The sequence below is a fragment of the Gymnogyps californianus genome, chromosome 2 (assembly GCF_018139145.2).
Source record: "Gymnogyps californianus isolate 813 chromosome 2, ASM1813914v2, whole genome shotgun sequence".
Lineage (NCBI taxonomy): Eukaryota > Metazoa > Chordata > Aves > Accipitriformes > Cathartidae > Gymnogyps > Gymnogyps californianus.
The window spans coordinates 321,028-465,206 of record NC_059472.1 but is presented as its reverse complement, the minus strand read 5'-3'; the positions used below and the strand labels follow the sequence as shown (position 1 = coordinate 465,206).

The 144,179-nt window shown below is 45.6% G+C and overlaps 1 protein-coding gene across 8 annotated transcripts; it reads right to left on the bottom strand.

Moving 5' to 3' along the window:
- Positions 1–22,861: 22,861 nt before the first annotated feature.
- SCRIB (scribble planar cell polarity protein) lies at positions 22,862–136,589 on the bottom strand. 8 transcript variants are annotated; one of them, XM_050915740.1, is made up of 46 exons: positions 136,406–136,589; positions 113,891–114,008; positions 113,564–113,642; positions 111,942–112,031; positions 111,141–111,197; positions 107,218–107,281; positions 105,900–105,974; positions 105,666–105,810; positions 105,188–105,306; positions 104,326–104,525; positions 103,342–103,508; positions 102,622–102,746; positions 101,321–101,446; positions 100,534–100,767; positions 99,744–100,061; positions 97,501–97,563; positions 86,002–86,091; positions 85,326–85,403; positions 82,886–83,200; positions 82,316–82,396; positions 76,214–76,471; positions 75,852–75,962; positions 73,152–73,328; positions 72,591–72,707; positions 69,053–69,241; positions 68,237–68,356; positions 67,929–67,985; positions 64,716–64,772; positions 63,898–63,981; positions 58,586–58,993; positions 56,275–56,343; positions 52,844–52,894; positions 52,191–52,232; positions 51,248–51,373; positions 49,370–49,477; positions 46,002–46,049; positions 45,597–45,762; positions 41,673–41,841; positions 40,006–40,095; positions 39,511–39,699; positions 35,099–35,263; positions 34,275–34,414; positions 33,835–33,872; positions 32,895–32,969; positions 31,014–31,065; positions 22,862–25,146 (listed from the first exon to the last, which is right to left on the bottom strand). In XM_050915740.1, the coding sequence occupies exons 1-46, from the start codon at positions 136,565–136,567 to the stop codon at positions 24,986–24,988; spliced, it is 5,973 nt and encodes a 1,990-aa protein (XP_050771697.1). In that variant the 5' UTR covers positions 136,568–136,589; the 3' UTR covers positions 22,862–24,985. The 8 variants fall into 8 exon arrangements, with proteins under 8 accessions (XP_050771697.1, XP_050771698.1, XP_050771699.1 ...); XM_050915741.1 differs by lacking the exon at positions 46,002–46,049 and having other exon boundaries at positions 51,248–51,376; positions 56,275–56,333; positions 58,582–58,993; XM_050915742.1 differs by lacking the exons at positions 35,099–35,263; positions 52,844–52,894; positions 58,586–58,993.
- Positions 136,590–144,179: the final 7,590 nt, after the last annotated feature.

The window sequence follows — 144,179 nt, the reverse complement described above, 5'->3', positions numbered from 1 at the left end:
AAAACTGATGCTATGGCATCAAGTCATTTTGGTGAAGTTACATTAAGTTACTTGTGTTGTAGAATTAATGTATATAAAAACACTCCAAATGGCAAATGAGCCATACAATTAAAGAGTCCATGAAGCCACAAAACTTCCATTTCTGGTTATCACTGCAGCACACAGGCTTACCAGAGATGGGGAGAATACTGAAAACCAAGAAGAACTTGAATAGCTGAGATGCCAACATTATGCATAAGCTGTAAATCAATGCAGGAAACCCAGACCAGAGTAATTGGTTGAGAGACAGAAAGAATTCATTCAGAATTTGAGGAAGCTGCTTAAAGAATGATTATTCCATGAAAAATGTTACTGGCTTTCCTTAGGGGGTCCACAATAATAAAGATGCTCTGTATTGTTGTGTACTGGATTGCATCTTGTATTTCATTGGAACTTTTTTGTTTCTAACAACTGCACCTATACATCTGCTGCTTCACCTTGAACCTTGTTAAATAAAATTTTGGTTTTAGACTTTTTAAAATTTGGAACTGTTTCCTGATCCAGTTCACATAATGGCTCTGCAAACTAATGCATTGGCACAACTGGCAGGAAAGGAAATAAACATATTGTAACACGGGAATGCATGTCCAAGGCTGTCTTGTCCTTAGTCCAATTTGTTGGCGTAACACATAGATGAACCTGGCTGTCGCGGATGAGTGATTTAGATCGCTTGAAGAATCACCATCAAAGGTATTTGCAAAAGTGATTTTAATATGATGTTGTAAAAGCACGACTAACAAAGTTCAATGGCAAGGTTCACTCTATTACTTACTATGTGGAAGAAACATACAAAGGAAAATCGAGTTAGAATCGAGCTAGAATGATTTACACAGAGACCAGAGACGCAAAAGGGTAAGGGAGACCCTCCCATTGAGTCACGAGGTTCAGAATGGACCCCCTTGCTTTCTAAACTCCTTCTCAGAGAGGAGTCTAGGTGTGGCTGGATCCAGACTTAGTCCCACACTTGGTCAACGGTTTATGTCTAATGGAATTAGCTACACGGATTTCATGAGTACTGATTGAGCATGCTATCAGTCACTTACCAAGGATCTGTTGCGAATAAGGGGTCTCTCCGTCTTGGGTAAGGAAGGATCTCTTAGTCTCTGGTAAGGAATCTCAAACCTTGAGAGGCGTCCCTGCTGAAGCGGAGAGTTGCCTGGTGTGCAGTCCAGTTGCAATTCAGGGAGAACTCAAATTGGGCTCATCCAACGATCTGTTGTTGGTAAAAGGTCTCTCTACCTCGAGAAGCAACCTTGAGAGGTGTCCCAGCTCAAGGGGAGATCACTGCCATGCAGCCACACTCCCTGCTAGGCAGTGTGAGAAGGACATCGACACCTGCCTCCAGGGTATTAATGTTCATCCTTCTCCTTTGGAAATCACAATGGACTGGAAGAAAATGACAGCCTGTGCTTGGAAGGACTACTGCCTCTAACTGATCAAGGTGAAATCTGTGGTCAGGAAGACAGTTGTTCAGAACCATTCTCATCAGTGATTTATTCAGGCTGGATTGCATCATGAAAATCTGGCCTGACAGGAGCTTGTCTTGTACTGTGTCCTCACTCCCTTAGTATGCCTCTCAGGCTTCAGGAACCTAGCAGTTCTCTATTTTGTTCACTGCTTGTCCTGACCAAAAACTGTTGTTAGCAAGTTAGGAGGGAAGTAGAAACTGGAAAGGCATTAGTTTTATTCATAGCACTGTTGTCATTAACTTATCCAATCATTTTTCTTTGTAATTGAATTGCCTTTGTTCTTGTTTGAAGGTATTATCTGTGCCACTGCTCAGACCAGCCAGGAGGTTAGTGTTTGTTCTTTAGAAAAGACAGTTGCCACTGGCCTTCTGCAGCAATATGTTGGGTAGTAGGATGTTTCTAGCTGTGGGGAATTAACAGTTTTCCTAGAAGAGAAACTGGAAAGAAGGAAAGGTTGGAGATTGTCAGTGTTTTAGAGGGTAGGATGGAATAGGCCCTACTGTTTTCTTATTTTGGACTAGCTGAGAAGATCTGTCTTTGTTTTCTGAAACACTGACTGAAGGTGACCCCCAGAAGAGACCTGCGTTTTGCCCTGTAGAAAGTGTATTCACTAGTCTGTATTTCTAGATGGTGTGCAATCCTGCTCTACATGTTGCATCATGCTTGGTTGCCTTCCTTCATATCTTTTTAATTTCCCTAAAACCATTTAACCATATCCACATCCAAGTTAGAATCTGAACCTCACAAATCTCATCATTTTATAAATGGAGAGCAGTGACAATGGAATAATTCTCAGATGGGAAGGACATTTTCGTACAATATCCAGAGGAGAAACACAGGAAGAGAGGGGATTAAACATGAACATCCAGTGTAAATATCAGGGCTCTGAGTGTACAGGTAGGCCGTAATGGCCCTCACCAGCCTCTCCTGCAGCCTTTACCCATACCTTCTGCCCATGGCTCAGGATCTCCATTTCAGCTCGAACCTGGGCCTTCTGCTCTGCTTGAGCTACATCATAGGAGTACTGGTGTCCAGCCCAGCAACAGCCATGCCATGCCTGGGTATGGCCCCCACAGATCTGGGCCCCAACCCATGGCTGACTACCCAGCTTGATCTCACACCTGCATTGCCATTATGGACCTGCCTGGATATCAGCTGTCTCTGACCCTGGTCACCATCACTGGACCTGACGCTGACCAGTGGACTGACTTCCCAGTTTGACCTCAGACCTGCCCTGTCACCACAAGCTTCTCTGGCGGTCTGGACTCTCAGCTGACCCTGTCTGCCATCGTCACTGGGCCTGCCCTGCTCCCATTGCCTGGACATTGTGGGACTGAGCCCCGGCGGGTGACACCCCTGCCCTGGCTGGTGAGACCATATTATCATGCTTGGCCCCTGGCTCTCCATCCATTAGAGCAGTTGGCCCTCTATCATCACCGACAGTATACAAGGAACAGATACATTATCTGCCCCAAAGACACCATAAACAGAGACAAGCCAAGGTGACCTGGGACCTGGAGAACAGTAACTCATCTTGTTCTTTGAGTCGCTTACTTTAGCATTGCAGATCCCCTGGACTCTGTTATAATGGAAGAGAAGACGGTGAATGCTCCTTTCGACTTAACATCTGTGACTAATCATGTCTGCCACTTCTGGTTTTGATCTGTTCCAGGCACTTTATTTGTGTATATTAGATTATCTGGGTTAAGTGCAGCTTTGCTTTCTCCCTTCTATCTATCTAGTCTGAAGTTGTTTAACAAGATCTTCCTGTTTTTATTCCAACTCAGTATCAAGAAGTCACAGGTACTAACTGGCACTCAGCATTGAACTTATTTTTTATGCAGTGAACGCATGCTCTGTGTATCACTGAAGAATTCAGAGGTCTCCAGTCTTTGATTTCTCAACCTTGCTTTGCTGACAGATATTGAAGAAGTCTCTTCAGAAGCATGCCTGTTTCATTCCCCTCCTAGTTCTTCATAGTAATTTTTTATTGTAAAGAACTTCCCCCCCCCCCAAGTGTGACTGTGGAGAAATCCAACATTATTATAATAAGCAGGACCAACATCTGAACGGAATTATGGGAGTGGGAACATGAATGTAGTCTTGCATAGGTTCACTATTATGCTTCTAAGTTGTTTGGTTTTTTAATGAAAACTGCCTTAAATTAATGGGCTAGATGGGGAATAAAAGAGGAAGAATCACTGTTGTTAGTATCTTTTGTATAGCAGCACTTTTTGGATACCAGCATGGGGGTTTTTGTTGTGGGTTGTTTTTTCTTCTTACCAGAGTGTTCAGCTACTACTGCCATCCTTTCCTTCTAGGGGAAAAATGCAGGAGGTGACCTAAGAAATGAAGGTTCCTGTGATCAGATAACTTGGCCTTAACTTGTGACTAGACTGGTAAATCCCCAGTGCAGACAGGGTGGCATTCAAGTTCAGTGTGGCTGAACATCCAGTATGATCTGATTAAGAGAAAACACACATCTGCTTGGCCTGGCCAGTTAAAGTCTCTCCACATGAAAAAGGCAGGAGGAACAGATCTCCGGTGCCCAGAGCTCATCACTCCATTTGCAGAGTCTCTCTCTTCAGTTACAAAAGTCGCATTTTAATTTCTAATCTAGACTTTATTTATACAAACCAATATTGTAGCATGTAGAGAATATGAACAGATTTTAAAGTCAGACGAAGATGTACTGAGTGTCTGTCCTGCCTGAAAAGATCAGAGAAACTGCATCACTTAGCAGTAGATACATATTTTAGAAGAATGTTGGTTTAAAGTAATTAAATAATTGAGAATACAGCAAAACCGCGGGTAAATAGTTTCTGTAGTTGAAGAACTGCACCTTTTTATTGTCTGAAACTGTCTAACTTCAGCTTCCAACTGTGTAGCTCATCGGGTCTGTTGCAGACCTGTTACTGGGAGTCTTGGTGCATGTACACTCAGTTCTACATCCCACGATATTAACTCAAGCTCCCTTTTTTTCTGTGAACACTCCCCCCCGATTTTTCAGTAAGCTTTAAGGAATACTGTACCTTTATTGCAGATGTGCCTTTGTCCTTCATAGAGACGTAACTTGCATTTAGGTTTATTGAAACACTTTTGTTCTGACACGCCGACGCTATCGGCACTCGGGCGGCGGAGCACGAATGCGCCACGCTCGCAGCCCTCCCTCCTCCCTCGGTTTTGCTCCCTTCAGAACTGCCGGGAGCAAGCTCAAGTTCGCTGACAGCAAACACCGCCCCTGCGCGGCACGGACCCCCGGCCCCGCGGGAGGGGAAGGGACAGCCGCCGAGGCCCGCCCGCTCCCGCGGCCCCCGGCCCAGGGCGCGGGGCCCAGCTCAGCGCCGGGGGCGGGGACGCGGCGGGCGGGGTGGGGCGGGGGCGGTCCTGCCGCGTCACCGCCGCGTCACTGGCGCGTCACCTGACGGCGTCGCGGCGCAGCCGTTACCCGCGTGGCGGGCGCTTCCGGGTTCTGGGTGCGTAGCAGGGCGGAGGTAGCGGGCGCGCGGGGCGGGGGCGGGGGCGGGCACGGTCGGCACGTGCTGCCGCGGCTCGGCCCCGTCCCTGGCCGTTGGGGCTGCTCGAGGCCCAGCTCCGACGTCTCCTGCCCGCTTCGAGCCCGCCGGCCGGCCCGCGTGTGCCAGCCTGTTCGTGGCGGCCGGGAGGGGGTTTGTGGTGTGGAGCCGATGACCCGCGATGGAGCGGCGGTGCCCGGCCGTTTCGGCGGCCCGCGGCTGGCTGGTCCCCGCCGCCTGCCCTGCCGGCAACATGAAGCCGCCCTGTGCCCCTCCCCACCCCCCCAGTTCGGCGTTAGCGGTGAGAAGTAGGATGCTGTGTGCAGGCCGCTTAAGCTTCCAGTCAAAGACTTTATGACTTCAGCATATGAATAGCTTCGTGCTCCTCTGCAGTCAGGGGCTTCGGGATCTTTTGAAAAAGCTGAATCAGCGGTGCGGTACTCTCTGTATCGGGAGGGCAGTCAGTTCACAGAATCAGAATATCTCAAGTTGGAAGGGACCCATTAAGGATCATAAAGTCCAACTCCCTGCTCCTCACAGGTCTACCTAAAACTAAACCATATGACTAAGAGCGTCGTCCAGACGCTCCTTGAACTGTGACAGGCTTGGTGTCATGGCCACTTCCCTGGGGGGCCTGTTACAGTGACCGACCACCCTCTCAGTGAAGAACCTTTTCCTAATGTCCAGTCTGAACTTCCCCTGATGCAGCTTCATTCCATTTCCTTGTGTCCTATCACTGGTCACCAGAGAGAGATCAGCACCTCCCCTTCCGCTCCCCCCCTTGAGCAAGTTGTAGACTGCGATGAGGTCACCCCTCAGCCTTCTCCAAGATGAACAAACCAAGTGACCTCAGCCACTCCTTGTAAGTCTTGTCTTCGAGACCTTTTACCATCTTGGTTGCCCTGCTCTGGACACACACTAATAGTTTCATGTCCTTCTTATATTGAGGTGCCCAAAACTGCACACCATACTCAAGGTGGGGCCACACCAGTGCAGTGTAGAGTGGGACAATTGCCTCCTTCGGCCAGCTGGCTATGCTGTGCTTGATGCACCCCAGGACACGGTTGGCCCTTCTGGCTGCCAGGGCACACTGTTGACTCATATTCAACTTGCCATCAACCTAAACCCCCAGATCTCTTTCCACTGGGCTGCTCTCCAGCCTCTTGTCCCCCAATTTCTATGCATAACTGGGATTACCCAGTCCTAGGTGCAGAATCCGGCACTTGCTCTAGTTAAATTACATACGGCTGGTGATTGCCCAGCTCTCTAGTCTATCCAGATCTGTCCGTAAGGCCTCTCTGCCCTTGAGGGAGTCCACAGCTCCTCCTAATTTAATATCATCGGCAAACTTATTTAATGTACATTTGATTCCTGCATCCAGATCATAAAGACATTAAAGAGTACTGGCCCTAAAATTGAGCCCTGGGGAACCCCACTGGTGACTGGCTGCCAGCCTGATATAACCCCATTTACTATAACTGTTTCAGCCCAACCCATCAGCCACCTGCTCACCCAATGTATTATGGACTTACCTATCTGGATGCTGGACATGTTGTCCAGAAGGATACTGTGAGAGACAGTATCAAAAGCTTTGCTAAAATCCAAAAGACCCCACATCTACTGGCTTCCCTTGGTCAACTAGATGGGTGACCTTGTCATGAAAGGAAATTAAGTTAGTTGAACAGGAGTTTCCCCTCATGAACTCATGTTGGCTATGACCAAGGACTGCATTGTCTCTCAAGTGTTTTTCAATAACTCCCAGAATAACCTTCTCCATAATTTTACCAGGCACTGAAGTGAGACTGACAGGCCTGTAATTATCAGGGTCTTCCTTCTTACCCTTCTTGAAAATTGGGACAATTTTCTCTCCAGACTCCCAAGACTGTTGAAAAATAATGGAGAGAGGTCACGCAATAACATCAGCCGGCTCTTTCAGTACACTGGGATGAATCCCATCGGGCCCCATAGACTTATGCATATCCAGCTGGAGCAGCAAGTCTCAGACAAGTTCAGGGTCAGCTGGGAGTTTGTCATTCCCCCAGTCACAGTCTTCCAACACGGGGCTCCAGGGGTCCCAGGGCCCATCATCAGTGTTGAAGATGGAGGCGAAGAAGGCATTGAACGTCTCCGCTTTGTCTACGTCCCTATTTGTGAGGTGACCGACCTCATCAAGTAACAGACCAATGTTATCTCTGATCCTCCTATTTGAAAAACCTCTTTTTGTTGTCCTTCACAGTACTCGCCAGATTGAACTCCAGTTGAGCTTTGACTGCATGAATTTTCTCCCTGCAGTGGCGAACAGCATCTCTGTAGTCCTCCTGTATCGCCGGTCCTTGCTTCCAATGTCCATATAGTTTCCTTTTCTGCTTAAGTTCTAGAAGATGATCCCTGCTTAACCAAGCTGGCCTTCTGCCCACTTGCTTGACTTCCACCACTTTGGAATTGCCTGCTCCTGCACTCTTAAGTTAAATTCCTCAGTGTGTGCCGCTATACAGATTAGTACCTGATTTGAAGTTCTGAATTGAAGTTGTGACATTTTACCTATGCTTCTTTCCTTTTTGTGATGCTCCTTTAAATTGGTCTCTAGTTTTTGTTCTCAGTCTTAGCTCCGGATAATGTAGTCTTGCTTGAATTGCTCATTTAAGCCCTTATTGAGCAGTGTACCTGAATACAGTTGCTGTCCTCACTGTGAGTGCACACATTTGCAGAGCTGTGCCATTGGACCCTGAGGTCTTTAAGGCAGGTATTACATGTGGCTTACAAAGAAAAGAGTATGTTGTCATTTTACAACCAATAATAAAGCTGTTGACCTGTACTTACTTTCAGGAAAATGAATGTCAGGAAAGCATCAGGAAAGCTGCTACTCATAAAGCTGAAAACTAGCTTTAATAATGAGAAAAAAAGAATCTGGAAAAAAAAAACCAATCCAGCTGAAAAATCACTAAAATAGATAGTGCTGAGGTAGGATAACTGGAAGATGTGTTGGTAGAGAATGTTTTTCAATGACTTGCTCCTACGTCTAGGCCTGCTTTGGGAGTAAGGTGGAGAATGGGATTTCCTTTCTTTAGGAATGGTGCTACAGCAGATCAGGTCAGTAGCCAGTCATTTTAACTTTTGGCAATACACACCAGTTGTTTACTTTTTTTTCCTAAAGAGAAAGAATATGTATGTGCAAGTGGTGCAATTTTGTAGCTGTCTTGGAGATTTGTGTTCTGAATGCCAACGCTGGTTATCATCAGGAACAATGAAAAATGTTTGGAAAAACAGTTTTAAAATTCATTGGAACAAATGTCACAAGGGTATTGGTGCTGACAACTAACAGTAGAAGCTAAAAAGAATTAGTAATTTGTGCTTAATAGGGAAAAGAGAACTAAGATGTACTAAGCATCATGAAAGTACTGAATCCTTTTGTACTATTCAGTGAGGTAATTGCAGAGAAAGTACTTGAAAACGTTAATTTATGTATTAGTAAGACATACAAAACAGACTTTTCAGCTTCCCTGTGAAGGCAGACAGGAATTGTCAATGATTCCATAGTCAAAAGGATTGTCAGTAAATTTAGTAGGGCAGTATTAGCAGCATGGCTGAGTACTGTGTAATAGAATAGAATTCTTCCAGAACATCTCTCTAAAAAAAAGGAATTTTTCCATGTCTCAGAAAACTTGCTCATGAGAAGTGATTTGTCTGAAGTTTTGCCCAGTATATCTGTAATGGAGCAGAAACTTGAACACAAGCTTCCTAAGTTATAGGCCCTTACTTTAACTTTTGTTCCATCCCCAAGAAGGTTGAAGTAAAAGAACTCCAAATGACTCTATTTCATTCTTAAAGTCCTATGAATAAAAGGAAGCAAAACCCAAACTACTAGAGATGATTAGCTGTGTGGCTGGTGTAAAACTGCAGGCTCTGTTTTCACGTAGTATTAGGCTGCATTGCTTTGGGAGGGGAATGTCGGAACACCGTACTGCCAGAATAACAGAGCAGGTGACCTCATCTGAGCTGAAGATCGCTTAGAGAAGATAAAATGATGTTCAGTTAATACAATGAGACAATGCTGAGAATGCAAATATGTTGCAACTTCTTAAAAATGTAGATTATGTATGAATATGATTAAACATGTATGCTATCCGTTTTCATCTGACTCAGCAGTCTGTACTGTGACCTCTTGTCTCTTCATCTTTCTTTCTGGCTCTATGCTCAGGGTCCCACTTACAGTGGGAAGGGGCATTTATTTTTTTTTAGGCCTTGTCTCTCTGCTCAGGTGGTGTACAAGGTAAATTAAAGCTATGAATTCTTACCTGATTTATTTAAGTTACTTAAACTGTTGAAAGTCTTTCAGACCATTTTTTCCCTGATGCACGATGAGGCAGATATTGCCTTGGGTTGTTTGGCTTTTGCATTTCCATACCTCAAAGATTGGTCATATATGAACATACACCTCTGAAGTGGTGTAGGGAAGCCATGTTCTCAGAGGCTTGGACAGTACATTTCGCTAAAATGCTCAGTCTTAAACAGATCACTAGATTTGGGACTTGAAAGGAGTTTTTCTTAGAGTAGGGACCTTGGCAGCTTTTTACGTTCGTTTCTAGGCTAGAGTATGGCTTTCCCCCTAGATTTCTGCGAATGTATTTCACCTAATTAATTCTCTTTTGTTGACAACACATGGGTCTTGTTCTCTGCTTGAGGCATCTGGTGGTGTAATACCTGGAGAACGCAGATGCTTGCAGGTCATTTGGTTCCAAGTACGGTTAACAAGGTGAAGTGAAATTCATAGTGCAAGACTACATTTTCACAGTTTCATAGACTTTGACTGGATTCTGTGGGAACACAAGTATGACTTGGACTATAATGTGAGGGGTGGAATGCATCAGGCATAGAATAGAAATCCTCAAATACTATTAGAATTCTAGGGTTTTATACTTTTTCAGTTTGGAGACAGTCACGTGTCTGAAAACTGTGATGTTTCTGGTTGTGTCAGCAGGCTGCTAAATTGTTACTCAGGAAAACTTCTAAAAGATGCATTATATTTTGAATAGAAGCTCTATGTAATTTTTTTCTAGCACAGAAAATTCAGCATGTGATGGAGAATAAAAAGGGATATTATAAATTTAAATGAAGGAAGAATAGATATAGGTTGCTAGTATGGAATTTTAGCAACTCTGTTCCTACTTTGGTACTGCTCCATCAGCCAGTTTTCTGCACCACAGTTGTTTTCTTTATATAAACCAGGTCAGATGGCCTTGTTTAGCATCCTCACTGAAAGCCATAACAGTCAAAAGAAAAACTGATTGTTTAACTGGCAAATGAAGCATTGGGTGTCATAGTTAGAGGAGGAAAGGCAGGGGATGAGGCCTTCTCTCTTACCTCAATTTCTGTACTTTCATTTTCTTCACTTTAACTGAACTTTGTATGCAAGATGAAATAAAGGAGTAAAATGAGATCAGCATTCTGCAGTAACTAAATATTGCAGTGAGTGCTTCAGATAAAATTGTTGGATAAAGAGATGATGAGATAATCACGAAGGAATATGGTGAAAACTGGTAATAAAAGCCAGGCTGCTTGGCTCTCAGCCTAGTGCCTCTTTGTTGAAACCGATATGACTGGTATTGAGTAGCACAGTGCAGCAAGATACCGAAGGGTGATAACCACATGGTGAAGGGGAGGAAGGGATTTATGGGGTTGCTTGAAGGAAAAGCAGGAACTGTTCTGGGGAAGAGGGGAGTTCTCCAGAGTGGGGGAATGGGGCCATGTGACTTAAACGGGGGCCAGGGTCAAGTGATTATTGTGCCACTCAAGAGGTGCTATGATAAAATTCCAGAACTGTAAGGGGAAAAAACGTGATATTTGGAAGAGGACTAGGGGTGAGCAAGCAGCTTTAAGTAATTTATGTTGTAACACTACACTGGAAAGATTTCTTAAAATATTTTTTATATTTGGATTTGTGATTTAGTGTGCCATCCCTTGCAAATTCTGGGGTAGAAATTATGCAGAATCTTCTTGAGGATAATAGGATTCTTGAATTTTTCTGTACCTCCAGCAAGGTAATTCCATTTCCTATTACTCATTCCCATTAGCTGTCTTTCTTTTTTCCCCCGCTTTTGAAAAGCTGAGGCAAAGAGTTTATTTCTTGAGTTACACTTTGCAATGTATAGTAAGTTTGATTTTGGGGGAAGTTTTCACTTTGTGTTTGCTCTTTTTGACCTTCTATATGCATAGCTCACTTTGAGCAGTTTCTCCTTAACTTCTTGTAAATTCTGCTATTTCCCAATAGCTTTCCTGAGAAATATTCGTACAGTTACATTTTGAAATTAACTTTGTACAGTTTTCTTGTTTGATTGGGGTACAGATTTGTGGTAGTTTTAGCATTTCTGTTTTGAAGAAGAGCTTCTTTGCTATTCAAGTCAGCTGGACTGAAGAACTCAGAGACAAAGTGCCTAACTAATTTCCTTAGAGGCTTATTTATAGATTTAAAAAAATGTATAATTTAATTTATATTGAGTAATTTGATTTATAATAACTAGAATTTGCATATTAGAAATTATATAGGTTTGTAGGTAGAGGCCCTACCATTTATTACACAAATTAATAGAAAGCGTAACTTGAAACATTTAAGGAGCTTTGAAATATTTGCTATACTTGTAGCTTCCCACCCTAAATTAGAATGGATGAACTCAGACCTTTGTCCTTGAGATTCTTGTTGTGTATATGCAACATTTAATGCCTATTTGACTGTAGTAGATGTAGCAGAGAGAGGAAACTGTTTTTTCCACGAAGTTGAGTTGCAAATCTCCTGTTCTCCCTGCCCCCACCTCTTTCAATGCTGTTTCTCTTTGTTTATTGCTGTGGCTTCTGATTTAGCGTCATTGGGAAGTTAAAAAGAAAAATTTGCTAACTCGGAGTGGAGCTAACCCAAACAAAGGCTTGGAGGCTTTGCTAGAAAACATGACACTTTATTTGATCATTTGTTGAGGCATGTTTAAAACAAAATTAAACAAAGTGTTAGAAGAAATATGACTGAAAGAATGAAATTAATGACCCTTAAAGCATTACTTTTACCTCTGTTTTTTGTCTTTCTTTCCTCATTTCTTTATGAGAGCCTGCTGCAATTTCCTAACCCCTGTCTCTGTGAACACTCTCTTGTACAGTATCCCTCTGAGAGGTATTGTAAGGAGCAGAGAAAGGGGAATATTATCATCCACTCCTGTCCCATTTTTCCCAAAAGAAGGTTCTGTAGTTCTCACAGTGCTTTGGCCAGATAACGATTACTCCGTCATTTACTTCAGTTTCTGCAAAATTAATGAGATGTTACTTTCCCATGTTTATGATGTAGATGAATTCATCATATTTGAGAGTCGCTTAGATGAGGAAGCCAATATAGGCAAGCATCTATGGAGGAAAGTCTGTTGGTTACCTTGCTTGTGCCCTGGGAACATCGGTATCCACTAAAGACATTCTAAAACTCATTTGTGGTTGGTTGGGTTTTTTTCTTTCCAAAACAAGGGAAATTAAATAACTTTGACTCTTGTAAATGTTGTTTCTTCTCTGGTAAATGACCAGAGGCATGTTTGCTTGCTTCTGCCTGTCCTCTCAGAGAGTGGAAAAATGGTTAATATGAAAAAAGAATGCAAAGTTGTGCCAGACCACACTTGTTTGTGCTGGCCTCATGCAGGGGCTCTGAAAATCGCTTTTGCTATACCAACGAATAAATCATTCTCAGCTGGATATCATGGAGTGCAAGAATTGCTCATAAAGCAAAAACTAAGGGGATAAAGCAGCTGAGAGTCTTTAAGATCCAGAACTGTTGCTCTAGTGTATGTGCTAAAGAGGGGATTTGTTAGCAATTAAAAAAAAAAAAAAAGTGTAGCTCTGTTGCTGTATTACAGCATTGCTCTAAGAAGCCTCAACAGGGAAGACTTGGCTACAATATCAAAGGAGCTTGTATATCTAATCTATTTAGATTACCACTGATTGTAGTGATAGTGAGAGACCACTTTGTTAATAAAGCTTAAGAAATTGCTTGTGACAGAAGCACTGGGACTGTCCCTGTGCCTGAGTCAGTAACTGGTAGTAATTGTTGATGTTACAGTGTCCACTGACTTTGGGTAATGTAGTGTCCTTCTGCCTTCCTTTTTGAATTTACATACCTTTTTGTCTTGAGGCTACAAGATGTATAAATGGTTTCAGCTTAAGACACACAAATTCAGGTATCACCATGTGAGATGGGTGTCTCCTACCCCACTGACTACCCTAGTCTAGAGCAATTTACAATAAGTGAATCTGAGATCAATTTTCAGTGTCATAATATTTAACTGAATCATGCTCGGATTCAGTTAAAGACTGAATCAGTAAAAAGACTGAATCATTAAAAGACTTCGTCTTTTAAGATGGCCTAGCACACTTGCCCTCCATTTTTGCTTTTCTTTAGTCAGTTGCTTTAATAAATACGATGACTTACTTCTTAGTTAACTGTCTTAGGACATTTGTATTATATTGTCTACCTGAACTTCAGTGAGGCCTTTGACATGGTCTCCCCTAAGATCCTCATAGCAAAGCTGATGAAGTATAGGCTGGATGAACATAGAGTGAGGTGGATTGAAAACTGGCTGAATGGCCAGGCCCAGAGGGTGGTAATCAGTGGAACAGAGTCCAGTTGGAGGCCTGTTACTAGTGGTGTACCCCAGGGGTCAATCCTGGGCCCAGTCCTGTTCAACATCTTCATTAATGATCTGCAAGCTTGAGGACACCAAACTGAGAGGAGTGGCTAGTACACCACAGTGTGGTGCTGCCATCCAGAGGGACCTCAACAGGCTGGAGAAATGGGCCAACAGGAACCTCTTGCAGTTCAACAAGGGGAAGTGTAAAGTCCTGCACCTGGGAAGGAATAACCTCGTGCACCAGTGTGTGCTGGAGAACAACCAGCTGGAAAGCAGCTTTGCAGAAAAGGACCTAGGGCTGCTGGTGGACACCAAGTTCAACACGAGGTAGCAATGTGCCCTTGCTGCAAAGAAGGCAAATGGTATCCTTGGCTGCGTTAGGAGGAGTGTTGCTGGCAGGTTGAGGGAAGTGATCCTTCCCCTCTACGCGGCAGTGGTGAGCCCACACCTGGAATGCTGTGTCCAGTTCTGGGCCCCTCAGTATGAGAAAGACATGGACATGCTGGAGAGAGTGCACTGAAGGACCACAAGGATGGTGAAGGGACTGGAGCACCTCACACAGGAGGAAAGGCTGAGAGAGCTCCCTGCTCCTGATTTTTTAGATTTAGATTTTTTTTTTTCCTTTTTTTTTTGGAAGACCGCTTGTCTTTGACAAATTGTAAATTTGTAAATTTTCATTATTGCTTTATATCAGTTATTCATTTCCTCCTGACGATGCTAGCGAGTAATACCCATAATTTTACATGGGTATACAGAGAGATTTTTGTGATTTTTTTTCCATGTTTTCTCTCAGGCAGGTTTTATTTTTGTTTTGATTTGGTGTGATACTAATCCAGTAGTTTTTCTCTAATACATTTTAAAGCATCCAATAAATTATTCTAAACAACTCACCATTACCTTTCTCTTTTTCTGTTTATGTATGCTTTTCATCAGGTGGTTTTTTTTAAGTGTTCATGTCAAGAAGATTCTCCCCTAAAGAAATTTTTTCCTAGTAATCAAAGTTTTGTATGTGTTGTGCAAAACCTTTCTGAACTAGTATGAGCATTTCATCTGAAAATGTTTGGACTAAATTGTGTGTCTGTCCAAGTATTTCTATGCTAAACTGAGTCTTGACAGCTGGAACTGGCCTTGGCCAAGGTAGGTGATATTCCATTTTTAAATCTGGAAAAAGCTCTATAGCTTTCCTTAACTCAGCCTCTGCTGAATTCCATCCATTGAATTGTACGTGGCAGTTCATCTTTCTGTCAGTAGAGGTCATTCTGAGCCGTATTTTTTTAATGTACATTTTTCAAGTCCTGTGGAAAGATTACCATTATGCCTACAAAACAGGAGAGAAAAACCTGAATGTTTCCATTCATGATCATTTAACCCTTCTTATTAAAATGTTACTACAGTAGTTCCCCTTTACAACTGACAGACGTGTTCTTAAGCAAGTTTGTAAATTCACATGAATTAAATTTGGGAATAAACTGAATGGAAAACAAGTATGTTTTCCAGCTTCCTTCACTGACCTTCCTACTGCTCCCATACATAGTTGTGTCCATGTTTCCATTATTGATGCTTTTCAGTCTTCTATTTTTATATTTGCTGCTCTTTAGCAAATTGCTCTAATTAATTTTCCTGTAACTCTTCTTCATTCAGTTCTTAAGTTCTTGAATATCTGTCTCTTTCATGAAACTCAACATTTTGTGCAACATTTACCATTTGAACTACATCATCTTCTCATTTCTCAAATCTTTAAAAATCATGAGTATAGTCCTTCCATAGTGCCTTCCAAGAATCATTCATTGTCTTGCTACTTATTAAGTCTCATGAAGCAAGAATGTTCTTCAAGGCATGTCGCAACTTTTCAAAAATTCACACACTACTGATTTGTTTGATTTGTCATTTCTCTCAAATAATGTGTTTGTCATAAATAAAACATTTTGAAATTAGCACTCTTGAGTGGTTCTAAAACAGATAGCGTTTGGTGGTAAGCACAACTTAAATGGTCAGAGGCAAATCACAGGGGTGAGCTGGTTGGCTGTTTTACTGAGAATCAGCAAGGTGAAGTGCTAGATTATCTGGGTGACTAGAGCAATTCACTAACCAATCTTCTGCAATACTGGATGTTACTTGTGCCTTCTTGTCTGAACACTAGCGACCAGGTAATGTAAGTAGGGTTAAATGTTTCAGCACCCCCAGCTTTCTTGAGTGGTAAACTAGTAGGGGTTTACATTTGAAGTTACCACATAAATTACCACATAATATTAAAATGGGGTGCTTTTGCGTGACCTCAGATTCAGGAGCTTGCTTCTCCAGAGCGGTAAAAGGTTTTGATGGTATGTGTTTCTAGGAGTTGCGTATCTTCCATTCTGAACACGTTGCAATGCATAGCCTCTGATACCTCTTTGACCTGCTTGGAAAAGCATCTGCAGCCTTGTGATCAACCCTTACTCATTCCTCCCTAAAGTCCATTATAAAGAGATTAGGTTTTTGGTTTTTAATTTTCGTAGCCATCCTTGACTGGTTTGAAAATCCTTGACTGTTGGATATTCACCTTATTCTTGAAATAGATATTTATAAATTTTCATTGGTTTTTTGCCAGGTAATACTGGAACTTAATGCATGGAATTCATTTTTTTGTGCTCTCTGAGAGCATTTTTCAGTCAAAGGGTTCTATATGTGGCCAGTTATCTTCAGGGATAGATCATTTGGGTTTTACACTCATTTTTTTTAATATGGTTTGTTGTTACAGTATACTGAACTTACATTACATTCTTTCACATTAAACACGACCAAGGGCTGTTGCCATTGCACAGTTCACCAGTCTTTGCACTATTTCTGAATTTGTTTCTCATGATAATAACTTTCATGGGTTTTTATTAGTATTATGGGTTGGGATTGATCGTTATTTTGTGATGCCAGTGCTATTTTCAGAGACACTGTATGCTGAAATACTGCAAAGTAAGACCAGTCTCCTGGAAGACACATAGGCAATTCAAACACTCTGTGTTTACCAGCAAGTTAACATTTTAGCCACAGTCCCATTTGCACTGTAATTCAAGTACACAATACATGCTGTCACAGTACCATAGGACACATTCGACTTTAAAAACAACCAACCAACCAAAAAACCACTTTAACATAGACCTGGAAGTAGAAATTTCATTGCAAATTGAGATAAATTATATAGACAGATACCTGTGTCTTAGAAGAAAATGCAGTAATTAATTGAACACCTGTCTCTCATATAGGAGTGCAATAAACTAAAAGAAAACAAGATTATATTTAAACTGCCTCTGCTGGGAAGTGTTTGATCTGCAAACAGCTGACTAGGTCACTGGCCAGAGACTAAGCTAACCTGAACAGGACAATGAGACAGTACTGGACATGATGTGAGAAATTGCTGGACATAACAGGTAACAATGTGAGAAGCTGACAAAAGTTTCAAATAGTTCGGGGGGGGGGGGCTGGATTTCACAGGTAGTTAAGGGAAAATTCTGTGAGGAACAGAGGAATGCTGCAGATAACTGGAGTACTGGGGAACCTTTTGGAGTAGAATCTTGCTAGGCAAAAAGTCTGTAGGTCACCATATCAGTAATACCATATTAAGGTACGGTAAGTAGGTAACCTTACCAGAAGTACCAGATTAGGTATGAATGTAGCAAGACTGGGACCAAAGGGGAAGAAGTAATTGGAGGCTGGTTGTTTTTCTAGAAGGAGACCAAAATGAAGAAAAGGAGGGATAGGCAGAGAAAGGGATGGTCAAGAAATGGTAAAGAGGATCATGAGATATGCAAATAATGTAATCAAGGCCATTCAGGGGTACCCATCAGGCAGCCCTGCATTTGGTCACTGGAGCCTGGAGCAGGACAATAGACCAAACCTGTTTTTTGACCACAATGTGTGTCAAACCTGCTTTTGCAATCAGGAAGACTAGAGGAGAGCGGGTAGTGCCTAACTTGGCTAGCAAGGGAACACCTGGGATGGATGGATCAAGCATTCTGGGATCACCATGTCCGTGCCCATTCTGGGCCTGTGACATTAACATCTTCCTAACTTCCTTAGAAAATCCCACCATGATGAAATGTCATAGAAATAGTATCCCAAAATGAACTATTCTGTCATTGAAGTGTAGTGCTTGGTATCATAAATACCAGTGATACCTACCCATGCCAGGTTTTAATAGATGTTTTCATTGAGCGTAATAATTTCTTCTGCTTTTTTTGTCCGAGTTTTCCTGAATAAACCCAGTGAAAACTTAAGTTGTTTCTTTTGGTGAGCATTATCTTGCATTTATATTTGTAAAATTCTGTCTGCCAGCATGCTATTTCATACTCATGTTGGGTTATAGTCCATAGTTCTTCAAGCTCTGTTGCCTGCAGAATTCATCTGCCCAAAAAAGGCAGCACTATCATTACCGTGTGCCTTCTGCCACAGCCTGGTGTGGAGAGGGAGAGGGAGAGGGAGAGGGAGAGGGAGAGAGAGGGGCAGCTGAAAGAGCAGGAGTGCAATATGGTGTTGCAATATGGTTCGTAATTTAGCCTCATTGTTACTGTTTTGTATGGAATACAGAATTCTAGTTTCTGCATGGAGTGATGTAATCAGGAGATAGATGATGTGCTACTGAAGATGTTGGCGACAAAATCTATTTGAGTGGACAGTGAGTTTGAAGTAATTATATTCGTATATGGTGAGAACTCCTGTCAAGCTTGCATCAAGCAGAAAGGTCACAACAATACTGCTAATATAGAGAAGAGATCTCTGGGATGGACAAAAAAAAAAAAAATCTCTGACAGCCTACCTTCCAAGCCGCTCCAATAAGGAAGACTTTTTGTGTACCATAGCAGAAGAGGTGGAGGAAAAGATCTATCATTTATAAGAGTAATTGTTCCATTATTGATTTCTTATATGTATGGAATTTGAGATAAGATTACATGTTCATGTATGAAACAGCTATAGGCTGTTTTAGAGGCTCCATCCTATAGCAGTATGTTATTACAGTCTGATGTTTTGCTAGTGCTATCTCAGATAAGATACAGGTACTAATTACATGAACACTTATTTATAGACTGCTTTCAGTTCAAAGTGAAATAGGTTGATTTAAACTAATGCTTTAATTATACCCTTATTATACCCTTGCTTGGTTTTGTTACAAGGTGCAAAGTTAGTTTGTGCTTTGGTTACCATGCAGCCTAAAAAGAAAAGTAGAGGAAAACTCAAAGAAGGGGAATGAGCTTGGGGTGGGGGCAGGTGTTGTCTGACTGCAGAAAATAAGGAATTGGCCCTTTATGGCAGAGAGGGGGATGTTTACTTGCTCTTACCAGAAAGGGCTGCATCTTTGTGATGCCAGGTCTCCATTAGTCAGGAAGGCTGGTTGGGGCCTGTTACCGACTTTGGTACGGGACACTTTATTTCTGGTTTAGGTGGGTAGTTCATTTTTTCTTAGCAAGACAGTATCTGCTTTTTGTCCACATGCAGTCGACCATTGATTATTATCCATTTGGACAAGCTGCAGCTTTCCTGTGGTGTCAAGACATGATTTACCGGAACACACTGTATTCACATAGCATGGACCTGGAAGCCAGTGAAGTGGCTTTGCCTATGGCCTGAGATGGGCAAGCCAAACTACAGTGGTGGAGTGGCAGTGCTGGTTATAGCGTAGTGGAAATGCTATACACCTGGAGACAACATGCTGGACCAGATGAATATGTAGTTTTAACTCAGTACCACTTTTGCTGCTGCTACTTGTATTTTTAGTTGACTCTATGTTTACAGATCACGTTAGTGACATACATCATAGGTGAAGTAGTGAAAGATCCTAAAGATAGGATCTCCTTCCCCTAGACAGTCCATGATAAGTTTTACATAATCCCACAATGCTCCTCAAGTATCATCATCGTCGTGATCTCCTCCTCCTCCTCCTTCTTCTTCTTCTGTGTATCTGGGTGTTTATTACTTATCTTACTTCTTGTCCTAGTCTTTCATGCTGAAACATGCCCTTAACCGGATGGTGTCACAAACCAGATAGGCATCCCAGTCTACATACCTGTGCCACGTTAACAAGTTGCTTTTTAAAATTTTTTATATGCATTACTGTGTTTTTTATTTAGCTTGCTGTAGTTCTTTCCCGTTGCTGTCTTCCATATTTCAATATAATTTGCTCCTTTCCATTTGCTTTTAACAAGATATGGTGGTCAGCTATGTGGTAATCTCCAGTAAAACTACAATGCACAAAAATCAGTGTTACATAGAGCAGGTTTTACTTCATGTCTTGCAAGTTTGCACCTAGAGCTATGTCCCAATATGACATTAACTTCCCCTCCACACTCCCAGTAGCACGTTGTCCTGGTTTCAGCTGGGACAGAGTTAACTCTCTTCTTAGTAGCTGGTACAGTGCTCTGTTTTGGATTTAGTGTGAGAATAATGTTGATAACACGCTGATGTTTTAGTTGTTGCTAAGTAGCGCTTATCTTAACTCAAGGATTTTTCAGTTTCCCATGCTCTGCCAGCAAGCAGGTGTACAAGAAGCTGGGAGGGAGCATGGCCAGGGCAGCTGACCTGAACTAGCCAAAGGGATATTCCATACCATGGAACGTCATGCCCAGTATATAAACTGGGAGGAGCTGGCCAGGAGGCGTGGATCGTGGCTCTGGCATCGGTCAGCTGGTGGTGAGCGACTGCATTGTGCATCACTGGGTTTTTTCCTCCCCCCCCCCCCCTTTTTTTTTGTTACATTCCTTTTCATTACTGTTATTATTATATTTCATTATTATTATTGTTAGTATTATATTTTACTTTAGTTATTAAACTGTTCTTATCTCAACCCACGAGTTCTACCTTCTTTCCTGATTCTCCTCCCCATCCCACTGGGAGCGGGGGGCGGGGTGGGAGTGAGGGAGCGGCTGCGTGGTGCTTGGCTGCTGACTGGGGTTAAACCACGACGCACATCTTTGATTCACTGTTGCTATACAATGCCTTTAGCTGCAAGATTCTTTCTTGCAAACCTACCTAACCAGTTGTACTCTATTCTGTATTTGTGCAGCCTTGAAGGATCTTTGCATTGTCCCTATAAAATTGAACTGGTTTTTTTGTTCCTATTTATAGTAAAATCTCCACCCTAAATACATTTCCTAAGTTAATAAAGACATAAGAGCATCCTTCCAGCACATCTAAAAACCAAGGGAAGCTATAAAGTTCTGAAAAATATTTTTTGGTTGTCTTTCTCAGTCTTTACTCCAATAGCAACATCTTACCAGAGGCGATTGCATCCTAGCTCTGTGTATACTTTGAGTAGCTATCATAAATTAGACACTCTTGCATGAACACCTTTTCTGGACCTTCATCTAGTAGAGCATTTGGAATTAGGCCCTACTCCCTTGCTTCTCATCAGCAGGTTCATCATATAAGAAGCAAAGCAGCTGGACAGATTTTCTAGTTCTGAAACTCTTCTGAATATGCTTGCTGTTAAGACTTCTGGGCCACCTTCCATCACAGCAATCATCTCTGTCTTCCTGTCCATACCCTAACTGGAAATGGGGCCTGTAACGTGGACCCTTTGGGGAAATCTCAACTGCAGATAAATGGGTGTGGATTTCCCGTCCCATCCCCACCCCCTCCCCCCCAGCGTATATGCAATGGATGGGTGTATGATGGGAGGCTTTCAGGCTGGCATTTTTATGAGATGTATGTGTTACTATGTGCTCTTCTCTGAGAAAAATTATGCTAATGACCTGCTTCAATTCTTACAAGGATGCTGATGATGTTTATGAGAATGCATTTACTTTTGTCTAAAGTGATAACTATTGTGTATGTCCTGATCATGGCTCAGTTGTGTTAGGTAATATATAAGCACAAAGTAGTAAACCTGGCCCAAGAAAATTACAGTCTAAGTGGGGAGAAAAAAGATATATTGAGATTTTTTTAAAATCCCATTTTATGGGAGAGGACCTGTGAAATATATTGTTTGAGCCTGTGTAAGGCTACGCTTGAGACTCTTGAACCCTCCAAGCTGAACTAAAACAAGACTGTTCCTGTGACACGCCAAGGTCCCTTTTCCATCTGTACCTAGTCAACAGTTGCAAAGGATGGAGAATGAGGCCAAGGTCTAGCATGACACTGCCTCTAGAAAAAGGAATTCTGCCCTCTTCCCACTGAGGCTGCTTTTCTTCCTCTGTGCTGGCCCATCTTGGTGGCCATCCATTGATCCAGACTAAGGAAAACTTGTTTGGGCTACATGAAATGTGTTAGGTTTTTTACCAGAACTTTAATAATGTAAACAAAATAGTGGGTTTTTTTAAGCAGAACCAAGTAAAGGCGGCCAAGAGGCTTAAGATCTTGCTAGCATCACTGTGTTTCATATTACGTCAGCCGACGAGCAGAGCTCAGGCTGTGCATTGCTTCCAGGCTACTACTAAAACAGCCACCTACTGACTTACGTGTCCAGGTGTTCCTTCAGACACACACACACGGACACACACGCACTCCCCCCCCCACCCCTGGCAGTTGGTCAAATGGAGCCAAAGCCTTAGGGTTGGTGCTCCATGAACTCACCCAAACCCATGAGGCAGCAGGCTGGAGCAGCAGGCACCACAGAGCTCAGCAGTGGCAGAAGGGACCGGTCCTGACTGCCACAGACAGCAGCATCACATCGGGCAGCCTTTACCAGCAGAGACCCAGGCACAAAGTATGCGGGCACCACAGCACATAGGTACATTTCATTTTTACCTCCCTCTCTTGTATGCCATTAAGCAGATGTTGTTTTTTAAATAGGTGTCAGTGATGAATGTGATTACTAAACCATTGTATCCTACATGTATCATCTCACCTGTTTGTCCCCATTTCCTTTCCCCACTACTACAGCTTCTCTGGAGCAGAAACTTCTACTCCCTTCCCTCCCCCCCAAGAGTGAACCTGCTTTGAAAGGAGTCCCTTTCAAACTACATAAAGATGGAGCTAATAGTTACTGGCTTACGTTCTCTTCCTCCCCTTTCAACACAGATGCCAGTTTTCTACCAAATTTACATGAGTAGCACGTGCTCATCTTGATATTCCTGCAGTTGGCATTGATTTAGGTGATCATTAATTTCTGCACACAAAAGCAGGAAAATCATTAGTATGTTTGCTAGATTATAGGGTGACTAATGATAAGAACCAAAGTGTTGATATAGCAATTGCAGACTTCACACAGGGCGAACCACATTACTAAAGGTTCTAAAATGTAAAGTAAACTTTATTATCCTTGAACCACAAAATAGATTTCTTTGGTTGTACAAATTTCACTAGTTACAGTCTTGATGCGCTAATTTTCCCTCAGAGTCTCTCAGGAGAGAATGGGAGAGAACCCAGAGCCTGGCACCAGGTACCGCAAAGGGAAAGAAAAAAAGAATCACAAGTTAGTCACCAAAACCAATCCAGGATTGTTTCCAAAACTGCTGTTGTTAAAAAGCAAATGCTAAAATTAGATTTAAAAAGGAAAAGCTCGAATTGCTGATGATGGAAGCAGCCATAGCTGCAGTTTGAGATTATCAGAGTTCCCCCTTCAAAGCTCTGTAAAATTAAAACATACGAAGTCAGTTAAAATGATCCACTGGATTTTGGCATGAAGGGAGATTCTCAACTAAAAGAAAACTGCATCCAGTTCTTTCATTCAGCAAATATACAAGCAGAAGTGCCTGTCGCTCCCAAGCCACTTCGAGTCACTGAAAGGCTTAAGGTCCAACTCTGGTCTTACTGCTGGAGGGGTTCAGCAGAGAGCACCAATGTATTAGGGTAGACAAATCAGATTACTGCCAAGCTCAGATGTCTTTCTCCCTCTTAGAGGCATTTAAAAAAAAAAGGGGGGGGGGGGGATGTTTTACTTCAGTAGTGGGCAGCAGAGACTGATTGCAGAGCTATAAGCAGCATCTGTCTCCACATCTGCAGAGCTTACTTGATACAGAATCTGTTCACAGCCCTTGTTCCACTCATGGAAAGCAGGAATCACACCCTTGCTCCTTTTTCATTTTCATTTTTTTCCTCTTGCATGGCCAAGCATGTAGAATTGAGTAGTTATTGCAAGGCATAGGCCAGACCCATCCTACTTCATTGTGCTCCCTGCCTGGCAGGCGCTCCTTGAGAGCCCCACACTGGGCACCCCCATAACGTCACATTTCATTTCACAGCTAGCGGGCAACATAGTGGACTCGCCCACTAGTATCCTCCTACCTGTAAGACCCCATTACTCCTAACCTGACCCCAGCAACGCCACTTCCTACCCTTCCCCATTTCCTGAATCCTAACCCACTATCTTATCTGCTGTTTACACTTCCTATCTCTGCCACCGTATCCTAATCCCCAACTATTCTGCTCTCTATTGCTGTCACACATGCACACTGCTATACTCTTGCTACAGCTGTTCAGCTCCTTTCTCATTTCTGCCCCAGCTCACCAATTCAGTCACGGTGCTGACAGAAGACAAGATACCTGGCCTCCTCTGACACTCAGTACAGTGTGCTTGTAGAGTGGTTCACACTGCATGCATGGGATACACACAATTATGTGTACATCTAGGTAGGTACCTGTCTCCCAGAAGAGCACAAAATACTGGCAGGAGCAGTTTCCTACATGGGATAGGTTGCTGCGCTCACCACCAGAGGCAAGTGGCACAGAGCTGGCACAGGCTCCTGCTTATTCAGTCGTCTTTGCTTGAGCACATAGGTGTCAGTGTCAGAGGGAGGCACTTCACTGAAATTCCTTTTTTTTTCTTTTTTTCTTTTTTTTTTTTCTGCCTCCAAGCTACCCATTTCCACATACTCCCAAAAGAAAGTGAGGTGACACGGTGTGGGAGGTGGAAAGAGATGCTTTTTGGCAAAAGACTGGAAATTAAATAGGAGCAAAGGCAGGCTGGACCTTCCTACTAATTCATACCAGAGTAGAAGCTCCCATATTAACCGCTAACAAATCCAAGTTGAGGAAATAACAGCTGGAGCCCAACACACTCTCACACTCATATGTTCTCCCTGTCCTACCCTTCCCCCACACACAATATTTACAGGCTAACAAGCTGCAGCTGCCCACTGTCCTACCCACACCTCCTCTCAATTTGCCATCAATAAGTCTAGTGTTGACCCATTTCGTTTAGGACATGCCCCAGTGCATTACTGGGTGAGAAAAGAGGGCGGTTCACAGCCTTAAAGGAAGTTAGTTGACCACAATGCTCCCTGGGGTGCTCAGTTCCCATCCAGAGTCCAGGAGGCAGCAGTGTGGGCAGTCCAGTGCTGTCCCTGGAGCACAGGAAGCTCAAAAGCCCTGTGCTGGGCCATTCCGTCGCCCAGGTGCATCAGATCTTCTACGTAGGGACAGCAGCCTCCAAACTGCGCCGGCTGTGTCGGAGTTTGCGTTTGCTGCTGTACAGGGCCATTTCTTCAAGTGCTGATGAAGTAGGTGTTGATGAATCACGCGTTACTAACATTTCCTCTTCCTCTGGCTGCCCATCCTGCTCCTGGGGAACTGTGTAGACAAGAAGAGTTACAGTTTTAAGAGAAAGGGCTAGGTTAAGTATATAGCTGATACAGTTAACATAGACATAAGGGTATACCCAGGTGCTGAATTTGAGACAGCACTGAAGTCTTAGTGACTTATAGTAATCCCACGCCCAGAACTTTTAGGTGACCTGTAGCTCATGTACTGACTATTGTGGATTCTGGGAAGGAAGTCACATGCATGAGAAGACACCTGCCCCTAAAACCCACGATTCACTGAAAATTATTGGAAGTGCCAAGCCTTAGGAAAAAATCAAGTATACTGAAAGGACTCAGGTGTATGCTAACGCTCCAAACATTTCACTTGTTTCAACAGAGTGGCATGCACTAGAGAGCAGCGTGACTGCCAGTATGGTATGCCGTAGCTAATGAGAGGGGTGAGCATTTTGGCCTTGCTTAATGTTGAAGTTACATGACTAAGTCCCTTCTGTAAGTTTAGACTGTGACTGGGGTCCCTTACCAAAGGAACTCACCAGGAAAGATACTCTGGCAGGGCAGACTCTCAGTTAACTTGGTCTCAGGCCTTTTAGGATGTGTTCTGCTTCTAAAGTACACTACTGTTACAGTGGCTTCTTACCCTCCTGAAAGGAACTGGCAGAGCTTATCTGCATGCACCTGGAACATCTGCCCTTTGCGATAATTTGGCTTGAGCAACTACTGTGAGATACTTGTGGAAAAAGGAAAAAATTCCACAAAACGACAGATTTTTCCCTTCAAGTGCAAACTGGCTCCTGGGCAGCCTCTCTAAAGTCTCTGAACGTAGCAGAGAACCTCAAATACAGAAATCTATGAAGATATATCAGATCAAAGGTGCACAGTCTGCTGAGCTGTACCCAGTGGCCTGCCCTCTGCTCTAGAGCCACACTCCAAGATGCAATATCCCCTTTGTTACAGTACCCAAGTATGAGTAGCTGTTTTAATTCAGAATCCTTCCTGAACTATTAACCGTAGCATTAACCTGTTGTTTGAAAAGGCCTCAGAACCAAATGAATGTAAGCGACAAATCTGACATCTTGAAAGGATACTGGGATGGGTAAGCAGATGACTGACTTCCAGACAAGGCAAACAGATATAAAAGAAAGGCATGGGCACATGCAGATAAAAATCCAGATGGGGGGGTGGGGGAGGAAATCAATGTGGCTTAGAGGGAAGTCATTCCTTTTAGACCCTCTTAGACTAGAATTTGCAAAGGAGCCATCAAACATGCAAGTTAAGTGATCTCAACACAGCATACTGAACTTTTAAAAAAACTTTCGATTGTTCCTCCGCCAAAGCTCTTAACAAAAACAAGCTGCCATGGGATAAGACGGCATGTCCTTTAGTGGGTAAATAAGAAGTTAACACACGGAAAAAGTGCAGGAAGATATTACCTGCTATCACAACATAGAGCAGCTAATCTGTATTAGGGTCAGCATTTGGTAACTAATGAGAAGGAGTAGAAGTGATGAAGACTGTATTAAGAGAAACTGCTGATGATACCAAGCTGTGTATCAGGGTAGTCAAATGAAACAACTACAAAAAAGGGTATTAGGATTCTACAGAGTTGACTGGGCCATGATGTGGAAGGTAAAATTTACTGCAAATGTGAACAGATTCAAGAAAGAAATAACTCTAAAATTAAAGGCCTCTGGCTTAGAAAGTGCTAAAACACAGATTGTTGTAGCCTGGAGTAGTATTCTAGAAGGAATCCCTTTATGCTTTTCTTCTTTTATGCTCTTTTCTTGGCATTCCCAGTGGCTCGCATCAGACACAATATTGGACTAGCTAGAACCTCGTGCTGACTTAGATTATTTTTACGCTATTGGATGATGCTTAAGCTCAATAAAAGTAATATAATCCCAATTGCATATAAAATGCAACATCCTTAAAATGAGATTATGATTCTGTAGTCATTAGGGGGAGCTTTCTGAAAACACCGGCACACTTCTCAGCAATACCATTTCACTTTTGAGGATTAGATATCAGAAAAGATGGGAGAACATACAGAACACCTTCTGCCGCTGCATAAACTCATCATATACCTACATTTGCAATACTGCATGCAGCCCTGTTCTCCTTCTCTACCTTAAAAATGGCATAGATGAAATAAAAAAAGGTCCAGAGGGGTGTGGGAACGATTCCCACAAAGAAGAACTAGGATTCTTCAGCCTGGAAGAAAGGTAACTGATATGAAACTGGCCTACATGAATGGTACAGAAAGAGTGAATAAGACATAGTTATTCACTGTGTCCCAGAAAACCCAAGGAAATTATCCAGAAACAGAATTAAACAAAATGCCTAATTATGGAACTCAATGCCACAAAGTGTCATGAAAGATTAAAAAAAAAAAAAATCTAGACACTTTTATAGAGGATCATTCCATTGATGATGTAGATACAATACCTGGCTCAAGATATCCCTACTTAATAGGTGATTACAGAAAATTGAGACTATGCCTCTATGCAAGCTCATTTTCTCTGTTTCTTACAGTCTTTCCTTAAGAACTCACTTCCAGCCAAACAGGATACTGGTATATTCTGAACCAGTACAAGCTTCCTATCCTATGAGAGAAATCAGAAAATACGGGAAGAGAGCACAGGCATTGCAACTAGTATGAATCTAGAGGTTCTAGTTTTGTGAAATTTTGGCATTTTGGTGGGAAAGAATCTGTAAAATGGAAGTCTGGAGAACAAAACGGTGGACGCAAGTCTTTGGAGGAGAGATGTAGCTAAAAAGGCTGGATAGGGATAAATAAACAATACAAGAAGGTGAAGAGATCATCTTTCATGCCTATGTGTATATGAGCTGCTGAGCTGAGTTCTAGACAAAACTAATAATACAGTAGTGATTAGTCCAGTGTAGGGTAAAAAGATACCTTTCCTGTATAAGTTGCTGTAGACATTATACATCCCAAGTGGACAAAGACGGTGAGGACAAAAGTAGTTTCTTACATACCATAAGTAGGTATCCAGTAATAAGTGCAATACAAAGTTATCAAGGATGTATTTCTGAAACCTGATAGTTATAAGATTGGAAGGTATCCTGGTTTCAGCTGTGATAGAGTTAATTTTCTTCTTAGTAGCTGGTACAGTGCTATGTTTTGGATTTAGTGTGAGAATACTGTTGATAACACGCTGATGGTTTAGTTGTTGCTAAGTAGCGCTTATCCTGAGTCAAGGACTTTTCAGTTTCCCATGCTCTGCCAGCAAGCAGGTGTACAAGGAGCTGGGAGGGAGCACGGCCAGGACAGCTGACCCGAACTAGCCAAAAGGGTATTCCATACCATAGAACATCATGCCCAGTATATAAACTGGGGGGCAGTTAGCTGGGAGGGGCAGATCGCTGCTGGGGCATCGGTCAGCAGGTGGTGAGCAATTGCATTGTGCATCACTCGTCTTTTCTTGGGTGTTATTTCTCTTTTTTTTGTTATATTCCTTTTCATTATTATTATTAGTAGTATCATATTTTATTTTACTTTAGTCATTAAACTGTTCTTACCTCAACCCATGAGTTTTTACTTTTTTTTTTCCCCGATCCTCCTCCCCATCCCACTGGGAGGGGGGAGGAGTGAGCGGCTGCGTGGTGCTGAGTTGCTGGCTGGGGTTAAACCACGACAGAAAGCAAAAGACTCTGGCTCTAAGTGATCTGGAAAAGTTATGTCATAAAGCACACATATAGCACGGTTCCACCCTAAAAATGCTATTACGTAGTTCAATAACTTCATGGCCTCTTGAAAACCTTGGAATAAATGTTTTTAAATGCATTTAAAAGATGATGACCATGAAGTCAGACCCGAGAATGGAAAGAACTATTTCTTAGAGCCCATCTGCAATGGACAAGAAGAAAATGGTGTGCTTTGAAAGACGTTCAAAAGAGAGAGATGCTAATGCTTTCCTGCAGTCAGCAGTAAGATATCCTTGGAGTTTCTGCCATAATGCTTTTCTAGCCTAAAGTTTAGGAATTGCTTATGAGTTTACCATGTGATCAAAAAGCCATAATTCCATGATCAAGGATAATTCTGATTAAAATCCCAGTGTGTGTAGAGGTATACAGAGAAAAGGTATCACTAAATGGAGCAATTAGATCTCTTTCAAGCTGTATTAAATACACACAGAACTGAAAGGGCTGATAGGGTATGTCAAATTGGTGCCTGAAATGCTGGGAGTTGCAAATGAAGCTGGGCGGGGGGGGCAGGAGGAGAATGCACACACGTAGTGTTGTTTTGAACTAGTTCAGCATATACTCCTTTGATCTTTGGTAACTGGTTTCCTTTCCTTTTATGGTAAAGAAAAATGCAAGTAAAAATCACTCCAATTCTCAAGTATTTTCCCAGAGAAATATTTTATTCCAAATATTTTCTCTACATGTTCTGAGAAGGATATCTGAAAAGAGACAAAAGCAGGCCTAGCAGGAGGCTGGAACTGATGCAGAAAAGGAGGATTTTTTTTAAGTTCCTCATACAGATGTTACAACTTGCCAAAATCTATGTAAAAATAAAAATCTATATGTTGACTGGAATGCTACACTGCCTGGAAGAATGAGATGGGGGCGGGGGAGAATCTAAAAAAAATTTGAGAGCTTTATCCCATACCAAAAGAGCTTAGTTGCATCTTCATCTGCTATTCTTCCAAACGGATTTGGAAAAACCTGCATTTTTTTGGTGCCTCACACACATCACAGCCTCATACAGTGCTGACTTAAGGACTAAGGACGGGGTTAAAAAACTCTTGATAGAGCACCACACTCTTTTCTTTATGGCTTTTATTCTATTTGAGGGCCCAACAGACCAATGACAGGCAATAGTGAGGTCTGAAGCCCTTAAGCAATTGCTGATTATTTCCCGACCCTTCAGTGACCTCATAGTTATGTACACTGACTGAATGGACTACCTCAAGAGAATAACCCTGGGTTGAGAGGTTTACTCCGAGGGATGAAGAACAGATGTTGTTCTCAGGAAAGTAAGTTTTTCTTGAGTATCTCTGCAGCGGAACCTCCTTCTGGAAACGGCCCATACATGGATCAGCTGTCTGGAGTGCAGCCTTTACTCAGAGAGATTTGCCAAGATAAAATTGAGAGAGAAACTGTTCCTTGTATAAAATAAAGGGGCAAAAAAATAGCTGCAAAACAGGTAGAAGAAAACCAGCATCAACTGTTGAAGGAAACAGAAGTACTACTAAGGAGCAGGCAGGCCCCGCTGAGCTCCACACTACTACTACAGCCATCTAGAATGAAGAGGGAGATAGTCTGAGCCTGTCTATTTATTATAGTTGGGGACAGAAAGACATACCATAGCTAGTACAGCCTGAAGAGATACAGCAGTCAAAGCTTTAATTACTGTTTATTTAGGTGACCGTGCACACAGATCCACAAGTGTAGACTTGGAGAGTCACCTGGGTACTTAAGCACCCAAACGCTCTCAAGTCTTAAACCAGGACGAATTCATCTGCAGCTGCCTGCTGCAGGCAGCAAGAGTCTTTGCTCTAGCAAAAGGGGCACAAAGCAGACCCTGAACAACGGACGTTATCCACTTACAGCAGGTGACAGAGGCCAAAACTTCCCACCCACATTCTACTACCACTCTTTACTCCAGAACACAAAAACGGAAGAAAACTAGGCATGCTTGTTACACACCATTCTCAGCAAATTAGCCATCACTAAAGCACAATGCAAATATCCTACCCAAACCGAACGTGGCGAGTTTGGAGGTTTCATTCTAGAACGGACAAAATAGGACATTGCTTCAAGCAGCAAGAAGTTGAAGTCCTCAGGGTTGATTCCACAAGCAGGCAAAGGGGAACCCTCTAGAACCGTGGTGGGAAGCAAGTAGTACAAAGACTCCTTTGGCCATGAGCTTACCTGAGTTATTTCTGTCATCTATGTATCTGAGGTCATCAGCTGCATCAGGTGACTGGAAGAGAACAGAAGACATGAGCATCCACCTCTGTAACACTAGTGCCAGATAATTCCCCACCTCCAGCCTTCCACCACACTACAGAGAACCTTTGGCCCTCAAAGGCACTGGTGATACAGCAGCCGGGGCATGACCCTCAGTGAATGCACGTGATTACAACATTAATCCTTTCTGCTAAAGTCAAGCAGCCCATTGCCTGAATGGCAGGATGAGGTGTGTGTCTGCCCATCAGAGCTCTTCTCTTTTTTGTGTGTGTAGGGAAGAGAGGATAGGAAGCAACATGAAAGGCAGAAAGCGTAAAGACTATAGAAAATGAGTAGAAACATGGGAGAAGAGCAAAGACATGAACTACATTTCCTAGAGAGTCCTGGATCCTAATTCTGCATCTGCACTGTTCCCAGGCCTAGCTTCTTATGCAAAATCAACTTTCTTCTTTATATTCAGGTATGTATAGAGAACTGATGTGGGGCAGGAAGCAGTTACATCCCAACAGATGGCAGAGACAGCTTTGAAGAAATGGCTAAGTGATAATCATGAAACTCCACCAGTTCCTGCTAATTTTAAAGCCTTCACAAAATGAAGACCATTCCAACAACCAGAGCTGTTTGTAGCTCATCAGACCCGAGTGACAACACCATGAGAAAACAACTTTGCTCGTGGTCATGAACTTGAGGTGGCTTGAAAATCAGCACTACTCTCGGGACAGGCATAAATGTCCCAAGCCCTACTTATTTTGCTGAAATAGAGACTTTAATCTAGCTGTATATAGTGCTTCAAGGATAGAAAGGTCAAAGTATTCTGTTGAGGTAATCTGTTTACTTCAGAAGTGGCTGCATTTGTTACTTCTACTATTCTTTCTAGGTTTGTACACAGTACTTACACTGAGCTCAACACTTCTCTGAGCTATACAAATGTAAGGATAGGGTTTCAGAAGAGCTCAGTATTCAGCAAGTTTAAAAATGCCAAACTCGTCTGAAAGTTCTGGCCACTACTGATCAAAATCTATCTTTAGGGATTTTCTGGCTCAGCTCAAGAGCACAAGTGAGGAGCAGCTTAATTTTTCTTTAGTTGTAGGATAAAGGATGGCGGCTCTATACACTTATATGGAAAGCATTAGGGAAGTTTCACAGCTGTGAGAGTGCAAGAAGCCCTCATTTCCATATAAACTTGCCTATTTTGTGCAAGCAGCAAAATTGGAGGAGACAGGAAAGAGGGGGAGATGATCTCAGCCCATTTAGTGATTTAGAAATAAAGCAAATGTATGGTAGAAGTCATGCTCTTCAAGAACAGCAGAGAGCAGAGCACAGGGGGCTGTGATGACTTTGGCATGCATTGCTGAGGAACACAGCCCAGCCAAAAAGCACTGCACTGATCCAAAAAACTTATGAGAATTGTCACCGCAGCTGCTTTTTGGGCAGGATGCTGGATACATTCCAGTTTGAAGTTAACATTTTCTCCAATTTGCAATTTGTTGGCAATCATTTTTATAGTTTTTTCTTCCCGTTTAGTTCTCATCTTTCACTTAAAAATATTTCAGGATCAATTAAGGTAAAGATGTAGCTGCTTTATATTTGCAAAGCTTTTGTCATTAATTTTAAAACCATCTGGACCAACTTTTTCACAATTCCACTCGACTGAAGTCTCCAATAAACCATCAGTTATACAGCATGGCTGGTTGTCATTGCCTCCCACACAGACAGGGCCTCTGAAGAGGACTTCCTCAAATCATTCAACCTCTGCTCTGAAGGTTATCACTTCATGTGCAGGCACTTCCATCAAATCAAGCCCTAACCAATCTAACAGATGGTTCAGCATGCAGTTTATACCTGGATTTCGTAAACAGGTTTGGAGGAAGGAATAGCAGCAAATTCCCGGTAGTCAAACTTCTTTTCAGACATGGACTAGAAGGGACAGCAAAAGAGAAGAAACAGAGAAGAGAGAGTAAGGGGAGAGAAATGGATGGAAAACCAGCAGCAAGCTGAGCAATCTATGCAGAGATAAAAGCAGAAGCAGAGCATCATTCTCAGTTAGTGCCAAGAGTGCCTGGATACAGCCTCTGAAAACGAGGCACCTCTGGGACATTGTCTTTTTAGCTGTTCTGGTGTCAGGACAGCAGTTCCAAATTGCAGAGAAAAAATTATGTGCTCCAGTAAAATGCACATGCACACCAAGTTAGGTAGGAAACCTATTTTCGTGAGAAAATTTGTGGCAAGATTCCTGATGGCTGTAGCACAGTCAGGATTTCAATCCAGAGTTGGCTGTATTGCGTGACCTTGGGCAAAAACCAGGTCCCCTCTCTGTGCAGCCACTCCCACTCTTCCGTTTGTCTGTCTTACTAATTTTGACAGTTCTCTGCAACAATGTCCTGTTGCATTTATACAGTGGAGAAAAAGGAAAACGCTGATTTCAGCTGAAGTTTCAGTTTTACGCTGTTGAGGAAACAAGGGGCCAAAGTCTCTGAAGTGAAAGGCTTTCTGAACATGGAGATGAAGAACCCAGAAAGCAATGAAATAATAAAACAGGGAAACAGAAACCAGATGTTACATCGTAGTTGCAAAAAAAGGGGGGATGCCTCTAGCAATGGGTATGGCAGAGCTCCATCCACTGCGCCCTCTTTACAATTCTGTATATCGTGCAGCCAGACCTGGCTTAAATACTTAAGTAGGGATCCCATGGCCCAGATGCACAGTCCACACCCAAGCTGAGCAACTGAGAAACCCCAGGATTATAGGAGAGATAACAAAAGCAAGCAGAAGTATGTCATACCAGCCTTCCCGGCGAAGTGACGTTTCTGGGACTGCAATCTGCAAAAGATGACAGAAAAGCACTATTTAGTGAATGGCTGTATTATATGCAACACTTCCCCGAATCTGCCCCTTCCATTTAGCAGCATTTAGGTGTGATAAAAGACTACGCTCAGAAAAAGACACTGCCTTCTCAGAACAAATGCCTCTTTCCTGTTTTTTTTAAAAAGTCATGATGCTGGTTTTATTTCTGCTCTGGTTCCCTGGAACCATACCTCAGATGTTCTCTCCTGTTTTCTACAGATCAAGCCCATCCCCTATGCTGAGAGATGTCATATGCCCCAAAGGACCTTCCAGTCTAGGCTGAAGGAGGAAATTACTTTCAACAGGTCTGCTTTCAAGCAAGTTAAGCTAGAGAAGCATTAACTCTTTTCCTCAGAGACAGAGACAGCTATACAGTACCTTCCAGTGGTGTTGGCGATGGGGTAGGAACAGGTGAAGGTGACTCTGCCAGCTGCTCCAGTGTGCTGCGTTTTTTCCCCTCCTTGGACTTGGCAATAACCATTTGGGCTTTAAGAGCATCCTGTTCAAGTGATTTCATCCTGCCTCAGAAATGAGGGAGGGAGAAAAAGACATCAGACATTGCCTTCTCAATAAGAGATAATGCCGATTCTGTGCCCAGCAGCCAGACCACAGTCAACAGGCTGAGTGCAGAAAGGCGAAATTAAGCACCCTTGGTTCCCTGAGGCAGACAGACTTTCAAAGCAGGAGAGGAGAACAGCTTGGTTTGCTGTCATCCTGAAACACAGATGCTATCATATGTGTTGAACAGACACAGCCTAGAGCTAAGCATCAACGCACTGAGAAGCTGCAGGCCTTTCCAGAGGTGCCACATACGATGGGAGAGCAACCCAAGCTGTGAAAGGAACTGCAGGGGCTCAAATGAATAGGATCAGTTCTCAGGGCTTTCCTCTCCTCTGTGCTCTCAGTGTGTTGCATCTTAACCCTCTTCAGCCATCAGGAGATTACGAAATAGCTAAGAAAAAGTGGGCTCAGCCCTCAGAAATGTCTGCTCCCTTCTCCCAATCAAACAGACCCAGTATCCCCCCTCATTCTCATTGAGACAGCTGCCAGTAGTCTGTGGGACCTCAGGGAAATGAACACCAGCAACCACTAACATTTCCTCCCTACCCCTAGCAGGCCACAGCTGGGAGCACTGCGTTAGGATGTAGGGATACAGACAGGACTATTGAGCATGCAGCTGGCAGGGAGGGGGCTGTGCACACCTGGATTGGCTTCCTGACCCAGGGATTCTTGAGGCGTGACTCTGCATTGGACTAGACATCTGAGCTGGCCTGGCCCCGGGAGCAGGTGCCCACTGTCGGGACTGGTACAGCTTCCTGGCCAGATCCTGCTCGTACTGTTTAATACTGTCTTCAAGAGCTGAGGATCTGAGGAGGAGGAGGAGGAAGAGGAGGAGGAAGAGGAGGAAGAGGAAGAGGAGATGACGGTGATGAACATCGCAGTGGACAAGCGCAGGGAAAGAAAGAAACAGATACAGGAACATACCCTGGCAAGGAGAAATATGGGTCTGATATAGGGGTAGCCTTGATTAAAACAGGCTCCTATATCTGATCCTGTCCAACACCAACTGCTGCAGAAGAAGCAGGAACCTTCAGAGGGCAATCTGGGATGATGTGCATTAGCCTTCAGAGCCTCAGCATCTAGAGACTGCCCTGCTCACAGGCTAGGAGGAGAGGACTAGAAACACCCAGCAGACCAATCGAAAAGGCCCAGGAGGTAGTTACAAAGAAGTGTGTGTGTGCGTGTGTGTGTGTGAAGGAGACTGAGGGAGTACAGGGCATGAGTGAGCGTGCGTGCACATATTTGATAGTCTCTTAGTGTACATTTGCATACATATATCTAACCATCTGTTAGCATGCACCTTTGACCACGAGAAAAGGGGAAGCAAAATGGACAAGCACATTACTAAAGGTCTATTTGCCACAGGCCCTGGAACACATGCAATTGAAGAGGTGAGTGCATCCGTAAAATAGCATGTGCATGGTAGGAAAACTGCCAAGATGCATATAGCGCTTGCTGGACACCTGCCCCCCTCGGTATGTGCCTGTACCTTCTTAATCACACTCTTCCTATGGCACGAATGCCAGCGGTTGTGTGTGCCCAGAACACTTATGTAGCATGGGTCCCAGTGTGTTTGTCCCAACGGAGCACAGGGGTGTGTGCTGGGGGGGGGGGGGGGGCGGGGGGGAAGGGGGGGCGCATCACACGTCCTGGCAGAGCACTGACGACACAGGGAGAAAAAGGAAAAGCCCAAGAAGGTGCAAACTGATGGGGTCACGAGTGACAGCACACAGACCAGAGAACTGGAAAGAAGCAGAAGATAGAAGATTAGAAAGAAAGTAATAAAATCAGTGGCATGCACTTAAAGAAAATACAGGTTAGTGAGGCTGCAGCACCATGTGCAGGGCAATACAGTCCTCCCTCCCACACAGCACATGCAGTGCTGCCTGGGGGCCTCTGGAAATAAGACCTGAGCCCTGGCTGCCATCATGTCACTGTGCCTGCTCTAGCAGTTATAGAAGGGGGATCCTAAGAAGGCCAGACCATCCTGGGAGATCTGTGGTAGCAGGGAACAGTCCATTCTTGTCTTACAAAAAGGAGCACATTACAGTGACTGACTGATTCCTGCCAATGCCAAAATAAGCAAGGCCTTAACCCTACCCAAGGAATCAGCCAGCCATTTCTCTAAGAACTGAAAAAAAAGCTATACCTTGGTATCAGAAGCAAAGTGGAGCTGAGGACCTGGTCTGCAGAACTTAAAACAGTAACACTGGATCTGATAACTGAAGAGCAAGACAGCTGCAAGTAGCTTCTCCCTGTCATGTATTCTTACCTCTAAAAGGCTCTCGCTTCACTAGTTCATTTTCCATGAACAAAACTTAGAAGAGAAGAGACTGAAGGTTTGGAATGCAGGGATCTCTCTCCTGCCCATAGTAAACAAAACCCTTATACTGAACACTCACTAACCCTTCTACAGTGTAATGTAGACCTTTTACTGTGCCCTAAGCAATTCCAACAAAATCCTAGCTAACCCAAAAGCACAGTCAGATGTACAGTAATGTTACAGGAGCAAATCATGCGATCACCTAAAAAAGTCCTGCCCCCTGCCCCCCCCAGCATTTTTCAGATGTCTTTATCTGCTGGAAACAGCAACAAGTTCATGGAAGAACAGAGTCCTGAGGCAAGTGGTGTACATTCTGTGACATGAGCAATGTCCTTATAATGGCTTTGCTTTCAAAGGTTTGCGCAGGCAACATCATGTTTGTCCCTTCTACACCCATCTTAAACAAAGCTTTTATTACAGCATTCCTTGGATATGTTAATGCCTAGGCTTAGGCGGAATCAGAGCTGACATTACCTCATAAAGCCTGCCCCATCGTATGAAGAAATATGCATGGGAAGTGGAGGCATGAGGGAGAAAATCCTGCATATCTAATCAGGAAGGGATGACGGATCAGTCTGTACCACCTCTCCAAGCACAGTGATGTTGATTTTCAGGAGGAGAAGCCTGACAGACTTCTGTTTTGTTGGATCACATACAACAGTGGAGCTTTTTTTTTTTAGGTGCAAAGACTGAACAGCAACTCTGTGCAAGATGTCTACTCCTGACGACACTGTGGTGCTTACACAGCATCATACTGACAGTCAGTTTTTAATGTATTCAATGCTCATAGCCTTCCAGTGAGACAGAAAAATGCTATTACAGTCCTCTCTCCACGCATCTGCAGCACAGAGGGACTCGGTGATCTGTCCAATGTCAGAAGGAAGTATATGCCAGAGCAAGAATTTGGATCTGGTCATCTCAGTCCCAGCCAACCTCTTCTGAGCGATGGTTTGTAAGCACACATTTGGCTCCGCAACACCTACGCAGCTTCTAGCCCTATAACACAAGGGCTATGCATCTGTTTCAGCAGGCATTGTTTACAAATTCTCTTCCACTTGTATTTTTGTAAAAGCGTTGTTCCTGGCTAAATGTGAAAATACAGAACTTCCATTTGCAAATGATGCCACCTGAGAAGTTGTGACACAGAAACCATGGGAACAGCATCAACTAGAACAGGCATGAGATGCCAAATACAGCAGAACATTCAGTGAATCAGAGCAGCAGACAGAACCCCACAGTATTTGGAGCATGAAACGATAGCACAGGGCAGAAACAATCCTGCCAGAGCACACTCTGTTGGCATCCTGACTCATCACTGTGCCTGTATGCAGGCATCCCCATTAGTGGGGAGCCAGGGAAGGAGAGGTTACTAAGTATAGACTCACAAAGTAATTCAGGTTGGAAGGGACCTCGGGAGGTCATCTGGTCCAAAAGCTGCTCAAAGCAGGGCCAGCTTCAAAGGTCTAACAAATACACTACAAGATGACAGAAATCAATCTCTTCCAAATCAAGGTGCCATATAACAAACAGGCTTTCCAGTGACCTGTTCAGCTTTCTGACATTACAGGGCAGTGCAGTGAAACTAAGGCAGTGCTTCAGAAAAAAATTTCCAGCTGAGACAGACCAGGCAAAGGACTCATCCAAGGCAAAGAGTTGGAGCATACCAAGAAAGTTCTTCTTGAAGGGCAAAAGCCCTGGTACTAGGAACATTAGTCCAGCTCTAAATAAACCATAAGCAGATGTTACATGATCAAGTAACAACGGGAAGCTTTGTACCCTCAAAGCCCTAGATAATTAGCCAACTCTCATTGAGGATTCCACTATATATTTCTTCATCCTCAGAGCCTCCCCAGAAGATGACAGCACCATTATCATCCATGTCTAAGCACAAACACTGGAACTGCCAAGTGGTATCGCAACTCACGGTAATCCTTCCAGCATCTTATCTAGCAGGCTGGCAAGGATGAGTCACTAGCAGCCCTGTTCCTCTAAAAGCTCTCATTCAAACCCCTGAAGAGACTGTTGCAGATTGTCCTTTGAATGCCTCCTACAGGAACATTACAGGAAGAAAACTATAATTAGTTATAGGAGCGGCTTGACTAATTTTTGAAAGGAATTATATGACACAGTAAATGTATGGACTAGCTTCAAGTCTTAAGTTCTGAGCTAGGAAGTTCTCTTTCTTCCAAAACAATGTTTAATCACTCTTTCATAGCTGATGAAACAGCTTGTGTGGATAAGAATGCCCTCATCTTGCTAATTTCTTGGCTTCAGCAGGTTTTCCAGTCTAGCAACACTGGATATGTGAAATGCTCTTTCCATTTTTCATTTTGAATATGTCACCTTGCAGCTTCAATAAATATCATCTTTTTCGTGTGTTACAAAGGAGGTGGGAAGCTGTGTGCTGAGAGGGAAGGAATACATTCACCGTCACATAAAGGTGTTTAAGTTATGTTTTTCATAAAACTCTACTGTCCTCATGATTGTGCAAGCACTGTTGAAATATAAGAGACATCTCACCCATGTAGCTGTCAGAAGCAGATGAGTTCAGCCAAGCGGCGGATGCTTTGCACTGTTTGAACAGATAGCGTATAACCTCCCCTAACATCTGACTTAGGAAGGCTTGTTTATTCACTGTTTTTAATACCGTGTAATCCAAAAGACATGCAGCAGGTCCCCTTTTCCTGAACTAGCCTAGTGAAGAGAACAGCGAAGGTTCTTCTGTCTCACCGTGCTGCCCTCCACATTGCTCGTTTCTCTGCCTCCAGAGCACGACGTTCTGCTGGAGAAAGCTCCTTCTCTTGACCACTCAGAAGCTCAGGACTCTGCATTCGCAATCGCTCCTGGTGCCGCCGTTCAGCTTTGGCTGTCCGCACAGGTGCCACTGGATCCCCTGCTCCAAGATACAATGGACTCAACCTGGGCAGAGAGAGAAACAGGGAGAGGTAGGCTGGCCTGGTCCACCACAACTCTTATCTGCCTGTTTTCAAGATAAAAGGTGATGACTGACACCCCCAACCAACTGTTTAGTACCACATCCAAGGATATCACCTTGGGAGATGGAAGGACACATTAACAGGTGAGCTTCTGTTAAGAAGTTGGTTCCGATCACAGTTTCCCTTTCTCCACAAAATCCTTCCTTTTACACCCTATGTCTGCTAAAAAGGAGCCATCTGCTTCATCATCTGGCAGCTCCTAGGCAAAGGACATTGCTGATCCACTTACCCAGACATAGAGTTGGTTCTCTGCTCAGGCTTGATTCCTTCTTCCAGTGAATTCCTCTGTGAGCTGCTGTTCTCATCGACCTCAGAGGGCCTAGAGCAAAACAAGCACGTCAGCTAACAGTACCACAGGCTGGCATACCCAAGAAAGGTTCAGAACAGATCCAAGCCCCAGAAAGCAACAACTAGTTCCATTTGAAGACGCAACCCTTGATGATTTTGCTCAACAGCTCCTTCTCCACTGCTGCAAGCATTTCCTTGTTGATTTCACAAATGTTCACACTCTAACATCACAACTCATTTTCTTCATTTGGAGGTCAACCATCCACTAACACACACACACTCTTCAAATGTAATGCATCGTGTTTGCTGACAAGTTCTTGGACAGTTGTAGCCTGGCTCGCTCCAGCTGCCATTATGTGATGGGCAGCCCGGCTGCTTCCAGCTTTTTCCTTTGCTGATGTCAGATATGCATGAATGTTAACAAAGGATGACCCTCCTGGGTTGTAAGTGAATGCACATCTGGGCTAGGGACGAATCCTGAGTGATCTCAGAACAGTGATTCTCAATGTAGCCACTCTATGCGCAACTGCTTGACACACTGAGGCTTTACGCTCATAACCAAATTACTGCAAACTTCAGATCAACTGAGCTGTAGTTACCATCTGCACTCTTAAGCTGTGCACGTGCAGATACTACTCAGTTTATCTGTAATGAAAGGAGGTCAGACAAGCCTGTTTTCCACAGGTTAAGAACATGCACACAGTTACTGTGGCTCAGTTGGCAGTGAGAAAGTTTATCATGACTCTGAGCCCTTATTTTTACTGCTCAGGTTTATTTTGATTAAATTTCAGTTTCTGTTCTAGCATGACAAAGAATATTTCAAGAAACACAAATTCAGTCTATTCCACTGCCTTGCCTTTGTTCAAGCATAAATAATAAGCAACTGAAAGTCATCTGATGGATCCAGCCTTACTGTTCTCTAACCTCCCACATTTCAATATGAAAACAGTAGGGATAAGCAGGCCTTCACATCAAACCAAGAAGCTGGTTTGCATCTGGCTGTTGTCCTTCCTTAGAGTTGCCCTGTCAGCACAGGAGGTGGAAGGTCTCAGTGCATTCATTATGTGAAAAGTTCCTCAATAGAGACTGGACAGAAACAATGGAGAGAAATGAGATTCAAAATGACAGCATAAGTGTTTTCAGCCACTGTAAGACTGACAATAAAAGTGTTTGTGAAGAGAAGAATGTCTGTACCAAAGACTCAGAAGAGAGAGTAAGATAAGGACAGCTTTAGCTTTATTCTAGTGCAACTCCATTTTTATCTAAAGTCTTATGAGCTGCCTTTTCTCATTCCCCAGTTCTACGCCCAATAATTAGAAAAACAACGTCAAGGCAACCTGGAGGACAAGTCCAGGGGAACCAGGAAACAAAAGCCTAAAAAACCCCAAACCTAGGTTCAGCATCAGGGCTTATCTTGAATTAGCTGTCTCTAAAAATCAACATCTCTACATATCCAAGTGCACAGCTGAAGGAGCTATTCTTCTGAAAAGAAAGAGCTGGAAAAACCTGCCCATTTCCATGCTGAAGAATAAATACTGCCCAGAAATTATTCATACTGGGACACCTCTGACACATGTGGGTGGTACTGAGCTACCAGTCTTGTCTTACCGAATTGCTGGAGCCTGGATGCTCCTTCCATTTAGTCTCTCAATCTTGTACTCAACTCCTTCAATGATGACACTGGACTGCGTGCTCATCTCAGGCACCTGTTTTACCATCTCATCCTCTTCTGCCTCTTCCTCCAGCAGAAGGGTACGCTTCTGCTGCAGTTTTCGAGCTGCCAAAATAAGACAGACTCATCTTATACCACAAAGCACTCGCTAAACCCCCACAAGGATGCACCCTCTGGGCAGGTCTTTATGCTCATCATCCCTGGAAGTCTGTGCTGTTTTAAGTCCATACCCTCTCCATGGATGCCTTTGTTTTTGCTCCACTCCACTAATGCTTCAGATGTAACAAACTCTACACCATTCCCCCAGTCCCTCCTTCCTTATTCACTAAAATTCCATTTCTGGACACTCTATAGAACAGATTTCCAACAGTTCATCATGCTGAGTGTACTCATCCTCAAACTGGAAGTTGTGTGCAGACTCTTCTGCCTGCTTCCCCAGAGTGGACAGCCCTAGGAATCTGCATACACGTGTTGAGTTCGATCTTCCCCCTTGCCTCCTGGAGGGACCAAAGCCTGGAGTGCTGGTGATGGGCCTCCACACATGGCAGTGGACCAGGGGAACCATTAGGCAGGCAGACATATAGGTCACAAGAGGATCAAGGACAAAAGGGGCTAGAGAGCAGGCTGCTCTCTGCAGGCAACCAGTCACCAGCAGTGTTGCTCAGGGCTCAATTCTAGGGCCAGTGCTATTCAATATTTTTATCAATGATCTGGATGCAGGAGTTGAATGCACCTTTAGCAAGTTTGCTGATGATACTAAGCTGGGAGGTGCTGTTGACTCTCTCAAAGGACACGACGCCTTGCAGAAGGATTGAGCAATCATTAATGGCATGAAATTTAACAAGCACAAATGCTGGATTCCGCACCTAGGACAGAGTAATGCCAGGCACAAGTGTAATTTGGGAGAGGAGTGGCTGGAGAGCAGCCCTGCAGAAAGGGATCTGGGGGTGCTGGCTGGCAGCAGGCTCAATAGCAGCCAGCAGTGTGCCCTGGCACCAAGAGGGCAAACCACATCCTGGGGTGCATCAAACAGGGCATAACCAGCCGGGCAAGAGAAGTGACTATCCTGCTGTATTTAGCATTGGTGCGGCCTCACCTCGAGTACTGTGTGCGGTGCTGGGCCCCCCCATTTAAGAAAGATGTGAAGGTACTTGAATGTGTCCAGAGGAGGGCAACAAAGCTGGTGACAGGGCTGGAAGGCATGTCCTATGAGGAGCAGCTAAGGACTCTGGGTTTGTCTAGTTTGGAGAAAAGAAGGCTGAAGGGCGACCTCATTGCTCTCGACAGCTTCCTGAGGAGGGGATGTGGAGAGGGAGGTGCTGATCTCTTCTCCCTGGGATCCGGTGATAGGACGCGTGGGAATGGTTCAAAGCTGTGTCAGAGGAAGTTCAGACTTGATATTAGGAAGCATTTCTTTACAGAGAGAGTGGTCAAACAGTGGAACAGGCTTCCTAGAGAGGTGGTCGATGCCCCATGCCTGTCTGTTTAAGAGGCATTTGGACAATGCCCTTAACAACATAGAATCATAGAATGGGTTGGGTTGGAAGGGACCTTAAGGATCATCTAGTTCCAACCCCCCTGCCATGGGCAGGGACACCTTCCACTAGACCAGGTTGCTCAGAGCCCCATCCAACCTGGCCTTGAACACTTCCAGGGAGGGGGCATCCACAACCTCTCTGGGCAACCTGGTCCAGTGCCTCACCACCCTCACAGTAAAGAACTTCTTCCTTATAGCTAATCTAAATCTACCCTCTTTTGGTTTAAAGCCATTACCCCTTATCCTATCACTACACGCCCTTGTAAAAAGTCCCTCTCCAGCTTTCTTATCAGCTCTCCTTTAGGTACTGGAAGGCTGCTAGAAGGTCTCCCCGGAGCCTTCTCTTCTCCAGGCTGAACAACCCCAACTCTCTCAGCCTGTTTTCATAGGAGAGGTGCTGCAGCCCTCTGATCATCTTCGTGGCCCTCCTCTGGACTTGCTCCAACAGGTCCATGTCCTTCTTATGTTGGGGACCCCAGAGCTGAACGCAGTGCTCCAGGTGGGGTCTCACGAGAGCAGAGTAGAGGGGGAGAATCACCTCCCTTGACCTGCTGGCCACGCTTCTTGTGATGCAGCCCAGGATAGGGTTGGCTTTCTGGGCTGCAAAAGCACATTGCCGGGTCACATTGAGCTTCTCGTCAATCAACACCCCCAAGTCCTTCTCTGCAGGGCTGCTCTCAATCCACTCACCGCCCAGCCTGGATTTGTGCTTGGGATTGTCCCGACCCATGTGCAGGACCTTGCACTTGGCCTTGTTGAACTTCATGCTTTAACTTTTGGTCAGCCCTGCATTGGTCAGGCAGTTGGACTAGATGATCGTCGTAGGTCCCTTCCAACTGAAATATTCTATTCTATTCTGACCTGTCTACCATAACTACAAAGTAATAACACTGCTTGGCCTCTTTTATTAAATATTTTTAAAGTAAACAAATGCGAACAGAACACTTGTGCAAGTAGGTGTGCCTATATGCTGAAATCTCTAATGCTGCAGTTTGCTAGCAGTGGGAGCCCAAAGCAGCAGAAATCTTTGTGTAAGTGCTGGAATTGCAAAGATCCAGAGGATGTAACTTATCACTCTGAGATAACTGATTGGGATGTTTCATCCTGAGTAAGCCAAAACTTCATTTATTGTCTAGACAATCTTCGCCATAGGATCTCTGTTCCCCAGAGGGAATTTTTTTTAATTTTTTTTTTTTTTAATTCTAGTACTCAGAGATATCCTGATTAAAGGTGATGTTTCTCCACATCTACCCTGCTTAGCAAATCTCAAAACAAGCTGAAATGCAAGCCTGAAACTCGTAATTACTCTACAGTTTCTCCTTCCATACTTTGTATCTTGATCTTTGCATCTCCTGCATCTCTCTCTTAGCCAATAGTAAGAGTCTGATGTACCCAGATAACTTCTTATGTTGGACCTGTGATTTTTTTGCCACATCACATTGAAGAAACCCAAAATGACAAGTTGCAATTTCTTTTTCTTACCTTCTTTTCTATCTTTTATGAGCTTACTCTTGTCTTAAAATGTATTCATGTTCCTGAACTACTAAGTGAAAATGAGGAGGTTTCTAATGCTCTGGACAAATTCACAAACAGCCTCTGAACAGGAATATAGGAAGGAAGGTGGGAAAGAGAAGACTAGCTATTTATAAAATGAAAAAAAAAAAAAACCCAAAACAAAACCCCAAACCAAACCCCAAAACCCAAGAATTTACAAAATAAATTCTACAATAATCTTTGCAAGCAACAGAGTCACAGCTCCCAAACCCAGGAGTCAAATTCCAGCTGTATTTTCTTATGGAACAGGACAGGATTTCAGTAGAAGCCCTTTTTCCGCTTAACATCATTCCTCATCACCTTTTAAAACAACTCTCAAGCAGGAGGAAATTACATCAAAAACTACAGCAGTAATTTTCCCTCCTGTTGCAAGCCCTGTGCAAAATCAGAGCAGCATACTGAGCAATAAAAGCTCTGCTGTCAGACACTATGTAAGGATGCCATGGTCAACCCCACGTTGCTGCATATCAGCCTGGCCAGCTTACAAAGAAACATCATCATTTGTAGTAGCTTTTTAAAATTTTATTGAAGTGTTTACCAACTACAGGAAACCCTGACACCACAGCACTTCCACCAGTCCACACAGTAACAGTAGAGCATCCACAAAACTCCTTAACATTCACTTATTCAAGCTATTACCAGGCCTTATGAATAACCACCCATGGGCTTTTGGAAGTGCTGGATTTCTGGTGTGTGTGCTCTCTCATACCTCCCACGGAGAAAGGATTCACTTAACAGGTCAAATTTCCTTGCACAGATTCCAACATACCTTCCTCCTCTTTCATTTTCTTGAGGTCATCCTCTCCTACCAAGGAGACACGCTTGGGAGGCTTATCCATCTGCTGTTGCTTCACCTCAATTTCGAAATACTTCTGCCTCTCACGGAAGGATCTCTGCTCAGGGCTGTGCAGTCCACTGGGGCTGTGTGTGGCCACCTGCGAGAGCCACACCAGCACTGCCCACAGAACGACCGAGCCAAACCTCCCTCCCCACATCGCCCCCAACACGTGCCCCGCACCTGCCCACCCCAGCCACATGCTCCACACCCTCCTCCTCCTCCCCAGCCCTCCCCTGTGTGCCCACGCTGTGATCCTGTCTCCACATCCACAGCCCTGAAAGCCTGAATCCTCTGCGAGTCCCCATCCTACTTCCAGCTCCAGCCGCCAGAACTCACCTCCGGGGCAGTTTTGGGATTCTCTGTGCTGGTCTGACCAGGCAATTCCTAAGAATACAGAGAAAGGGGCACGTTCTAAAAAGAAAGTTTTCTACCACCACTCCTGCCAAATGTCACCAATGCCACATAAACAGCAGCAGTCCTGGACATTAGCTGATGGACTGGTTCACAAAACAGTCCCAGAATTAACACAAGACAACGCCACTTTAGGCTTAGCAATCGTGAGTAGTAAGGATTTACGTTAAATTGAGGGCTAAACAGAAACAGATGGTGACAACTTTTAAAAGGGCAGAAACTGAAAAACATGGGGAAATAGGTGAAGAACAGGAGCAGAGGGCTTAGCTTAAGATGGAGGAGGCTTAGCCTTTCTTTAAATCAAAGACGCAACTATCAAAAATTAACTTCTAAGAAGTGGAAACACTGTCAGGAAAGAAAGAAATCCGTATCCACCAGAATAAATAACAGAATATTGGATAAGCAGAACTACAGGGGGCAGAAAAATCCATCTGTGAACCAGAAATCAGTAAGGGTAAAGTGAGAACTGCCAAAAAGTTATTAAAAATACAAAAGTTTTTTAATTACACAAATGAAAAGGAACCACAAGAAGAGAGCACGTAGACTACCTTCAACTTTAGCCTTATTCAAACGCATTCCAAAAACTAACAGAAATTTTTAATTTTGTGTAAGTAAGGAGCACCATAACAGAGAAGGGAAGAAGAAAAAAAGAAGAAAAAAGCAGCTTCTAGCTAAGAAGCAAATGTCTGGAAATAGAAATGATTGCTGCTAACAGAAGAAAGAGCTAAATACACTAAGAGCTCAATACACTCACCTGCAGGGACAAGATAATCACTGTTCAACAATTCTGAATGAAATCACTTGTGAAACTGCAAGTCTGACAAGCATGGATTTTTAATTGACTTTTTTAATTGGGTGGCAGTTCATGTCTAAAAAATAGCTAATATATTCTTAAAAATCAAGAAGCAGGCAAAAATAATTTGAGCAGCAGAGCTATCAGTCTGTTCAATTTCAATAGGACAAATATTCACAGATGAATATAATTAAAACAAAAATAAATAGAAAAGATTAAAATGGAACAGGTGCAATGAAGATTAATCCAATATCCTCCTTTGATAATATAAATAATTTTTGAAACAAAGGAACTGCATAGATTTGTCTGAGACTTCAAAGATCAGTTTTGTGACCAACCTTGCTTAACATTTTCATTGCCAAATTTGACTCAGAAACCAGGAAGGTGTGAATAAAATTTGTGAATGGCAAAGACCAGAATACAGATTCACAGAAATGCAGAGTTGTCCGAGACCTCTGCAAATTACTTCATTCATCCCACTCCACTGAATGGGGACAAGCATTGTCAAAATTCAAAATAGTTTGGAATATCATCCTGGAATGACAGGTTGATTTGAGGACAATGAAAATAATTTAATTTAACAGTGCAAAATACAAGGTGATCTACTTCAGGATCAGTAATTGTTTCTTAAACCACAATACATCAGCTAGAGACTATGAAGCTGGAGAAATCATCTGTGTACAAGATACAATCTGACTCATGAACTTAGGTCATCTGGTGGGTCGCAGATGCCAGAGACAAGTTCCACTTCCTTTTCATCCTGGACTTAGCTAACAACTTCCCTGAGCTTCTACTGACAGTCATCTAACTCCGAGTAAATCAGTCTATGAAGCTAAAATGGCCAAAAATCAACCCTACAAACAGTAAAGAAAGACTTGTGACCCATATTAATTTACCAAACCAGATCAATATGAGGCCAGATGAGCACTAACGCAGGACAAGTTAGACAGAGGGAGGACAGGATTAGCTTAGATATTATACGAAGTTGCTGTCACAAGTCACTGCAGAATAGCCATAGCTCCCAGTATATAGCACGATTATGAAAAAGGTGAGTGTGACCTATTGACATGTAAGGAAAGGTACTGTCAATTAAGATTCAGAAAGAAAGAAAGAAAAAAAAAGAAACAAACCCACCCACAGTAGAAAGAAATCTGTGAAACAGGATATCTCATCTGCATCAGAGATGTGCCAGCAAGAATTCAGATAGGAACAGGGAAAAAGGAAAGCAGTAAGATGATTAAGAGAACAGAGGGTCTTTCCAAACACGAGGTGTCAAAGGGGACGGTGTTTTGCTTCTTTAGTTTAGTAAATGAAGTGATAGTATGATTGTCTATAACAGACAGCTCCAGAGATCTCACATAACTGGAGTGCTGCCATGCATGGATACAAGCTCTTCAGGAAGGACCGGCAGGGAAGACAGCATGGGCGATGCCTCAACAGCATGCTGAACATAGGTCAGGACAATGCCTTTGCAGAGCAAGGGCTGGCCATGTACTGGGCTGCTGGAGTGCAGCCAGCAGGTCCAGGGAAGCAATCCTTCCTCTCTATGCAGCACCTACAAGAGCAGTGTGCCCAGTTTGGGGCTCCCCAGTACAAGAACGCCACTAACAAACTGCAGCATGTCAAGTGGAAGACCATCAAAATGATTTAGGGGGCTGCAGGACTTGACATTTGAAAACATGCTCAGAAGGCTGTGCTTGTTCAGTCTGGAAAAGAGGAGGCTCAGGAGAGGGGGATCTAATTCCTGTATTCAGCTTCCTAGAGGGGGGTTACAGAGCACAAGGTCAGACTTCTCAGAGGTGCACAGCAAAAGGATGAGAGGCAACAGACAAGTTACCATAAAAGGATTTCTGATAAAACATATCGGAAAAAAAACTCTTCACAGCAGAGATGGCCATACACCGGAAGAGATTGCCCACAGTGGCCTCAAAATCTCCATTTTTGGAAATTCAGAACTCAAGTGGACTGGGCCTGAGCAACCTCATACAACTTCAAAGGTTGCCCTGTTTTGCATGGAGGACCGAGGCAGATGACCTCCAGAGGCCTCATCTAGCCTAAATGGTTCCATGATTCGAATACACGGAGGGGAGAAGGAATAGTTCCAATTAAGTTAAAGGTCAAAATCTAATAAAAAATTCCTCAGAACAGGCTTAGCCTGGCCCTGGACTCTGGAATTTCAGAGAGTTTCTTTATATCAGAACAGCACAGTTAGACAACTGCATCCCACTGTTCGGGAAGAATAACAGCAACATGAAATTCAATGAGCTTTCAGGACTTGATTTGTTTATGGATGGGACTCTGCAGGATGACCGTCCGCAACATGAATAGACTCCAACTTCCAAGGGGACCTCAATATGTCCCTCCTTTATGACAGCTTTCTTTGGAGGAAACAAGTCACTACCTCCTTCCTATTCTCACACTTCCCTTGCTCACCTGCAATGCTCAATCTTCTGTTTGTACTACTGTTTGTGTAACATTCCCCCCAGCCAGCACTAGTTACCTGTGTCTCGAGCAGAGGGTGCGACAAGGGCACTGCTGCAAAGGTCTTGTACGCTTGCTTGACATTGATGGGGATCTCGTCAGGAGAGGGTGGTGAAGGTGGCTTTTGCTACAGGAACAAAGACAGAAGGTAAACACAACCACAGATGTTATGAAAAACCAAACATGGAGGAAACACAGCACAACTCTCAGCCTGCAAAGCCTGAAGAGTGGAATATGTAAGGGACAGCTCCTGCAGCCTTGGGCAGAAACATGAGCAGCGTATTGTATACATGCTATATACAGCAGCACACATATCACAGCTTCATTTTAGTTCTTGGATGGTGGAAGAATGATACTTCTGGTGGTACAGATCCTCACTGACTTGACCAGAATTTTGTGAGTGATCTCTTGGCCACGGGGCCATATTGCTGTCACAGTCCTTAAGGATCTCCACTCAATTGAACTAGCATGTGCCCACTTGAATCAGTGGGCTTTTGGGGCTGGAATAAGACAGCTATACAGTTGACTCTGACCCCTACTTAGGACTGAACAAGCCACATTTAGTTTATCAGAAAATTAAAGATAAGCCCTGGCCTTATCTGGCATTTCTGACTAAAGGGGCCTTCCTCATGGGAAGGGATCTATTACTCTCATTTGATTTTTGCAGTGGCTATTGTACTTCTGTTTATAAAATAACCAGTGTGTACGTCTACGTACTTCAAGGTAACTACTAATGGTCACAGTCTCCTAAATCAAAGTGGCAACCCATTCAGGGATCTATAATCTGGAGCAGACCTGCCTTTGATCTCAAATTTTCCCTTCACAGAATTCCACTTACTCAGAAACATCTGTTGAGGTCCAAGAGGACCCTCCTACTGCTTGTCACTTGTCTTTGCTGGTCTTTTCCTCACCTATCTTCCCCGTGACCCCTCCTATCCCATTCAGGGAGGAAGAAGAGTTAGGATGACCTGCTCAAAGCATCACAGAAATGAATGGGAGTAGGGGGGAAATGACACCACCACCTTCCTTTCTACTAGAAACCAAATCCCCTTTAGTTGCTTCATTCCTTCAATCCCTCTAGCTGCACTAACTCAGTTTCAGGTGTTTGTGGCTTTTCTTTGTCCTGGACTGAGGCTAAATTATGTTGTTTGATGGTGCTCCCTTCTGCATAGGCTAAAGAATAGCACATCAAGATCAGAAGAGATTGTAAAATATGTGAATCTTGGCCAATTACATGGAATATATATAGCTGTTTGTCTGCAAATCAGGTCTCTAATTTGGTATCATGTCATACAAGCTTCAGTAAAAAGAGAAGGGCTATATTGCAGGTATACAAGTCTTCTGTCATGACAAAGACCTAAATACCTGCATCTTTCTCTCCCATCAACATACAGCCCAGGGAGTATGAATCTTTCAAAACCAATCATTTTGCAAATCATAAAACTTGTTATCAGCAGGATGGTATTGGCTCTTGCTCCAAGATGCAAGACATTGATAGACAAAGGTTCTGAAAGATTTATGCCTCAACAGAACACAACACCTCATAAGTAAGGATCTAAAACTGTAACTGCTCTAGGGATTTCAGCCACAATAGTTTCAACAATGCTAACTTCTTGAATGGGTAAGTGAAGACACAAGGCAGGCTGGTGAGGCTCATCTATGTCAGAAAAATGAATGGGATGCACTGACCGTGACTACTTGTGAAGAGTATGAGTTCTTACCCAGGGCATCCAGACTGATGCATAAACAAGACCAGCCTTAGCTAAGGCATGTGATCTTTAAACTACAAAACCACCACTGGGAGAGTGTGTTCAGCCTACCCACCAGAAAAAGTGGCACTATAGCAACCTAGGGCAGATAGACATAGCTTTGCAAGAAGGAACTGCAGGCCACTTACAGAGTTCTGGATATTGAAGCACAGCTCAGGTTGCTGGAAGGGATTGGGGCTGTCCCCGTCCTCCGAATTATGTGAGGCAGCATTTTGTCGCACTCGGGAAAGAGGCTGAATGACGCCTGGCTTGGTCTGCTTGTGTCAATACCACACAACAGGGGGAAAGGCAGAGGAAGGGGGGGGCGGGGAGAGAAAGAGAGAGAGAGGAGAGAAATGAGCAGTTAGGGCAGCAAGATGTCTCTGCCATGCAAGTGAATAAGACAAATCCATGCACCTGAGCTCAATTCCTCAGCTGCGCTGCTGACTCCAGCTACCAGACTGGGACGGAGAGCTACTGAAGCAAACACCAAACAATGCCTCTGGTGCAAGTATTTTGGTCATGACAGAAGGCCAGGACACAAGGAAGAATCTGCCATACAAGTAGCAGCTGCAAGGGCCAGAGGGGTATGGCATGAGTATGTCAAAGCTTGGAGAATGTAAGCATCATGAATGGAAGATGCAGTAGGGAAACATCAGCCAGGAATGGGTATTGGCAAAAGCTGGGAATGAATGCAGACATAAGAGCAGAGACAAGAGTCTGAGATTTGACCTAGATCACTGTTGGATGCTGTGTGGAAGTGCATAAAACGTCTAATACTAAAGAGAGTAGAAGCAGGAATTGAGTAAGCCAGCAAAAACTACATGAGTGAAAGCTGCAAGGGTAAACAGGAATAAAAGCTCCAAAAAACACTTGCATCAAGTTGCATCAAGTTTTCAAATTGACAATATTTAAGACTTAGTGCACTTGTACAAACTTGAGGTATAGTGGAGGACTGAAGAAGACAGAATAAGAGCCAACAGTGAGACTTGCAGGGCTGGAAGTGAGCACACATAGAAGGAAGAGGCAAGCTCTATGTGCTGGAGAATGCATGGGGACACTACAATGAGGTCTCATGGCAGATGTACTTACCGATTTACTGTCATCCTGCGATGTGATGAAGTTAATGGAAGCCTGAAAACAGAAATACAGGTGTAAATCTGGAGTCCATACAGGAAGCCTTTAGTTTACCCTGCTCCATACAAAAAGCAATACAAAACTCCCAATCCCTCCCCTGCCCCGCTGCCTGCCCTGTACAGGGAAAAGCCCCCAAGTCCCGTACTAACCCCCGCCATACCTTCTTCTTCATGTGAGGAGCAGTCCAGAGCCCACCCACAAGAGCTTCTCCCAGTTCCTCTGCTATGTGAAGAGGCACTCACAACTCTCTCTGCACATCTCCAGGCACTGACCCCCACCCTCCCCCTCTCTGCTCCGGCTCAGCTGGTCCTGGCCCTTGTTTACATCCCCTGCCCTCTGCACTTGCTACTGAGCTTGAGCAAAGCCATCAGCACCACAACTTCTCTGCAAGGAAGCGTTCACAGATGCCATCTCAGCAGTGGCTAGCAGGGAACAGCCTCTCGTGCCTCAGCCTGCCGCCCCGGGCGCTGATCTCTGCAGCTAGCCCTCGGTGCGCACCAAGCCCAAGAGCCGGGGAATGCAGAGCCGGAGGAAGGGGCAAAGAGCAGCGGTGCTGGGTGAGAGCAGCACGGAGCAGCAGCGCACACTGCACACCAACAGGCACTTACAAAGCGGGTCTCCCTGCCTGACAGGTGAGCAGGCCGAGGGGCTGCAGGCGTCTGGAGAGGGGCAATGCCAGGGAGGATCATCAGGGGAGAGAATGGGAGAGAAAACGAAGAGACCGGGTTTTCCGCGTGAGAGGCTGAGACAAGCACCTTTCTCAGCACACAGAACGCAGTTACCCAGAGCTGTCAACGTCCCCACGCAGCTACTTGCTGCCTGCCGCGGAGAAAGCCCCTCTGCCCTCCTTGGCACACACACCAACCCACCACAAACACCTCCTTCCTCCCCCTGCCTGCTTCCTCCCCCACCAGAAGCTTGCAGAACTCAAGGCCAGGCAAGACCATCATGATGCCAGCCTCAGGACAAAGGATTCAACTTCCCTCAGTAATTCTCTGAGAGCTCTGAAATAAGCCTATAAATTCTGGCTGGACTACAAGATGTCAAAACCACAGAATTTACATTAAAAATAGATGGCAGCAGACAATTAGAGATGCAATTCCTTGGAACTTCTACTCCAGATCAACAACCTGAAGGTCAAGTCTCCTGAATCCCCAGAAAATGTACAAGCCACAAGGCTAGTTATTGCCCTGTATCCTTCAGTATTATCTGTTGGACCTGTTCCATTTTGTATAACATTCATTGTCCAGAGAGAACTAAATCTACCAGATACAGCCTTACCTGAACATGGAGGAGACTGCTGCGGAAGGCTCTGGTCCAAAAAGTACTAAATCATGTAAATGTGACACAAAGCTCATGTACAGAATGCAGGGTCGAGAATGCCACTAGCAAGACTAATGGCTCAGCATTGCGACACCAAGGCATCTTCAAGAACAACTGCCAGAGTCAATAATTTGTAACAGCCATAGACCAAGTAAGGAAAAAAGGCTATCAAAATGACACACAGACTAGATCTCAGAAATGAAAGTAGTGAGCAAACCTGCTGAAGACCTTAAAAGGCTAAAATAAAGGACAAAGTAATGAAATTGGCTATAAATGCTTTAAGAAATTAATAGAATCTCTCATGGCATATGCATCTCTGAACAGAGAGATAAAAGCAAAAAGAAAAAAGCTGTATAGATTATTCAATATGTTGCTCAAGCTACAGAGAATTCATGATACAAAAAACCTGAAGCGATAGACTAGACTACAAATTACAGCAAGTGCTACATAACAGGGAATTTGAAACATCCAACTTAAAATTGGAAAGGCAAATGTCTGCATCTGCAAAAACGCTCCTGGGGCGCTCTTAACTCCATAGAATGCATTAGTGAGACCTTGCTTATTCTTCTCAGAGGCCACAGAGGAGAGAGTGAACAGTTTCACCTGGAAAGTTTCCACTGTCAGAGCAGTGACTGCTATGAGAAGACAAAGCAGTCACTGTTGCCACAGAAGTGGATAATGACAAACCATTAGACTCTAAAGACAAAAAAAATTATCATTGAGCAAGTCCATTTCAAGTTAGAAGAGCAGATGCCATTATAGCCAGAGGGTTGCTTGTCGCAAGGACATTGGCACTGAGCCTCCAATGCCAAAACACTGATAAACAAAAACATCAGAGCTACTATGAAAGTTTCCTATGACAAATTGAAACAAGGGACATTCCATCCAAATACAAGTTTTAAATAAAAAAATAAAATAAAAAAAAAAAATCACAATGAGAGTAGTCAAATATTGGAGCTGGCATCTAGAAAGATGTAGACTTTCCATCTCTAGATGTGTTCAGAATTTAACTGGACATGGCCTTGAGTAACCTGATCTAATTGGACCTGCTCTCAGTGTGGTCTTAGACCAGACCTTCCATCCTAAATCATTCTATGAGCAGCTACATGGCCACCCTTTGGGATCTGGTCATCTTTTTCAACTGAGAACTGAGGATCTTTAACGACAGAGCAAATTAGTATCTAGATCTCTTTCTATTGTAGAATGAAGCGTACCATCCCCACCCCATTCCTTCTAGATAGAAAGAACCCAATCTCAAAGAAAATTTGCACTTGTGGTAAAAGGAAAACTTACAGACAAACAGCCCAAAATAAACCTCTAATCAGTATGCAACTGCTGTCAGAAAAGCAAATAAATAAACATGTGCAGCTGGAACAGAAAGCATTGGAATAGTATTACTATAATGAATAGTATCTTTTTCTAATCTTATTGTGTCCCTTGTGGTCACTCAATTTCAAAGGATCTAAGAACTGAGGGAGATGCAAGATAGGCCAAGGAAGCAATAGAAGATGGACTGAACTGTTGCTCACTATGGCTCCACTGTCCTATTCGCTGCTCCCAGCCACATGGTCCTGACCCTTCTCCTGAGTCAGTGTTAATTGTCCCCTCACCCCAAGATGATGCAATTCATCTCACTAAGCTGAACTAACCCAGCGAAAAAGCAGACAGTTTTTGTCCAGCTTAGAGAACTGAAATGACTCAGCTAAAGATCAGGGAAGTGCCAGAGCTAGTGGGACCAAATAGTTGGAGAGCCGTTGCACTCCAAAAGGAATGCAACAGACACAAAATGACTAAGGATAGAGTACAAAGTACAATTTTCACTTCATTCCAGCCCCCGAATATAAAAACCAATAACATGTAATGACTGCGAAGGGAAAATTTTAAAAAATCCATTTAAGAGTATTTAACTTCAAAAGGCTCAACTTGTGAAACCTACTGCCACAGGATGAAAAGTGAAAGCAAAGACTTAGCAAGATTTAAAAGAAAAGATCAAAGTTGATACGAGAAATAAGAATGGCTAGCGAGACTAGGTAAAGCTTCCCAAAAAAACCCCCAACCCAAACCCCCAAAAGTTACAAGAAATAAAGAAACTTCCCATTTCAGAGTGAAAGCTGGCCTCTAACCAAAGAGTTCTAGAAAATCATTCCCTAAGTGTAGGCTAACCTATAATTGTCTGCTGCAGGATCCTTCAATTTTCTTCCGAACAGCTGATGCGGGTTGCCAGCAGCGTGACAAACAGAACTAGGGATCTCTCTGGGAGACTGAGTAGCACTGGTTTACAGACCTGAGATGATTCTCCAAATCCTGACTTCTCCACTTCTTCCGACATACCAATTGCCAGAATTAAATAGTCTCTGTATAAGGCACTGGTGAGGCCATTCTCAAAGAAGACAGACAACTACCATTTTGTAGTCACTCTAGGTACTCCTCTGCTCATTACCCTGCAAATTAAGTTACCCCTCAGAGCAGTAACTTTCCACTGAGCTTATGACTAGCTAATCATACTCCTGGGTCTCTGAGACATTTTGAAAGAGCAGAGCTCTTCCCCTCGTTCTCTAGTTGCCTCCTGTGATGGATACCCCTCCACCTCAAAGGTATCACTCTCAAGGATGGAAATCATACTCAGCTTCCGCTGCCCTTCTGCCCTGGTGCCATCTTGCCCTGGAAGCATGCCTCCCGGCCTTTCCCGTATTGCCTGTCCTGGGAGCAGTCTCACCTGCTGATTACTAGGAGAATAGGGGGTTTCACGCCTGGAATTTCCTGTCCCAGACTCGCCTGCAGGAGCCTGAAAGAGAGAAGACAAAGCTAGATAGTTACTGTACAGCAGCAACTTCCATACCTCTCCCTTAGCAGTGAGACCAGGAGGCAAGGGAGACCACTGACATCCAGCCCGAGGCCAACTATGGGCCACCTCACCATGAGAGAGCAGAGTTAGCATAGGGCCCAACAGCAGCTGTCACACGGTAGCATCTTGCAAAAAGCGCTAGAAACAGCAAGGGAATGACATTAAACATTGGAACTGAGATCACATCCAAACGCCCTGCAAGGCCAATTGAATGAGGTTAAAGTCTTCTGCCTTGTAAGACATTCTTGGAAATCCTTTTCCCCTAACTTCTCTTTAGCCCTCAGACTGGGCTACAGTCTAGGCAAACCTCCTGTTGTATAGATACTGAGCAAAAAAAGCCACTCCCAACCGAAAGGGGACAAGATTAATCCCCAGCCACATCCATTGCTGTCGGCCTACTGGTAAGACCTTTATGAGTAGCCCAGAGCATAGGAAAGACAGGGCTCTCACCCCTTCCACAGGAACCTATGATCACCAACGCTCAGGCTGAGCCAGCCTACAGCCAGCCCCAACAGCTACAACAAGAGAGCAGAGTCCCAATGACTACCTGCAGTCTGTCCACAGGATTAAGGAACACAATTTTAAAAGTATTTTAGATGCCTAAAGATGGAAACAGGTCATTTGGGATTTAGAGAACTGTTTATGCAAATCCCAGGTTCCGCAATCATTAACACCATACCCATGCACTAGTGAATCATGTTAATTTGATTCAAGTCAGCCTTGGGCAATGGTATTTCTACTGACCAAGCCAGGAGATGTGATCTGAAGTTTATATTGGAGCACAGAAAACATCTGATCCTTCTTAGAACTGTAATGACAGAGAATGTGGCAGTACCAACCGATCTACTTCCATGCCTCCACTGCAAAGAGCGTTCTTGCTTACCCTGCTTCTGGCTACTGCTATCCAAGTCTTCCTATGTGCCAGCACATGCAGCTTACCAATCCCCAAGGAATGACCTGTTGTACAATACCGTTTTTCAGGGACTTCAGCTCCCTAACACAGCTGACACACGACTGCTCCAGTTCTGGTGTCAGCACACAGGAGAACACGCAGACGGGGGAACTGATCTCTTTTGACCGCAACGTGGAATTAGATTAGCTCCAGCTAACTGTGATGCCCACCCTCCAGACTGATGATAGCTGATCTGGCATAAAGTCTACCTTCAAAAAGGGTCAGTGCTTTGTGACCACTGCTTTTTTGATCTTTCGAACTCTGAAGTTGGATGTTGATAATGTCCAAACCTCAGCCTTTGACTTTTAATACACTGAGAGGTTACAGAGATTCAACTACATGCCCTGCTCTATGCTTATCTGCCTACACATCTGTGAAAAACAAATTCTCACCAAGGAACTAGGCTAAAAACATCTAAGAGAAATACAGCTGGGTGTTGGTTTGTTTGTTTGTTTTTTCTTCTGTGTGGGGGGCCTGTTTGTTTGTGGTTGTTTTGCTTCTCTTGCTTTTCAGACCTCCCAAAAGGCCGAGAAAGGAAGAAGGGGAGAGTGGCGTGGTGCTAATCTGGAACATAATATCTTTGGGTCTAGTCCTTGCTCTGCCACAGGTTTCCTGTGCAACAGTGAGAAAGTTAAATAGAAACAGATTTCCCAGAGCAGAAAGCAAAGTTCTCCCTTGAAATCTGAAAGTCTAGATACACTGAAATGTGTCACTTCAAGGAACAGCATGCTCCTGGCCTGTAGATTAACTACGTCAGCTGCACTGCCTCTTAGTTTTCAGACGTCTAAAAACGGCTGTGTTTGTTCAGGCCCAGATACATAATTGTGACACCACCACCACCATTCCTCTACGAGCCCTGCCAACTCCCCACTCACAACCACAGCAGACAGGGAACGCCGCTGCTCCTAGCCTGACTCTTGCCCACCCAGAGAGACATCGGGCAAGTCGCCTGACATCACTGCCTCCCCTCAAAGAGAGGCTCAGCAGCATGCACACTTGGCAATAACTGGGGTACATTAGTGGCTGGAAGACAATTCACTGACCGTCAGTGACTGACAGCCTCTGCACACAACACTGGAGAAGCACATGTGTTAGGTGGGACCAGTCCCCGCATAGGCCTCGTGCTGCCTGGCATCTGGGGTCCAGTGCATGCACAGGGGTTTAGTAGAATGCAGGTGGCCTTAACTGCGTGATTGCATGCCACACACAGCATGCCGTGGGACTGCTTGCCTTGGAGTAAAGGTTGGTCTTCAGCACTCCCCCCCTGCCATAGCCCAGGGGCGGGCCCCCCAGGCAAGCCTTGCCTGCTGCTTTCCCCTTACGGTTAGCCACCACAAAGGGGTTCTCACTGAAGAGGATCGGCTGAGAGTCAATCATACACTCTTGCTCTGGCGTCTTTGGCATCTGGTCCTGGGACAAAAGGCAACCCGTGGGATCCTGCTTGTCTAGCTGGGGCTTTTCTGCCCTGCTCGTGCACTTGTCAGGTGATGCAGGGTCCTGAGGAAGGCCAGCCATGCTTCCGATGATGGGGCCTGCAGCTGTTTCTGGGTATGAATCCCGGCTGTCCTGTGCCACTGGCAGAGACAGCATAGCGCAGTCGCCCTCCATTCTGGAGCTGGCCTTATTATACTGAACAGGCTGAGAGGAAAACAAAAGGATCAGAAAGAAATAAGGAGAACAGAGTAAAGGAGAGGAGGGAGAAAATACAGAGCAGCTGCGGATGCTGAAGGACAGGGGAGAGAAGAATTCCAGTACTAATGCCCACACAACCATCCCTTCCCTCTCTTCTACCGCCAATCCTGTGATCTCAAATGCTACTTCCAAGAGAGGACCTTGCTGTCAGCATGCAATACATACACCAAGTAGTTGACAGGTACAAGCACACTCCCCTGCACTTTTCCAGCTCTCATACACATTCCAGCCTGCACTTCAGCAGCTCACCAGTAACACTGCTGCTCTCTGGTAAAATTGATTGCCAAAACCTGCACAAGCACACATCCTCTCCCATCTCACTGCAGCACATCCTCAATTCAACTCCACCATCATATGGCCAAACATCAACTGTCTCACCCAAGCATACTTGCAAGTAGTTCCAGCACTGTCACGCAGAATAACACCTCTCACCTCGCTCCAGTGCATTTCCATACAGCTACACAGTTATCACCGTATCGCCTACCCCATGCATTTCCATCACACCTGCATGGGCAAACATGCTTTTATGGCCCCACTTCATCAAAATACACACCAACAAGTAACAGAGAGCTAAATAACAGCTAACAGAGCACAGATCCCTTTGAGCACTCTTACTGAAGGCAGGACTGAAACAGAGCTCCAGTTCTGCCTAGGCTCAACTGTACACATCCAAGATGAAGCACTGACCTTTCCACTTTTAATACTACAAAAGAGAGTTTGTTACCCCAGCCAAAGCGTTCTTCAGGGAAGCAGAGATAATCAGAGAGCAATGATCAAATCTCCTTCTATCCAAGTGCCTGCCAGGGAGCAGAAAGACCTCTTCTGCTCAGAGCACATTCTCCAGCTCCTGTGTCATGGCAGCATTCACAAAAATAGCTCTCAAGGGCTGGGTGGGCTGGTGACTACAATGGCAGCTGAGAGGCTCAGGAATTCGTGAGGCCCTCCCCTAACCCCTCAACCCCAACCCAACCTAAAGCAGTGGTTGGCAGAGCCCTGGCTCATATCATATTTCTTCAGACAGTGAAGCCTGTGCTACCCTTAGAAATTTTGCTATTGTAGCTATGTGACTTTCCAATGTAAAAAAACCCTACCAAAAAAACCCAAACAGAAAACCCCCAAATTCCAACCTTCTTTTCTCAGGGTGCCATAAACTACACTAGCAAGAGCTCTAGTGCACATAAAGTTATGCCAGGCAAAAAGTACCTTCAGGAACATTATTTGTTCATTGGGGATGCTGTACTGAAAACACGGCCAGCAAAGTGGGTTTGTCGGTCCTACAGCCAGGCCCCTCCGACACCACTGCCACTTCCCCTTGCCAAGCAGAGCAGCACAAACACGGACCAACCTGGGTTCCAGGTGAATCCCACCACCAAGGCCTACTTTGCTTCGCACAAAGGGAAAAAGTAAACAACACTTTTAGGGCAGTGTGGAGACGGGCATCTCACCAAGACCGCATGAAGTCTGATAGTCCATGGGGAGCCTCAATCCCTATTTTGTTCACAGACATGACTGGAACTGAGCTTCATCTACCCCTCGCTTTAATCTCCAGCGGCTTCTGCTGCAGCAGCATATTCCACTGCAGGACGCCTCGCTCCCTCTACTTCACAGTGGGCTATTTTTATCAGACAAGCAACGATTTCTATTTTGGGTAAGCAAAGGTTTTGGCAATGCAGTGTGCTTTTCCCAGCCTTGCCTCTGTCACTCTCCAGTCTAGCAGACAGGACAATCATGTTTTACCCTGCACCCTCCAAGGCAAATACAGAAGAAATGCATTTGCAGTTCTGATCCATCACTTTGCCCCAGGCACTGAAACAAATCTAATTTTAAATCTAATGAACAAGTACAGAGAAAGAATCAATGGCTAGAAATTGAAGGGAAATAGATTCAGACTAGAAAGTACAGATTGTTAATTAACTAACCATGGCAACACGCTACTGAGAGATGTAAAGTCTTCTCCATTTCTTATAGTCCAGAAAGAAAAACTAGATTTTATGTTTTGCTGCGGCTAGAGGCACTCATTCATGGGTATGGTTTTCAAGCCTGTACTATGCAGAAGACAGAGACTATAACAGCTCTTTTATTACTGCGATGGCTGTATCCAGACACTGTAGTGCACTGGGTACTCTGCAGACATCAAGTTACTGAGAAGCTGGCACAGCCGGAGGGCATCACTGAGACAAGCATTCTCATGCAGCTTTCAACTGGAATTTTTCAGTTGGGCTTTTAAAAGTATACAAACAAAACAGGCTTGCATCTCAGTAAGCCTTGTTAAATCTTGCTCACAAAAGGACCAATACACAGCAATACAGATTAATCCAAGACAGACAACCGTGCTGGTTTTGGCTGGGATAGAGTTAATTTCCTTCATAGTAGCTAGTATGGGGCTAGGTTTTGGATTTGTGCTGAAAACTGTTGATAACACAGGGATCTTTTCGTTACTGCTCAGCAGCGCTTACACAGAGTCAAGGCCTTTTCTGCTTCTCACCCCACCCCACCAGCAAGGAGGCTGGGGGTGCACAGGAATTTGGGAGGGGACACAGCTGGGACAGCTGACCCCAAGTGACCAAAGGCATATTCCAGACCACAGGACGTCATGCTCAGCATATAAAGCTGGGGGAAGAAGAAGGAAGCGGGGGGGACATTCGGAGTGATGGCATTTGTCTTCCCAAGTAACCGTTACACGTGATGGAGCCCTGCTTTCCTGGCAATGGCTGAACACCTGCCGGCCGATGGGAAGTGATGAATGAATTCCTTGTTTTGCTTTGCTTGCATGGCTTTTGCTTTACCTATTAAACTGTCTTTATCTCAACCCACGAGTGTTTTCACTTTTACTCTTCCAATTCTCTCCCCCTTTCCACCCGGAGGGAGTGAGCAAGCAGCTGTGTGGTGCTTAGTTGCTGGCTGGGGTTAAACCATGACAACAACCATCTGCCCCCTTCTTTAGGGGCAATTCTTGGGGAATCCTCATGACAAATTCCACCTGTAATCTACAGCAGTCACAACAGAGGTCTGCACCTCCTCCTGTTCAACACTGTGAAGAACACCAAGGCCCTGCAACTCCCTCGCAGGGAGCTACACGGCAACAAAAGATACGTAGACACTATTTAGAGGAGAATGTACGTGGTGAGAAAGTTGGCCTAGAGATAGGAAGAAAGAGAAAAATACTATGGGAACTGGGCAATAGCATTAGTCATCTTAATCCAGTCAGGCTGTCTGGAGATAGACAACCCGTTAATTGAACCGCATGCTTTTCTGCTGACTGGACTGATCCATGTCTGAGTCTTCCAGGCAGTCATCAAATAGGCTAGGTGCAGTTCCTGAAGGAATGCCAGAACCTTGCTGTCTTTGAAGCCCATATGTCCCTGTACTCATGATCAAGGCAGACATATTTTTTCAAACAGAGCAAAGATAGGGCTGGGCAAATGACAGCTGGAAAAAGATAAACATGGGCACCAATTGGCCCTTCCCCTGAAATGGGACATTTATAGATGCCGCCCATACACCCCGGCATTCCAGCGTGTTCAGCCCCACATTCCAGTGCCAGGCGTTCCTGGGCTGACAGGGACTGCTCAGGCACAAGTTCCCAAATGCTGCTCTGCTCTGGACGACACTAGGGCTGTCCAGCAAAGAGGCAGCTGCTTGCGTGGGGCTGGCTCTCCCCTTGTTTCCAGCTACTAAGTTACACTAAGAGATGCTAAAAATATATTAAACCTTTTCCTCATAACACTTTTCTGTGTGAACAGCCAGGAGAGAAAACCCAAAAGCTGGGGAGTATGGGAAGGAACAAAATGAGACAAAGCTGGAGACAAAGCAGGGCTCTAATCAATGTGAAAGCAGAAAAGCAAGAGGGCTTGAAGTCAACAAGAGGATAGATGAATAGGAGAGGAGACCTGTCTGGATGGAATGAGATGGAGACAGTAAAGGTAAAAAACATGATCCCGAAACAACGGAATGGGAATGCAGAATCTGATGATGACAGCAAAGGGTGGTCTTGCTCCAACAGGAGGAAAGAAACGGAGGTGAAGACTGAGGATGTGTGTGAAGGAGCAGGCAGAAACCCAGTGGAATAAGTATGATGCAGGGAAGATAAAACATGACCAAAGGAAGCAACGATGGAGAGGTGAGGTGAGATTTTAAACAACACAGGAGAGACAGATGGCTTTGTAATCTGTGAAGTTTGTGAAATCTGGATTTTCTCTTGGCTGAGCTGCCACTACATATCAGGGACTGAAATGCACATCACAGCCAGGAGTATCCAAGGCTGTATCAGGGCTAAGTCATGACATGCAATCACTGCCGCTTTGCCTTTTGCAGTTCTAGATGGATCTTGATTTTCTTTTCATACTTTTGGTATCAGCACCCTGCATCCCTCCTCCTTTCTAAACACCATCCCACAATTAATTTACAACTAAGCTGTGCACACAACACTGTCATCATCTGTGTCAGGAAGAATCTTCCCCCCCTCCTCTGCAGCTTTCAGTAGTTGCTTCCTTCCACGATAAATCCCTGCACTCTCCCATTCACATGTATCCTTCTCTCCTGCGGGGCTGTTCTTTCTTGCCTTGTTTGAGACACTTTCTTTTGCGTCTCGGCAATTACACAGGCCACTTCCCTTTCCAAAATGGAAAGTGACCTGGCTCTCTGCTCTCCTCATTTTCTTATTCTAATGTTTCTTTTGTGGCTACCTCCTGTTTCAGACAGTGTCAAAGTCTACCACAGTTCTGCTTCCCAGTTTTCCTCTGCAGAGAGTACTGTCATCTCTCACACCAGGGCACAAGGAGAGGGCAGGTAACAGAAAGACCACGGCTTCCCCCATGCAGGGACCCACATCTCAACAGCCCCTCACTTACAGTGCGATTGACTCTCTGTAAGCCACTGCTGGGCAAAGCAGCCAGGGTCCGATAGTCCAGTCTCAAAGGTTCACTGGTGATATTCTGGAGAGGGGCAAGGGGGGGAGCAAAAAAACACACACACCAGGAAGAGATCAGGCCAGGAGTCAACTAAATCAACTAGAAAGAGCAATTAAAAGGAAACCACCCCTAGTCATAACCAAGGCCTTATCTCCAAATTCTGCAGAAAGTTCCCATTGCCTGGAAATGAATCTGGAATTGTTCCAAACACAACCATGGGGACCCATGACAGATGCCGGGCTTGAGAAATACTGCAGAGAACATGTCGCTCTGGGCCCTTGGTCACCCACTGGTGCACAGATCCCCACCATTCCTCCTGCCCCCATGTGCACATGTCCACTCCCTTACAGGGGGAGAGGAGAACATGACGTACATACCAGTTTTCTCCAAATAGCATGCAGAAAGGCTTCCAGTCTGGATTTGGAGACATTTGAGAGTGCAAATCTACAATTTCTCTGCAGTATCTTTTCTCAACCTTAACTCACACTCATTGTATAATTTTGTTTGATTTCGCTTCCCATTTGCATTTGTCTGCCTTTCTAATTCAAGCCATTGTTTTTCACCATTCCTTCCTCAATCACATTACAGATTTCTTCATTTCTGATATCTTCTCTTATACCCAAAAGTCAAGTCTTTTGAGGGGGAGGAGTGGAGAACAGAAGTTACGCGGAACAAGCACTTTTAGAGATTCCTCTGGCCTTCGAGTCCAGCTGCGGCCCTTTTCTGCGACTCTCCAACCCTCCCACCGTGCTCCTCACCTCTGCCTCCTCCTCAAGTTGCTGTGTGGCTGCCTCCCGCTCCCTACGCATCCACTCCTTCCATGAGACAGGACAGAGTCAGAGCAGCATCCAAGCAGCACAGGCAAAGAGAGAGGGAAAGAGGTCAGCACCATGCTGGGCAGTAACTCCAGAGGGGGGACAGAGGAACATGAACAGTGCTGGTGCCAGGAGAGGGTGAGCAGAAACCCAGCACATATGCTGGGCCTGGGGAAAGAGGAGCTGGAATTCTGCATGAGCTCGGTTATCGTCAGCAAAACGGACAGGAAGAGACACCCCATACAACACAAGCCAGGGTGTCACCAGATGAGGGGAAGAGAGCAGATGTCTAAGATCCTCAGCAGGGTCAATCCTGGGGAAAAGCGAAGGGAGCTAAAGCCCCCCCAAGCACAAGCTACGCCATCACCAAGGGAAAGAAGATTGCTTATTGCTAGAAGAGACACCTTGGCAGAGCACAGACTGGAGAGGCTGGAAGGGAATAGAAAAACAAATCTACAGAGCACAGGCCTAGTTGTCACTAAGGAAAAAGACCTAAAAAAAATATCACATGCTTGTTAACAGCATCACAGCCAAAAGACTATATATAGAGACAGAAAGTATATAAGCATAAGGCAGGGCTTAAAAATCAGCTGGTCAGCTCTCAGTCATTCAGTGCAGCACAGGAATATTGTAAGAGTAACCAGTGACTAATCTCACAAGCCCCAGCTATGGGCTTGCTTCCAAGCTGCAAGAGGAAGGTAATAATATGTTATTTGTCTTACAGAATGATTTCTGTGCATTTATACTTTTGTGACTTTTTGCCCAGCACCTATGCAGAGTGAGGGCTGTGGACAAAAGCAGCATCATTCTTCCGTTCTATTGTGTACTGCAACCCTCCTGACTGCTCCTCCCAAACAGCAGCAACCAGATGGTCCAGAAGTCCCAAGGCTGGAAGGATGGGAGGTAGAAGGCATCTGAGAAATACAGAGGGAGCTAACTGAAAACTCTGAGAAGCACCTAGGCCCTTCTCTTCAAAAGCTTCTGTGCATTACCACTAGCAAATAATCAGTGTCCCACATCACACCCCTGATCTCCAGACAGTAATGAGCAACATGAGAAGACACTAATGCTCTGGAGGATCGCAAGACCCAAAGGGATAGTTAGGGACATGTAAGCTAAAGTCTATTCTGAATCTGGTTATGCTTATTTTGGACAAGTGTTATCTGTAAGGTGAGTGTTCAAGCTGACAGTAATCTTGTATGTGATCCTTCCCTGAGGTCTTAAGTTGAAGAGAGACAAGAGCGCCAGCCAGCCCAGATGGAGCTGTGGAATGTTCAAAGTTCATCTCTGACAACATCTGGGGAGCCTGGGGAAGCTCTGGATTAAGACTAGAAAAATAACTACAGCTACAGAGTTGGGATAGAGAAATGCACCATGAATCAGTCCATGGAGATTTGGAGTTACTAATATTGCTATCAGAAACTGAATTATCAAAGAACTGAACTTGAGAGATGTATGCAGTGAGTGCAACAGCGGTATTTGAAAACCTCTACAGGACTAACGGTGAGTATAGCAAAGCCAAAATTCTTCCCATTTCTTCCGTTCACAACCTTACTGTAAGGAGACACGTTTGATCTCTATCACTTCTGTGCAAAACTGAACATGAAACACTGAAGTATTAGAGGAAAACTCCAAAAATGGCGACACAAATAGTGTTACTGAGGATCTGGCACTGAGGTGGGAACTTCCTACAGCATTACAATGGCTACCATACAGTGCTGGCTCGATCCCTGGTATAAATTAAATCATCAAAATCAGTATTAGAGACAGAATCCCAGTTTCAAGGTCACACTAAAAGGCAACAGCCGAAAAACACGTCTTTGCTCTTGGGTCTTAGGCCATGGATCCCGAGACGTCAGACAAGTCTGGAGCATCCACTGCTATGTCCTCCTAGTACCCTAATGGAAGAGGCACCAAAAAATATGAAATCTTTTAAAGGCCCAGGCAATTCTGGAGGGGAGTCTTGGTCTCTGCTGATCACCAGGCTACAGGCGTACTTCTCAGCTCTTCAGAGGTTGGGACAGACAACATTGTAATTATACTAAGCCACACTATAGTGAGAGAAAAGGCAGTATATGGGAATATAAACCTTAGAAGTCGTTAAATACATGTCACTGCAACCTCAGAATACTGCTTTAAAATCTATCAAAAGTAAAATACCCAAGAAAGATGAACCACGATTACTGTGTATTGTTCAGCCTCCAGGAAGAATAATGATATTTGTTATAAGATGCCCACCATTGCTTGGAGATATTGCTGATGGCTGAATGACTAGTTATTGCTAAGTTTTTTTCTTTTAAATTAACCATTTGAATAAAATTTCAAGTTCAAGTTTTCCATAAAAAGCTATCATAATTGCCAACATAACTACACCCTTGTGGGGTAGCAAATGTAAAAAAAGCTGAGTGATTACAACTACAGAAAGAACCTAGAGAAATATTAGGTTTATCTAAATTGGAAACCTGAAGAAACGCCTGCAAAATGTAGACATACTCATCTGCCAGGAGAGCAGATTCCTAATTGACAATACTGAAGAATTCAGTTTTCCCTCATCTTCCAAAAGAATCTGACCGAATAAATTACAGTTTTAAGAGGGATAACTAGAAAACCCAAGTCCTTGAGGGGCTTGACTCTGCTAATCTATTTCTGTGAAAGGCTGAAATAGTGGGCAGAAATACAGAATTCTTACAATGAATCAGAAAAATGATCATGTAAAGCGAGGAGCACAAACTTGTGATTGATTAACAGTGCCACTTCTTCAATTCAGGGCAGCTTTGAGCTGTGTGTTCTCATCTTTGCTCATAAAAGCTCTGTCAGGTCATGGAGTGCTGTACAGAGAGAACTGATTCAATGTGGGACTTCCAAGCTAATAGGCCATTTTTCTCCAAGTTGCAGCTTGGCCAGAAATGACCAGCAGGTAACAAAGACGAACGCTGTAAATAGCAGAAGAGTACCACCAAAGAGGCACATAGGAAGGTATGGCAAAACCAAAAAGCAGCTAGAGTAACTGAGTGGTGCACTACAAAGAGAGAAGGCCCAAAGCCCCCCATGGCATTAACAACTGGGTAGAGATAATCTGTGACATTTTCCTTAGGGCTCACAGGCTTGGCAGAACCACTGTCAAGAACAGATTCTGCTACATGAAAAATCTCTCACCACTTTCTCCATTTCTTCTCTCTCCCACTGAGTTGCTTCTCTCACCATTTCCATCTCCTAGGAGAGACCAAAGTTAGAGCCACTTCACCCAGTGCTCTCTTCCCACTCGGAGCACCTGTAACCTCACGAAGATTTCAGAGTCCCATCCTAGTGCATTCCTGATGAAAGTGCTGGGACCTGCTGACCCCATGAAAAGGAAGTCCACTACCCATTACATTACAGATTCCATACACCAAGGGAGACACTAGAGATTTTCAGAAATTTTTTCCACTCCATAACATTCTCCCGGTTGTAGCCAGAATACTCACCTTCTGTAGGATCTCCAGTTCTTCAGGGCTTAAATCCCGATCAATAGAAGAGATACTTTCCAGGCTATTCTTGCGCCCAATACCAGCAGCAAAAGGGTTTGCAATAATTCCTGGGGACATCTACAAAGCAAAAAGGCAACAAAACATGGTGGAAGCCCACAGTGTGCCATACAAAAAATTCCATATCTTGGGCTCCCAGATAGACAGCACCAAGACGATCCTAGGCAAGTCAGAACTCTTTCACAACTTGAAACCTTATTTCAGCCGTCAGTTATTCAAGGAACTTGAAGTCTAAGATGTATTTAAATTGAAACAGGTACAGAAAGGAGATAAAGTGACCAGGGACTGGGTACATATTCTAGTGGAGAATAAAAAAATCTTACTTGCTAAACCTTGAAAAAAGAAAGCTGAGAAGGCACAGGATTGCTATGTGTACGTGTTTCCCTGTGGGGAAAGGCAAGCACCAATAAACAGACAGACAATGTACTTTAAATATAACACTGGCACAAGAAAAAATAGGCATAAATAGCCTGGAGAAAATTAGCTTGAAAACTACATTTCTAACCAGTGCAGTGATACTGTGAAACAGTTCTGTAATCAGCAGAAGAGAGACAGTCTTTAGAGACTATTGCTTTTATGAACTGGCAACCACCTCCAGTTCATATAGCAGGAGACCAGACTTTGAAATCAGAGGCCTTAAAAAAAAAAAAAATCTATAGCAAAATGTTGGAAAAATCCAGCAATCTTCTATGAAGAAAGAGGTGGGATCCTTGTGGTACTGGTCACTATGAGGGCACCCTGCACGTCAGATCTCACCTCAATGGCAGCTGCAGCCTTGGGATCAAAGCCATCACACACTAGCACAAGGAGTGCGTCACCCACGCTTCGGAGTATCTGTACTGCTTCTGTATGCGTCATTCCCAGCAAACTCTGATGATTCACCTCCAGGATCCGCATTCCCACCTTCAGACGGCCATCCCGGGCCGCAGCCCCAGAGGAGCTCACCTATAACAAATGGGAGAAATCAAGATATCACTTAAGGAGGTAAGAGAAGATTAGAGAGCGTGGGGACCATCAGGAAGAAGGAATGAGAGAGGACAGCATACCAAGGAAAGAGGAAGAAAAGGCTGCGGCTACAGGTCAGGGAATATACTTACGGAGAGGGTAGAAAAGGAAGAATGTGTACAGTTTGGTAGAGGAAACAGGTGTGGAAGAAATCTCTCATGGGAGATAAAAAGAATCTGTATTTGAATGTGTTGTCCCAAGGAAAGAAACTGCTTTTGTTTTGTCAATGAAGCAAGTGAGAAGGAAAGCTCTCGCATCTATGATTTATCTTCACAGAAAGGAAAGTGTAATAATTTTTTGTTAGGAGAGACAGAAAATGCAAGCATAGGGATAATTTTTGTGGATAAAGATAAATGAGGCATAAAGACTTCACTGTCTTTGCGGCAGAGACAGGCGTAACAAATTACGCATGTCTGTCATTTTCCATCCTCTCTTTCAGAGAAATACCATGTAACTCCTATTTTCTTTCCTCAGCAAGTCACAAGAACTCATACTTGCCTCACGTACACAAGCTGTCACCAGGGGAAGCAACTACATGCAGCATATTGATAAGACACATGAAAGCCAGAGTTTGTCTTAAAAAGTGCAAGCATCCATATGTGTTTGAGGAGAGAATGAAAGTGCATGCTTTGCCACCAGAACAAAGGCAGTAAAGGCAAGGAGTTTTATTCTTTTTTTTTTTTTTTCCCCCTTTGGAACAGGGAAAAGAGACTGCAGGACTTGCTGTGGGTACAAAGTGAAAGAAACAAACAAACAAACAAAAAACCCCAAACACATGCAAACATGAGGCTCAGGAGAAATATGCAAGCTGGGGAAGTGAGAAAAAATTGAACAATGGCAATAGAAGCTACTATCAGGAACCAGACAGAAATACAGGATACAACTTAAAGTGCCTTAGGGAAAGGAACAGAATCACCAAATGGGCGTTATTTTTTCTAATGGGAAACCAAAAAGCCTAGAACAAAATGGGATGTACACACAGTCAAGCTACATCAAATGAAGACCTTGGTACATTTGGTATAGAGATAGACCTCACTGGGAACACCAGAGACAAATGAACAGCTTCAATTCAAAGGTCCAGTCTCAAAGCCAAAGAACCAACATGATTAAGCTTTACAAAGAGAATTATGACCAGCGCTACACAAGGGCTTTGCAGAAAGAGTATGTCAATGTCAGGGATCTCAGGCAAAGCCTGTAGATCTATGACAAGAGAATAAGGAGAGCACAAGGGCACACAAAGTTGGTTGCTGGGTGGTGGAAATGCAAGGACATGCATGACTGGTTGTCAAGGTCGGATGGAGGCACAGGTAACACCAGAGGAAGGAAAGAAAGGACTACTGCACACCACATATTACTGGGATCAGAGAGGCAAAAAAACCCAAAACAAACCAAAGGCATGGATGTTTATTTGATTTATGAGAGCTGTTTTGGAGAAATAACAACAGATATGTGTTTGATAAAGTACCTGTAAAAAAGAGGAGAAAAAATGCTGCATGCATTTTTTTAAATTTTTATTTTTTAGGTTTGGGGGGAGGGAAAGCAGCCATGCATGCCTACACACAATTTCTTCAGGGCTGTAAAGGAAAACATTTAAGTGTGTGTGAGTGCATGTGCATGCACAAAAGTGGTCACATGCAGCTGAATGGAAAAAGACCGAGTACTCACAATTTCTTTTCCAGGGAGAGCAAGTGCATAAGTGTGACAGTAGAACACCCAGAAATAATGGGAGGAGGTGAAGTTAATGTAGAAAAATGTCCTTAATGCCAACTGTCATCTGTATTATTATGTCACTGAGGGACACTGAGCTATCCCCATTGAGACAGAGCATGAATTTCAAATTGTAGATATAATTTATACTTCTCATGGTATTCAACTTGTAACACTTCATCAAGAAGGTTTTAAAAAGGAAGAACCAGATTACAACTTTTTTTAAAAGTGACAATTAAGGGACTCAATGGAAATGTAAATTAAGAAAAACTAAGGAGGAAGAAGGTAGTAATCAGACACCCAAAGAGGAGGAAGAAGAAAAAGCACTACTTTGTCTCTCAGTTACTGGAAATATACAGACAAAATAAGAGAAGCAGGAAAAACACTCTGGTTAGCACAGATAACAGAGATCAAGCTGAAGTAACATAGTTGAAGGGAGAGCACAAAAGTTCAGTGCTTTGGTTCTCCACAGGCTAAAACAACTACTATTAAAAAAAAAAAAAAGGGGGGGGGATGATACACTAATACTGCAATGGGGCTAAACTGTAAGCCTTCCAAACCCCTAAATGCTTTAACACTGAAGGAGATAAAAACAAACCTAATCATTAAAAATAATTGTAGGTTACAATAATCTTAGGTTTTCTTTTACTGCTGTTACAAATATTGCAGTTTAATGTGCAACTATTACTTTGATAGAGTGAATTTACTCTTTTAAAACTCAGATAAAGAAGTTATATCCAGGTAACAACAAACGCTGAGTATTCCCCTTCTTTGAAAGTAGCCAATTATTAGAAAGAGTTAACTGGCAATTACGGAGTGTCCACCATCCAAGCAAGGATTACTAAGACCTCTAGAGCTAGAACAGAGTTTCTACCCTACCATACCACACCAGCTAAAGAGGGAACCAGTGACACTAACGCGAACATGCAGAGTCCCCCTTTGGTCAGCAGCAAGACAAAAAATTACCCCACTTATCACTATGCTCTGTTGCTAACAAGAAAGAAGAGGCAATACTTTTGGTAAGGGTCGGGATGAGCATGAGCTTATACACGGTATATTGTTGAAAAGAAAATATGCGTTACTTCTTGGGGAAAGTGACATGACAAATAAGTATGCACACAAGCAGTCATTTACAAAGGAAAGGGAACAAAATTACACACTCTGTGTGTGGCACAGGAGGAAAGGTGAGCAATTCATAATGCTTTTGATGAAAGGAGGAAAGAGCATGCGTGTGTGAGTGGGCAGGAAGGCCACAAGCACTTGGGGGAAGCAATAGGAATGGAGGGGAAAAGGAAAGATGTATGGGTTCATGTTATAGAAAAAAAAAAGCAAGAGAAGAAACGCAAGGCAAAATAAAAGCAAACATAGGAAATGAAAGAAGAAATTTTGTAGCTGTTGTAGAGGAGGAAACATGAAAGGAAACAGATGCACCTCCTTCAGTGGATGGAGAATACTCCAGGAGAATTGATGTACCCAGTGAAAAGTGGAGAGAGCATCGAAGAAATTCCACTGAACAAAGGGATCACCCTTTTCCCTAGCAGTCCTTGCATGCAACCAAGTTGCAGAGTTAGTGGTCTGGTACCTTAGAAATGAAGATGCCTTCATCAGTGGGATCAAATGGATTTCCAGCATGACCTTTTGCTCCACCCCGGATGCTGATGCCCAGCTTTTCTCCTGGAGCCTTTTCAATGCATATTTCCTGTAAAAACAGAAAAGGTCTCCTTGTTTCTGGGTCAAGTTCAGACTGGAATTGTTAAGGAAACACTCAGAGTAGCTGGCCGTATTCTAAATACCCTGAAATGGACCTGAACTAAACCTTTCACTCAGTTGGCGCAGTTTATTCCTTTTGATGAGGCTCTGCCCTTTTCTGTATTTCTGTCTCCTGTTCAGTTCTGGTCTTCATGAAATCTGATCATTCTCTGATCACCGTATCACCATGGGCATGGCAAGAGACCCTCCACAGTCCTCAACTGGATATATACTTACAAGAGACTGGATTCTGCCAAAAGAGAAGGAAATATCAACCAGAAGTTTGGCTGTATCCTAGTCCCAGACTTCCAGCTAGATAAGAAATTGCCTTCAAAAGTGATCCTTCTGTAAAGAAGAGTGCGATTCCCCCCCAGTTCTCTTACTCAGAACCTACCTGCATACCAGGTGGTGGTGGATCTCGCCTTACTAACATAGTCAGCTCCTGGGTGTTGGAGAGCAGGGCATTCACTGCTTCCTGGTGGGTAGCATGGCGCAGGTCAATACTATTTACCTCCAGGATCCTGTCCCCTACACGGAGCCCACTGCGAGATGCCAGTCCACGGGGAATGACCTACAAAGAATCATTAATATTACAACTAGAGAAGGAAATCCCATCTCTCCTTGGAGACACACTCATTGTGTCCCTAGGCTATCCTCCAACAGCCTCTGAGGCCTGTTTTGACTTCTCTCTGCAACCAAAGTTTCCCAAGAGGTAACATATCTGTGAACACTGGCAAAGAATGAAGTAAGATTTACTTTAAAGTGTCATTTGGTATGTTCTTATATTCTCACATTATCATTTTCATCTGAACCAATCCTTTTGGTGTCAGCTTTTCCATTATTTTGCCTGCAACTGTAACCAGAAGACAGCTTTCTCACAAGAACTCTGAAGGAACTCAAATGTTAAACTGCAGGGCTGCTGTCGGAAGTGCATCATCTACCATTACAAATGGCCACTGTACCGGGACTGACAGTGTCAGTACAACTCCAGTCCTCAAGAAGTGCTCTAGAGGGGATCTTGATTGCTACAGAGTTACTAACCAAGAAATCTAACTTCTATTCCTGGTAAAACAATAGAGTCAACAAAGAGTAAGATCTGTGAGCATGTGGATAAGCAGGGTTTGTTGGGAAACAATTAGTTTGGCTTTGGTAAAAGCAAATCCTGCCTCATTGACCTGCTGAAGCACTGTGGGAGAAACAATGAGCACATGAAGGAAGGAATCTGGTAGACATAACTTCTGGATTTCCAAACGGCCCTTGACAAGGTCTGAACCTAAAGGCTATTAGAGAAGCTGTGTCCACTGGATGGAAGGAAAGACAATCTTAATGGACTGAAAGCTGGTTTAAGGAGAGGAAACAAAGGGCAGGGCTGGACAGCTGCTGCTCAGGACACAAAAGATTCACTGGTAGGGTGCCTGAGGGATAAGTGCGGGACTGGTGTTATTCAGCATGTCCATCTGTGACCTGAAAAAGATAGTGAACAGTGAAATTTCCAGGTCTGCAGATGACAGTGTGCAGTTTTGAGCAGCCAAATACCACCCTGGTGGTGGGGAACTTCAAAAGGGGTCAAGAAAACTGGACAAAAAGACATTGCATGAGCTTCAGCACAGACAACGAGTCTATGGAAAAACACCTTAAACCATGCACACACAACACTGGACTCAGAAACAGTAACTCAGGAAAGTTCCTGGAGTACAAGACAGACACTGATAAACTGGAATGAGTGCAGCGGAGGGCCAAGAAGATGAACAGGGGTGTAGAGAATACATTGTACAAAGAGAGGCAGAGAGACCTGGGGTTTTTCATTCTTGAGAACAGAAAGCTAAAGGGGATGTTGCTGCTCTCTTCAACTACCTAACACAATGGTACAGAGAAAACAGAGGCCAGGCTCTTCTCAAAGGTACACAGTGGTATAGGGAGAGAGGCAAGGGATCCAACTTGGAACAAGGAAAATTCTGACTAGATATTAGGAAGAAAATGTTCACCATAATAGTAGTTAAACATTGGAAGAGGAGCCCAGAGAGGCTGTGAGATCTCCAGCTTTGACGATACTCAGAACTTGACTAGACAAGGCCCTCAGCAAGCTGATCTAGGCTGGCCCTGTGCTTTCAGTGAGATCAAATCACCTCTGCAGGTCCCTTCCAACTTGAATGATCCTGTGATGCCACATCTTGAGAAGGACATAGTGGAGTTAGAGAAGGTCCACAGAAAGGCAACTAAAATAATGAGGGGATGGAGCAGCACCTTGCAAGGAGAAATGAAGGCCACAACTCTTGAGTTTGGAGAGAAAGCTGAGGAAGGAGAATGAATGAGGTTTACAACACTGAAGGTGGTGAATAAGCTGAATACAGGACTTCTGTTTACCAAACTGGCAACACAGGAACGGAGGAGCACTCAGTGTAACCAGTGGGACATTGGTTTAGAGCAGATCAAAGAGTGCTTCTTCAGGTGACAGGTAATGATGTTCTGGGGCTTGCAGTCATGGGTGTTAGAAGAGACAGATTCAGCATGTCCAAGGGACAAGAGAGGTATGGGTGCAGAAAGGGCTGGGCAGGGATGTCCTCTCTAACATCCCTAAGCCAACGAGTGTGGATGTGTGGGACTGCAAAGGGAATGAGCTGCAGCAAGTGGCTGCCTTGTGTGCTGTCTCTAAATAGCATCAGCTAATGCCGCCACTGGAAATAGAATGTCAGGTCGAAGGACGCTGGCTTGAATGCAGAAGAGCACTTCTCTTTTTCCCTGCAGTTACACATTCATCCCACTAACACTTTCTGAGTGATGACTGATTTTCTGAAATGCCTGCATCTTTCCGGGATTCTTTAAAAGCTAACATAAGCTCAGCAATTTCAAAAGCTAACTCTCCCCAAACAGTTCAGCATGAATTATACAAGTTTGCAGGCTTTTCCATGCCATTTAGATTTCTACAATAGCAGCTAACTCTGTACATATGCACGCATCCCTCCCCCGTCCCATTTTTTTTTTTTTTAAATCTACACTGTACTTCTAGACTCCTTCATCAAAATCCTTCATCTTAACCCCAATAATTAAACAGCTCAAGAATGTCCATGGCTAGGCTGCTCACACAGGACTCTACCTTTGAAATGAAGACACCCGGTTCATGAATCCCAAATGGATGGCTTGAATGGTCACTGCCTCCTACGATGCTGAGTCCCAGGGGACCACCTGCTTTTACAAGGTGAATTTCCTTGAGGAAACAAGAAGCAGAGTCAAAGGGAATAAGGGATATCACATAAGGACCACAAACACTAAAAAAACATGGAGTCAGGGATGTTTTGCATGAGTGAGCACGAGGTAAGCACACACAGGACAAGGGGGTTCCCCATTACTTCTCAACGCTCCAGTAACACAGTGGGGCCAGCCCTCATCAGACTACCAATTTTTCAAATGAAAAATACCCAATATTACACCATCCCATATGCCAAAAGACAGACTCACCTCAATGGGATATTGATCCTCCAGGCCTTTAGACAGATGGTTCCTTTGCAGCAAAGGCGTCTCCTCCGGTGGGCTCTCCCCATGGCTGGGAGGCGGTGGTGGGGAGTGCATGCGCACTCGTGGCACGCCTGGCGAGTCTCCCTCGCTGAGCTGCTCTGCACCCTCTCTCTCTACCAGCAGCACGATGGTGGGGGAGGATGCGGTAAGCAGCGCTACTGCCTGATCATGCCTGGCTTCTGTCATGTCTACCCCATTGATCTAGAACAACCCGCAAACTCAGTGTCAGACCATCACCCGAGTACACCCTGTCATTTTAAGCACTTAGCCAAGCACTCTAAGGTGTTGGTCCCCATTCTGCTGGAACACTGCCCCTTCTCAAAAGCCTGTTCCCCAAAGCACTTTGTAGCTTACCCCACTCCTTCCTATCTGGCAAAGAGACACAGGCACCTGCTCATTCCCAGCTGACCACAATCATCTTTCTGGACAGCTTACCAGCCCCTTTCCCACCTTCCCTGTACACCTCCAAGCCCTAACAGCATCAGTGATGCTCCAGGGGACCACAAAGACCAAGCACAATGCTCCAGCTCCTGGAGCACTACAAACCCAGCTATTGCCTGGACTATGCCGTGGCTCACGCGTTACCAGGAGAGTACCCGTCACTCCCTCTTGGCTTTGCATTCCAGCTTTCCTACTGGGTCACGACAAAAGAAGCCCAAGAGGTTGCATTAAAGGAATGAGTCCAAAGATCTCAATATTGGAAGAAGACAAAACAGTGATTTCCAGAAGTGATGCCACAGCACACTATTGTGTCAGAGCATCAGCTACCTTTGCACTAGGCCATTTGCCCTTATCAATCACTCTCAAAGCCCAGACACAGGCACTGAAGAGCATGATCTGATGTGTGACAGGACCTGTCACTGGCCACTGGGCTGCTGTGCGCCCATGCCGGGCAAGGTCATGGCAGTCTGGGGAATATGTCAGTTTTAAGCCATAAAAAGTGTAGCCCAGGTATAAAAAGACTTGGAAGCACTGAGAAACAGACTCTGCTAGTCCACAGTGAGTGACTGGGTGACACAAAAGGAAACTAGAATTCTTTTGGACAAGAAAACATTAGCCAATATGCTATGTCAAATAATTTCAAGAATACAGCTACAGTTGTCTTGTGGTATCAGCGAAAGATATAATGCTTCGGATAAACAGGTACTTCCAGTACATACAGGGAAGCAGCAACGTCATTCATACAAAGCACTGAAGAGAACTCATCTGAAAAAGTGTGTACTATTCTCATCCTTCACACACACAAAAATTATCTAACATAAGTTAACAAGATTGCAGAGAAAAGCTGCTATGACAGGCAGGGGAACAGAGAGCCTTTCCTACAAAATTAAGATTTAAAACAGCTTGCCTAGAAACTCAAAGGACCAGGAAGGATGTGACTGTTCTCCGTGAACGTATGAGGGACAGAACACTGAGAGGAGAGCTAAGCTAGAACACTGCCAAAAGGACGAAACTTGCCATGAAAAAGCTGAAGCTGAAAATTAAAAGGTTTCTAGTCCTTAGGTTCTGGAAAAGCTTTCCAAAATGAACAACGAGGACACAAAAATAACAGCTCTTAAGATGGAGTTTGATCAGCTTACGAAATAATAACGTGACTTTGCAACAGCCACAGCAACTGGATTTTGTAGCCCAATTCCTCACTGTCTGATTCCTAGAAATATAGTTACTCCCCAGCTCCTTCCAAGAAAGCAGTTTCTGGACAAAGCTGACTGCACACAGTCTGACAAGGCTTTGTCCAGAACCTCCATAAACACCACCACCCCCCTCACCCGACCTGCCCCATCCCATCCACAGTCAAGTGTGCTACTCCCCTTACGACATGGAAGAAGACAGGCAAGACAGCCCTATGCTGTGTTGGACACAAACAGGGAACTCAGCCCCACAGCATCTCCTCTACTCAGAGGACTGTCCCCAAAGGGACACCTTTGGCACCAACCATAGAGGACGGACAGAGGGATGTGAAGGCATGCCAGCCTGCACATGCATGCAGCAAGAGGAAGGATGTAAAGGTACCTGGGTAACGGCTGCTGAGCATAAGAGACAAGGCAATAAGCAGGAAAGATAATAAATTAAACACACAGGTGCACAAACCTTAATGAAACGCAGATAACAGAGACAAGACTCAAGACACTCATGGATGGATCATTAAAGGAATCACTCAAATGGTAACATTAAAGAAGTGCAACCAAAAACTTGGTAATCAATATACAGAGGAAATCAAGATTATCATGGGTTATGAGAACAGCTCTCACAGGAAAGAGCAAACTTGCTACAGGAAGCTTTACGGGGGATTGTGGGAATGAGCAAAACTTATTATGGGATGTTTAGCAGAAGGATCACAGGTGGGAAAGGGGAGTGGCCAAGGAGGAGAGGGGAGGAACAAGCATGGGAAAACGGAGAGGGTGGAGAATAAAAGAGGCTGGTCACACACAAGCAGGCTGCTGGTCAGTACGCTTGTCTGGCCAAGCCCCGTGCCTGATCACCATAGTCTGCTCTATCTTCTTCTCAAACCATGTTTGTATTTACTGTGCAAGTTTGCTCTCTATTCTGGGTATGTGTGCAAGATCTGCTAGTAAAATTCAAGTTGGACTAGCCAGCAAGTAGGAATCCAAAACGTGGAAAGACCCAACAGCTAGCCCAGAAACTGGATAAAAGGCTCCGGGTCTGACCAAAGAGCCTTGAAGAACTTGACACTTGGGCCAGAGACTGAAGAGACCTGCAAACATGAATATTTACGTGAGTTGAGTGAGGGAGTATATGTGCATGTTCCACTAGCAAACCTTAAACCTGATTAGCCAGCGGGTAGGAACAGGGTTAAGTTGTCTGTGTTGTTCACACCCTATGAGGACTGTTTGTGTTTATGTGTGCGCCTGTAAAGGCAGTGCGCCCCTTCCTGTCTGTGTAAATCTGTGGCCAGCCGTGTCTGCAGTGTGTTTTATCTTTGGAATCTGCACTTAGCCTTCCTGATGGCTGGACCTGGAAATGGGGAAAAGCAGCAGCCTTGTGTCCAGTGGACTGGGAAGGGAGGATCCCCTTGGGTCCTCTCGTCTGCCAGATACACCAATTTTTAACAAAGATGACATGCAGAAGAGACTTGGCCCTTAGGTTCTTATCACCAGATCAAGGCTCAACATACTCCACAGACAGACCTGCTGTAGCAGCATGCACTGTTGACTTCACGCATCCCCCTCTGTTATTCTTCTGCCACTGACAAGAAGATGAGAATGGTCAGACTTGGTCAGACCAAAAGTATACATGACGCCTTCCCTGCTTTTGGACAGCTAGTTTTCAGTGGCCTTTATTGCTATGTCCCTGCTTAGCAAGAGAACAAGTGCCCAGAGGAAGGGAAAGAGCGTCATCTGTCCCTTCCCAGCTCCACACATTTTTCTGTGTGCCAGGAAGTTACATTACTCTGGCAAATTTCTTAGTGATCAGACTGCTCTCATTAGGACCCCCACGTGTAGCCTGGTGCTACTACTGTCCTAAATCTCCCCCAGAATCAGTTTTCTTCAGTCTACTCCCAGTCCTATCCCAAAAAACTAGCTGCCCTTAGCCACTGCTCCCAATCCTGCACCCTCCCTGCTAGATTCCCATCCCATGATTCAAACTCTCCAACATTCCCCCCTTGCAGCTCCCTGCCCCAGGTCTTCCGCTACCAAAATGACTCTCAAGACACACTAGCATATGGAGAAAGCTGGAGAGTTAGTAGTCAATCACTGGTGAGTTTTGTGGGGTGTTAACTTTGAAGAGAGATCTAGGCTGGGCTCTTCAATCCATGTACTCAAAGCTCCCTTAAGAAAGTAAAAGGAGCTATCCCAGTCCTTCCCCTGCAGAGAAGTCCAGGACGATTTAGAGCACAGGAGAAGAGTATGAAGCTGTGCTGTATTTCTTTTCCTAAGAAAACAAAAATTCTTTGGCAAAGTGAGAACTGTGGCATGACTATGGCTTTGGAAATGGGCCTCTGCCTGCTGGACCTATGAAACCGCCTGCATCCTAACGAGGGCCCTCCTGCTTTCCCCATGCAGATACAGGGGAACACATGCAACCTGCACTGCATATCCCAGGAATCATCGCATCCTGAAAAGCTTTCCAATAAAAATGGGCAACCACTGCTTCAAAACAGTTGTGGTAAACAGGGAATTCATGTAATGCTATGCGGGCACTGCTTTGAAGTGAACAGACACTCTCTCAACATCCAGTATCACTGGGCCAGGGCAGCTCCACAGCTCTAACCTAGCACCAGATTTCTGCAGAGATGGAGTGAAACCCACACAGCTGCCCATGCATCTCTTACAGCAAGCAGGTATTTTTGAGGACAAGTATCACCGAGAAGGTATGAGAGGCCTCAGGATGCAACACTACCACTACATGGATATCATACTTAGCAGTGAACCCCGCAAGCAGGAAAGGCAGAACGGCAACTGCTGCCAAGAGGCATGGCTGCTGGAGAAGCGACAGTCAGACACTTGCTGGAAGGCACAGAAGTTATGTGAATAGTCCAGACTAGGTAAGTGTTCTCCTGGAAGACAATAATTTGTTCCTGCTTTCATCATAACTGAGCACAAGATTTGAGCTGCAGCTGATGCTCAGCACCAAACCTTTTATGACTACACACACTTCAGCACAGGTAACATCCTTGAGAGCAGAGGACCATGCTCTCAAGCATGGACATATCTCCTACCTATGCAATAACACTGCACTCATCATTGCAGCAGGGTGTGTCAGAGGACTAACGACAGCAAGACCTTCATCCACATTAAAATCTAACAAAGGCCCTGAGTTCTGTAAGCCCTGAGCCCATATATTGCAGTCCGAAGACACTGCAAGCTATCACTAGGGAATTAGATCTGTTTTTCCTATGAAGCTGCCCACAGATATAAATAGAGCTGCTAACAGGAGATGGAGACAGGTTTGACTTTTGACTCTATTCTGAGATCTTGTGTTTCCTTCTTGCCACAGGTAGAGCAAATCAACACCACATGATAGGCTGTGTGCTTGCAATTACACCTCTCAGTCATGCCTCTGTACCCGTGGACCATCAAAAGATGAGCAAAACCAAAATAATTCAGGCTATCTGGCAACAATCAGGGTCAGGGCTTGATTTTGGGAGGAGGGGAGAGCACTAGCAAGGAGGGAGAGATGCTGTACCAGTTCAAGTCTCCTGCCAAGATACAAATGTCAGACCTGGGCCAGAGCTCCACTAAAATTTTGTGCCAGAGCAAATACAACACAGCCCCCAGCCTAGGGATAGAGCAGACAGAAGCCAGCACTGACAAGGCTGTATCAGTGTTTACTCACACCAGCTCTGTGGTAACACGTGCTCTTACCACAACAGCTGGATCAGAAACCCACCACCAGCACCAGGATGCAGGAGCTTTCACTCGGAGGCAGCATGCGAGCTTGGGAAGAGGGTCAGGAGACTCAGCAGACTCTCCCCGCAGGAGGGGGAGCAAGTGACACATTAGGCAGAGAGACTTGAGGTTAGAGGCAGCAGTGAGATCCATACCACTGGCACAAACAGGAAGGGAAACTGGGGCTGGAGTTTCAAATGAAAGCAGGGGGAAGCTCTGCGGTACGCCCTGTCCCGCTCCACACCTCCCTCAGGCAGCCTCCCTCCGCTTCAGCCTACGCTGATCCCTGCCATCCTGCTCTCCGCAGGGAGCCGGTCAGCTGTGCCCCAAAGGGCTTCCCTCCCCACACGCCGTGCTGTGGCAGAGCCCTCTGAGGCTGTCCTACAAGGCTCTGAAGGGACACCAAGCTAGGGCAGTGCTGTCATATCGTCTCCCTCCAGTACAGCCTGGACTGCCACATGCCATTCCTGTGGGGAAGCACTCACACACAGCACTTGGGGAAAGGGGAGGCATTAACTGCACCCACCACCAGTCACAGGCAGGGGTAGAACCACCAAGATTAAATGCTCTTCCAGAAGGCTCAGGAGCTGAAAAAAGGACCCCCAAAATCCAGCTTCAATTACAGAAAAACAGCCCCTGTACGAGGAAGGACATGGAGCTGAGTCAGACCCCTTCCCTGCACACCCACACTCACCGAGATGACCCGATCTCCTACATGCAGGATCCCGTCCCGATGGGCTGCACCACCCTCTGCAATCCGTGAGATAAAGATCCCCTGAAACACAGTCAGAAGGGTCAGAGCAGCCTGTGCTTCCCCTCACCAGGGCTTGGCTTTCCAGAATTGTTCCTGGACACCAGGCAGGTCTCAGCCCTTTCCCCTTCGCAGATCCCTCCCCTGCCCTGGCACTTCCCATTTGTTCCTCACTCCACACAAACCCTCTTCTGCTTCTAGAGCCACCTGCAAAACCTCCAGCTGCAGCAAAGCCTTCATGTGGCCGAGAGCCCAGAATACATGTCAAGAGGACAGCAGCAAGATTAAATGTCACTGGCAGGGATTGTGAGCCCCAGCCCCACCTCCTTCTGAACTTCTCTCCTTCCCCGACTTAAGAGTAGATTCTGGCTCTCAGAGCCTGCCTGGCCTACCAGCCCAGGGCCATGCTGCACTGCTGCGTGCCCATGGGTGAGGAAGACCCCATGCTGCTCCCACAAGTAGTGCAGAGACTTGGGGATCAAGCACCTTCCTTCGCAGGGAATCATGACTGACCGTGTCACCAGCCCGGTAGGGTGTGGAGCCTTTGCCACCAGCAATGCTGAAGCCCAGGCCCTTCTCATTGCGCATGAGGCAGGTGGAATATCTCTCTGCGGGAGGTGCCCCCTCGGGTCGCTCTGGGAAACGCAGACCGCCTCGCCTCTCACGAGGGCTGTAGTCATCCTCAGGGCGCAGTGGTGTGACAGTGATGGCGTTCTCCGGCTCCACCATCCGCTCCCGCAGAACTGTCATGGAGACGGAGCTTCCTGATCCACGCAGAGCCTCCACCGCCACGTGATGCTCAGCACAGTGCAGGGACACGCCGTTCACCTGCGGACAGACAGAGCCAGGCACAACCCTTACCTCCGTGGGGAGTTCTTCCAACAGCTGCACAGACAGCTCCAGCCTTAGTAACCGCTGCTCAACGGAAGCACAGCTCATCCCCTGCAGAGCTGGGTCGACACCTTGTTCCCACAGGCGTACCCAGGCCTCACCTGCTGCCTGCAAGGGAGTTTCCCTGCACTCGCACAGCACAGGAGGCTCCCACAACACGTGTTGCCTGTCGCAGGCCAGGGCAGCCCCTGCCAAGCACAGTAAAGGCCCTTTCAGAGGAATTCTCCCCCCGCAGGGAGTTCCAACTCCCCTATCACCTGCATCATCCCTGCAGGCAACAAACTCCCAGACAGATAACCGCTCACCCAGAACTATCTCCCCTAACAAATCTCAGTACAACTCAGGTCGACACAACTTCTTGTTCACCTTCAAGAAGGACATCTACCTCCTCATACCCTGAAACACCCATTTCCTTCCCCTCCATGCAAAACTAGTAAAGTACTTGCAGGAAGGACACCAGGTTCTGCAGCTCTCAGGGAAGCAAGCTGATTCCCTCTACTCTTGCTTCGCCGATTTCAGAAAAAAAAAAGTCCTACCACATCAGAAGACTGAGGAAATACAAAGTGGGGGTCCATGAAACTGAAGAATCTTCTTTTCGTAGCAGCTACTTCATTTCATATTAACACACACTTACAGAAAAGATTGTCTGGCCCTCAGCCTGAAAACTAGATGTTCAAATCTACGTCCTCCATGGCATTTAGGGTTTCTTCCCATCATGGCCTTCATTACTGAGCAATGCTCTGTATCCCCCCTCTAGGGGTAAAGAGGTGTTCCTTACAATTCATAGCCAATGAGAATGGAACCCAAGTCTGATGTGCCTCAGCCACGTCTTACTTGTGGACATAACACAGTCTTTCAGAAGGAAGACGACAAATCTCTGAGTTACGTTGTGAGGGTACATCCACTTTTCCAGGAGGCACAGATGAATGGGCATCAGGGGAAGTGAATCAGAAGTGGAAAAAAAAAAAATAGTCTTTTCTCAAAGCTGTAACTGAAGAGGGATCTACTTTACATGAAATAGTAGGGTGCCATGAATTTAACTGCTGGGAAAGGGAATAATCATTCATCTCAAAATCTTCAAGATCTGACTCCCTTTGGGAAGTCATTCTGCAGCAAAATGCAGTATGACGCATGCAGCACAAAGATGCTTGGTGACACTTAAGGCCCTAAAACATACAAGAGACCAGGCTAGACGAAGTGAATATTCCTTTTTGGACTTAAACTTCATGGAATTATCAAGACAATCCTATGATAACTGCAGAAGTGAACAAGGTAACTTCTAAAACTCCAGAATCAAGTTTTTTCTCATGAAGCAATATAAAAACTTCTAATTATAGAACCATATAGCACTTTATTTAACTTCTACCATGGTCAATGCCAGGTAAGTGGTGAGAAAGACTGGAACATCTACTCAGGCAAATGCCCAGGCCTCCACTACTAATATCTAGGCTGCAGGGAGTAGGAGTGCATGAGATACCTAGAGACACCACACCAGATCGCACAAACACAGGCCAGTGCCCTAAATACAGGCCACTTATTCCTCTGATCTCTGTCCAGCACTGTACTGACATCTATTCCCTCCATAATGCAATCAGTCCTTCCTCAAGTGCATCTCAATCCCGTATGATTAATCACGTTTTTAAATAATTTGAAGACAGGCAAGTACAGCATATAGCTGGCTCCCTGGTTAAGAAGTTATCTTACAAGGTCCACTTTTGCCCCACACAGGAAAGCAGATGTGTAGAGGCCAGCTGGTCACCTTGTTGGGGATGTGGGCACACACTGCCGAGTATTTCTTCCCACCTGGGTTACACAACACTTCAGAGTTGGGGGAGAGCGAATGCGGGAGCAATCTCTGTCCTTATAAAGCAGCAAAAGATCAATGGTAATGTTAATTAAACAACTCTTTGAGCCAGGGGAATTTTGTTTTGCTCTTGCACAGCTCCAGATGCTTAATTTGGCCTACAAACTAGCACGATGCAAATAAATACCAAACCATACTTCTCTCTCCACTCTCAAGTCATTAGAAACATTTACTTCTTCACAGTAGCTAGGTTCTTACCTCCAGAAGCTTGTCCCCAACACGAACCCCTGCACGAGCTGCAGGACCCTCTTCTGACACGCGGGAAATAAAGATGCCCTGGAAACAAAAGTACTTGTTAGAAGAGGTGGAGCCCATTCCTCAACCGTCTGAAGTGTAGAGAGACCACTCCACCCCATTCAACTTAAGGGAAAGGGGAAATCCCTCGCCAATTCCACACCCCGGATGCAGGGACAGGACAGCCACATCACTCCATTCAGGAGTTGGTAGAAAGGGGAAAGAAATCCCATTGCAGGGCTACCCCACAGGTGACAAAGCGGAAAAGAGAATGACACTTTAATCCTTTTCCAGTGGGACAAGAACATGACGCAGCTGATGCCCCTACATGTGTGGAAGACAATCCCATACTCTTTGCCTTGTGAGTCCCGTACATCAGGACACAGATGGGAAGGAAATAGCTGTTCTCATTGCTGCTCTCTGCGGTCAGTAGCAGGAAGGTACAAGTTGTGCTCCAGAGGCAGGAGCCTGCCCAGCCCTGCCAGCCTCCTGCTGCAGGGTGGGTCAAGGGCTGCTCCCACCTTGCTCTGAAAGCCCAGCCCAGCCACAAAGCTGATACATATGGACATCCAACCTCCAGCTACAGAGAACTAGTCCCTGAAAGTGGGTGCTTCAACAATTATACAGTCCGGGATCTTACCTCATCATCACCCTTATAGGGGGTGGAGCCCTTGCCCCCTGCGATGCTGATGCCCAGCCCCCCCGTCTGCCGCACGATAGTCAGTGTCAACTGGAAGCAGAACGGACACAGGTTACAGGTCAGCGCAGACCGGGAGAATGCCCAAAACATCTTGAAGAGCAAGGGTGACTACTTAAAGAATAAGCACAAGAGTATAAACTTTATCTGCATGCATCTGCTCACATATTTGTGTAAGCTGTGGTATCCATGCCTCAAAGGCACCAAAGTCACAATACATTTAAACAAACAAATCCTTTTTCACAGTTGAGTCCTGAACCATATCTCAAGATCAAGAGTCAGTTTGCCTGTAATGAACACATCGGAATGAGATGTCCACCACAAAGTAAACTGAGCAGCAGTGGGATGGGACTAGATAAAGAAACAGGGACAGCGGTCACATCACAGCCCAGCTCTACCACATGGCTCCCTTTGGGGTATAATTCCATACAACTACTGGGAGATTACGGGTCACCCCAACGTAGTGTGCAGTAACAAGAATGGCACCTCTTCCAGAATACCCTGGACAGATACTTGGCTTTGCTCTATTGGTGGAAATCAATGTGTGATTCCAGAAAAGCCATCTGCTTTGCCCAGCTGGCTCCTTCCTCTTCTCCCCTCTGCACAGGCAGGCTCAGGATTGTAGCTGTGCAATCCAGAAGTCTCATCTCTTCTTCCTATCTCCCACCTCTACACACCAAATTATGCCCACTTCCAATAGCAAAACTTTTGGTCAAACCTGAACTGAAATTGCTTATATTTAGGACACCAGCATAAACTGTTCACATTGCCTCTGTCATGAGAAGGAAGACAGGGAGCATGTGGTAGGATATAGGGAAAGGAATGGGATAGATAGGACTCTCTCAGGGATCTGTCAGGGCCAAGGACCAAGGAGCTGGTGAGGTAAGTGACAGAAATGTACATAGACTCCTGGAGAGAACCAAATTTGCTGTCCTCCAGATGTCACTCCTCTGGAAACAAAGCCCAGAACAGAGAGCGGCTGCTGCAGAGGTGTCTAGCTTCAACATCAGGTCCGCTTGGCCTAGGTCGGGCCACAGAGTGGGCAGCAAAAGAAGCAGGAGACTTGCTTTCCTTAGCCCCTTCCTTCAAATCCTTCTTCACTTTCTACAATGACAGAAGCAACAGCTTGTGGGGCTTCACATTCTGCGATGTTTAAAACAAAAACAAAACCAAAAAACCCACCACATGAAATGCAGAACTAAAATGAGGTTCTTTGCCATTTCCTCTGGTGCCCAGTCAACAGCGTAGCAGAAAGCTGCTGGGATCTTCACAAGGAAATCCCTGATTCTAGACAGACCGCAAGTACATTGTCTCCAGTGTAAGACCTAGAGACTGAGTAAAATCCAAGTATTGAAAGACAGATTATTCAGGTGAGACAGAGAAATGTGGTAGTCATGACATAGCATTGCAAGTCATTGGTAGCACACTTTAAAACCAGTTACAGATTAGACTAATGCTTCTTGCGTGAAGAAGTCTGTTAGGATCTAACTACAAGTACCACTTTTTTTCTTCCAGTCTCACTGGATTTTAGTAATGCTCTGAAGACATATCTATATTCAACACAAAAAGTTCTAAAGACGATGGAAAACTATGTCTCCAGACAAGGACTAGAGAGTATTCTAGTAAGAGGATCCAGGTATTTCCAAGTAAGATAGCTGATGGTTTTGCTCAGTGCCTGAATCAATAGGGCAGGATTGCTATTTTTGACAATTTGCTATATGACAATGAACAAGGAATATACAACGTCACTGGTTACAGAAAGTCACTTTCAGTTGCACAGTAAGTTGATTGTGTAAACTAACTGAAAGATAAACAACAAAACCCATGGATTTCACAAATTCATAGAAACCAGACTGAAAATATGGGGAAATTTGCCAGAAAGGTCAACTGGACTGAGGGTTAAGAACCTTATGTCTATCAACATACACCGAAAAAGCAAAACACCAAGGAGGAACCAGACTTAATTAAACTTAAAGACACTGCTAGAACAACAGCAAATGGGCTTGAATTGGACATAAATCTACTTAGGCTGGAAAGAAGATTTCAAACTCCCAAAGCAAATTAGTTCTCCCATAAAAACAGTGTGGTAAGAAACTGAACTGCTGAACATTTGGTTGAAGTCTATGAAAAGAGTAATTGACATGAATATGAACCTGAGAAAGAAGGAACTGGATCCAGTAGCCTATAACGGCCTTTCAGTTTTATATTCAATATTTCACATTATAGCTCGACGCTGCTTTTTGCACTAAACCAGTTAAGTTATTTCTTCCCAAAAGCACATCTGTCCTAAGGCTGCTTCAGAGCTGCCTTGGCTTCCGTGCTGTCTAGACTGATACTCTGGAAACACAGCAAACAGCTGCCCTAACAGCAGGGACAGCACAGCTTCCACCCTTGCAATCACTCTTGCCAGTGACTTTCCTGGGTATTTTTCTCTTCTTCCATTTTTTTCCCCTAGGACCAGGGATCCACCCGCTGCCCAGCAATAGCTCATCTCAGATGTAACGACTGATCTGTGATACTCCCCACCTAGAAACATGCTGCTCAACTGATTCCGGCTCCTTCCTTTGCAGAAAGGGCAAACCTTCATTAGGTGGGCAACATCTCCAGAGTTTCTTCCTAGTTCCTCCCAGGCACACAAGCATCCATGCCCTCCATAGAAGAGTGCTACTGGGGAAGCAGAAAACTGGGAAAATTGAAAAAGCTGCCACTTCAGCCTAGAGTTGTCATCTCCCTCAACTCCCACCAGAGACTAGGGCGAAACCCATTTATCATCGATGGCACCAAAGCACAAGCCAAGGAAGCAGTTACATCTCCCTCCCCTCTCCTCTATCCCCCTCAGTCCCACCTGTGTTTCTGCCTGTACATCTCTGGGGAACACACTCAAACAAGGACTGATTCCATCTCAACCTATTTTTCATACATTTTTAATATAGCTACCTTTTAACAGATTCACTTGATCCTGCGAGATTTTCCAACTTGCAGTGAATAAATGTATAACATTCTGGAGAAACTAGAAATGTTGCACACATGGACAGGCTTACTTTTCAGTAGCAGCCAGGGATATCTGAGTATTGCCCAACAGACTTGAAACAGCATCCAATGCTGTGCCTTGCAACTGCCAGCTAAGGATTTTTGCAACTTGCTCTTGGCATGGGCACAGTAGACACAGAGGCAGCAAACTAGACGTTCACAGGATTCAACTGCCAAAGCATGGAGCCGTTGTGCTTCAGAACCTGCTGAAAGACCAAGTTGTTCCTGCAGACGTACCCAAGGGAGTGGGGGTTTAAGGGCTTTATTTCCAGAAGGCAGCAAGTTTCTGCATGTACGGGCATCTTTTTATAACTTGCTATACATCTGGAGGCATGTAAGTGTCTAATCCCTGCATTTACATCACTTGAAACTTTAAATGAGACTGGATTGTCAACAATAACACAGAAAATGCAAGTGTGCGTATTTGGACAGAAGCATGATGATGTACACGCATCACATGAAGGTGATGAATCATACTTCATTCCAACAGCAGCTGAAGAATCCATTTAATATCATCAATAAGGAATAACCATTTTAAAAGTCAAAAGGACTGGATAACTTGTACCCAAGAGTCCTAACAACTGACTGAGATCTCTTGATATGCTTGTAGAGCATTTATAAAATTCTGGAATCTTGATACCCTGAAACAGCATTTACGTTGTGCTGTTAGACTAAGAGACAGGATGATGCCTGTAACTATCAGCCCGTCATCCTAGCACCAATTCCAGAAGAGTAACCGAAGAACACGCAGGCCTCTTACCAGGCACACAGAAATAGCACTCATGCCAAACAGCTGAATTTTATGAAAATTAGGTCTCTCAAAAAACACACACACCTCTATTTCATTCTTTGACAAGACTCCAAACTTGGCTGATAAAGTAATAGTAAAGATTTAATACACAGACTTTTGTAAAACACGAAACTTGTTATCACAAGACATTCTAACTGACATCATACGATGCTGGGTTTAGGTGTATATTATACGAGCTAAGAACTAGCAGAGGTCAAGAACTAGTCATCAGTGAAGAACCAAGAAGTAGGGTACTGCTGAGAACTGCATCAGGCCTGATCTTATTCCAAATCACTGACAGTACAAATGTTAATAGTTCCATATGAGGGGAGGCTAGGAGCATTCAAATATGGGAGGGGGAGGGATAGACATCTTTTTATCTTTTCATGCCATTAATAACTTCATAGGAAATGATTATTCCATGTTTGTAACAACAAAGGAATTAGGGACACCCAATGAAATTTCAGCAGCAGGCTTAAAAAAATGCTTTTTAATATAAAGCACAAGTAAATTACATAATTTATTATCACTAAATACTGTGGAACTAAAATGTATAAAAGGGATTGGAGAAATCAGACAATTTCATAGACAGCAGCTCCACTGTGTCTAGTACAACAGTACGAACAGTCCAGAAATCCTAAACTACAGATTGCAAGGACCTGGGAAAATACCAGTGAAAGGATCACCATGTCTCACTAAGGTCCGTGCTTCCTAACCCCCGAAGAAAGCCCCTTTACACAGACATCACATTCAACTCTGTGTCTTTTTCCAGGAATACCTCAACAAAAGAGAGGGTACTTACATAGCACATAAATGTAAGAGACACATAGGAGTTCAGGAGCCAGAGGCACTGACTCACCAGGAAACATTAGAAGAGCTAAATCTGTCTGGCTTCAGTAAGCAATAACTCGTGAGGACAAGGGGATAGGCTGAAAATATCAGTGACCAAATGGAAGGTGGGAGATTACTGCATGAGCTGTTGAGAACTAAATTAAAAATGAACAACGGAAAAAGGAACATGAAGGAAAGATCCTGCCCTGGCAGAGGAGCAGCCTGCTGGGTATGAGCTGAAGGTTTTCTGGCTCTGATGTTATTTCTTCCTCCATTCAGATGGTTTTTTAGTTACCAAGGGAATGGATATTTGCAAGGCAGAGATGGTAGGGTACAGATCAGAGTCAAGCACTTTACTGCCTTCTTACTAAACACGTCCACCCAGTTTAGTACTAACCAGAGAGAGTGCCCAATAAGAGAAGTTTGCAAGCCCCAGTGACCGACAGCAGCATTAAAGGCAGACAGAACAGGCAACCTGCAATGCTAAATGCTCCGGTGTACTCCTGCAGATCCCCTTCCCCAAAGATATTCCAAGACAGTGAACAACGTTTCATTAAGTGAGGATGAAGAAAGGATGCATTTTTTAAAATACTAAATATGATGACTTTTGAACCATAAATAAAAAACTAGGTTCATACAGATATGATTAACCTTGATATGAATATATATAGATAAGAATACATAGCTATAATCTAGATACGAATCATGTATCATGACATATATGAATACTCATATCTATATATGTGTGTCTATACAGGGATATGACTTCATCTTGATATAAGAAAAAAAAAAAAAAAAATGTTTACAGGGAGAACAGTCATTCACTGGAACAAACTCCCCAGGGATCTGCTAGAGTCCCTATGAGTGGAGGTTTTCAAGATGCAATTGGTCAGGGTGCTAGATAATCTCATCTAGGCTTCCTTTCCCACAAAAGGTTGGACCTTCCAAGGTCCCTTCCAACCTGGGCTTTTTTATGATTCTATGATTAGCTCTTTCATTATTGAATTCCAGAAATAGGGATTTAAGAAGGTAGTACTTCCTCCTCATCACAATGAGCACCCAGGTTTGCCACAGGCATGGAAGTGCCAACAGCAAAAGGGGATCCTGAAAGGAACCGAGCTGGCTAAACTATGGAATGCAACAGGACAGAGTCCCTCTGGAAAAGAAAATATTCAACTTCTTAGATAAAGAGAAACAAAATGAGTACTGGACAAAGCTACCGAGCCTTGAACCATTCCCAGAAATGGAAACAAGACAAAAATCTAGACATGGAAGTCCTGTGGATTCAGCTGGAGTGAGTGACACTGAAGCACACTACATTTCTTCCTCTCTTTAGCAGTAAAGAACTTTTATTCATATTCTTATTGATTCTTTTTGTGTGGTAAAATCATTGGTATAGTCATTCATTTTGCATCATTCTAACTACAAAATTTCACTTAGAAACTCCTCTCAGCCCAGTAATTTCTTACTGTTCTAAAGGTCCATTTTAGCCCATCATTTAACATACAATTAAAAGACTGAAACGACTGGAGAATTTACAACTGTCTTCTAAAATCTGTTTCAACTTTGTGCTGCTAAGGGCAGACAGCACAGTAGGAGAGCGTTTGTCCAAGGTGACAGTGAGATAAATGGAAAATTCTTGCACTAAACCTGGCATCACTCATGTTAAAACATACAAGTAGAGACATTTTTAAGTGCACCAACAGTCTGGAGGACAAAACTCACTGAGGACCTTGATGTTGAATGCAGGAACAAAAGCTAGGTAGCTAAAGAGAATTCCCATCCACAAACAGAAACTACCACATTTGAAGTGGAACTAAAACTATGGAATTTAGTGACCTAAAGTCTGAATAAACTCTGTCATGTTATCCACAGTCCACAAAACCTGAATTCAAGTAGAACAGGTGAATGAAAAGGCAGCGAGAAAGACAGGGAATGGAAATCTATCTTACAAGAGAAGACTAGAAGAATTTGGTTGCTTTAATCTAGCAAAAATGAAGGCTAGGAGTTGTGACTGATATCCATAAAAATATACCAAGGACAAGCAGACAAAGGGTCAGACAGCAGGAAAGAGATGTTTCAAGATAAAATATAATGAAAACAATGAATTACTTTCAAGCTGAACTTGCATTTGTTAAGTTTTCTAATCATTCAAGGAGCAGAAATTTGGAGAAGTTTTTGGTTTGTCCCAGTAGGAGGAACCTGTGTGCACACACATCAAGTAACAGGAGGAAACAATCTATATTTAATACAAAGTTTGACTGACTTATGAAATATAGTATCTGGTTGCTAGTGGTGGTAGGAGACTTGACTTCAGGATTTCTTCCAAATAATCTATGTTATCTTCGTCATAAACTAGCTTGTTCCTCCTGAATTAAGCACAGCGCTTTTTTGGCTAAAGCATATCTTCCAGAAATGGCAACCTATCCCAATCTTGCCTCGTATCAGTTCCCGGATCCAAGCTGGTGATTGTCTTCCATCACAAAGTCTCAAAACTATTCTAGGAATTATTTTCTCCTCTACTGACACAGTCAGAAAATATTATTGAGCTTGCAAATAGAAACCAGTTTTTAAAGGCATGCAAATGCTTAAGCCCCATTAATTTCTACAGGGGTTCTTTTAATGCCTAAATTTTTTGTATAATCCTCATCCTAAGCAGCAAGACCCATATCTGTTATATACATTGCGTTTTCCTATTTCAAAAGCGAAAATCGGATTCACAGTGGAGTGTTTTGTTTAAGCACGGTATCTTTTCTCTCTCTCTTAAAAACACATCTCTATTGCTTTCTGTTCTTTCTATTTGAAAAAGCAAACCAGATGATTGTGCCACACTCTTAGAGCAGGAAAAGGAAACTCTGCAGCTAGTTCTCCATTTGTGCAAGAAAGCATTCCACAGTTTGCTACTTGGTCCTTAAGAAAGCTCCAGATCAGATAAAATTTGCAGTTGACAGAGAGTGATATATTATAATGAATAAGCAGCAATCACAGAAGTAATCTCTGTCACTTTGTAGGTGAATCGTATTCAAACTGTGCCTTAATAGACCTGAATGCGAAGTTGTACATCTACAAGAAGAGATTACAATCCCTACCTCCAAACTGTTGGAGGGTCACAGCATAAGAAAGAATACTAAGGGCCCTTCAACCCAGTAAGAAAAGGTCATAAAAACATTCCTATGGCAATAAATTAAAAGCCAGACAAAGTCAAACAAAAAATATGGCATATTTTTCCTTGCTCACTGGGAACTTCAGTAATTTAAAAAAATTAAATGAGAGAAAGCAGAGTGTTGTATCTTTTCATAACTTCGAGATGACTCTGCTCTGTCAGAAGGTATATTCTAGTCAAGCCAGCTGAGCAAATACAGGTGACATGATCTTTCTTGCATTATACAAGAGAGGTTTATTAATTTTTTCAGGGTTTAAAATTTACAGGTCACATTGTGGGAAAATCAGATTTGCTACATAAGTATTCTAAGCCTGACAATGTCCTGATGAGTACGCAGTCTCACCCAGTAACCAATAAAACCAGACCAAGGCATAGAGATCCAAGTGTAAAGGCAGCATTGCAGCAGCATCACTGAGATGAACAGGACTGCTCATGACGGCAGGGCATCCTGATGCTATGCACTAAGTGGGCCAACCTTTTCAAAGTTGAACTCCCTGAACACTGGGTGCTTCAGGACCAAGCTGTGCTGTCACGGTCCGCCTCTGGCAAACAGTAATTGTGGTGCCAAGCATGAGGCCTGCCTTCAAACACAAATGATAATATTTCTGAGTAATCCCCACAGGACAAGACTCCTTCAAGGAGAAGACTTGACTTGCTTCTGACTCCAGAGCGACAGGATATGACATCTGAGCAGAAGCAGCTGACAGGATCTTTTCCACTCTCTGGCAAGGAAGTCGAGGCGCTTTGAACACCTAAGATCAGCCTAGCTTTTTCCTAGGGAGGGAAATGAGCAGCATATCCTTTCTAGATGGCCTTGTGCAGCTGGGAGAAAGGATCATGGGAGAAGCAAAAACCTATAAAGCTCCTCAGTCGGCACAAGTTTTGTCAGTGCAGAGCCCTTCATGACTCCTATATTTTCAGGTGCTCTGCAGAAGATGGGTTAAGCCCGGGCAAACACAGAAGGATGACATCAGCCATCACTGCAGACAAAGAAGCATCGGTCACTTAAACAGAATTTGGGACCTTCTTTCCATTATTATCTTCAATCTGCACAGCAGCTCCTTCTGGACTATTTCTTCAAAACTTATCTGAAAACAGACAGATTTCAGGTGCAACCTCGTGCCTTCAAATAGCAGCTCGATACGCTTCTTTTCTCCCCCAAAAGCCATTTCTGCAGTGCAGATGGAGACTGAGATAAAACATTGGGAATAGAGTTAGCAGTGGAATCCAGATATCCACTATCAGATATCATGTGCTTTAACAAAATTATTTCTTTCACTGTCGTAGAGTCCATTGGCACGAACAGCTAAAGGAGCTCTGGAAGTACCAGCTGCATACATAGCACCAGGCTCCCTACACCCTGTTGCTAGGGTGCTGACAGAAGTTAGGCAGATGTCTCCAGCTCTACTCTGGCAAGGTTAGTCTTCGGCTCAGGATTATGATTTAGGCTTAAAGAACACACAATCAGTAGTTCCTTCTCTCTAAGAGCTGTATAAAATTATACAAGGAATGTGACAGCAGCATTATGAATGTAAACTGTGCTGCTCAAGGGGCACCAGGCTCTCCACCCTGCACTGGTCTTGCTCAGTTTCATCAGCCCACTGGTTTAGCTATAACAGGCTCTTCTCAGGGACATGAAATCATCCCTGGAAACAGCAGGCAGATGCTATTTCTGGGATCGGTCACTTCCCAAGCTAATTCTCTACTCAGATGCTAAGTAGTCTTTAAGGCCCTGAATTTTTCTCCTGTTGTCCTCCACCTATTCCGTGAGAGGCACATGCTTTTCACAGCCAGCGTGCTAGGAAAGATAGCAAGGGCACCCCTCTCAGCATGAGTGAGGTGTCCCAGCCGCGCAATGCCTGAGTTCAGCTCTCACTTACAGCGCTCTCAGCCTGAGTCCCACAGTTTGCTTTCACTGATGTTTCTGGAGACTGAATCTTCCACGAGCTGCAGTCCTGGTAGGTGCCCAGCATGATTCCACTAAAATGACAGAGTATCACTGACTGGAGAGGTCAGCAACCATCCACTGAGCTGAGCACTCCGCCAGAGCTGTAGGACAATCAACTGCTTCCCAAAGCTGGTCTGCTCTGGGGCACCTTCGGCTACCACCACCCATCTAGTGGATCTCTAGTATGCTTGTCCTTGGGAGCTGCACTACCACGTTGCTCTTTACAGTGAGGGAACAGACCTGCGCAAAAGGAGACTGCACTGGAGGGACACCAGAGCAAACGTGGGGCCTCTAACCAGCCACACTCTCCAGCCACCACAGAGAAGTTCTAGGCACTTCCATCAGATGCAGGTGAAGCATAGGCAGGAGCCAAGGAAGAGGCAGGCAGACTGTTTCCTGATACAAGACTGAGGTTTCCTGGGCCCCCGCACCTTGAGGAGCAAGAAAACTCTGCAAATGGAACATGACATCTAACAGCTGGAAAGAAGGATCAAGAGCAGTGATTTCCCAAATGAAGGATCAGGAAGCACCTGGCTATACTCAATTTTGCCTCTGAGTGACAGAAGAGCTATGCAAAAGAGAAACGCAAGAAGTATTAATATGTTTTTCAGTGATCTAGAGCTAAGATGGACAAATCTTCAGGACACACTAACAGTGGACCACATCTGAGCCAGCTCATGCTTCGCCTGAAGTGGAAAGGATTTGTCATTCGCCTCCCAGAAAGTCTTACTCCAAAACCAAGAAAGAAAAGCCTCCATTTTACGCCTGAGGGAGTAGCAAAGAGCCAAGTTCACAGAGACAACCAGGCCAGCAGTCTCATATAACACATGGGTCTGGTACCATTGTACTGTCCCAAGGGAAGAAACTTTCATGCAAGCTGTTAGTACTGACAACCATTTCTGCCTCTTGCCAGTGGCAGTAGCACTCTGCTTCCAACAGTTCCTTGGAAACACTGCCTGCAGAATGCCCACTGACCCAAAGGATCCGGCAAGCCTACTGAAAACTTGGAAACAAATTCAGGAAGTTAATCATAGTCAGAGGATGAGCTAAAGCAGCAAGACACAGGACTTAAAACTTTGGCACAGAACACCACACATGTGCCAGGGGCTTTATGGACCCTCTAGTGCTACCTGCCCCCTTCCGACATCCCAAAGCACTGCATGTGAAGACTTGAGAGGATTCTACGGGGGGGCTGCGTGAGATGCATGAATCATTAGCTCCAGTCCACCTTTCTCATGCAACGGCACAATGTCCTGAGTTAGAACCTCCTCCCTCTCCCAAGGGGTCATACACAGTACTCAGCAGATTCCTGAGGCCTCTACTCCTTCAGGGTTACCCACCACTCCCAGAAGTATGCATTTGTTTTCTTCCACCTTCTCTTTCCTCAGTGCACAGCAAATAGGAACTGAACTTTCCACCTCAGGCCCCTTTGGTTTTTTTACATTTCTTCCATCTCACTCCTGATCTGCAGCAGCCATTCTCACCTCAGGTATGGAAAAGTAGGGAAAGGAGGTGAAAGCAGGGGAGGAAACAATCATTGTGTGTTTGTGATCAGTCAGGTCCAGAAGCCACTTGACCCAGAGAGATCAGTTTCCCCTACAACAATGGGTGAGCCTGGGAAGCAAATCAAGCAGACTGAATGATTTTTGGCAGAGAGAGAACAGTAGGAGTGGTACAGACCTCTTCCTCCTCAATGCGAGCAGGTTCAATCAGCAGATTATTGGCTTGATCAAACGACACCCCCTGTTAGGACAGGAACCAGCAAAGAGGCATGCGGATTAGTGGAGCATAAACCAAACCCGCCACCACTACCACCACCACCCAACACACAAACGCACGCCACTCCGATAGGTCTGGCCACACAGCACCAGAGCAGACCCCACTCACACCACTCCTGATTACCACCTACCAGCGAGTACCAGCGACAGGGCTGCTCCCGGGGCTCACAACATGCAGAGTGTCAGTGCTCTTTGGCCCAGCTAACTGGAAGCTGCACCTTTAAGGCCATATTTTGTCTGTGTTGGCACTCTGAGGCTGTGACCCACCAAGCTCACAAGCTGAACACTATTAGCTGACTTTACCCCCTCTGTACCAGGTCATTCAGTGAGGAGGGAAGGATTAAACAACACAGAAGAAAAACACAAAGGGATCTCTGGTGCCACCCAGCTGCTGCACAGGAATGAAGCGATCCCAAATCAAACTGCATTGGTCCCTCCTGCAAAGGGAAGAGCCGCCGGTGGAACAGTGCATCCTGCCAGACACCCAGGGATCCTGCTCCCAAATGCAGGAAACCTTAGGATTTCTCTTGCAAACCAACTGTCTTTGCAAAAAACCCTCTGGTTTAAGGATTTAGCCTCCTGCACACCCTGTCCTACCTCCTTCTTCAACGCATGTATGTGGCACCTCTTACTTGAAACTCCACTGCACAGGGACACTGCTCCCCACATTCCCACTTCTGGAAGACAGCTCAGGAGGCAAGCTAATAAATCTGCCTTCATGGAGCAGGCATCCAACCTAGCCCCATGAAAAGGAAAACTGTGATTTCCAGGCAGAAGGCTTAGCTAATAACAAAGGTAACTTTCTGAATAGATACACCAAACCTGTGGTCTCAACGCCTATGTAGACTTTACAGGTTTTGCCAATGGGTCAGTGCATCCTCAGCTTTGAGTCCCTGACTAAAATAAGCTTTTTGGGTGAGGGCATTTCCGAAGTATGGCAGGTCTTGGATGAAGGGGACTCAAGATGGCTTCACACATTCTTACAAGCAGCAGCAACTCCTTTTCATTCTGAAGAACTCCACAAACAGTAAGGAAACTATATGCCTTGTCCCTAGGGAGCAAGGGACAAGCTGTATCAGCTCCGATACAGCAAGGCAAGCATCCACTGATAGAAAGGCTCCAAAGCAAACTTGAGTGCAAGAACCTTCCTCTGAGCAATCTGAACTCCAGCATGGGGTGGAAACGATCCCAACAGTCTGGAGCGTGTGCAGTAACAGCAAGAACAGATTTTTACTCCTGCATCTTCCACCAGTTCAGAGACCAACATCTCACCCATGAGATTTGTTGGTGTCAGACTATGATGGAGATTCAGCCACATCCTAATCCCTGCCTGCCAAACGCACCTCACAAAATCATCACATGAACTTCACTAAGAACTGGTCTAACCTCATGCAGCGTCCCCCATCAGTATATTCCTATTCCACTGTGAGGATCTCCCTCAAGCAAGAATCTCTGGGTGTCCCTAACCAAACATGGTGATTCAGCTGAGTAGAGCCAAGGACCTCCTATCTCATCAGCCCCCAGCATAACCAGAAAGGCCCATCGTGGCCCCATTGCAATGGCAGAACTCCAGAGCACACGTTCCCCTAAATCTCAATGCACATTTCATCAGACTGCATCTGCGCTGGGGCAGGCACAGGGTGGAACCAATGGGAAGGGGATGCTCCCGTCTGCTCTCACTACCCACTCCTCTCCAGGAAGCACTGTGGCAGAAAGACAAGTGTAAGCAGCCTGAACATAAGCCTGAGATTAGATCCATCCAGCGATAAAGCTCATCCTGTTGCAAATGAGGTGCAACAACCAGCAAGCGAGGAAGCAACTGAAAGGAATGGAAGAATCTGTCAGTGATGGGCCAAAAGAACTGTTCTTGCAGCACAGAACACAACATCACACATGATGGGGAGGGTGCAAGAATCCGGATGCAGCACAAGGAGTCAGACATAAGCAACACGGCACAGCTCCTGGACAATCATATGAGCCCCAGAATGAACTTCAGCTCTCCCACCCTCAGCATGTCTCTCCTGAAGTGCTGCAGCCTCTTGCCAATGTTTTCATTGGTACCACGTCAACCTGGTTGGTAGTTCAAAGTAGCAGAAGGGAGGTCTGGCACCCCTCTGACCTTCCCCCCTCCCCATGAGACCTTACCTTCACTGACGGCTGAGCAGATAAAGTTCCATTCTTTCTGTCATCCTCATCCCATGCTTCCTCCTGATCCTCGGGCTCTGTGTTGTTATTGCAGCCTCCTAACTCCTCTTCCTCTTTGGGGACTCCATCACTGTTCAGCCCCTGCAGGAGTGCCACCACTGCCTCTGGCTTGGGCAGTTTAGTTATCTTAAAGTGTTTCTTATAATGGGGCGTGTCCTTGCGGATAAGCCTCTGTTTCTCCACTGGGAATGGTCGCTCTTCATCTTCATCCTCATCCTCACTCCGTATTAGTGTATCCTCAGCAAAGTGTACAGTAGGCTACAATGGCAAAGCCCCAGAAAGGTTGTGAACCTCAGGTAACAGCCGTATCTGGAGGCAGTGCAGAAACCTGCTGTCCCCCCACTACCAACACACGCAAAGCCAGCATTGCTGCTTTTGTGCTAAAGAAGATGCAGGAATACATGTTAAAATTTCACCGTACTTGCCTTTTTCCATATCAACTCCTTCACCCAGACACATCTTCTGTCAGCTCCAGGGATTGAGGGCACTCAAACCTGTAACCCTGATTTTCCCATTGTTCCTGTCTGGCTCCCACACTGTCCATCCTAGTCTCCCATGGACCCAGCTCCCACAGGCTGCCTGAATCTCTACTTGCACTTGGCTTACACGGCCTGTATTTGCCTCCAGTGATGCCCAAATCACACTCTGTACATCCATTTACCATTTCCTCTGAAACTTTCAAGTCCTTCCACTTTTTATCATGACCCTGCTGCAGTTCCTAGGCTCCTACCTCATTGTATTCCACTTCCACATCCTCCTCCTCTTGGTCAGCAGCTTCCTTATGCTCCTCTTCAGCTCTGGGCTTTGCCTCCTTCTCCAGCTCCTGCATCTCAGGCACCTGCCCATTCGGCCAGCTCCTCTCTCCCTCCTCTCCCTGCTCCTCTCCCCTAAAGTCAGCAGAGGCAGTGCTGTTGGAAAGGTGGGAGTCCTCACTGCGATTTGACGTGGCGCTCAGCCTCTTCTCCTGAGAACATGATTGTAAAAGTCAAGATGGAAACCAAAGCAGCAGATGGAGCAATGTAGTGTGACTGGTGTGAGGTGGGGTATGATCCAGTACCAACAAAACCAGCTTTTTCTTCAGGCTGCCCGCTGCTTTCCCTGCCAAGCCTGCTGCATCTCACCTAGGTCCCCCCCGTTCCACCATCTGTGTGGGCATTTATTCTTAGTATCACACCTGGGCAGCAAGATGCCTCCTCCGAGCACTCCGTTTCCATCATTCTTTACTGGGAATATCAGAGCCTTCTTTTCCTCTCCCTGTGCTATGACAAAAGTGGTACCAATGCACACAATTCCCCTTACACCATTCTCTGTCTCCTGGTTGCATCTCTTGCTCTATCTCAGTGGCCCCAGCTGACACCACAAGGCAGATTCCAACCCTTGCAATCCAGGCAATCCATGCTCAGTCCCTTCCAATCTCTCCCAAAAGTTCTTTCTGCCCAGCTTACACACACTGCCTCCCCATTCCCCAAGTCCGCTACATGTTCTCTGTGGTTATCCATTTAGTGAACAGCACTCACTTCTGAGTTAGGAGAATTCAGATCCGTGTCAGGTTTTGCAGCATATACCTCATTGCGCCGAACTTCAATCACTTTCTTCATAACCTTCAGTTCACTGGGATGAGGGGTTGCTCTGCGCTGTAAGCCCTACCAAAGAAAAACACCCAGAGTAGGAGATTCAACAGTCAGAGCAGCATGTGCCATGCCTCAGAACTGAACCATTTCAAATAACGTTTCATCAGAGTGCTAGAGCCCCAGCTGGACATGACCTAAATGTCACGTTGCAGGATCTGATCTGGGCCTCTGCAGTACTATAGCCTGCAGCTGGGAAGAGGAAAGAAACGGAGGCAGAGAACACTTCTCAGAGCTCTCTCTCGGGAGGGGATTGGGAGGAATTATAGAGACAGGCAGTTTTAAATTGTGCTTCAGGCTTAGTAAATGCAAAACTGTCAACACAGAAACCCCTAAATCACACAGGTGGAATATCATCTTAATCCCTCTGGTGTTTCTTAACACGTCTGATAAGCCCGTATGCTACCAGAATTTGTGATGCTTAGCTAGTTCCATCCCAGCTAAGAGTCAAGAGAAACAGTATTCTAAAATTAATAACAATGTTAAAAACAATCACAAAACCCCCACAAAACCTCCAAACACCAGCACCATATACATGCTGCAAGAACAGATGCAAATACAATTTATTAGAAGGATTCAGATCTCAAAAGAATCTCTCTCCACAAGATAAAAAGGCAAAAAAATCCTGCAGGAGATTTAAACCAACAGAGTACTTGCTGAAAACTGCAACTTTTATCCTGCCCTTTGCATCTGCAATTAAAGCAAAATCATCTTCCATAGTTTTTGAGGCTGTCTCTCTACAGTGTTTAGTAGCAGGATACTCCACAGCATGGGCTTGCATCTGGCTCCAAGCTTGGAGGGGTGGAGATTGCCTGGCTTGAGTTTGGCTGTGCAGCTCTTCCCCATGAAGGGAGTCAACTAAAATCCAGTCCTGACAGTGCTCTGACTATTACGATCTCTGGACTACTCGAATGCTCCGTGGGCAGGTTAGCAGTCACAGCTCAACTCCCATGGGACAGCTGTCAAAATGTAAATCTGCACAAAGGCTCTCAGGGAATTCTCTTTTATACCTGCTTGTCTCCTCAGGGCACCAAAAGCCCTTCGGACTGCAAAAATATAGTACATGTCTGCAGCAGTATTACAGGGTGAAACATGAACACCATAATGGCTCCCCATCTTCGGAAAAAAGTTTAGATTGTGCCTATGTTTCCACAGGGAGCTAACAAGCCTCCAGAAACCCTTCTTCTTACCCGTCTCTCTGCTCCAGACTCCTCTTCATCATCTGCTTTGGGTTCATCCAGGAACTGAATCACACTGACTCTGTTTAAATTGGTGTCCGTCCAGCTCTCATCCACACTGTTCTGCAAAAGATTTTCTGGGGAGAAAGAAAACACAGTGGGAGCTACTTTCTGAACAAGCAGGGTTGTAGGCTTGGATGAAAGACAGTTCTCAACCCATTAGGGCACTTCTGCTGTATCTGCCCACAGCATCAAACCACAGAGGCCTTGACGACAAAGGATGTAGCCTCCAGATCTTGTCACTTCTTGTACGTCTCCCACCAGATCTATAGCAGCCTCTACAAAAGGACCTGAATGGTTCAGCTCTAGCACTCCTTACCCAAGAACTAAGGAAAAAGGTAGGATTAAGGCACGAATCAGAAGTATTGACACAAGAATATCATCATGACAGGAAGCAAACCTTACAGACAAACTCGGTCAACAGATCAAAGCAGAAGACTTGAATACTAGGCTGCAGCTTCTTTACCACCTGGCAGAGAAGCAATTTCTCAGTTTTAACAATCTCTGCCTCGGAAGGTTGCCACCAGCCATTCAGGAGCCTAGGTCTGCTACAGGTATCACAGTAACGAAGAACAGTCCAACCAAGCAGAGAGGAAGGTTCAAGGCCTCTTCCCTACAGCACTCTCCAGAGTACGCAGCACTGCAGACAGCGTTCATAATGCAGTCTCTTACCTAGGCTAGGAGAGGGTTGCTGGGGAAGTAGGTAACAAGTGAGAACTTTTTCTCCTGTCTTTTCATCATCCTCTGTTTGGAATTTCAGCATGGGCTGGGACTGATTTTCTGCCAGCCACAGGGCTTTCAGGTTAAGATTTGTCAAAGCAAACGGCAAGTTCTGCAGTCTGCAAAAGAAAAGAAGAACTGCTGGTTAAACTTACTTGATAATGAAGGAACTTCAACTCAGCTCCAGCCTCACTTGCACTGGAGAAGGACAGAGTCAAGCCACTGCAGGATACCTCACTCTTACACACACTGAAGCGGATGGCTCCTGCTGCATATGGCTCTGCCACAGCCACAGACTGGGCTCCAGTAACCCACCCTCATCAGTTTTCAGTAGAGGACAATGCCCATCAACAATGTGAAAATGGTGAACTTTGAAGAGGGGTTTGAAGACAGAAGAATTATGCTTTCACAGACCAGTATACAGAGAGTATTCCAAACAGAAGCTCTGGTCAGCTTCCAACTGCTACAAAAAATACTAGCCTAAGCTAACAGAACTGCAGCTAAAATCTGCAGAATCTTTCAGAACAGATCACAGGTATTTGCACACTGTGGGGCTGTGCACATCATAAGGCTTTGGCACCAATCATCTGAGGACTGATGACACAAAACTACAAAATCTGCAGGAAGGAAGACAGCGGACCAGGGATTTCCCCTGATCTTTATTTCACACATGGAAAAATGCCCCCACACTTCTGCATTAGTTCTACCCTGTATTCAGGTAACACAGAGAAGGGCTTAACAGGCAAAGCTTGAGACACACACGCCCTCTTTCCAGAGCCGTAAGCAGCCAGTCTGGGCTTCTCCAAACCGCAGATCCTGGGATCAGCACAGATCCACTGTCTCCCAAAACACAACAGGGCCCAACCCATGCTGCTCCTTCACAACAGCCCCCTTAGGAACATGCCTACAAGCCTGTTTACCCTTCCTGCTGCTGACCTGTTCCCGGCCACATCCAGGACGTGAAGCTCAGTGGTGTTGGCAAGCTCTGGTGGCAGGAGGGCCAGGCGATTGTCTCGCAAGGACAGCACGTTCAGATTGGCACAGCCTCCGATCTCAGCTGGAAGGGACGTTAGCCGGTTCCGATCCACATTCAGGTTCGTCAGCTTGGCCAGCTTGCCGAGGGACTTTGGTAAGGCCTAGGAAGCAGATGATTCAGTAGTTGCAAAAGATAAGAGCAGTAGAATAAAGGTATAAAGGCATAAAGCCCTCTATCTGGGGAAAAAAAGCTGCCTTCTGTCCCAACAGACACATTTTCGATAAAGTTCTCACTACAACTTTAGGACAGATTTTCCCTCAGGTTCACAGACTGTTACATGCCAACTCTTCACCTCAGCACAGCACACTCAGAACACCACTGGTCAAGATTTTTCTCCTGTTCATCTGTCCATTCCCAATACTTGTGTTTTAACAATCAAATCATGAGCAGTTTGGAGCAGGGCCATTTTAAATTACACTACTCCATGGCCCCTCACCAAATGCAGCTTTTGATGTAGTCCTGCTCCCATCAGATTGGATGGGCTTCAGGACAGGCTATCCTAGAGCCAGCATCCTAGCTATCCTAGAGAACTTTTCAGAGGGGAAAAAAAAAAAAAAAAAAGGCAAGAGAAAGCAGCTTCCACCAGGGTCTTCTCAAGACCCTGTGAGCTAGGTGAAACTCTGTGCATCAAAGCAGCTGAAGGGAGAGCAGCTGGAGCATGCTCAGGAATCCAGCTCAGAGACCAGAAGATGGAAAAAGATCCCTGGCATGTGGCTAAAGTGAACAGCACAGGAGAGGCAGCGTGACTGCTGGTGTACTTACTGTCAGCATGTTCTCTGTCAAGATGAGTTCTGACAGATTTTCACAGTCCCCAATTGACTCTGTCACCTCTGTCAGCCGATTCTGGTCCACCTTGAGGATGGAGAGCTGCTTCAGCTGACCTGGCCAGGGCAACAAGCTAGGTGTGAACTATGCCACAGAGATAACAATGCTGTTCTATGTTCATCTGGCCGAAATGCCTCCCATCAGGGATTATGTAACCTAACAACACAGGCACTACCTTTCTTCCCCACCAGGCTTGTTCACAGGTTTCACCTATGCACGATGCAGGTCAAGAACCTGAACTCATCCTGTAGAGTTCTGCTCACCAGTATCATCTACTGCTTCTGCACTCAACTATTGTGACTATGTCCATGGAGCCCTAATACCTTCTTACATACACTCTTGCCTGAAACTCCCCCACCAGGAGCACTGCCCGGGCAGTGAAGTACTGCACTGCTCCCCATCGCGCAATACTCACCAATCCCATCCGGAATGCATTCCAGCAGGTTCTGTGACAGGAGCAAGTCCGTCAGTGCTACTAGCCCACTGACCTCGTTGGGCAACTGCTCCAGTTTGTTCTCCGACACATCTAGACAGACCAAGCGGCGGAGATTGCCCAGCTCCTAGGATCAGAAAGCAGACACTATGGCTCGAGGGAGCAGCTGAGGAAGGGAGCAAAGTGGTGAATCAATGGCCCTGAACAGGTACTCACTGGAGGCAGGGCTGAGAGCTGGTTCCGGTCTAACCAAAGCTCACGCAGGTTTGGTAGCGCTCCCAGAGTATCTGGCTGTAACAGAGCAGGACAGTAATAGCATCAGTCCCTTCCACAGGGGAGAAGCTGCTCTAGGATGCTACAAATCACACCACACCTCTGCAAAGCTAGACACTGTTATTGCTTTCACACTTCCTAGAACTACCTAACATGTTGGTGTGCCACAATATAGCAGCACATATGTTTGGAAATGTCTGGGATGACATACTGGCTGCAGAAGGTCCCAACAGGAAACATGGAAGACAACAGCAAGGACTGTCTGGTAGCAGGCAAGACAAGAACTAAACAGGGTTTTGGAAATTCTGGCCTTACGGAAGAAGTGAGTCTTTCTCCTCTTCCTCCTCTCAGACATGACAACAAACATTTGGATAACACTGGCCAACTCAACATGATATAGCAGCACCATCAGCAATGGTAGACATATGTTCATAGCATCACTCCACAAACACCACACACACTGATTAGCATTTGGGTTTGGAGTTAATGCACCACTGGAGTGCGGTTCAAGTGTCAGACAACTGTTCTCACAAGTAAGCTGCAGCCTTGTGCATAGCAAGCTGCACGAACTCCTTTGCCTCCCAATTTAGATGGGTTTCTGCCAAAAAGCATTCCAGAACACTAAGAGCAGGATTCAGTAACAGCTTAATCCATAGCTGCAAAATTAAAAGAATATCACTGGATGTCCCTGAATGTCAAGACAAGCTGAATTTCGAGACTGTGCACTGGCTCTCAGTACGCTTACGCTCAGAGCCCTCCATGGAGGCACCCCAGTCCAGAGGGCACACACCCCATGCTTGACTGACTTCACTGCCAGGAACAACATGGAATGGTCCTCCACTTTGCAGCAGAGAAATCAAATCAGAAAGGAGAAAGGCAGAAAGTTGGCCTAGCAGAAGTGAAGAACAGCTGGGGGCAGTGCAACACAGAAGAGAAAGGAAGTACCAGAGAGTCTCATTGGAAAGGAAAGATCCTTAGGCAGCTAGATAGCGAGAATTAACATCCCAGAGCAAAAGTGCTTGGAAAGAGCAGAGCAAGTTGTGCATGAGGACAGTAGGAAGCAAGACACAAGGGCCAACACATGAAGAGAACATTACGCTGGGAACAATGACTAGGCCATGGTGGGCAGATCAGAATCCTCCCAAAGAACCTGTGGGTCTATTGCTTTGCATTTCAGATGAAAAACCACTTGCTTCCACAGAGGTACGGGGTTCTGCCCCTACCAACCACCCGTATTCCCTCCCCACCATCCCTCACCTACCAGTACTTCCAGGTCATTGCCACCAAGATCCAACTGTTCTAACTTGACAAGGAAGGAGAGTGAACTGCAAGATACAGGGAGTAGAGAGGGGAAGAGAGAAAAAAAAAAAACAGAAAGAAAGAAAGAAAGAACGGAAGGTTAGCATCTGGGACACACATCTCACAAATTACATCATTTTTAATAACTCCTAAAACAGATGGGGCAACCCTGACCTTTTTCATAGTCCCTCTGAGCCAAGCAGTTTAGTGGAGTTGGTACCCTTCCCCAAGCCAGACCATCTGCACCAGGGAATCAGGTTCAGTAGCACCAGCAGTCCCAAAGTGGCCAGTTTCCACTGTCACCAATTTGCCTTCTCCCCCTCCCACCAGAAAATACTCTTTGAGCAAAAACATGACAGATGACAAGCTACACCTTAACGTTGCTGCCCATTTTTGTAGCAAGGATGGGGACCTGGACACAGACTAACAGATAACAGAGGAATCTCAGCAGACGACAATACATATTTGGGGGGCAAGGGAAGCATTGCTGCAGAGAGAGGCAGGAATGACAAATTCAACAGCCTCAGTTTCCCCAAATGGGATACCCATGCTGCTTAAGAGAAAGGGAAAGACAACACTGGCACGATGTCTCAGAAGAGGTCAAGACGTACAGACAAGAAGCTCAATAGGCAAGATACCACGAGAAGCCTTCACAGGAACCAAAGCCTGTCAACACCGGTGGCCCAAGGACGTGCCCTGAGTACCCAAACACATTACGACCTGGTGATATAAAAGGCTGCAGTCTGCAAGCCCACAAAACCAGGATTCAGTTCCTCTAACATGGCCGAGGTGTTCATGTGTCCTGAGCTCTCAGTCCCACCCCATCAACACCAACTCCCATTTCCTGAACCAGGGGTTGCCGTCTCTGACTTTATGCTAGGGTAGAACTGCCATCTCAGCCCTGCTCACTTCCCCAGTAGGGAGGGTCTTCAGTTCTTTTTAGTCTCTTCATAAGAAATTGTTCTAATATAGAAATCACTATATTTCTCTGGAAATACAGCTATACATCTCAACGTCATCCAAACTAAGGAAGCTGGGGGCTGCAAATATGTGAGAAAGCAATAAGAGAGATCTGTCTTGCCTGGGCCAGGCTATAAAAATATTTGGGCTACACAGGAAAAGTAAGTTCTTATCTTATGCAGTGGCAGATTTTGAGATACCATTTTAACTCAAGCAAAGGTTTATCAACAGGATCATCAAAAGGATTCTGTTGTATAGTAGTCTCTCATTATGACTGTACATTTGCTCTTTGACTTCTCTGAAGTGTGAAGCAGCCTTGACTGTCCCTTCGCACCTTTACACTTTGAATTCCCGAAATAGGGACAAGTGAGCTGTGGAATCCACACTGATACATGAGGTCTTGCAAAATGCCTCCGTATAGATCACCCTGCACTATTCCATGACAATACATGGAGAGCTACCCTTCCCAAATTACTGGCAAGCTGTGTCCCATCTGTGTGGGAGAGATGAGTGATAATCAGCTGTGCAAGACTAACTGTTTCAGAACTCTGTTGACAACAGAAGACTAACCAATGAAATTAAATTTTGACAAGTAAAGGTCATTGCAAGCTGGACCTTTTAAGGAGCTCAACAACAACAAAAATCAAAAGGACACTTATGCATTATGCAGTCACAAATTCACAGTATTGAAGCCCATCTACCTACCGGGCTCAGTAACCTTGAAAACTGAAAGCATCATCCATTTCGATAAGTCATTCTACTCTTTGGCAAGATCACTTGGATGCGTTTAGAGCCATTCTTGGGAACAACTTGCAACCAGACTAAGTACAAAAGCTTCAGGTACTAGGTAGAGTACCTGACAGTACCCCTGAAATTTCTTTGGCCATTGATTTCAGTCTCATATTTGACTGACAGATCTGATGAAAATTGCCTTGGCCTTCAAGATCCTCTTCCTATGTCTGGAAATCATCCAAAAGTAGAATTTGGGGAATTGGGGAAAGATGAAAAGAAGCTGGAATTGCACTGCAGAATGAGTATCAAGCCTGGACTTATCTTTCAGAGAAAAAACCCCAAAACTCATAGCATGCTACAAGTATCTTGTTGGATGGCATACAAATCTAACATAGGGAAACAAGGGAGCACCGGGCGTGAAAGATCTCCCCAGAAACCATATGGGTTTGGTCACAGACTGAATTCTCCAACTCCAGATACTTGCTGGTTCCTAGATGGTGGAAAGCCATTGGGACCATTCTTCACTGCAGTTTGAAAGCCCAACTTTGGATGTAGCTATTGCACCTCTTTGTTTATATGGTGTATCACAGTGGTGGTACCTGTCTGTATGAACACAAAGAACACATGGAACAGACAGCAGTGGGTCCCAACGCCAGGACCCAAACTTCTCCTGCTTGCCTGTTCTCAGCCTGGCATAAGGAGCTGTGGATCTCACATTCTCCCTTGTGGCTATATTCCATGTGCGGCCATCTCAGCCGGTCTCTCAATATCGCCTTTCTGTGACAGGGTGTTAATGCTGACAACTTCTGTGCAGAAAAGATCCAGTGACTTTGGCACCAGAGACAAGATGACAGTGTTAATTTGAACTATGCTTCTACATTGTGTAATCACCAGGTGTGAAGCCTGAGAGCTGACCAGTGCAGACTCTTTCAGCTCCTTTTTGGAAGTGTCTTGTCCTCTGGGTCAAAGCTGACACATGAATTCTCCAAGCAGATATAACCGGTGTCATATAAAGCCTGTACTTGCAGGTCCCAGACGAAAATAACCATCAGGAAGAGCACACGCCTGAGTCGAAGCAACATCTCACAGTGAGGGAGGCATGGCCATCACAGAAGCAGCAAGACTAAAGCCCTAACTGCTTAGGGTCTCAAAGCCTTGCTTGAACACTGTATCATCTGATGCCTCCTTTGCCCTCTTTTTTAAATAAAGCAGAGGAGCAAGAGGGGGAAAGTACAGGTAGCCAAATTGAACACTTGCCATGAACAGTAAGAGGGCACTGAGGAAAGCTGACAATAGTTGCATGCTTCACACATTCACTGAGGAGTTTGTGTGGCCCCAAAACACACCGCTATTCAAAAGAAGTCAGGTAGAATCCCTTCCAACATATATTCAAGGAAGACCAGGGAAATCATCAGTTGGATGGATAAGCAGGCAGAAAACAAGGTGACAGAGCTAATGTAGGTTAGAAAACTCAACAAACAACTCTCATGGGCTCCAAACCAGAGATCAATGTACACACTCATTAGTTCTCCACATCCTATCTACCTGATAGCATCAGCTGTACCAACCAGATCCTCTACCAGGAATCCAACTCTGTCCCTAACTCTCTGAAACATTTAACAAGACTTACCTCTTCTCCCTTGCTGGCTTATTTTTTGTCTGCTGCAGGAAAGCCAGTTATCCCACCCATTCCCACAAACTGCTCAACCAGAACAATCAGAAGGGACAATCAGCCAAGAAAACAGAGATGTCAGAAGCAAAATATATCTTCAGCCATATTCTGCTGCTCTTGAAATTATGAACTTCACTATATACAGAGTTCTTCCTATACTCACATCAGTACATTCTTCTGTCTTTTTCCAAAAGAATCCGCCATCTGCTCCACCTCTCCAAGAAAAATGGTTCTCACCATTTCCAGCAGCTTTCTTGTGGAACCCTGTCTATTCCAAGTCAATCCTGACACAGAGGCTGAGTACAGACTCTGAACATCCTTCCCTGCTCTTAAGCCCTGTACCATTTCTCTCCCTCCTCACCCCAATTTACAGAAATCCAGCAAGATGCAGCTAATTATGCAAAGCCTTGAGCCCTCCCAAGCAAAGTGCTAGAGCCTGTACTATAGAAACAGCAAGTTCCTGAGCAATCAGTAAGAACAATCAGGCAGGAGACTCCTGAAACCACCAGACAGACACTCACGTGGGGAGAGTCTTTAGCAGGTTCTCACGTAGCTCCAAAGTCACCAGGTTTGCCAAACTGCAAGAGAAAAGGGAGCGAGAAAGCCAGATTCACTGAATAGGGCTTCAGGGACACAAGGAGATGCTCATATCCCTTCCCTCGGGACCACCCCTCATGACCTGTACAAATGCATATACATGAGTGTGTACGCATGAATGGAGATGACAGGGGAAAACAAAAAACAAAGAGGATCTTAAATGACTTCTGATGAAGGTGACTGCTTATTGCAAAATCATGGGGAAACAACACTGTGCCCAAACTCAGGACAAGGAAACATGGTATCACATACAGGACTGTCTGCCCAAAAAGATAAAATCCCTCACATGTAGAAAGCCAAATCCCATGGAAGGGGCACTGCACCCCACGGGGAAAGCCGCATGGGCTTTGCCTTGGCCATTTGCTAGCAGCATAAATCATTTCAACATCATCGGACAAACCACACCTGTTTGGAAAGGGGCAAACGGGCACTCATAAAATAAGGAAAGATAGAAGATTTGAGAAGCCTGGATGCACTCCTTGCCTATGCCACAGACCACAGAGAAGGAGAAGCAGCTGAGACCAGGAAAGGAACCTCTTTAAAAATGTTGTCTTTTAACAAGAATAATGCTTAGAGGTGCTCACACAGTATGTTCAGTACAGGGACAAGCTGTAACTGGGATGGCATGCTTGTCCCCTCCAAGTCCTGCTAGCGTTGCCACCCCAATAGCATGGCGTCCCAACCCCAACCCTCCTCCTTGTTACGAGGAACAGGCGCATACTCACTTCCCAATGTCATTGGGGAGGCTCTGCAGGGACACATCATTCAAGGCCAAATGGCCCAGGCTCCGAAGCTGTGTGAAACCCTCTGGAAGCCTGTGAAAGCATGACAGGACAAAACACCATTAATTTCTGTGCACAAAACAAGCCCTGAATTCCTCACTTAAATCCCCCAAAAGCCAGTCTTATCCCAATTGGTATCAACATGTGGAAGGGAGAAGAGCAGGAAGCAACTCTGACCCTGGCTCCTGATCCAGGATATGCCCCATTTCCAAGACAACAATATCCCCTTGCACCAAAGTCACTACCTGTCCAAGTGTGCAAACGTGGCTCTGCAGTACTCAAGCATGAATCCCAGACTAAATTATGCCATGTGATCATTTAAACTTGGAAGCAGGGAGGGCTACCAAGTAATACAAATGCCCATCTAAGGATATTTCTGCAGATGACACTGCAGCATTCCCCAGGACCAAGAAGTATCTTCATACCAGCTCCAAGGTACAACAGAACAGGGAAAGACCCGTGAAAAGGAGAAAACCTTTGCTGTTCACAGGCAGTTCCTGGAGCTTCCCTGCTGCACTACTCACGACATACTTCTTACAACTCTGGGCCACAAAAAGACTCTGACAAGTAACTTCTAGTGTAGAAGTGTTGGTCATTCTTGTGGTACAGGGATTCTCACCAGCTGGAAAGCTTGTCCCATTCTGGCAGTGTCTGGCACCACAATAAGGAAGCAGAGAGTTAAATCTATTTAAAGGGTGTCTTGTGCAGTGCTTGCCCAGGAGCACAAAGGGCAGCAGGCATCTGGAGGGAGACTGGCATCTACAGGGACCCTGGCAGACAACGCATCAAGACACCAGTGCTGAAAGCATGGTTCACCAAGGCAGAGAAGCCACACTTAAATTCCCAAGACATTATGGATTAAGAGCTGTAGAGACAGAAGACTGAAGAGACAAGGCAGAGAGCCCCGTTCTTGGACATAGCTCTGGGCACTGAGATATCAGGGAAATCAACCAAACACAGAGTTCAAAGGATGGCCATCCTAAGTTATAAATAAGAAGACAGAGAGCAAAAAGGACTGACAGAGAGCAAAAAGGACTGACAGAGAGCAAAAAGGACTGACAGAGAGCAAAAAGGACTGACAGAGAGCAAAAAGGACTGACAGAGAGCAAAAAGGACTGACAGAGAGCAAAAAGGACTGACAGAGAGCAAAAAGGACTGACAGAGAGCAGAGGAAAGCATGCAGGCCTTTCTCTACTCCTCTGCAGTATGAGTCCACATCCATTCTGGTTTGTGCACCAGAGCGAAGGGGTGGGGAGGGAGTAACAAACTTATTCCAAGAGGACAAAAGTCCTCACCATTCACACCAGTGGCAACAGTATGACTAAAGGCTCATCAATCCAAGCCATAGGCTCTGCAGAAGAGGGAACACACACCAGCTCTTCCCTATGCTGTGTTCCACCTGTCAGGAGAGCAGACATGTGCAGGTCTTGGCAAAGGCAAGGTGATCCTAGGCCCTGACTTTAAGGGAAGACAATTACAAGACGAAGACCAGAGAAAGCCAGGGAGAATGAGGAACTTCAACTCTCATTCTCACCTGGACAAAAGGGTCGCATACGCCTTCCTACCTGGAGAGAGGATTCCCACTGAAGTCTGCGATTTCCAAGGATTTGCAGAATTTGATGCTTTCAGGAATTTCTGGAATGTCTGGAAAAAATACATGAAAGAAAAAAAGAGGCTTGACAAGAGCCTATCATGTGAAAAATGGGACGCCAGGTACCGGTGACAGCCTAAGACACAGTAAGACAACCACATTTTCATAGCTCAGGACCCACGAGAGATCACTCTGCAGAACTGTGAAAGGGTACTGCCTCTTCCAGAACATGAGTGCACAGGGTAGTACTACTACACTGAGAGAAGCAGGGCTGTGGGTCCCCGTTTAGCTTTGACCTTACCGTTACGGGAGATGTCCAGTTCCACCAGCTGCATGAAGTTGGCAACCTCAGGGGGAAGTCTCTGGATTTCATTGTCACTTAGACCCAGCTTGCGCAGGTTCAGAAGCCTAAAGAAAGGCTATGACAGGAGAGAACAAAACTGGGTCAGCAGCAGTTCTGTGGGAAACCTGTGTTCTCACCTCAGGGCAAACCTGAGCATCCATCCCTGGAGACAACTGCCTTCTCTCATAACCTCTGTCCTGGTGAGGTCCTCAAAGTGCAGTTGCTGCACAGATGAGAACCCCGATTAAGGTCTACAAGAGACGAGGATGAAAGAAGAAAGGCATTTAATGAGTTTAGCTTGATGATTCATTTAACATCTCTACTATCCCACTGGTCCTCTCCCTCCCTTGTAGGATACAAAATGGATGTTCCTTGTTTCCTAAGATAAAAGTTCATCTTAGGCATTCAAATACTAGTATCACGAGGAAGTCACTATAAAGCAGCTTGCCAGCAGACACTACAGTGTTTATGAGTCTGGTCCAGAGAAGCCAACAAAGGAGAAACACAAGGGGACTTCCAGACCAAAGTCCTGCCCCTGCTGTCATACACATCTGCTGTACAGTATGTTTTGTCAGGACATCAGTGACAGGTCCCTACACCAACAGGGAAAGCGTTTGTGCCGCTTGTAGCAGAAAAGAAAAGGAGCAGGCAAACTACCTGTATGGCCCAAGTAACAAAGAATTAGGGAAGGAAAGAAAATTCCTTTCTAGAAACATCACAGTGGTAGAAATGTTGTCTGGAAGGGACCTCTAGAGGCCTCCTAGTCTAACAACATCCAGTTTCTTCACACCTACCCTTGTTCTCAGAAGTCAATTATATTAGCTATAAATGGTAAATTACAAGATTCATCAATCATACTCTTTCTAGACATCAACAGCCTCTCAGTAAGTTTACTAAACACAACACACTATAATTATCAACTGAACAAATCTTGCAGCTGCTTCTAACTATTGTCGGACATCGGATACCGAACAGGATGGAAACCAAGGCTGTGGTGTTTGCTGCATTTCCTGGATCGTTTCAGGGTGCCTGGGAATAACAAACAAACAATACTGGGACACTGTAGAAAATGAGACAGTTTTAAGAAGTTTACCCACAACCCACAAATAGATAAAGGCAGAGACTGTTGCACACACAGGTAGTAACACTGTCTCTGATTATGTGTTTGGGTTCTGCCACAGTACAGAGAAGTGCTCTAAGTCACCTCTAAGTTTATGAGTTTTAGATGGCCAAACCTTAAGAAGCTAATAACTCAACCCATGATGCAAAAGAAAGTAGCGATGAAGCTAGGAACAAACTCAGGTCTACGAAGTGACATGCAGAAGCCACTTCTAATCCATGTAATCGTCCTGTCTGTCCTACGCCAGAGGCAGAGAGGGAGTTACAGTAAGCAACAGAAGACGTAATCACAGGATTACTTACAGATCAGAAAACATGGCCAAAGAGTCAGGGCTGCTTACACAGACCACACTGAGAAGGATCAAACAAGAATCTGAGTTGTGAACCTTCTCTCTCAGTTGCCTATCCAGTAATCCATCTGCATAAAAGGTTGCTGAAACAGACCTCCCCAGGAATAGTTGTGGGGGTATTGAGATCTGTTCAGGTTTGGGGTGGTGGGATACCCACAACTGTCACTCATAACATTGCAAAGAACAATAATACAGACCAGACAAGGGAGGAGTAAGGAATGAAAAGGTGATGCACAACATAACCATGAAAAGATACACAGACCATAAAGAGAGCTGCTCGCCCCACTAGAAGGGATAATGATGAGGTCTAATAACATAACTTGAGAAGTTTCTTGCTGTAGATCAAAACCTCTGCAGTTTCCCATAGAGATGTCTCAGTCAGGAAGCGCTGCTGGGTGCAAGTGCATGTTTGAGGGACTGCAAAACATGGCACGGCCTTTGCTATGCTGAGGTTGTCATACATCCACATCACTCCTCACACTGAAACAGAGAAGTGCTCTGGGATGAAGAGCAGTGATACGAAATTCATACTCCTAAAGTATGTCCTAAAGTAGTACAGGAGACCATAATAAGTAAAAACAGAACGGGGGCCGGGGGGGAGTCTTCTTGATACTGAACAGTGTAGGTTCTTTTTAATTCAGTTTATCTAATGCAAATCAGTTTAATAAGAAAGGAAGTAGGTGAAAGTCTAAATGACAACAAAGGTTCAAGCCAGAGCAGGAGGTTTAGAGACCTGATTTGCTATTGTTTCCTAGATCCTTCTCCTAATTTTAGAATGCAAGGAAATTCCAGGCAAGACATTGTGTTGACCTGCTAGAGTCTACAAGCTGGAAAATAACAAAGGGAACAGAACATCTACAGTCCAAACTTCCAGCACTTCTGCCTACAGATTTTAGGCGGTCTCAAAATAGATGTGCACACTTTTTTTTTTTAAATTTAGAATAAACTAGAATAAAATCATGCTATATGTTGCACTGCAATATATATGGGAAGCGTTTACTGACACAATAGCGATTTAAAAGCTAACCATCTGTGGGGCAAACTGGTAGCTGTGAACATTGACTTCAGTTTTGCCTACAGTTAAGTTTTACTTTCTTAGCTAGGCCATCAAAATCAAAACAACATAACATTTCTTTGGCACAGCAGTTGTATCCATGCAGTTTATTGCAATTTAACAGCACAAACTGCATAACAGGCCTTTTACTAGCGTAACTACCTTACTGAAAATAATCAGAACCTACATGCACACAGACATGTCTGCGAAGCCAAGTGCAGACCAAGCCTCAGAATTAGGCTGTCATGACAATCTCACAATTCTTCCCACCCAATTAACTTTGCTTCAGGGAGACATCTACTAAATATAATGCTCCAAAATACCTTGCTTTGTGTGCTACTTTTTTATATCAGTTAAACAGCATTTTTTTGTCCCCCAGCTTGTTTTTTTAAAAAAAGATAATCAAAAAACTCCAAAACCTCACAGTGCTGACAGACTATCATCAGATCTGTACACAAATTTCCATCCAGCAAACAGCAAGACAATAGTAGCACATCCCACTTCTTAAGATTCAGTTAAGCTGGACTTGAATAAAATATTTTGATGTGACAAAAACTCAAACTAGTCAAAAGTCGTCAGTGGAGGTCACAAAAAACAAATGCAGAATTACAGCGTACCCATGCAAGAATTAAGATTTTATATTTGCAAAAATAAGAAAGTTAAGCAGAATCCAAGTAAGCCACCATGTCTACTCCGACTAGCAAAACCTTGTTAATTGTTAGGTACCAGCCACTTACTCCTCATCTTTAACCCCTTACCAACAGGATTGTGTCAATGAAATACTGCTAGCTGAAGCACAGATACACCAACAAGTCTGTATTTTCCCTTGACAGACTGCTTTGCTCATGAATGTCTTTACTCTATGTGGTGGGTTGACCCTGGCTGGATGCCAGGTGCCCACCAAAGCTGCTCTATCACTCCCCTCCTCAGCTGGACAGGGGAGAGAAAATATAATGAAAGGCTTGTGGGTCAAGATAAGGACAGGGAGATCACTCAGCAATTACCGTCACGGGCAAAACAGATGCGACTTGAGGAAAAAAAAATTAATTTATTACCAGTCAAATCTGAGTAGGATAACGAGAAATAAAACCAAATCTTAAAAATATCTTCGCCCCACCCCTCCCTTCTTCCCGGGCTTAACTTTACTCCCGAATTCTCTACCTCCTCCCCCTCGAGCAGAATGGGGGTTGCGATCAGTTCATCAGACGTTGTTTCTGCCGCTCCTTCCTCCTCAGGGGGAGGACTCCTCACACTCTTCCCCTGCTCCAACACGGGGTCCCTCCCACGGGAGACAGTCCTTCACGAACTTCTCCAACGTGAGTCCTTCCCACGGGCTACAGTTCTTCACGAACTGCTCCAGCGTGGGTCCCATCCACGGGGTGCAGTCCTTCAGGAACAGACTGCTCCAGCGTGGGTCCCCCGCGGGGTCACAAGCCCTGCCAGCAAACCTGCTCCAGCCTGGGCTCCTCTCTCCACAGGTCCACGGGTCCTGCCAGGAGCCTGCTCCAGCGCGGGCTTCCCACAAGTTCACAGCCTCCTTCGGGCATCCGCCTGCTCCGGCGTGGGGTCCTCCATGGGCTGCAGGTGGAGATCTGCTCCACTGTGGACCTCCATGGGCTGCAGGGGGACAGCCTGCCTCACCATGGTCTTCACCACGGGCTGCAGGGGAATCTCTGCTCCAGTGCCTGGAGCACCTCCTCCCCCTGCTTCTTCACTGACCTGGGTGTCTGCAGAGTTGTTCCTCTCACATATTCTCACTCCTCTCTCTTTCTGCAATTGCTGCTGCGCAGTAACTTTTCCCCTTCTTAAATGTGTTATCACAGAGGTGCTACCACTGTTGCCAATTGGCTTGGCCTTGGTCAGCGGCGGGTCTGTCTTGGAGCCGGCTGGCATTGGCTCTATCATACACAGGGGAAGCTTCTGGCATCTTCTCACAGAAGCCACCCCCGTGACCCCCCTGCTACCAAAACCTTGCCACGCAAATCCAGTACACTGTAGTGTAGCACAGTTTTGCCAGCAGAGCATACCGATGCTTCCACAACCAGTCTAGTAGACTTAACTGCCATTGCATCATAGAAATGCGAAGGTATACCAGCGCTGCTGAAGCGAATAAACAGACGCTGGTTGTTCAGCTGCTGTTCAGAGATGGGACCATCTTCAGGAAGAAGCACTTAAAAACACAGAACAGATGCAGTTCCCACTTTTGCTAGCAAAGCTTTTAGAAAACTAGCAAGCAGTCAAAGTTTGCTCTTATGTCTAGTGGGACTACAGTTAATATGATGTAAAATATGGCAACATGACGTAATCAAGAACTGATAAGACTGCAAACACTGCATCTAACATGATGCATATAATTTTCAGTTCAGTATTTTGTGAACTGGGTACTTCAACTCTTAAGTCCAACAGCCAAATTTACAAAGCAAGACTGCACAAGAGATTCGTTTGTGACACTGGAAATGGAGAACAAATTAATTTTAAAATTGTTACTGGAACTAAGAGTGAAAACTTAAGCAGATGTTTCTTCGGAGACTGGCAATTATCCCTTTTTCTAACAATGTTAACCCTGTTTCATACAGCTGGCAAAAAAAAAAAGTCACGAATTTAGCACTATATTGAATGTCTCTATTAAGATGAAACATACACAATTTCAAGATTTTCTGCATATCAAAAAAAAAAAAAAATCACCAAATCTGCATGACCTACATCTTTCAGTGTCCAAACTAGACTGATATAAGATCAAAAATAGAAGTTTGAAGAAAAAAACCCAAGCAGCAATCTTTCACTGTTTCCTGGCGTACCAGAAGTTTAAAGACCACACAGAGTGAACACGGATTAGTACAAAAGGACTCCAGTGCATAGGAATTCAGCCAGCTCAGGATATGATGGAAGTTATAACAAATGAAAAAAAAAGGCTCAAGACAAAGATCAGGGGGTGTACTAATATATTAACAGCATAGTTGAGTAACTAGGGGGGAAAGCCTTTGTAAATTAGAATATATTAAAGACATTCTACTGTTGAAGTATGTGAATGGTTATGGGATGGCTAAGATGGAGAACAACTACAAAATTGTCTTGCAAATAAGATTCAGGGGGCATAAATTCTTACAATATCCAGAGCAGAGCAACTGCAATATAACAGATTGGAAATACATAGGCCATTGCTCTCATTAATGTACTGATTGGCTGAAAATTAGTGAAAGGTATAAAGAGCCTGTAAAGCACTATAACCCAAAAGATAAGAAATAGTCCACAAAATTACAACGTTGCAAAAAAGACAGAAAAATGTGAAACACAGGCTCTGCAGCATGTTTTCAGATGCAACATCCTCATTCAGCAGCCCCTCTAAAGACAAAAGCAGGCAAACATAGAAGTCATTCAAGAGTTATCTATAATTTCTGAAACAAAATTAAATTAATTCAATCTCTTAAAAGAAAAAACAAGGCCACCTAGATCCATGGATTTTTCCATCAAAAGGGACAATGAAGTAATATCCTTCTAATCCTTTGTATATCACAGACCTTTATCACAGCATCATGAAATAATTCAGGTTGGAAGGAACCTCGGGAGATCTCTGGTCCGACCTCTTGCTCAAAGCAGCGTCAGCTATGAAGTCACATCAGGTTGCTCAGGCCTTTGTCTAGTCAAGTCTTTCAAAACCTCCAACGACGGAGGATCCAAAAATCCTCTGGGCCCCTGGGTCCACCGATTAATTACCCTCACAGTGAAAAAAGCTTCCTTGTACCCAGACAGAACCACCTAGTTCAATGGTGCCCTGTGCCTCTCGTCCTCCCCCATGCACTGCTGGGCTCCATCTCCTTGATAACCTCCCTGTACACACTGGCAGGCTGCTATGAGGTCCCTCCGAAGCAGTGTCTTCTTCAGCCTGAAGAAGTCCCGTTCCTGTGGCCTGTCCTGTCAGGGCAAGTGCTTCAGCCCCCGTCCACCCTACAGACCCTCTCCTGAACACACACCAGTTCGGCAATGCAGTTCTGGTATCGCGGGCCCCACAATGGATGCAGTATCGAGGTGCCGTCTATGGAGCGCTGAGCAGAGGGGAATAATCACTCCCCCAGGCGCTGGGTATGCTCCTATCAGTACGTCCAGTATGCTGTTGGCCCTCCGTGATGCCAGGGCACCCCGCCAGACCCTACAAGGAGCTGAACCCTGAATACACAGACCAAGGATGAAAGCCGAGCACCTTTAGCACAACCTCCAACAGGAGGAGTGGAGAGGAGGTGGCCATGTACGACACACAAAGAACGTTGCCAACAATAGTACATGCAACATGAAATCAACTCACATGCCCGTTTGCATAACCAAATAAAAAGCCTCAAATGTCCCTTTTTGCTGTTGCCAGACAAATATTGAAGTGTGCAACCAATATAAACAATGGAAAAGAACCATCAAAACTTTAGGAGACCTCTGACTGTGACAAACCTTTCACAATTAAACCACACCAGTCACTTGGAAGCTACTTTTACGCAAGTTACACAGCTACCGACTACAAATGGGCTGGGTTCCCAAGAAACTCCAGGCAAGCTAATGGACCACCCTGAGCTATTTATTCTGCTCCTGTTAGGGTACATGACACTCACTTGTCAGCTAGGTCCAGCTAACCACAATTAAACTGGAAAGACTTTACTTCTGTCTTAATGACTGATCCCTCAGCAACTTTGGAAGACCCACTTCAATACTGAAACATGATGATATATGCAGAAGTGAGAAAGGATGAGACCCCAGTGCAATTATTAATGAGCCTCCTGATTCAGACCACTGCCTTTGGAGTAATTTTATAAAAGAAAAGTATCAGGCTAATAGAGCAGAATCACTGCTATGACAGTCAAAACTATCGTCATTGCAAAGAGAAAGAAATGTCAGCTTCAAATTGAAATATTACAACTAGCCAAGCAGAGAGTCATCCTGACCATATAGCACTCATCTTCAAAGGTTAGGTCAGTCCTACCAAGGAACATTTCCAAACAGCACACTGTGGTTTTATCTGAGGTTATCCAGAGAAACAGTAACAGGCTCAGCCAGTTTATGAAAACAAGAAACACCGGTAGCAGCAAATACAGGCTCCATTTGGCAGATTCACCTTTGGCTTCTGCTGAGGAACTGAAATACCTGTGTATTGAGAAAGTCCTGAGCCTCACGTACTGATGCCGAGGCCCACTGCTCTAGGACACATTTCTTACTGATAATGCAAGGATGCCCGACAGCCCACTTTGCAGAGCTTCTCACCCAGTGAGACGCAAAAGCACAGAATTCCCCGATCCCATGGACTTCAGTATACATACATGAAGTGTTTTGCCTGCACTTAATTTATAAGCCAGGTTAGCCCATGGCTCCAACTTTGGTCAATGGTGAACTGGGAAAGCGGAGTGAACCCAGGAAGGAGGAAATACCCACCTGATTTAGAAATGAGCTTCTGGCCTCATATCCTCAACATGTCATGACTGCTCCCCAGCAATGCAGATGGGTGGCACTAGAGGTGGTACTGGCCAAAATTAAGAGAGGGAGATGCCTAACTCCTGAGTAGAGACAGAAGTCTGACAGTTCCCTGTACCCCTTTCTCACTCATTACATGAGGAACTCTGACTGTCCAACTCCAAAACCGGCTGCATCAGCCGCCTCCTGTTCTGCAACAGAGAAAGGAGCCAGCCACCACTGCCTTCACACACAGCCTTATGGACACTAGCACAGAGCTTCCAGCTGAATTAAGAAAGCAGGGTAAGTTCCTAGAAAGCCAATGTCTGCAAAACTGCAAAGGAGTATATAGCAGGACAGTGAGTGAGAGATGCAGATTTCCAAATACAGCAGTTCACTCGAAAAGGCAATCTGCATCATGGAGGCAGGTCCAGCAGAACCACAGAATGGCTGAGGTTGGTGGGGACCTCTCAAGATCAGGTAGTCCAACCTCTGCTCAAAGCAGGGTCAGCTATAGCAGGTTACCCAGGGCTGTGTCCACTTGGGTTTTGAGTATCTCCAAGGATGGACATTCTGCAACCTCACTGGGCAACACGTTCCAGTATTTGACCACCCCTCCAGTAAAAAAAAAAAAAAAAAAAAAAAAAAAAAAAAGAAAGTTTCCTTACGTTTAAACAGGATTTCCTCTATTTCACCCTGTGCCCATTACCTCTTGTCCTGCCATCCTGCCATTGGACACTACTGAGAAGAGTCTGGCTCCATCTCCTTTGCTCCCTGACATCATATACACATTGCTAAAATCCCCCCTGAGCCTTCTCTTCTCCAGGCTGAACAGTCCCAACTCTCTCAGCCTCTCCCCATATCACAGATACCCCAGTCTCTCAATTATTTTTGTGGCCCTTCACTGGACACACTCCTGTATGTCCATGTCTTCCTTGCACTGGGGAGCCCAGCACTGGACACAGTCCTCCAGAGCAGAACAGAAGGGAAGGATCACCTCCCTTGACCTGCTGGCAATGCTCTTGACCACTGCTGGTCAGCCTGTGGTCCACTGTGCTGGTTTTGGCTGGGATAGTTAATTTTCTTCATAGTAGCTAGTATGGGGCTAGGTTTTGGATTTGTGCTGAAAACTGTTGATAACACAGGGATCTTTTCGTTATTGCTGAGCAGCGCTTACACAGAGTCAAGGCCTTTTCTGCTTCTCACTCCACCCCACCAGCAAGGAGGCTGGGGGTGCACAGGAATTTGGGAGGGGACACAGCTGGGACAGCTGACCCCAAGTGACCAAAGGCATATTCCAGACCATAGGACGTCATGCTCAGCATATAAAGCTGGGGGAAGAAGAAGGAAGCGGGGGGGACATTCAGAGTGATGGCATTTGTCTTCCCAAGAAACCGTTACATGTGATGGAGCCCTGCTTTCCTGAACACCTGCCTGCCGATGGGAAGTGGTGAATGAATTCCTTGTTTTGCTTTGCTTGTGTGCGTGGCTTTTGCTTTACCTATTAAACTGTCTTGATCTCAACCCACAAGTTTTCTCACTTTTACCCTTCCGATTCTCTCCTCCATCCTGACTGTGGGGGGAGTGAGCGAGTGGCTGTGTGGTGCTTAGTTGCCAGCTGGCATTAAACCACGACATCCACCAGGACCTCCAGTGTTTCTGCAAAGCTGCTTTTCGAGTAGTCAGTCCCCTGCTTGTACTGCTGCACAAGGTTACTCCTTCCCAGGTGCAGAAACTGGCATTTCCCTTTGTTGAACTCCATGAGACTCCCGTTGGCCCATTTTTCCAGCCTGTCAAGGTACCTCTGAACAGCAGCACAACAATCCGGCACGTGGAAAGTCACGCACAGCATGTATATACACAGCAAAGTCATAAAAGGCCCTTGTAAGCCCAGTCTCTTGTCTGTAAGAGGCCCTAGAAAACGTCTGAAGGAGGTTCCATCCTCTCTGCAATGAGCATGCCTCCAAGTAAGTTGTGTTTCTTCAGCTTGCTGATGTGACGTACTTTCTCTAAACCTCAATCCTGCCTCTTTGACTGTTGATGTTCATATCTGCGAAGCTCCCAGCATTAGTACTGAGGCTGCAGCAAAGCCCCAGGACATGAAGAAAAGGTTAATGGAGCTATTAGGTTAGCCTAGAGAACCACAGCATTCAGTTGGTGATGCTGGGAATTTGGACACCACCCCCAAGGGCCTCCTCTCCGCTGCAGAGTAATGCTTAGCAAGGCTTGCCTCCTCCCCCTGTTCACTTATTCAGTCAAATCAAGAGGAGGAAAATGAAAAAAGGAGAAAGGACAATGGATAAAAGGATCACAACGAACCCTCTGAGCTACCACTCACCTATGCCGTTTCCCAGAAACAACAAAATCCTGAGGGCAGGCCTGGAAAGCCAACCATTCCCCAAATGGGATTAAGGGCCAAAGAGCCAGCCCGGCTCAGCGGGGCAGACAGCGTCAGGTAAGCCCGGCCACCCCCGCGCTGCCACCGCTGGCTGTTCGGAAGAGGCATGGTGGAGCCGGCCCTGCTGCTCTGGCAGAAGGGACAGAAAGGGCTTCAGTCCCGGAATGACCCAAGCAGTCTGATGATGCACGGCAGGGTCAGGGATGCAGATCTACCAGGCCCATCAAGCTTCCCGTGCAGACTGCTGGTGCCCATAACGCTGGCATCCAGCCTGCCGCAATCACAGCCACAGAGTCCCTGCAACAAGGTCAGAGCTCTGTGCCCATCCATGATTCACATGACGGCAACACAAGCCCGTATGTCCTACAGCTCCCACCTACAGAAAGACGCATCTTCACAGCCAAGCAAGCAGAGAAAGTAATTTGGGTGCTGCTGCCCGGGACTTGGAAAACACTGACTGCTTCTGCATGCAGACTGCTCTCCCCTTCCAGGTCAGCCCCAGGCCCAGGTTAGTTTCACGACTCTTCTGAATCTTTGCTTTCTTGAGGCTATAGCAAAAGGGCTTCTGGCCTGCCCAAGGCTGAACTCCAGCTCCCCCCTCACCTGCCGCTGCTTAGGCAAGGAGATCCCCTCTGCACTCCCCACACTAACACACAACGCTGAGATACACGTGAAGCAGTCCCAGCTGTCTGGGCAGAGGCATTTGTCCCGTTTCACACCCCAAACATCAGTCCCACCAAAGGCACCGTGCCTAATCCCACGGGACCACCTTGCTGCTCTCCTCCGATGGCCAGCCCCCATGCTGTCACCTGTACCTGGAGGACAGCCATCTCCACAGTGGCCAAGAGGGTGGGAGGCGGGCAAACGGATGCCTGGGCTCCTCTACCAGTTTCTCCGAAAAGAAGCCTCACTGTTCTGCAGCACAGACAGCTCGCAGGGGCTGTCTTGGTGCCAGGACCCCTGCTGCAAACAGCAGACAGGAGGGGGGCAGCTGCCAAGTGCCATCAGGCTGTAGGGACATTTCTCCCCTCAACTAAGCATGCTTTAAGCAGGCTTCAATGAAACACCTCATAAAGACAGGGCATTTCTCAAGGTGAGACAGCTGCAGCACCGCTGAAGGGGAGCAGGACGTGCCAGAGGAAGAGGAGTCAGACACCCAACTTACGCAACCATAGAGCCACAACGATCTTACACATAGGCCAATGTCCTTGAAATAAGGTGGTGACAATTTATACATCTGGAGAGCAGGAACTGGCTCTACACTATAAACACGGTCTTCACACTGTAATTGCACGAAACCTTCTTGCTTCTGCAGCCAAAGCTATCAAGGTGTTCCCAAGCTCTGCTAGCCAAACAGCGGGTCTCAGATGCCTCCCTTTCCTCAAAAACAACCCGTGACAACGCAGGCTGCCTCCGAGACAAAGGCCCAGAGCCAGAGGTGTTTGGACCAGGTGGTTTTGCTGCAGGGACTGAGCACACCAACAGTGCCTGCTGCATTACTTCTCCTCCAACACAGGCTAAGGGGATCCAAGGCAGAGGTTTTGCTAACCTTTCCGATCCTGGAAGTGCCAGTGATAAGGACAGGTCCTCCTTATGTCTCATTACTCTCTTAAGAGAATTTCAAGTCCAACTGTCAAACCCTGCTGGTACAGTCCCACCGCCTTCAGCAGGACAGCACATGTTTAATTAAAGGCAGGATCAAACTGTGTAGCAGGAAAATAATTACAATTCTCCTGGTGATTCACGAGCAAGAAGAGGGCCTGGTTTCCCATGCCGCTACGGGCTCGCAGCAGAGCTCCGTGTTTGTCCCCAACCAGAACGGGTGCACAGGACTCTGCCACCATGGGCAGGAGGTGTCTGTCAGCAGTGAAATGCAGCAGCTCGGGCAGTTCCTCAAAATGCTCACCCAAAACCAGATCACGTATTTGAGCCTTGTGTTTCATTCACACTTTCCTGCTTAAACACAGGCTTGACATCTTAAGAATTGCCCACGGAGGAAGCACAGGCTCTGCTGCATGCTCCGCAGCCAAGGCGTGAGGAGGCAGGAGCGCGCGTGCCTGCCTTTCCAGTCTCGGAGACCTACAGGTAGGAGAAGTGTGAACAGAACTGGGGTCCCTCCTTTTACAGCTGTGATGAAAGAAAGAGCTGATCTTTGACAACTGTGCCAGTGGGACTGCCTTTGGGGAAAGCCAGCTGTATGAGAGACATTCAAGCAGAGCCGGAAGCAAAAACTGCAAAGCAAGACACTTGGTAGTTGATCAAATCTAAGGTTAAACTCAGTCCTTCCAAGTCACTGTGCTGAAAGCCAACACCTTACAGGTGAGGCCACAGAACCAGAAAGACTTCTATCCCACAGCTGGGCAGCTCGGGCAGGACGCCAGTCCCAGAGGCTGTACAGCTCCCTTAGCAGAGCAGGAGTCAGTCCACTTCCAGCAGAGCCAAGCGCCTCCAGTTAGCACTAGGTTGCATCACCAGAGCAGTGAACCCAAGACACACCTTTCCCTATATTGAGAGAAACAATGCAAGCAGTGTATATTCCCAGAATAGCTAGATTCAAGAAGAAGAATCATTCCACCTGAAATCTAGTGAGGATAACAGAGTTAACGGTAGCAGAGGTCAAAAAAGTGATCACCACTGCTGAGAGATGAGAACATCAGTTTGGAGCTCCAGTGGAGAGGCTGCACCTCAGCCCCCGCGGGGCAGCCCTGGTGCCACAGGGAGGGCACCAATACCACTATCCAGGTAGACCCTCGCACCTGTGCGTTCCTCAGAGAGCCTCGTGCCAGCTACCCGGAGACTCAGTCTGACCCACCTGAGCAGGCGTGGGACAAGACCACAGGCAGTGGTACAGACCACTTGCCATCCCAAACAAGGGATCTTCCCAAATAACTGACTCCAGCTACAGCAGTGTTTCATGCCCCACTCCTTACAGCATTTGCCACAGATACTAAACTGGCTTCAGCCTTTCCTGGCCACAAGCCACATAATCACAGACACCTGAAAGGTGGCAACTCAGCAGTGTCCCAAAAAGAAACGGCTGATACTCTGCAGCAGCCGAACACCAGGCACAGCAGCCTTCGGCCAACCTCAGGTTTGCAGCCAGACCACCGCAGCAGGCCACCTTCCTTGTGCTTCAGCAAGGATGGCAAAGGGGGGCTCTCCTCCCCGTCAGCCCCCCCACAGCACAGGAGGAGGGGCCGCTCCTCGCCTGCCCACTCCAGGCAGACGCACGACAAGGAGGAGACGCAGGCATGGGCCTGGTGAGGCAGAGGACCTCCCGGCAGGGCAGGAGCACTGAGCGCACTGAACACGAGCGGCTCCACATGCCCCCGCACACACCGGAGCTCAGAGCCGGGGAAGAGACCGACCCTACACACACGCAGGCTGCTCCCTGGCTGCCGGGACACAGCCCTCCCTAACGCAGACTGGCCGGATTTCCGACTATTTAACCCCACATATCAGGCCCTGAGGAATGTATTTCAAATATATAAAAGTACTTAAGCATCAGGAATACATTCCAGCTAAGACAAAGCAAGTTGTCTCCAAGCCAAAGGCTCACCAGCTGCTTCTTCCCAGGCATTTAAGCAGGGACTGAGGAATGCAGTCCCCTCTGGGGCCAGACGCAGCAACTGTTCCCCTGCAGACAGCACGCTGCCCGAGGACGGCACGCAGGAGCAGACTGGAATCTCTGGTCCAAATGAAATGACAAACCAATTCAGGGCCACAGAAAGGAAATCCCCAAGCCAGAATTAGATCACAACACCACAATTAACACACCTTGCTCTTGCGAAGAGCTGTGGGGGGTTTTACTGACGGGAGCAATTCACGGTCTCAGACTGCATCTTAAACGCGAAAGCAGCAGCATACAACTGCGTAAACAGAGGGCCCCCTACTGATACCAGAGCACAAGCGACCTCCACCTCAGTCCTGTACAGTGGGCTGGGAGGAGTCCAAAGGACGAGTGCCACCGACACATCACCACTCCCCGCGGCAGACACTGAGCATCCAGTGTCATTTTCCATTGAAATACTGCAAAAGCATTAATCTGGAGAGACCTGTTGAGATCATTTCATGGGACAGCATTCTGGCTACAGGTGAAGAAGCAAAACCTAATATACCCCAAGTACTATCCAAAGACCTCTCCCCCTTTCTTATCTATTCTACCATTTCTCTCTTCCCACCCAGCCCCCTCCCTGGCATACCAGCACCTCAGGAATGGCCTTCTCCAGTATAACAAAGGGACCTGATCTACCAATCTAGTTGTCTTCTAAACCATCTTCTGACCAAAGAAGGGTCAACTAGCAATTACAAAAAAGTAATTTACTTATCTGTAATGCCACAAATATTAGCAACAGGGAAAAATGCCAAGAGTTATACAATAACCCGTTCCAATCGTTTCAAATAGGATTGTATTTTCTTGAGGCAGAAATCATATCACCCTGTAAGTGTATACAACAGATGCATCTCCAGCACTGAGAGGCACCATAAAACAAACAAACAAACAAAACCCAACAAATAAGCTCTAACCCTAAAACTGGAAACTGAGACAAGGCAGACGAGATCAAGTTTATTAATTGGTACAGAGCAGGGTATTCAGACTACAGCAGACTGTACACTCAGCGTTCATGGAAGCACATTTGGGGGACTGGAAAAGTTTTAAAGAAGAGTTAAGTGTCCCTGTGTGGAAGGAGACAGCAGGAGATTCTCAGACACAGAAGACACAAACAACTCCTCTGAACAGGAAGAGTACAAAGAATAGGAAGGTGCCAAAGCAGCTCTCAGGGGAACAGCTCAGACATACACCGTTAAATACCCTGAACTAGAAATGGAAAAAGGAGGAGTCCGAAACTGCAGAGAAGTTTGCAATGCAAGAGCTCTGCGCGCCGTCGCATCCCTCTGCCTCTGCACGCAGCGTGTCTTTACCCTCCACCATGCTCTTTCACCACCGTTCTATCAGTGAGACAGTGAAACGAGGTTATGAAATCCAGGAATAATCAGGGGAACATACGTAACAGGTCAGAGGAGACCTAAAGAGGTTAACCTAGTCCTGCCTTTACCTCTAACCATCAATGAAACACCACCTAAATCATTCCTGGTAGATATTCAGACAATAGCCGAAGGGAGTAAGGAGAGATCTTAGAGGTGCAAGCAAATCAGGTAATGAGCGAATGCTCTGTAGGGCCACTGTGATAACACGCTTACACTTTAGAGACAGCATCCTGGAACACGAGCAAGGGAAGGTGAACCTACGCCAGTAATTGTCACCGAGGAACAGGAGGAATCCCAAAGGCGCAAACTCGTTCCAAGCAGCCAACTTAGCAGCCGATGCACCCAAAGACATGGAAGATGTTATTAACCCCATGACAGAGACGTATCTAGAGGTTTACAATAACCAGCTCAGCTGAACCCAGGGGAAAGACTGAGTAGGTGCTTTCACTGATGATGTCCCTACATTGTACAAAACCAGTGCAAAGGAAGATTTGGTGAGAGGCAGCACCATTTAGGCCATAGTCACCTAAATCTTCATGAACTCTTTGCTTCACTGAACGTCTTTGCTGCCCAATATGCCTGTTTACTTCACTGTTACACTCATTTGAACTTCCTCCAAGACCTGAGCTCCTTTTGAGATTCGCATAGGGCAGCACGCCCACACGCTGTCCAACAACAAAGCTGACTACACACCTTGGAGCTCACAGACAAGTGAATATTAATACTCAATTCTTATTTGTAGACCTTAAAGCATAAAATCACTTCCGTGCTCCTCTTTCCTGTTCCCTTGTTTGTCTGTCCAAGAATTGTATGTCCAAGAGCCAATAAAATAGCTTTTTTCCACAACTGAGCCTATACTCAGCTATTACCACTCCAGCACAAATCCTAAATCCCCCTAGTCACCACCTAGGATTTATAAGACAGACAGTTACTGCACAGAGAGAAAAGGATGAGGGTGAAATGGCCTGTGCTTATTTCAACTTCTGGGCAGCAGCACATCCAGAATACCCGGCTTTTGGAGAAACAAAGCCACATCCATTTGTACACATTAACTCATATGGCTCCTGAACTCCTGGAAGGAATAGAGAGGCACGCCAACTCTGTGCACAGGTCTCATAACAATCAAGTGAAACCAGTTTCTTCACGGGTTTTGTTAAACAAATGCAGCTTGCAGTTTTGACAAAGCCTGTGATGCAAAGAATTCACATGCAGAACAAGAGAAGGTGCCCATCGCACACTCAAGCCTTAATGGGCACCAAAGCTGGCTCAGTCTCATTACAGCGTGGTGAACCACAGAGTCGTGTCCAGTAACTGATGATTCGTGGTTCCCTGACTTTCTCAGGGAAGGGCTATTAGCATGGAGAGATTAAAAGGAGCAGCTTTACTCCTCCATGGAAGTAAATAAAACCCAAGATCCTCCTTGCAGGCCCCAGATGCCAGGAAATTAAAAGCTGCTCTTAATTAGCTTTGCAAGGCCCCACCTTGTCTTGGGAAAGTGACAAACACAGCTCTCAGGTTTCACCCTGCTCAGCGCAGCAGGATCCCAGGCTCTGGACAAAGGACACCGATGCTCTTGCCCCAGGCCAACGGCAGCCAAACAGGAGGAACGGCTGAAACCCGGACTGTTTCTACCAGCCCAGAAATGGCCTTGCCAAGATGCAAAGCGTAACAAGACAGAACAGGAAGGAATCTGCACTGGACCCAAAAGGCCTCCTCTCCCTGGTGCTCTAGCCAGGTGTCCATCTCTCATAATTTTCAGTGCAAGCTAATAACAGCTCACCGGGCAGTAGAAAAAAAAGTTTTCTGCACTGGGCCCAATTTGTCATGGGAGCTTTAGTAAGGAAAAAGCAAAGCAGAGAAACTGCAACCCCTGCATTAGACATCCCTAGGGCTTGCCTCTTCAGCACCACCACTATTCAAAAACTTGGTATCAAAGCTAGCTCTTTAATTTCCTCCTTTTTCCCCCCTCTCTGCATGATCCCTCAGCCTGCCCCCCAACCTCACGACACTTCCTGCCCAGGTATCCTTCCAGCAGAAGGTCTCCAGCGGCCTGTCCCTCTCCATACTCCTGCTGACACAGAAGAGAGGTCTCCTCCCTCCTCCGCATTGACTTGTTCATAATTTTCAGTCCCTACTCAGCTCCACCCTCTCTTCCTCCTACACCAGGTCCTACGAGCTCTGCTCCACCCAGGTTTCTTTCGACCTCTCCCTTTTGCCTTCACATACTCCAAACCTGAGCACTCCTCTGAAAGCACACCAAGAGCCTCTGGATCCCTGTTGATCACGCTCTGCTCCTGGGCTGTGACCGGCTCCGTCCGCCTCCTCTGAATTCCAGACCGCGTTCATTCCTTTCTGGTGAGACCTGCACCTCTGAAGTGCTCACGGAGAGTGGACTAAACGAATCAGGTGGTTTTTGTAGCTCTAGTGTAACGATTTAGCAGGCTGTATCCTTGAAACCTACACCCCTGGCTGAAGGACCTGCTATTTATCCTGCTGCTGTAGTGTGCTACACGCTCACAGTCCTGCAGAAATCACTTTGTGCAAGCCAGGTAGAGCAGAAGTCAGCATAGAGCAAGGCATTTCCTCCTCTGGAATTCAGACACCCTTGTGAAGAGCACGGGGAAGTTATCGAACGGAATTTATCATTTTCCATTAAATCATGCTGTATCACCCTGGCAGCAAATCCCTGCAACAAGGCAGCAGATGCTCCTAACACAGATTTAATCTATCACTTCAAACAACCAGAGTGTAGCCACCATAATGAAAAATCTGGACTCAAAACAGGCAAGATTCCACATGGGACAAATAAAAAAGAAGCAAGAGCAGACAGAAGAGTATTCGGCACTGCAGGACGGAGAGAAACAAGCGTTCACTTCTACAGCTTGGAAGAGAGAGTTCAGGAAAGCGCGGCCTTGTCATTCAGAAATGCCAGGAGGCAGGCAGATCATCTAATCAGATCAAGAGCAAAGCAGCAGCAGGAAGGGGACATGGGAAGTTCTGGTACAGAAGAAAATGGTGCCACAGAAAGAGCAAGAGATCGCCAGTGTTTCTGGACTCTGGAACAAGTGGAGTAAAGATAAATAAAAGCATGTCACACAGAGGTGGCCTGGTAGTGGGTGCTAGGTAAGAAAACCCACAGAAGAGGAGTCAGATAAATTCAGACATTTTCAAAGGAAGTTGTTTGCTAACTGTAAAACAAGATGACCTTTCAAAAAGCCAGCCACCCCTCCATTCTTTTGCTTCAGAAATCACCTCCACATGGAAGCCTTCTCCAAAAATCCTGCTTGAGCCCTTAAAAACAAACTTGCTCAGGTCAAACTTGCTACCAAAGACTGTATATACTCTCTCATTCACTTTTTTCTAACTGATCTCCATTTGCTGCTCTCCTCTCCCACCCCTACAGACACATCTCAGTAGTCCTTTAAACTCTTCTCCCAAGGAATGGGTACACGCAGCTCTATTCTGTGAAACAAGCACACTTCCCCCACCTTCCTTCATGGTACACACAAATCCTCCTCCCAGTCTCTCTCTCGCACAAAAGGCATGTTTCCATGAAGTGCTCCTCAACTGGAAAGTGTCCTCCCTACTCCAACCAAAGACCTCTCCCATTGCCCTCCCTCAGGGAAAATAGGTGCCCACATCGAGTATTGCTGTCCTCTCTCTCCCTGGTGGAACGGCAATTTATTTTCAATTTGCATTCCATATCCACATTGTATAACATGCAGATTCTTACTCCTACATTAGGTATCTGTCCCTACCCACATGGTCCCCAATAGTAGTATCCTCATATAATGCCCTTCCTGCACGTGATTTGTGTGCCTGCGACTAAAAAGTGCACCTCTTCACCGCTCAAGTTCTATTAGCACAAACCATTAGGACGTACATTGGGTCAACCCTCAGGTGGATCTAACCTTGCATCCTCATTCCACCAAACTGCAGACCTCCTTATCAACTGCCTCCGGACCACCCGTGGCACCAGCTGGAGGAAGCCTGGTGGGGAGCTGGAAAGGGGAAAGACTGTGGGGCCTCCTTCTGCTCACTCTTCCTGATGTGTCTGCAGGGCACAGCATCTCTAGGCAGCATCCACCAGCTCCTTGGCTTTTTTCAGGAGCAGTTAGCACTCAGGGGTGCTCTGCTTGTTTCCCCTCCTGTTCCCCAGCTGCACGTATTTGACGCTCACCTTCCTTGTGAGGGAGAGGGCATTTCGGTTTTGCTAGGGATGGGCTGATACCCGTCCTGACTGGAGAAAGCCCACAGCAGCTGCAGACAGTACCCGATACGGAAGAGTGGAAGTACAGCAAGTCCAAAACAATACTTCCTCTAAGCCTCTCCTGGGATATGCAGCACAAGCAAGATGGTGTCTTTGTATATACTCATTTTTGGTTGTTTTCTCTTCCGTGAACTCATCCACTTCTTTCCTGAGCTCATGTAAACTTTGAGCATCCATTACGTCACATGGCAAGTAGTTCCACACTTCGCTTAACTACATTTTGCATGAAAAGTGATTTCATTTATTCTGAACTGAGCCCTTTTTGGTTTCACTTAATGCCCTCCAGTCCTCATCCAGGAAGAAACAGTGGTCAGTTGCTCCCTGTTCATTCCCTCCAGGACGTTTGTGATACTCCAGACCTCTGTCTTTTTCAGACAGACTGAAGAGATCTTGTAAACGTTTATTTTCTTTGTGCAAAAGCTGTTGCGTATTGGGTCTGATCACGCCATTTTCTGCTCCGCATTCTCTGTACTTCTTCTGACTTTACTACATCTCTTTTGAGACTAGAGGACCAGAATCTTATCTGTCTGTTCTCTATTGTTTTTCTAATAATTCTTTGCCAGAAGAGTCTAAAAATTTGGGGGAACTCAAACACCAGAGAGGAACCCATGATCTCAGGACAGGTCGTGGCAAGAGCTCTGATGCTCCCAAGCCGAACAGACATAACAGCTAGAGTTAAACAACAGTGTTCACACATACAAGCTCTTTGGGTGACAACAGGAAGGAGTCACAGTGCTTAGGTCAGATACACAGTACCTGCTTTCACAGGCAGGATTACATCTATCTGATCACAGACTAAATAAAATGTCAGTATAAAATTTGCATTTATAATCCAAAAGATGCTCTTCAAAAGCTAACCAAAACCCAGTAATGTCTCAGTCCAAACAGGTTCAATGTAAACCCAAGGTAGGACTGCGACTATTCAGCAGGATACGAAGGAGTTGAGCAGCACAAGGATCGGCAAGTTCACTGCAGATAGGTCACAATTAGCCTCCTCTGCAGAAAAGACTTACATTCATTCATAAGTCCTAACCTGTCTATAACACACATTTTCCAGTGGTTTGGGAAATATCCTGCCTGAAGTATAACACAATCCCAAGCTACATGATGAAAGAGAGCTGGTAAAGTATCATACTAGTGTCTCCATATCTGAACAATGCACCCTCACAACTGAACCCCACAAGCAGCCTGGCTCACAGTAATTCAAAGGAAGATAAGCAGGAAAGACAGAGAGAACGGAAAAATATTAGAGACATCAGGAGAGCAAGAATCTGTGGTTTCTACACAAGAGAATCTGTTTAGGTAGGGATGCATAAATTGTACAGTTTAACAAAATTGAACCAAATTATTTTGGCCTGAATCAAAACCAAGTTTTTGGTTTGCATGTTTTTTTTTTCCCCCCAGATTTCACAGCAAATTTCGTAACATGTCAGTAATTCAACAAGAAACTTTAAAACAAAAAATAACGGCCTATTTCTCAATTTTTTTAATAAAAAGGTGACTTAGCCTATATTCACTGACGAGCATCTATCCAAACAAGCTACAGTCGAATACTTTCTCTCTCTGGCACAAGTAACACTTCACTAACTTTTTAAAAATGGTACAATTTCCACAGGGGATATGTGGTAAAACTTCCTCCAGAATATCCTACAGCCCAGTAATGTCTTAAGGCCTTCTTCCTCCTGAGAGGCAGGTTCAAATTCTGTTTGCAGTGTCCTGTGCTCCAGATCACCCAGCAGAACAGGAACATCATCGTTTCAGTTCCTGCTGAATGGTACTTAGGGCCCAAACACAAGAGCTCGGCCCGCACCCAAGACTCCTGCCTTGTGAAAGCAAACCCTTTGGGAGTCAGAGATGTCTGGGTCCAGCCGGCAGCTGTCTGCTGAGCAGATCTCCAGTCCTCTGCTTCTACAGAGAAATCATGTCGGCACGGTGCGTGGCAGCACACTAAGGATTTATCACCAGTGTTACCTGCGCAGAGAGCTCTGAGGCTAAACAGAATTGTGGAAGAAGTTGCAAGCAGAGGCTGAAGTCCCAGATAATAAGTATAAAGCGCCTCTATCACTTTTAATAAACTTATTTGATACCTTTTGTGGTTTACGGATTAAACCAGAGTTTTTAAATTCACGTTGCGCGTTGCTTAGCAGTAAGCGCGGCTCACAGGACTGCTGATTTAGGTAAAGCGTTTCTCCTTCGCGGGCAGGAGACCCCTTTACCGGGCAGACGAGCTCACCCTCACAGCTCACCCTCCCGAACCGAGGGGCTCCCCTCCCCGTGGCAAGCTGCAAGGAGCCAGCCGAGCGCCTGCGGCCGCCGCTCCCCGCGGGGAGCACGAAACCCACCCGGGACTCCGGCTCCCACAGCGGAGGCGCTTGGCCCCGCCGGTTCCGGCAGCCCCCGCCGCTCCGCTGCCCGGCCCCGGACTCGGCGAGAAGCACGGGGAAGTCGCCCGGAGCTCGGACAGACCGAAGCCTCGCTCCCCACCGAGGACACGGGGGAAGGAAAGCGGCGCAGCCGGGAGGAGGCCGCTCTCGGGAGCGGGGCTGGGTAGGCCGGGGCAGCGCCCGCCTGCTCCGCTCAGGGCCACCGAGAGGCGGCTGAGGGGAGAAGGCGCCGGCGGCCTCGGGCGGCCCCGGCAGGACGGTGGAAAGGGGGGGGGGGGCCTCCCGCGAGGCCAGGCCGGGCTCCGCCGGCCTCCAGCCCCGCCAGGCCGGGCCGGGACCGCGGGGCCGGGCGGCAACCGCGCTCCCCGGACCGCAGCGGACCGAGGCCTCCACCGGGGGCCCGCGGCCGCGCGCTCCAGCCGGGCCGGGCCGGGCCGGGCCGGGCCAGGGCGCGGGAGGCCCGCGGCGGGCCGCGGCCTCACCTTGGGCAGCTCCCGGAGCTGGTTGGCGTCCAGCAGCAGCTCCTCCAGCGAACGGCTGTAGCGGTAGATCTCCTCGGGCACGGCCTGCAGCGAGCAGTGCCGCCGGTCCAGCGCCTCCACGTGCCGGTTGCAGCGCCAGAGCGGCGGCATGCACCGCAGCATCGCGCCGGGCCGCGCCGGGGCTCGGCCACGATCGGCTCCGGGCGCGCAGGGGCGGGCCCGGGCGGGAGCCGCCGCGCCGGGAAGGCGGGGGGGTGGGGGGGAGCCTGCCCGAGGGAGGGCCCGGATGTGCGGGGGGGGCGGGCGCTCCGGCAGGGCCGCGCCGGGCCGAGCGGCGGCCCCGGTTCCGCTGTCCGGCTAGCGCGCCGGCTCCGCGCCGCCCCTCGGGCCTGGCCGCCGTGCTCGGGCCCCGCCGCTCCGCGCCCGGACCCGGTCGGCTCCTGGGGCCGCGCCGCCCCCCGCGAGCGTCCCTGGGAAACGGAGTCCGTTCCCGCCCTGCCCCGCGCCCGCCCCGGCCCCGCCCGGCCACCCCGCCGCCCTCGGGCCGGGCAGCGCCGGAGAGCCGGGGCCGGGCCCGGCAGGCCGGAGCGGGGCGAGAGGCCGGGGCAGGCCCGGCCCGGCCGGGGAGGGGCGGCGGCGGCCGGGCGGCAGGGCCTGGGCCGGGGAGCGGGGGTTGCGCCGGCGCCCCTGCGTGCCGGGAGGATAAACCGGAGCCGGCTTTGAAAGCAGGAACCGGCGTCGGTGACGGCGGTGCCTTACCTCCGCGGTGCCGCACCTTGCGCTGAAAGCCGGCCCAGCGACACCGAGGGATCGGTGCGGTCAGCCTCCGCCCCGCCAGCTCTTAGTTCTCACCCACGAGGAGTAACATCCACAGGGAAGAGTAACCCCAGCTTTATTTATACAGTGAGAGCTGTGATGGTTTCCTAAATAATTTATATATACACGCACACTCTTAATTGACAGCTGCTGGATATCAAGTTTATAATGTGAGACATTATTAGGAAAATACTTTGAAAAAAGCCCGCGCCACTGTGTAAAGTTCTGTGAGGGATCAACGTTTCTCTTTTAAAAGACTAGTTAGACTAAAGATAGTATATGAAGGCGATCAGAAGTCTGAAATAGGTTCTCTACGGAGAGAGCTTGAACAATGCCTACACACAGAAGAACACGAGTCAAGGGGGACACAACAGAGGCTTGTAAAACAAGTGTGAAAGGAGAAATAGAGAACAGCAATTACCATCACCGTTCCACCTCCCCACACACACAGCAAGGCACAAGCATGACAGACCAGGTTTAAAATCTACATGTGCATTCAGTTCTGGGACACATTGCCTAGGATGTTGCTTTGCGACAAAAGTGTAAAGTCCAAAGTTGTTACCTCGAAGTTGTCCAGAAGACAATGCAGTCCTCCTTGTTCTCATCCTGTATTGCTTTCACAGTTTCCTGGTCTCTTTATTGCTCTTTATCTTTCTTGCCCAGTTACTTCTGCTCATTTAAGTTTATCACCTCTTAATTTCCCACCTCCAGCCCAGCTGTGTCACCCGGTCATTACACTCATCTCCTCTCCAAAGAAGAGTCTTGGTCCCAGCTATTTTTGCCTTGCACACACGTCTCCAGTTCCACACCAATTCTTAGAGTGGACATTTTTCTCACAGTAAAACTTTTAGAGATAAATTGTTCATTCCTCACTGTTTGAACGTGGCATCTCTTCATACACGCGCTTGTACGACACTGGGCAGAGCCCAGCACCCCGGGAACAGCCTCAGACACCAACCAACCCAAGGCAGTACACAAGGCTCCTTCTATATGCTCCGCTTTCCTCATGCTGCAAAGAGTCAGAAATATTTCTGCAACAAATAGAAATGAAAAGTGACTAATAAAGTGAGGCACTGGCACTTGTGAAAAGCAGGAGGAGGTCAGAGTTACCCAAGTAACGGCAGGGCCTTTCAGCTTCACCATTAGTAATGGGCAATGGCTGTGAAATTCTGAAGGAAGGAATTTTTACACATTTGGGTTTATTAATCTTTCATTTGCCTCAATTGCAGTGTATTCTATAATAGAGAAATCATGCCACATTAACCTGTGACTTATTTTTTTTTTCTGGGTAAAAGTACTAACTGGTGTAATGCATCAGTTGGTGTAGTGCCCCATCAGAAATCACACAGGTAGCTAGGAAAAAAATGGGGGTGACTACAGGACCTGTAAGACAGACGATGAATCAGCCATCAGGAAATAGAAAGATGAGATTTAAATTTTAAGACCAGCTCTAAGCATTTGCACCAAAATGCAGGAATGTCCCAGCTATGTTTCCCAGGAAATGGAGGGGCAGCACAACAAAGCAAAAACTGTGATGTTTTGAAGATGGTTTCATTAATAGGTCTGCCTAAATTTCAGCACAAGTGCAAGGTTATGTCAGAGACAAAGAACAAGAATTTCAGTCATGCATAAGGCTCATGGGTTAGACATGATGTAGGAGAAACAGAAACAATTCACCCAGAATAGAAAGCAACCTGGAAAGGGTGCCTATGAGGGAGCTGAAACTATGGGGAGTGTTTGGATGTATCCAATGAATATAGTAGACGGGTAAGCAACTGATCACATAGGTACTTGTAGACATCTGAAATACCTAGGTTCTGGTCGCTTATAGTTCAAGAAAAAATGAGCTTACAAGTTGTGTCCCTGTTCAGACTAGCTCCTAGAACCATCAGAATAACTGAAAACTCTTAAGGAAGGAGATTTTATAAATTTGATTAATCTAGCCTACTAAACCACTAATAATAGCAAGAAATCATATTCTATGAAAGTACATGAATAAAGGTAAAAACAAAAAAAGACCCATCGAAGCTAAGTGAAGATGTTATTAATACAAGAGCAGGTATGAAACTGGTTGCTAATGTTAGGTTTCCAACTTCAGCAAGTTGGGGAAAATTTATTTGTAAATCTCAGCATTTATGATCATGAACTCTGCACATCTTCCCAGTGCTAATTTCATTTTGATACCATTCTCAAGGGCCCTGTAAGTGGGAAGAAAATGGTTTTACTAAAGAGTGCAAATCTTCAAGGCAGAACAAAAATTCTGTAACACCTTTGAGCAACGGAAGCCATTTAACAGCAGCTACCCCAACAGGATGGCATTTGTAAGCCCATAGTTGTGGAAGCTCTGAAGGCACCTAACATTGCTCATCTTGCAAACCATTGAGAGATGGAGATGCTGCTGAACCTGACTGATTAACAAATGAGGGATTTGACATGCTTTTCTCTGGAAGCCTATCTTCCCTAATTGGTAAAGAAGGAAACTATTTTCTGTTTAAGCTTCTCTTGCTCCACCCAGCTGTTAGAGGTGCAGCACTGTTCTGGTTTCAGCTGGGATAGCGTTAATTTTCTTCCTAGTAGCTGGTATAGTGCTGTGGTTTGGATTTAGTGTGAGAATAACGTTGCTAACACACTGATGTTTTCAGTTGTTGCTAAGTAGTGTTTATGCTAAGTCAAGGATTTTTCAGCTTCTCATGCCCAGCCAGCGAGAAGGCTGGAGGGGCACAAGAAGCTGGGAGGGGACACAGCCAGGACAGCTGACCCAAACTGGCCAAAGGGCTATTCCATACCATATGACATCATGCCCAGTATATAAACTGGGGGAGTTGGCCAGGAGGGGTGGATCACTGCTCAGGAAGTAACTGGGCATCAGTCAGCGAGTGGTGAGCAATTGCCGTGTGCATCACTTGTTTTGTATATTCTAGTTCTTTTATTATTATTGTCATTTTATTATCATTATTTTCTTCTTTTCTGTCCTATTAAACTGTCTTTATCTTAACCCACAATTTTTACTTTTTTTCAATTCTCTCCCACATCCCACTGGGTGGGGGAGTGAGCGAGTGGCTGCGTGGTGCTTAGGTGCCGGCTGGGGTTAAACCACGACAAGCACTAAGCCAGCTCTGCCTCCCACATGCTGAACTGCTGTCAGGGTTTTATCATCCCACCACAGGAAGGCTCTGATGCTGAATCAGTGCTAACACACACACTGACTTGCAAACCAAACTGAGGATAAAATTTATCAAAGATTATGGGAAAAGTTCCCATCTCTATGTGGCGCTGTCTTAATTTGTGGGACTAAGTTTCTGAAACAACCAGTTTTCTGTGACCAGACTTCATTATACTTGAATGCTTAGCTGCTGCAGAGCAGACACTGTGTACAACACACAAGCAGTGCTTGAAAATTCAAGCCACTCAGTTTTCTGTTTTCACTGGAAAACTGCACCCTATTCACCATGCAGTTTCATTAAAAGACAGGTTCATCGGGAAGTTTGGACCTAGAGCATGTCCTGAAAAACAGCCAAACAGCTCTTTCTGTTGTAGACTGCTGACCTGGATCAGCTGGTTTTGCTGGTACTCTCTTCCTTCAGCCTCAGACACCCCCCCCACCCCCCAGAATACTGCTAGATCTATCACCCATGGAGGCACCTAGAACAGCTTCAGCGGGAAGTTCACTGAAACAGGCCCAGAGGAAAATACTCTTTTCTAGAAGCCCCAAGTACTTCAGCTTCCTAGCCAGCTGGAGGAGGGCCAAAGACAGTGGGAGAAGCAGAGCTGTGTACAAAGGGCTCTGACGACAGCCACTCTTGACTACTTCAGTGGAACTTGCGTGGATTCTGGAATGAGAAATTCACCAAGTCCAGTGCTGCGTGATGCCCCAGAATGAGTATTTAGCTAGTGGTGCATGAATTGACACAGCCTCTAGTTTACAAAAACCCTTACCTGGAAGTTGTTGGCATCTGAAGCACATTCATTCCATGCTTGCCCTGTTCTACACTTTTGTCTAGGAACCTGCACCGGCCACTGCCTTGGGCAGGATGGGCCCTTTGCCTGAAACAGTAGAGCTGACACTTAGTGCAAGTCCACTTGGTTTATTCTGTAGAAAGCAAGGACTGGGCTTTGAAAGAACAGATGAAAACCTCAAGTGATACAGTCTCATTTATGGAAAACTAAGCAATTGCCAAGGCAGTTTTATGAACAGTGGGGGAGAGACTGCCAAGGTGAAAGAAGCTGGGTCAAAGAGAGTAGGAAGACCCACAGCTTCAAGGCTCAAGCTCTTCTGCACCAGTCCCCAGGAATTACAGGTTAGATCTAAGAGGAAACAAGGGTACCCTCAGTGCAAAACGCATGTGCGAGAGAGAGATCTTTGCCAGCAGCAGCTGCACCAGCTCTTTGCGGGAAAGAAGTACCATCACAGAGAGGTCTAATGTCAAAGGGAACAGAAGGGATAAAGCTGAAGCTCTGCTTCAGGATCTGTGTGTGAGAGATCCAGGCATGGATTGTCAGAAAAGACTGACAGACTGCTTTGGTAGTAACTCTCCGCAGACTTGCCAGTGAGAAGTCTGGTAACTAGCTCACACATTAAAAAAAAAAAAAAATTAAAAAAAAATCCTTGGCTGTAAACCCAGCTTGTTTCAACTACCCTTGTCTTTAGCTAAAGGACTATTGTCTTAGAAGCATGAATACTAACTACTGGCCTTCTGCAGTACTAAGTCCTCTTTTCCTGTGAGGCATGCTTTTTTAGAAGGATGGGGCACTCCTGCCTGTGTTAGCACTATACAGTCCTGTCATTCTTGCTGTCTCTCCGAGAGCCCAATAGCCATAAAAATGAAGATCTACACAAGAGGCAGCACATACAGGAAAATGCTGGCAAATCAGGATTTTACCTTATTCATACTGAAAGCTGAACCATTTACCTGGAATGAAGACGATGTGGACAGATAGTCTGTCCAAGTACGAATGAGATACTGAAAAACCTTGTGTATCTATTTTTCTTCAGACTACTACTTCCCAAATTATTTAGTCTCTTTCTGCTCATCTACTATGCAGGAATACACCAGTAATCCACAGGATTTACAGAATTTAAACTTGTACACAAGTCATCAGCAGGAACTAGACAAAGAACAGCATTCCACAGCTTAAGGCCCTGAAACATGAGGTCCTGGGCCAAAGAAAACACCAGTGGTATGCAGCTCTATAATTAGGTGTATATATGCAGGATTTAAGCTGGTGATTAGTTATCCCTTTTGCCCAAGCATTCAGATCTAAGGCAAGGGACTCAGGAAAAAACGTTTCAAAGCTGGGGTACGTAGGGTGGGGAGAAACAGGAGCAACAGATACAGGAATGGACTGGAACCAGTTTAAGATGAACTCAGATTAAAGCCTCCTGGAATCATGAAGTAGCCAACTGAGCTTACTCAAGCACCCATATCCATTGGGGGTGAGACCTCAAGCCTTGTTTTTCAGGGAAGCAGTCCTGTTGGAGGTAGGAGAGGTCTCTCAGCAGAGAGCATTGGTGCAGCAGCTCGCAAGCTCTCTTTTCCCGTTACACTGAAATGATCCAATTGAAAAACTTGAGAACCAATCCTGCACAGCTGGTGCCAGGCTTCTGGGGTGCAGTATTTTTCTCACCTCCACTTAAGCTGTATCCTCTTTAAAAGTGTCTTTGGGCCTACAGGGAAGGCCCACAGTCTTATGAGAGCTAAAGTTTCTGACCCCTCTGCCGATAAGGAACCAGTGATGGAGAGTCAAGACGTGAAGGCCCATCTAGAGCAGCCTGTTGGCCTCTACTTTCCACCAATGCTGTCTCCTTTAGGGATTAGAAAAGTTGAACTCTTTACTGGTCAGGCCCAGTCCGAAAGCTCCAGCACTCAGGCAAAGAGGTTTCATCTTTACCCTCAACATTTTTGGGATGTTTTCATTAAAACCTAGAGCATCCTCTGACAGTTGCCACCAGAGCTATTCAATAGTTTGTGCAGCTGCACCCGAACAGCTTGCTGCCATAAATAAGGCAACAAAGCATCCCAGCTGCCCCGTTCTGTTTCTGTTCGATCAATTCTGGTACTAGGTAAGTTACACTCTGCTTCAAGATATATATAGGCCTCTGTGACACACCACAGCTACCCGTATGATTATCATTATCAGCATACCTAAACATACAGACTCGAGGAACTACAGGAAGACAAATCTGGACAGGTTTAGACTTCCTGTGTCTTTCAGGCAATTACTGCAGACCTGTGGCAGAATCTTAACGAGATCAGCACAATTCTCTGTCCTAACTTAGGGTTGCAAATCTACGGAAGTCCATTGGTGTGGAGTCATGTGGCAAGGTTTCCAGATGTCGACGTTGCTTCTGTAAAAAGCCCATTCTGAATTGCTCACATTTTTCAAATAATTCACCCTGAAGACCAATGCTGTCAAAGGAGCAATTTGAGAAAGCCCTACACAGATAAAACTAGCTGAAAACTGTTACTCTGCAGAGTGGTGTATTCTGTCAATAGGAAAAGTCTGAAAAAGCCTGAAGGTGAAGTACCTTGAAGACACCTTGTTACCTTGTCACCCTGTCAGAAAACTGTTCAGACTACAGCCATTTAAGAGGAGGAATAGTGAGAAAGACTGAAGCCTCACTAACAGGCTAATGCAGAGGTACCCATTCTTTTGTCTGTACTCCTACCAGATCCATGCTGCACCTGAAGACATTGACAACTTTTTCCAGTTTGCCGAGGAAGCATGACACGAAATACGATAAATCGGAAGAATACATGATTAAATGGGAGTTGGTGATTGCACAGACATCTCTGAAGCATCACATAAAGAGGGAACGGGGAGGGAATGGTGAGAGGCCATCAATAAATTCAGGGAAGGGTCCAACACAACCAGTGCTCTCGGGGACCGACAGGCTGGCTCACCAGCCGATGGCAACAGCCTGCCAGTTTCTCCAAAGGGAGGCTGTCACGGTGCGACT

Bases quoted from the DNA above. Each gene is read 5' to 3' on its own strand.
- SCRIB (XM_050915740.1), bottom strand. From the start codon at position 136,567: ATGCTGCGGTGCATGCCGCCGCTCTGGCGCTGCAACCGGCACGTGGAG. The intron at 85,404-86,001 runs GTAAGATCCCGG...TTTTGTTTCCAG, and splicing joins CCTATAAGGGTGATGATGAG to GGCATCTTTATTTCCCGCGT. The intron at 45,763-46,001 runs GTGAGTTCTGGC...TGGCTCTCGCAG, and splicing joins ATCCCAAAACTGCCCCGGAG to GTGGCCACACACAGCCCCAG.